At 29.6% G+C, this 144,179-nt stretch overlaps 13 protein-coding genes, 1 long non-coding RNA gene and 1 pseudogene across 18 annotated transcripts; 10 read left to right on the forward strand and 5 right to left on the reverse strand.

The window, feature by feature from the left end:
* Positions 1–1,569: 1,569 nt before the first annotated feature.
* Positions 1,570–2,552, forward strand: LOC124924544 (glucan endo-1,3-beta-glucosidase 7-like). The gene is made up of 4 exons (XM_047464568.1): positions 1,570–1,611; positions 1,694–1,791; positions 1,976–2,339; positions 2,419–2,552. Exons 1-4 carry the CDS (start codon positions 1,570–1,572, stop codon positions 2,491–2,493), a joined length of 579 nt encoding a protein of 192 aa, XP_047320524.1. The 3' UTR covers positions 2,494–2,552.
* Positions 2,553–23,890: 21,338 nt separating this feature from the next.
* LOC124922017 (pentatricopeptide repeat-containing protein At1g07590, mitochondrial) lies at positions 23,891–26,055 on the forward strand. The gene is made up of 2 exons (XM_047462736.1): positions 23,891–24,307; positions 24,439–26,055. Exons 1-2 carry the CDS (start codon positions 23,963–23,965, stop codon positions 25,687–25,689), a joined length of 1,596 nt encoding a protein of 531 aa, XP_047318692.1. The 5' UTR covers positions 23,891–23,962; the 3' UTR covers positions 25,690–26,055.
* Positions 25,687–26,832, reverse strand: LOC124922018 (outer envelope pore protein 16, chloroplastic). Its single transcript, XM_047462737.1, has 6 exons — positions 26,669–26,832; positions 26,539–26,590; positions 26,433–26,464; positions 26,305–26,338; positions 26,158–26,225; positions 25,687–25,945 (listed from the first exon to the last, which is right to left on the reverse strand). The coding sequence occupies exons 1-6, from the start codon at positions 26,771–26,773 to the stop codon at positions 25,805–25,807; spliced, it is 432 nt and encodes a 143-aa protein (XP_047318693.1). The 5' UTR covers positions 26,774–26,832; the 3' UTR covers positions 25,687–25,804.
* A 3,207-nt stretch (positions 26,833–30,039) lies between these two features.
* On the forward strand, positions 30,040–39,348 carry LOC124922022 (paired amphipathic helix protein Sin3-like 4). 2 transcript variants are annotated; one of them, XM_047462740.1, is made up of 24 exons: positions 30,040–30,331; positions 30,531–30,689; positions 31,039–31,188; positions 31,282–31,459; positions 31,535–31,633; positions 31,712–31,885; positions 31,975–32,278; positions 32,509–32,645; positions 33,272–33,347; positions 33,435–33,470; positions 33,633–33,889; positions 33,974–34,128; positions 34,723–34,850; positions 34,938–35,192; positions 35,724–36,344; positions 36,434–36,528; positions 37,024–37,629; positions 37,725–37,828; positions 37,935–38,073; positions 38,159–38,311; positions 38,422–38,588; positions 38,693–38,783; positions 38,875–39,033; positions 39,117–39,348. In XM_047462740.1, exons 2-23 carry the CDS (start codon positions 30,622–30,624, stop codon positions 39,007–39,009), a joined length of 4,128 nt encoding a protein of 1,375 aa, XP_047318696.1. In that variant the 5' UTR covers positions 30,040–30,331; positions 30,531–30,621; the 3' UTR covers positions 39,010–39,033; positions 39,117–39,348. The 2 variants fall into 2 exon arrangements, with proteins under 2 accessions (XP_047318696.1, XP_047318697.1); XM_047462741.1 differs by having other exon boundaries at positions 30,551–30,689.
* A 4,911-nt stretch (positions 39,349–44,259) lies between these two features.
* Positions 44,260–46,471, forward strand: LOC124924552 (pyruvate dehydrogenase E1 component subunit alpha, mitochondrial-like). Its single transcript, XM_047464573.1, has 7 exons — positions 44,260–44,944; positions 45,241–45,320; positions 45,426–45,503; positions 45,842–45,937; positions 46,015–46,086; positions 46,191–46,244; positions 46,324–46,471. Exons 1-7 carry the CDS (start codon positions 44,260–44,262, stop codon positions 46,393–46,395), a joined length of 1,137 nt encoding a protein of 378 aa, XP_047320529.1. The 3' UTR covers positions 46,396–46,471.
* A 603-nt stretch (positions 46,472–47,074) lies between these two features.
* On the reverse strand, positions 47,075–48,044 carry LOC124922023 (germin-like protein subfamily 1 member 1). Its single transcript, XM_047462742.1, has one exon. The coding sequence runs from the start codon at positions 47,979–47,981 to the stop codon at positions 47,301–47,303; it is 681 nt and encodes a 226-aa protein (XP_047318698.1). The 5' UTR covers positions 47,982–48,044; the 3' UTR covers positions 47,075–47,300.
* Positions 48,045–49,003: 959 nt separating this feature from the next.
* Positions 49,004–52,714, forward strand: LOC124922024 (protein WVD2-like 7). Of its 4 annotated transcripts, none has more exons than XM_047462745.1 (10): positions 49,004–49,166; positions 49,625–49,707; positions 49,875–50,663; positions 50,733–51,113; positions 51,196–51,242; positions 51,352–51,432; positions 51,552–51,621; positions 51,726–51,800; positions 51,856–52,002; positions 52,418–52,714. In XM_047462745.1, the coding sequence occupies exons 2-10, from the start codon at positions 49,687–49,689 to the stop codon at positions 52,463–52,465; spliced, it is 1,659 nt and encodes a 552-aa protein (XP_047318701.1). In that variant the 5' UTR covers positions 49,004–49,166; positions 49,625–49,686; the 3' UTR covers positions 52,466–52,714. The 4 variants fall into 4 exon arrangements, with proteins under 4 accessions (XP_047318701.1, XP_047318702.1, XP_047318700.1 ...); XM_047462746.1 differs by lacking the exon at positions 49,004–49,166 and adding an exon at positions 49,173–49,518; XM_047462744.1 differs by lacking the exon at positions 49,004–49,166 and having other exon boundaries at positions 49,173–49,707.
* An 872-nt stretch (positions 52,715–53,586) lies between these two features.
* On the reverse strand, positions 53,587–56,593 carry LOC124922025 (formin-like protein 4). The gene is made up of 2 exons (XM_047462748.1): positions 55,279–56,593; positions 53,587–55,206 (listed from the first exon to the last, which is right to left on the reverse strand). Exons 1-2 carry the CDS (start codon positions 56,430–56,432, stop codon positions 53,841–53,843), a joined length of 2,520 nt encoding a protein of 839 aa, XP_047318704.1. The 5' UTR covers positions 56,433–56,593; the 3' UTR covers positions 53,587–53,840.
* Positions 56,594–66,058: 9,465 nt separating this feature from the next.
* LOC124922133 lies at positions 66,059–68,912 on the forward strand (annotated as a pseudogene).
* A 6,515-nt stretch (positions 68,913–75,427) lies between these two features.
* LOC124921204 (two-component response regulator ARR3-like) lies at positions 75,428–76,194 on the reverse strand. The gene is made up of 3 exons (XM_047461832.1): positions 76,008–76,194; positions 75,868–75,938; positions 75,428–75,802 (listed from the first exon to the last, which is right to left on the reverse strand). The coding sequence occupies exons 1-3, from the start codon at positions 76,068–76,070 to the stop codon at positions 75,526–75,528; spliced, it is 411 nt and encodes a 136-aa protein (XP_047317788.1). The 5' UTR covers positions 76,071–76,194; the 3' UTR covers positions 75,428–75,525.
* Positions 76,195–92,710: 16,516 nt separating this feature from the next.
* LOC124920606 (metalloendoproteinase 2-MMP-like) lies at positions 92,711–93,933 on the forward strand. Its single transcript, XM_047461127.1, has one exon. The coding sequence runs from the start codon at positions 92,745–92,747 to the stop codon at positions 93,819–93,821; it is 1,077 nt and encodes a 358-aa protein (XP_047317083.1). The 5' UTR covers positions 92,711–92,744; the 3' UTR covers positions 93,822–93,933.
* Positions 93,934–105,268: 11,335 nt separating this feature from the next.
* Positions 105,269–106,063, forward strand: LOC124922356. The gene is made up of 2 exons (XR_007097800.1): positions 105,269–105,588; positions 105,773–106,063. It is a non-coding gene; the product is annotated as an uncharacterized LOC124922356 (long non-coding RNA).
* Positions 106,064–114,756: 8,693 nt separating this feature from the next.
* On the forward strand, positions 114,757–117,816 carry LOC124922352 (phospholipase DDHD2-like). The gene is made up of 6 exons (XM_047463087.1): positions 114,757–114,887; positions 115,081–115,132; positions 115,225–116,442; positions 116,881–116,961; positions 117,089–117,151; positions 117,437–117,816. Exons 3-6 carry the CDS (start codon positions 116,362–116,364, stop codon positions 117,473–117,475), a joined length of 264 nt encoding a protein of 87 aa, XP_047319043.1. The 5' UTR covers positions 114,757–114,887; positions 115,081–115,132; positions 115,225–116,361; the 3' UTR covers positions 117,476–117,816.
* Positions 117,817–121,501: 3,685 nt separating this feature from the next.
* Positions 121,502–122,197, forward strand: LOC124922140 (zinc finger protein 5). Its single transcript, XM_047462866.1, has one exon. The coding sequence runs from the start codon at positions 121,566–121,568 to the stop codon at positions 122,118–122,120; it is 555 nt and encodes a 184-aa protein (XP_047318822.1). The 5' UTR covers positions 121,502–121,565; the 3' UTR covers positions 122,121–122,197.
* A 12,389-nt stretch (positions 122,198–134,586) lies between these two features.
* Positions 134,587–135,648, reverse strand: LOC124924560 (F-box only protein 6-like). Its single transcript, XM_047464582.1, has one exon. It carries the CDS (start codon positions 135,646–135,648, stop codon positions 134,587–134,589), a length of 1,062 nt encoding a protein of 353 aa, XP_047320538.1.
* Positions 135,649–144,179: the final 8,531 nt, after the last annotated feature.

A 144,179-nucleotide genomic window follows, 5' to 3' on the forward strand; every position in this document is an offset into this window, starting at 1 on the left:
AATATCAGTAATACAAAATAAACTTCCTTATGAAACAACTTCAAATTAATTCCCTTTCTTAAAGATGACATGTAATCAATTTTTTATTTTTATTTTAAACCGTGATATTTGATCTCATAAGTCTTAAGAACTATTCTTATCGCTTAAACTATTAATGACGTAATTAGTTCAGTGATAAAGCACACAAATTTTGTTCGTAAAATTACGAGTTTAAGTCTTTATATAAAAACGGGACAAAACTACGACTTAGACATAAGATAGAAATTTGTACTTAATGATTTTTAATGTAGTAATGAATAATGATGAACAAGCTATAAACGAACAAGCCATAAAAAGATAAATGTAAACCCTCTTGGTAGAGTGAAGACAAAAACTTTTATTTTGTTTTTTGTCTCGCAAATATTTCACTATATGAAATCTTCCATAAAATGTTTGGACTTACATAAAATTTATTAAAACTATGTTAAGATATTACATTTAGATCAATTAAATTAGATTTTTTTTTTCAACAATCAAAATTTCTTCAATAGAAAGAGGCTAGCCAGACAAGCCATTTCAGATTCAAATCTTCCTCCTAAAGAAATCAATAATACCTCCTTTTTCGTGCCTCCAAAATAGTAAAAAACTATTATATATATATATATATATAAATTAAATTTAACAATAAGAATTGAACTAGCGATTAAAATGTTTGTGGTCTTATAACTTATAAGACTAAAATGACAATAGACAATAATAGACAATGATATATATATAAGGATTAAAAAAAATGAATTGACATGAATTGTTAATAATGTATCTTTTAAAAAGAATGTAACTAAATTGACAATATTGATAACAAATATGCGTAAAAATGTGATAGAGTAAGAATGTGTTGAGATGAATTGTTAATAATGTATATTTCAAAGAGAAGGTATCTAAATTGACAATATTGATAACAAATATGCGTAAAAATGTGAGAGAGTAAGAATGTGAGAGAATGTATTGTTGCTTAAAAATCATTAAACAAAGAAGTATTATGATTCAATTATATTTATTTATAAAATAACATTTATTTAATTATATATATATTTATTATGTTTAAATATTTTTCAAACATTTATCATATAATATATAATAATAAAACAATTTTAAATTAGATACAACAAATTTTAAAAATATTGTAATTATATTTTTTTAGTATTATTTTTCATTATATATAAAATAAAATTATATATATATATTAACTTATTAATATTATATAACTTAATTTAAAAAATTAAAAAATTAAAATTATAATAAAAACTCATATAATATTTTGTATTAATTTAATAAAATATTATTTAAATTTTGAAATTTGACTTGATGAGATCTAAGAAAGATATTTGAGAAAGATTTATAAAAAAATCAAGACAATTAAAAGAAAATTTTAACAGAAAATTCCTAAAATTGAAAAGTAAATCTTAAAAGAAACCCAAGAGCCAAGACAATTAAAACCTAAATCTTAAGGAAATCTAAAACCTATCTATCTATAAAATGAACTCTCACTTTCTTATATAGCCGTCTTCATTGTGCTCGCTTGGCAACCAAATGCCCACTTCGTCGACCGACGATCCAAGTTGCACCGCCACTGTGAAAATCGTCAAGGATCTAGTTTAGTCGTCTTTCATGTCTATTCCTATTCTCTATCATCATTGTGTTTGGGTTGAAGCAGGTCATTCGTATGGTCAAACCAGTTAATGACAATCATCGGAGGATCTTCGCGATCATATTAACAGAACTACTCTTCGGATTGGGTATCTGGTCTCGGAGGTCGGTTCGGTTGATGAATATGGTTCAGATTAAACTCGGGACTCTTGGATTTGGTAGTCTTCACATCTATGGATCGCTTTCCCTCTAATTTTGGTTAGTTCTGCTCTTCTCTTTTACGTTTGTATTGTTTTATATGCTTTTACTCATTAGTCTGTGTCTGATTGTTTCAGTTTCTTTGTTTAAGTTTGGCAAATGATGTTCCTTGCATACCGTGTTCATCTGGAACCCTGGAGAAGGCGGGTTTTGGGAAAACAGAGGTGATTGTTTCAGAAACAGGGTGGGCTTCTAAAGGTGGTGCGAATGAAGTTGGGGAGAATGCTAGGACTTATAATAAAAATCTACGAAAGAGATTGTTGAAGAAGAAGGGTACTACTTATAGGCCGAAGAGAACTGTGAAGGGATATGTTTTCTCATTGTTTAATGAGAATCTGAAACCGGGTCCTACTTCTGAGAGGAATTTCGGATTGTTTAAGGCTGATGGAAGTATTGCTTATGATATTGGGTTTAGGGGTCTTGTACCCTCTTCGGGTTCATCATTTAAGATTAAGGTTAGTATTTATTGTTCTTTACTCATTAACTTTTCTTTTTTCTATTATATACTTATCAATGTTTTCTTCTCCAATGTAGAATTTCAGGTTTGACGGTTGGACAAACATGGCGGCATGGGCTATGGCCACTCTGTTTCTCATTCATTTCAGTTAGAATCAATAATACATTGTAATTTTTATTTGTTCATTTTAAATAAAGCTCTCAAACTCATTCATGAACAGAGAATCCTCTAATTTGTCTTTTTTTCATACACAAAATGTTAAAATATGTCATTCTAGTTCAAAATTTGACAATATGTAGAGGCTCTCACCCCGAGAGATTCAAGAGTTTGTTACTGAGTTGGAACGAGAAAGGTTCGCTGTCAAACTACAAGAAGTAGAGGATTGGCTGTATGAAGATGGGGAGGATGAGACTAAAGGACTACAAGAAGTAGAGGATTAGCTGTATGAAGATGGGGAGGATGAGACTAAAGGAGTATACGTTGATGAACTCAAGAAGGTACTATTTTCAATACACTCTATCTTCTGAATTTGGAGGAATTTATGTTGGCCTAACTTCAAAAACCAAATTTGTAGTAAGGTGATCCTATTGAAGAGCGCCACAAGGAACATACAGAGAGGGGTTCAGTGATAGACCAGCTTGTGTATTGCATCAATAGCTACAGAGAGGCTGCAATGTCAACTGATCCCAAGTTCGATCATATTGAATTATCGGAGAAGGAAAAGGTATGATACACAATTGGTTTTCTTATATAAAATGTATTAAGAGTTTTTTTCACATATATCTTTGTTTTACCTATATTAGCAACACCTTGTTTGGAAGAAGACCTCTAAAACACCATTGTGTTATTTTAGTCTAATTTATTTAAAATCTCTAATCAGAAATCCCGGATTTGTTTTCAAACAAGAGGTGAGATTAAGTTCTTAAATTTCCCAAAACAAGCCTAACTTAAAAGTCTTTTTTCTCCTACAGTGATCAGCTAAATTAAAGTGGTCATATGCAGATTTCTTACTATTATAAGTGTGTGGAAGCTGAAGTGTGTGGAAGCTGAAGGTTGGTTTAGAGAGAAAAAATCCTTGCATGATTCCTTCATTATATATCATCATATTTAAATTTATATTAACATATTTCAATTTTAGAGCATATTTCAATTTTAGAGCACGGTAAGTTTGTTTTTAAATAAATGAATTATTTTTTTTTATGATTTTAAAAATCATTAGAATTCGAATTTAAATAATCCATGTTTATTTGAAAATAAATAAACATATATCATATACTAAGTTTAACTTGGTAAATATTAAAAATATTATTAAATTTATTAAAATATTATTTTTTATATAAATATAATTTTTTATTAAATATATTTTTATTAAATTTAAATTTGTATTCAACTCATACAAAAAGACATTTTTTCTATTTAATTTGCATTTAACTTACTTTTATTAAATTTTAAATTTACATTTAACATATTTTGTATTAAATTTTATTTCGTTTTATACTTATATATTTCTTAATTAATATTCTTATTATATTTATAAATAATTTTAAATTTTGAATTAAACTTATTTTTATCATTAATTCATAAAAAAAACTTTTATATCTTGCAATAAATATATTTTTCATTAAATTTAAATTTGTATTAAACTTATGAAAATTACATTTTTGTAATTTAATCTAATATAATATAATTTTGAATTAAACTTATTTTTTATTAAATTTAATTTTACATTAAACATATTTAAAAAATATTTTGCATTCAATTTTATTTATATTTTTTACTTATATATTTCTTTTATTAAAAATAATATTTATTTTTAAATTAATCTTATAATCGTTTTAAATAATTTAAAATTTTGACTTAAATTTAAATTTATTATTAATTCATAAATAAATTTTATATTTTATATTAAATATATTTAATTAAATTTATATATGTATTAAACATATTAAAATTGCATTTTTTTCTATAAATAATATAATTTATATTTATATTTATATTAAGCTTTTTATAATTATATTTTTTTTCTTTTTAATATAATATAATTTAAATTTAATATTTGTATTAAACTTATTAAAAATAAATTTTACATTTTATTTAATTTAGTTATTTACTTATTTATTTCTTATATTAAGAATATTACTTGTTTTTTAAATATTCTTTTAATGTCTATTAATAATTTAAATTTAAAATTAATTTTTTTTAAATATTTTATAATGTTTACAAATAATTTTTAATTTTCAATTAAAGTTATTTTAAATCATTAATTCATAAAAACACTTTTATATTTTTATAAAATTAATTTTTCTTTTATTAAATTTATTAAAATTGCATTTTTTTCTATTTAATCAAATATAATTTTAATTTATTTTAAATTAAATTTAAATTTAAATTTAAATTTAAATTTTGTATTAAACTTATTTTCATTAAATTTGAATTTGTATTAAAGTTTTTTAAAAAAACATATTTTGAATTATATTTTGTTTAGTTTTTTACTTATATATTTATTATATTATATAAGAATATTATTTATTTTTAAAATAGTCTTATAATATTTATAAATAATTTTTAATTTTTAATTAAACTTATATTTATTATTAATTCATAAACAAATTTTTATATTTTGCATTATTATTAATCATATTAAAATTGCAATTTTTTTCATTTAATCTAATGTAATTTAAATTTTGTATTAAACTTACTTTTATAAAATTTAAATTAATATTAAGATTATTAAAAATATATTTTGTATTAAATTTTATTTAGATTTTTACATATATATATTTCTTATATTAAGAATATTATTTATTCTTAAATATTTTTATTATGTTTATAAATAATTTTGAATTCAACTTATATTTATCATTAATTCAAAAACAAAATTTTCTATTTTGCATTAAAATATATAAATATTGTATTATTTCTATTATTCTAATATAATTTAAATTTTGTATGAAACTTATTTTCATTAAATTTAAATTTGTATTAAATATATCCAAAAACTTATTTTTGTATTAAAGTTTTTAGGTTTTTATTTATATATTTTTTATATTAAGAATATAAATTATTTTTTAAAATATTATTTTAATATTTATAAATAATTTTAAATTAAACTTATATTTATCATCAATTCATAAACTAACTTGTATATTTTTTTTTTGTATATTTTGTATATTCTTATTAAATTTAAATTTTGCATTAGTAATATTAAATATAAATCAATATTTGAGAAAAGGTCAGAATTCGAACACACTGTCATTTTGTGTTTGATTATGCGAAAAATTCAAGACAACTAATAGAAGATTTTTCGGAAATCTCCAAGAACATTGTGTAAGTAGAGGTATGAGGAATTTTTGCATTACAATAATAATGTACGTCTCAAAATGCACATACCACGTATCGGGTGAAACTATTTAAATAAATTCAAGAAACGATAATCTAGTTGGATCAATACTAAGGTGAAGTGTGTGGCTCGGAATGTCTGGTTACAAACTACTAATGAAGATCAAGGTAAAATTTGTTGTCTAAAATTTTGAGTAAAAATTTGACATAAAGAGGAAAGAAAATATAATTTTTTTTAATTTACAGGGTTCTTTCAAAGAGATTGCAACTGTGATAATGTCATAAAAAAATGTATTGGATCGATTGACAGGTAAAAGTTATTGATTAATTATTTTTTCTATGAACTAATCAACCGTTACTTCTGATGGTAACTTCTACTACCAAGCCAATAATGATACTCTAAATTTCTTATTTGAGTTGGAGTTTGGTCATTATCTTCTACCTACTACTACCCATGTCTCATCTTATCTTTTTTGTCTATAATCTTTTGTCAATAAACATTTTTGAAGTATTTTTTGACATTTATGTATTTGATTAAGGATAAAAATTTCTTAGAGGGTTTTACTGATTAGAATACACTAGCAACTGGCACCAAACATTCAAGTTTTGGCTATATATCAAATGTTAATGGACATTTGAAAACACAACTGATTGGTAAACTCTTTATATGAAGGCTTTTGTATTTTCAAGTTATTTTATATAAGATAAAGTAGACCTAATTAAAAAATTGGTTTTCAAGTTTCTGATTTTGTTCGAATTTGATAATTTGTTTTGATACATTTCTCACAATATTGTTATACACTTTTCAATATTAGTGAGTGAGCTATTTCTTTCTTGTTGTGTTTCAGGACTGCCCTACTTCAATGGGTTTTTAATAAATCTTTTACATCAATTTGCTATTAGCAGTGAGTTCCTTTTCATCATTTGCCTCTTTTAGTTTTAGGCTTGGCACAAGGTGACAAACAACACAATATATGTGATCATAGCAACATGAATCATGGGCTAGACATTTTTTTATCAATAAAAGCAAAGAATTCATTAATACACAGGTTGCGCTCCATATTCTCTATGAAATCTAAATTTTAAAACTATTAATACATTTCCTTTTAGTTTCTACTTTTAGCATAGGAGCATAATGTGTCATGGTTCATCCACACTATAGTTCTATCTAGGTTTTATATTTTACAATTTTATGCATTTTCATTATTTGCAAATTCATATATAGTTTGTCAGGTAATATTGATGGAGATGTCAAAGCTAGATACCCTCACCTTGAGAGATTTCGTGAATTGGAGGATATTGGAATAACTTTGAAATTATTTAGAGAGTTGGTCCTAAGGTAAATAATGGTTGACCTAACAAATTTGTACAACACAAAATAGATCATGATAATTCAAATTATTTGGTTGTCTTTGGAGAGGCAATCTGGTGCTAGTGGTTGGACTTCTGGATTTGAGCGGATAGAGCAATTTACTAAAATTGAATGATGTAAGCTTAACTTGGTTATGTGATGTTCTCTCTATATTTATAGAGTTTTAATTATTTTAATTTTATAATTCTTTTGAAACTTGTTTCAAAAGCACTAGAAAATCTAAATGCGAAAAACGCGTAAAATATCTAGTGGAATGAACTAAATTAATCTCTATTATTGCATTGACATAATTTTTTTTATACTCACATTCTATTGAATGGTTGTAACTTGTTGTATTTATTTAGTTACTCTTTTTAATATACAAATATTGACACCATTATGTTTTATATGTTAAACATGATTAATCTTAGATCATGAAGGTGAATCAAATGAGAGACGTAAATATATCGGATATTGCTATCATGGAGTAGAGGCGTTTATTGGTCCATACATGTATAATAATTATATTTATCTTTTTATTGTGTTTATTATACATAATTGTTTGATTAACACTATACAATATATTTTAATTGCAGGATTCCTTCATTATAATTCAAGTAAGTTATTTTCATCTTACTTAAATTTATATTATCATATTTTTATTTTAGAGCATGATAGGTTTGTTTTTAAATGAATGAGTCAATTTTTTTATGCATTATATATTTTAAAAATTATTAGAATTCGAATTAAAATAATCTATATTTATTTGGAAATAAATAAACATATATCATATATTAAGTTTAACTTTGTAAATGTTAAAAATATTATTAGATGTATTAAAATATTATTTTTTTGTATAAATATAATTTCTTATTAAATTTAAATTTAAATTTTTCATTAAATATATTTTCATAAAATTTAAATTTGTATTCACATCATACAAAAGATGTTTTCTGTTTAATTTGCATTTAACTTACTTTTATTAAATTTAAATTTACATTTAACATATTTTGTATTAAATTTTATTTCGTTTTATACTTATATATTTCTTAAGAATATTTTTTATTTTTTAAATATTCTTATTATATTTATAAATAATTTTAAATTTTGAATTAAACTTATTTTTATCATTAATTCATAAACAAACTTTCATATTTTGCATTTAAAATATTTTTCATTAAATTTAAATTTATATTAAACTTATAAAAATGGCATCTTTTCAATTTAATATAATATAATTTAATTTTGAATTAAACTTATTTTTTATTAAATTTAATTTTACATTTAACCTATTTAAAACATTTTTGCATTCAATTTTATTTAGTTTTTTACTTAAATATTTTTTATATTAAAAATAATATTTATTTTTAAATTAATATTATAATCGTTATAAATAATTTAAAATTTTGACTTAAATTTAAATTTATTATTAATTCATAAATAAATTTTCTATTTTACATTAAATATATTAATTAAATTTAAATTTGTATTAAACATATTTAAATTTCATTTTTATATAAATATAATATAATTTATATTTATATTTATATTAAGCTTTTTATAATTATATATTTTTTTAAATTTAATATTTATATTAAACTTATTAAAAATAAATTTTACATTTTATTTTATTTAGATTTTTACTTATATATTTCTTATATTAAGAATATTACTTATTTTTTAAATATTCAAATAATGTTTATAAATAATTTTTAATTTTAAATTAAAGTTTTTTTTTATATATTTTATAATGTTTATAAATAATTTTAGTTTTCAATTAAATTTATATTAAATCACTAATTCATAAAAAAAACTTTTATATTTTTATAAAATTAATTTTTTTTATTAAATTTTTATTTATTTAATCAAATATAATTTTAATTTAAATTAAATTTAAATTTTGTATTAAACTGATTTTCATTAAATTTGAATTTATATTAAATTTTAAAAAAATATATATTTTGAATTATTTTTTGTTTAATTTTTTTACTTAAATATTTATTATATTATATAAGAATATTATTTATTTTTAAAATATTCTTATAATATTTATAAATAATTTTTAATTAAACTTATATTTATTATTAATTCATAAACAAATTTTTATATTTTGCATTAGTATTAATCATATTAAAATTGCATTTTTTTATTTAATCTAATATAATTTAAATTTTGTATTAAACTTACGTTTATAAAATTTAAATTTAGATTAAGCTTATTTAAAATATATTTTATACTAAATTTTATTTATATTTTTAAATATATATTTCTTATATTAAGAATATTATTTCTTCTTAAATATTATTATTATATTTATAAATAATTTTAAATTCAACTTATATCATTAATTCATAAATAAAATTTTCTATTTTGCATTAGATATATAAATATTGTATTATTTTTATTTATTCTAATATAATTTAAATTTTGCATGAAACATATTTTCATTAAATTTAAATTTGTATTAAATCTATTAAAACGTAATTTTATATTAAAGTTTTTTTTAGTTTTTTTACTTATATAATTTTTATATTAAGAATATAATTTATCTTTTTAAATATTATTATAATGTTTATAAATAATTTTAAGTTAAACTTATATTTATCATTAATTAATAAACTAACTTGTATATTTTGTATAATATTTATTAAATTTAAATTTTTCAGAAATCTCCAAAATCATTGTGTAAGTATGAGGAATTTTTGCATTACAATAATAGTGAAAGTCCGAGAATGCACATACCATGTACCGGGTGAAATTATTTAAATTAATTCAAGAAACAATAATCTAGTTGGATCAATACTAAGGTGAAGTGTGTTGTCCGGAATGTTTGGTTACGAACTACTAATGAAGATCAAGGTAAAGTTTGTTGTCTAAAATTTTGAGTAAAAATTTTAACATAAAAAAATATATATATAATTTTTTTAATTTTACAGAGTTCTTCCAAAGAGATTACAGTTGTAATAATATCATCAAAGAATATATTGGATCGATTGACAGGTAAAAATTATTGATTGATTGTTTTTTCTATGAACTAAACAACCGTTATTTCTGATGGTAACTTCTACCAAGCGAATAATGATTCTCTAAATTTATTATTTGAATTAACTAATACTACCCATGTCTCATCTTATCTTTCTGTCTATAATCTTTTGTCAATAACCTTTTCTGAAGTCATTTCTTGATATTTATGCATTTGATTATTAGGGATCAGAATTTCTTAGAGGGTTTTAGCTCTACTGATTAGAATAGACTAGAAACCGACACTAAACATTCAAGTTATTGGCTAAATATCGAATGTTAATGTACCTTTGAAAACACAATTGAATGGTAAACTCTCCATATAAAGGCTTCTGCATTCGCTCAACTTATTTTCTATAAGGTAAAGTAGACCTAATTAAAATTTTAAATTTGTTTTCAAGTTTTTGATTTTATTCGAATTTGATAAATTGTTTTGATACATTTCTCACGATATTGTTTTACACTTTTGAATACTAATGTGATGAAAAAGTGAGTTGTTTGTTTCTTGTTGTGTTTCAGGACTGCCCTTATATAAAAGATTTTTTGTAAATCTTCTACATCAATTTGTTAATAGCAGTCAAGCTAGTGTTCCATTTCTTCCTTTGCCTCTTCTAGTTTTAGGCGTGTCAGAAGGTGATAAACAACACATTATACATGATTGTAGCGACATGAATCATGGGCTAGAGACTTAATGTGTCATGGTACTTCCAAACTATGGTTCTACCTAGGTTTTATATTTTACAATTTCTATGCATTTTCATTATTTTCAAATTCATATGTAGTATGTTACTTGTTAAGTAAAATTGATGGAGATGTCAAAGTTAGATACCCTCACCTTGAGAGATTCCGTGAATTGTAGGGATATTGGAATAACTCTCAAAATATTCAGAGAGATGGTCCTAAGGCAGCTAATGGTTGGGTTGACAAATTTGTTCAACACAAAATAGATCATGGTAATCCAAATTCTTTGTCTGTCATTGGACAGGCAATCTGGTGCTAGTGGTTTGACTTTTGGATTAGAACGAGTTGACCAATTTACTGAAAATGAATGATGTAATCTTAACTTGGTTATGTGATGCTCTATATATTTATAGACTTTTAATTATTTTAATTTTTTCATTCTTTTGGAACTTGTTTCAAAAGCATAAGAAAATCTAAATGTAAAAATCGTGTAAAACATCTAGTGGAATGAAATTAAATGATCTCTCTATTATTACATTGAAATGATGTTTTTTTATACTCACACTCTATTGAATGGTTGTAACTTGATGTATTTATTTAATTTCTTTTTTAAATATACAACATTGACACCTTTATATTTTGTACGTTAAACAGGATTAATCTTAGATCATGAATGTGAATCAAATGAGAAACGTAAATATATCGGATATTGATGCCATGGAGCGGAGCCTCTTGTTGGTCCATACATGTATAATAATTTTATTTATCGTTTTAATGTGTTTACTATATATATGTTTGTTTGAATAACACTATACAATAATTTTTAGTTGCAGGATATTATGAGAATCCTTATTCATTATATATTAACGTTTTTTGTTTAAGTAAGTTTTTTTTTATCCTATTTAAATTTATATTATCCTATTTTTATTTTAGATGCATGTTATGTTTTCATGCATTATAGGTTTAGTTTTAAATGCATGATATAATTTTATTTTATTTTAGGCATTATAGATTTTAAAAATTATATGAATTAAAATTTAAATAATTCAATTTTTAGTTTGGTAATAAATAAACTTATATCTTATTTTTGTTTTAATGTAAATGTTAAAAATATTATTAGAATTTGTATTAGATTTATTAAAATCTTATTTTACATTTTTTCTAATTTAATTTTTAAATACATCATATTTAAATTAAAACTATTACTTTATTTAATTTTATTTTTAACATAATAATTATTATTTTTTTATATAAATTTGATTTCTCATTAAATTTAAATTTTATATTAAACATATTTTTATTAAATTTAAATTTTCATTTAACTTATAAAAAACAAGTGTTTTCTATTTAATATAATATTATATAAATTTTGCATTTAACTTATTTTTATTAAATATAAATTTGCATTTAACAAATTTGGATTCAATTTTATTTCACTTTATACTTATGTCTTTTTTAAAAATATATTTTTTTAAATTTTCTTATAATTTATTATTTTTATAAATAATTTTAAATTTTGAATTAAACTTATTTTTATCATTAATTAATAAAAATAAAAAATTTAAATTAAACATATTTTGTATTAAACTTATAAAAATTTTATTCTTTTCAATTTAATCTAATATAATTTAAATTTATAATAAACCTATTTAAAAATTATTTTACATTTAATTTTTATTTAGATTTATTAATATATTTCTTATATTAAAAATAATAATTATTTTTGTAAATAATCTTATAATGTTTATAAATAATTTAAAATTTTGACTTAAATTAAAACTTATTATTAATTCATTAATAAATTTTATATTTTACAATAAATTTATTTAATTAAATTTAAATTTCCATTAAAATTATTAAAATTGCATTTTTTTATAAATATAATGTAATTTAAAATTATTTTTTATATTTTTATAATCTAATATAATTTAAATTTAATTTTTTTTATTAAACTTATTAATTTTTTTATTATATTTTATTTAGTTTTTTAATTTATTAAACTTGTTTTAAATATTCTTATAATGCTTATAAATAATTTTCAATTTTCAATTTTCATTTAAACTTATATTATATTATTAATTCATAAACACTTTTATATTTTTATAAAATTAAATTTTTTATTAAATTGATTAAAATTAATTTTTTTTATTTAATCAAATATAAATAAATTTTCATATAATATATTTTTTTTAAATATTCTTATAATAATTAGAAATCATTTTAAAATTTTAATTAAACTCATATTATCATTAATTCATAAACATATTTTGCACTAAACGTATTTTTATTAAATTTAAATTTCATTAAACTTATTAAAATTAAATTTTTTATTTAATCTAATATAATTTAAATTTTGTATAAAATTTACTTTAATTCAATTTAAATTTGAATCAAGCTTATTAAAATCATATTTTTCGTATTAAATTTTATTTAAATTTTTACTTATATATTTCTTTCATTAAGAATATTATTTATTTTTGAAATATTCTTATTATGTTTATAAATAATTTTAAATTAAACTTATATTTATCATTAAATCATAAACAAACTTTTATAATTTGCATTAAACTTATAAAAATTATATTATTTCTAATTAATATTATAAAATTTAAATTTAGTAATAAATCTATTTTTATTAAATTTAAATTTATATTAAATCTATTAAACAAAAAGTTTGCATTAATATTTATTTAGTTTTTTTACTTATCTATTTGTTATATTATGAATATTATTTATTTTTTTAAATATTCTTATTATGTTTATAAATAATTTTAACTTAATTTATATTTATCACAAATTCATAAACAAACTTTTATATATGGTATATTTCTGTTAAATTTAAATTTTGCATTATTATTAAATAACAAAAAAAAATGAGAAAAGAGACCATAATTCGAACATGTTGTCGTTTTGTGCTTGATAATGCTAAAGATTCAAGACAACTAAAATGAGATCTTTAGTAAATCTCTTAGAACATTGTGTAAGTAGAGGTATGAGGATTTTTGTATTACAATAATAGCGAAGGTCCGAGAATGCACATACCACGTACCAAGTAAAACAATTTAAATAAATTCAAGAAACGATAATTTACTTGAATCAATACCAAAATGAAGTGGGTTGCCCGGAACTAACTACTCATTAAGATCAATGTAAGATTTGTTGTTTAAAATTTTGAGTAAAAATTTGAACAGAAAGAGAAAATGAAAATATAATTTTTAAATTTCCAGGGTTCTTCCAAATTTAGAGAGATTCAAGTTGTGGTAATGGAATCAAAGAATATATTGGATCGAATTGACAGGTAAAAAATATTGATTGATTGTTTTTTCTATGAACTAATCAACCGTTACAACTGATAGTAATTCTACCAAGCCAATAATGATCCTCTAAATTCCTTATTTAGATCGGAGCTTGATCATCATCTTCTACCTACTACTACCCATGTCTCATCTTATCTTTTTGTCTATGATCTTTTGTCAATAAACTTTTCTGAAATTATTTCTTAACGTCTATGCATTTGATTATCAGGAATTAGAATTCTTTGGAGTGTATTATCTCTACTAATCAAAATAGACTGCAAACCAACACCAAACATTCCATTTATTGGCTATATATAGAATGTTAATGGAACTTTGAAAATACAATTTGATGGTAAACTCGCCATATGAAGGCTTATGCATTCACTCAACTTATTTTCTATAAGGTAAAGTAGACCTAATTAAAATTTGAAATTTGTTTTCAAGTTTCTGATTTTGTTTGAATTTGATAAATTGTTTTGATACATTTCTCACGATATTGTTTTTAGTCTTTTGAATATTAGTATGATAAAAAAAGTGAGTTGTTTATTTCTTGTTGTGTGACTTGCCATCATTCAAAGGGTTTTTAGTACATCTTCAACATCAATTTGATAATATCAGTCAAGATTTTGTTCCATTTTCTGCCTCTTCTAGTTTTAGGCTTGTCACCAAAATATACATGATCGTAGAAACATGAATCATGGGCTAGACACTACTTTGCTTATAAAAGCAAAGAAGTCAATAATGCACAGACTGTGCTCCATATTCTTTATGAAATCTAAATTTTGAAACTATTGATACATTTCCTTTTAGTTTCCACTTTTAGCATAATGTATGATCATTCCAAACTATTTTATGTTTAGGTTTTTTATTTTATAATTTCTATGAATTTTCAATATTTGCAAATTCATATGTACTATGTTACTTGTCAGGTAAAATTGATGGAGATGTCAAAGCTAGATGACCTCACCTTGAGAGATTCCTTAAATTATAGGGATATTGGAATAACTCTCAAATTATTTAGAGAGTTGGTCCTAAGGCAACTAATGGTTGGGTTCACAAATTTGTTCAACACAAAATGGATCATGGTGATCCAAATTCTTTAGCTGTCTTTGGAGAGGCAATCTGGTGCTAGTGGTTGGACTTTTGAGTGGGTAGAACAATTTACTAATATTGAATGATGTAAGCTTAACATGGTTCTGTGATGCTCTCTCTATATTTACAAAGTTTTAATTATTTTAATTTATCATTCTTTTAGAACTTGTTTAAAAAGCATAAAATGTAAAAAAAAAAAACGTTTAAAACATCTAGTGGAATGAACTAAAATAATCTCTCTATTACCATGGAGCAGAGCCGATTGTTGGTCCTACATGTATAATAATTTTATTTATCTTTTTAATGTGTTTACTATATATATGTTTGTTTGAATAACACTATACATTATATTTTATATTATTAAAATCCTCCTTCATTATATATTAACGTTTATTATGTCAAGTAAGTTTTCTTTTCACCCTACTTAAATTTGTATTATCATATTTCTATTTTAGATGCATGATATGTTTTTATGCATTATATATTTAGTTTAAGATGCATGAAATAATTTTTATTTTTATTATGCATTATAGATTTTAAGACTTATAAGAATTCAAATTTAAATAATCCAATTTTTAGTTTAGAAATAAATAAACATATATCTTATTATTAGTTTTAGTTTAACTTTGTAAAATGTTAAAAATATTATAAGAATTTGTATTATATTTAATACAATCTTATTTTACATTTTTTCTAATTTAATTTTTAAATACGTCAAATTTAAACCAAAATTATTACTTTATTTAATTTTATTTTTAACATAATAATAATTATTTTTTATATAAATTTGATTTCTCATTAAATCTAAATTTTTTGCATTAAACATATTTTTATTAATTTAAACTTACATTTAACCTATAAAAAAATACATGTTTTCTATTTAATCTAATACTATATAAATTTTACATTTAACTTATTTTCATTAAATTTGAATTTGCATCAAACTTATATATTTCTTAGGAATTATTACTTATATATTTCTTAAGAATACTTTTTTAATATTCTTATTATTTATTTTTTATAAATAATTTTAAATTTTGAATTAAACTTAATTTATCATTAATTCATAAACAAATTTTTATATTTTGCATTAAATTTATAAAAATTATTTTTTCAATTTAATTTAATCTAATCTAATTTAAATTTTATATTAAATTTATTTTCATTAAATTTAAATTTTCATTAAAACTATTTAAAACATATTTTATATTTAATATTTATTTAGATTTACTTATATATATATATATTATATTAAAAATAATAATCTTATAATGTTAATGATAGGATCGGCTTTATCGATAGAGACGGGGTCTGGCTAAGGATGAAAGCTTATGAAAAACAGTTTGAAAGAAATCTTGTTAGGGATTTAATTCGCTTTCTATTCTACGCAAACTTGTGTAAACACTTGAAACAGATTCAAGGCGGAATTGTTTACTTGAGTTTGAAGCACAGGATGAAATATGAAAAGATGACAGAAATGAAGAACACAGCAGTTTGTTTATGGATATTCGGAGAAACTCTCCTACGTCACCCCTTCTTCCAACTACCGGAAGGATTCACTATATGATGAGAAACAAATACAGTTTACACACACACTTAGCTCACTATTGAACAGAACACTTTTTGTTCAATTACAAGAAGATGAAGAATATCACTCAGCTAATGGTGTTTTGATTCTAGCTCTCTCTCTCTCGATTCACACACAGTACAATCAGAAAGAAGTTTCACAGAATAAGTTCAATAAGCAAGATGATTGAGTAGTCTCTCTCTGCAAAATCAGATTGCTTGTTCGTAAGATTGCTTGAGAAACCGATGCTTCGTTAGGCAGATTGTCCGTTGTCCTTAGGATTGATTAAATACTGAGCAGGGACTAACGGTCGAATCTTCAAGAATGATACGTGGCGCTCTTCAATTGGAAAGCCTCCATTGTACACAGCAGGTTCTGAGCACAAGGATCGTGGTCGTACCGAACTGGTAGTGCGCCGAATATTCCATCAAGGATGTACCTGCAATTAACTTTCAATTAATTATTAGACAACCCACGTCTAACTTTCAATTAATTAGACAACCCGTCTAATTATTACATAACCATTAGACAGGCACGTCTAGCTCCACTGAGTTAGACTGCCACGTCTAATTTCCGGTTCTACTTCAGACTAATCTGAAGGAGTTAGACTCACGTCTAACTTTCACTAATTAGACAACCCGTCTAATTATCATAACCATTAGACCGACACGTCTAACTCCACTGAGTTAGACTACCACGTCTAATTCCGGTTCTACCTTAGACTAATCTGAAGGAGTTAGACCCACGTCTAACTTTCAATTAATTAGACAACCCGTCTAATTATTATATAACCATTAGACCGGCACGTCTAACTCCATTGAGTTAGACTGCCCCGTCTAATTCCAGTTCTACTTCAGACTAATCTGAAGGAGTTAGACCCACGTCTAACTTTTACTAATTAGACAACCCGTCTAATTATCATAACCATTAGACCGGCACGTCTAACTCCACTGAGTTAGACTGCCACGTCTAATTTCGCGTATTCATTAGACTACCCGTCTAATTCCGTGTATTCATTACACTATCCGTCTAATTCTTTACGTTTATTAGACTTACACGTCTAACTCCGATGAGTTAGACTATACGTCTAATTCCATTAGACTCACGTCTAATTCTGTGTATTCATTAGACTATCCGTCTAATTCTTTACACATCTATTAGACTTACACGTCTAACTCCGATGAGTTAGACTGTACGTCTAATTCCGTGTATTCATTAGACTATCCGTCTAATTCTTTACACATCTATTAGACTTACACGTCTAACTCCGATGAGTTAGACTGTACGTCTAATTCTATTAGACTTGCGTCTAATTTACACGTCTATTAGACTGCACTTCTAACTCAGATGAGTTAGACTATGAGTCTAATTCTATGCGAATGAAAGTCAAGATCGGTCTAATGGCCTCATTAGATCCAAGTCTAGAGACATGTTGTCTCAATACACCTGTATTGAAACTTATAAATTATTTCATCATCAAAATATCAGGGGATAAATTATTTCAACACTTAGTCAAAATAATTTAACCCAACAGTTAATAAATAATTTAAATTTTTTACTAAATTTAAATTTATTATTAATTCATAAATAAAATTTAAATTTTATATTGAATATATTTAATTAAATTTAAATTTGCATTAAACTTATAAAAATTTCATATTTTCTATAAATATAATATAATTTTAATTAGTATTAATTTTTTATAATTATATTTTTAATAATCAAATATAATTTAAACTTTAATATAAATATTTTTTTTAAGTATTCTTATAATATTTATAAATAATTTTAAAATTTTAATTAAACTCATATTATCATTATTTCATAAACATATTTACATATTTTTACAATAAATGTATTTTCATTAAATTTAAATTTACATTAAAATTATTAATATTGCATTTTTTATATTTAATCTAATATAATTAAAATTTTGTATTAAACTTAATTTCGTTAAATTTAATTTTGGATCAAGCTTATTATAAACATATTTTGTATTAAATTTTATATTTTTAATTTTATTTTTATTATGTTAAGAATATTATTTATTTTTTTAAATAGTCTTACTATTTTTATAAATAATTTTGAATTAAACTTATATTTATCATTAAATCATAAACAAACTTTTATATTTTTTTACATATAACTTATAAAAATTGTATTATTTCTATTTAATCTAATATAATTTAAATTTTTTAATAAACCTATTTTTATTAAATTTAAATTTGTATTAAATATATTAAACATATATTTTGCATTAATGTTTATTTAAATTTTTTTACTTATATATTTGTTATATTATTTATTTTTGTAAATATTCTTATTATAATTTTAAATAATTTTAAATTAATCTTATATTTATCACAAATTCATAAACAAACTTGTATATTTTTATTAAAATTAAATTTTATATTATTATTAAATGATAAACCAATATATGATAAAATAGACCATAATTTGAACACGCTACCGTTTTGTGCTTCATAATGCGAAAGATTCAAGACAGCTAGAAGGAGATCTTTATGAAATGTCTTAGAACATTTTGTAAGTAAAGGTAGGAGGTATTTTCGCATTACAATAATACCACGTACCAGGTGAAATAATTTAAATAAATTCAAGAAACAATAATCTAGTTGGATCAATACCAAAATGAAGTGTGTTGCCCGGAATGTCCGGTTACAAACTACTCATGAAGATCAATGTAAGGTATGTTGTCTAAAATTTTGAGTAAAACTTTTAATAGAAAGAGTAAAAGAAAATATAATTTTTTCAATTTGCAGGATTCTTCCAAATATAGAGAGATTCCAGTTATGATAATGTCATCAAAAAAGGTATTAGATCGAATTGACAGACAAATATTATTAATTGATTGTTTTTCTATGAACTAAGCAACCGTTAATTCTTATGGTAACTTCTACAAAGTCATTAATGATCCTCTAAATTCCTTATTTGGATCGGAGTTTGGTCATCATATTCTACCTACTTATACCCATGCCCCATCTCATTTTTTTGTCTATACTTTTTTGTCAATAAATTTTTTTTAAGTTATTTCTTGACATCTATGCATTTGATTATCAGGGATCAAAATTCCTTGGAGGGTTTTAGCTCTACTGATCAAAATAGACTGGCAATCGACACTAAACATTCCAGTTATTGGTTATATATCGAATGTTAATGGACCTTTGAAAACACAATTGGATGGTAAACTCCCCATATGAAGGCTTCTGTATTTGCTCAAGTTATTTTCTATAAGGTAAAATAGACCTAATTAAATCTTGAAATTTATTTTTCAGTTTTTGATTTTGTTTGAATTTGATAAATTGTTATGATACATTTCTCACGACATTGTTTCACAATTTTCAATATTAGTCTGATGAAAAGTGAGTTGTTTGTTTCTCGTTGTGTTTCATAAATGCCTTCATTCAAAGAATTTTAGTAAATTTTCTACATCAATTTGTTAATATTAGTTAAGTTGGTGTTCATTTTCATCCTTTGTCTCTTCCAGTTTTTGACAATAAACGTGATTGTAGCAACATGCATCATGGGTTAGACACTTCTTTACCGATAAAAGCAAATAATTTATTAATGCACAGTTGCACTCCATATTCTTTATGAAATCTAAATTTTAAAACTATTGATACATTTCCTTTTAGTTTCTACTTTTAGAATACAAGGTTAATGTGTCATGATCTTTCCAAACTATAGTTCTGTCTAGGTTTTATATTTTACAATTTCTATGTATTTTCATTATTTACAAATTCATATGTAGTATGTTACTTGTCAGGTAAAATTGATAGAGAAGTCAAAGCTAGAGTCCTCACCTTGAGAGATTCCGTGAATTGGAGGGATATTGGAATAATTCTCAAATTATTCAGAGAGTTGGTCTTAATGCAGCTAATGATTGGGCTGACAAATTTTTTCAACACATATTAAATCATGGTGATCCAAATTCTTTGGTTGTCTTTAGAGAGGCAATATGGTGCTAGTGATTGGACTTTTGAATTTGAGCGGGTAGAACAATTTACTAAGATGTAAGCTTAACTTGTTTTGTGATTCTCTCTACATATTTACAAAGTTTTAATGATTTTAATTTTATCATCTATTTAGAATCTTTTTCAAAAGCACGAGAAAAAATAAATGCGGAAAACTTATAAACATCTAGTGGAATGAATTAAAATGATCTCTCTATTATTCCATCGACATGATTTTTTTTTATACTCACACTCTATATAATGGTGTAACTTGATGTATTTATTTAGTTCATTTTTTTAATATACAACTATTGACACTTTTATGGTTTGTATGTTAAATATGATTAATCTCAGATTATGAAGGTGAATCAAATGAGAGACGTAAATATATAGGATATTGCTGCCATGGAACAGAACCGCTTGTTGGTCCATACATGTATAATAATTATTTTTATCTTTGTAATGATTTTTCTGTATATAATTGTTTGAATAACACTATACAATATATTTTTAATTACAAGATATTATTAGAATTATCCTTCACTGACTTCTGAATTTGAGCGGGTAGAACAATTTATTAAAATTGAATTATATAAGCTTTACTTGGTTTTGTGATTCTATCTACATATTTACAAAGTTTTAATGAATTTAATTTTATCATCCTTTTAGAACCTTTTTCAAAAGCACGAGAAAAAATAAATGCGGAAAACTTGTAAACATCTAGTGGAATGAATTAAAATGATCTCTCTATTATTCCATTGACATAATTTTTTTTATACTCACGCTCTTTTGAATGGTGTAACATGATGTATTTATTTAGTTCCTTTTTTTAATATACAATTATTGACATTTTTATGGTTTGTATGTTAAATATGATTAATCTCAGATCATGAAGGTGAATCAAATGAGAGACGTACATATATTGGATATTGCTGTCATTGAGCAGAACCGTTTGTTGGTCCATACATGTATAATAATTCTTTTTATCTTTTTAATAAATTTTTTATATATAATTGTTTGAATAACACTATACAATATATTTTTAATTGCAGGATATTATTATAATCAAGGGCGAATCCAGAAAATTTTTTTTCACTGGGCTGACTGAATATTATATGTATTACACTAATACGAGTAATAAATGAAAATTTTAATCAAATCATTTCACGAATACTTTATTAAAATAAAATAAATATACGAAATCTAATCAAAGATAAAAATACTCAATTTAAAAAAAAATTATAAATTTAAAACTATATATTTAAAGAAAAAATAGGTTTAAAAATGTGAAAAGTTAAATTAATTAATTTTTAAATAAATAAAAACTAACTATTTATATATATAAAGAAAAAAATAAGAAAGTTTAATTAGTATAGCTTAATTATGTGAGAATATAGAAAAACGAATAAAAATATAAAAATAATAACAAAAATATAAAATCATAACAAAAACAGATTATTAAGTTAATATACATTCTAGAAAAATATAATTAAAATTATATAATATTAATATATATATAATTCATTTTAGAAAAATAAATAATATATCAATTTATATAAAACTTTGAAATATTTTAAAATTAAAAAATATAAAAAACTATTTTACCTTTATATAAATTATTGTTTAATCTTTTATCTTAGTAATTTGTATTATTAATTATATTAAAAATAATAATATATAATTATCATATAAATGTAATTTTAAAAGAATTAATAAAACTATTATATAATTTAAATTATTTTATATATAATTCTTTATACTTAGGTTATATAAATAATAGTTTAAATTATTTTATATATAATTCTTTATACTTAGAGACCTCACCTCTAGGATAATAAAGGTCTCCAAAAGTAAGTGGGATATATATATATATAAAGTATATTAAAACTCTACCCTGGGCTAGACCGGAGCCCCGCTACGTGGCTCCGCCATTGATTATAATCCTCCTTCGTTAATATGTATATATATATACTTTTATACATATTTATATGATTATGTTTTTTATTAGATTTTAAACACTTTTTTAATATGGTGACATAATCCCTCTAATGATATTCATGAACTCATTTTCCATTTTCATCATTTCGAGTTGGTGTTCTGTTCGGTAATCTATTTAACTGAATTAGATTTTTATCTCAAATTTTTGTAATTCAAATAATACTTTTAGTCGTAGGTATATCGTTGGTTACTCATATTTTCAGATTCGGTTGATAATTATATCTCGAGTCTTTATTTGTCATTTTTTTTAATTAAAAAAAAATTAGTTTGACACCCACAGCCATGATCCCGCTTAAACTTAAAGCGTTTCCAGATATTTGTCATCTTCTTACCAACAAAAGAGACAAAATTATCGAATTTAGAGTTAATTTTGTATTTTTAATAAAAAGTTATTAGAACTAATATTTCATATAAAAGTCTTTGCACATGTATATTTCATAATTTGTATGAGTTTATTACTCTTTTTCGGTTATATATGTACATGATTAGTTTTAATTTATTATTATTATTTTTGGTGTTGTTTATCAACCTTTGGCTAATGATAATTTTAACCGTCGCTCATAATATTTGTTAACAAAAAATTTAGTACCGTTTCATTGATTCATTCGGTTTACTCTACTTCAACTAATCGTTTATAGCGGCAAAAATATATGAATATATCTGTCTCTTAGAGGTATTGGGTTCGAGCCCGTCGGACAACATGTCTGATTAAATTGATTGAATGTGTTTGCGGGCTAAGTCTTTAACCCACAAAAATTAGTCGTATTTTAAAAAATTCGCATAATTCAATTTTTAAAATAAATATTAATCATTTATGATCTCATATAACTTCGTTTTTTAAGAAAACTTAAAAAAAAATAACTGCGTCATCATTAGATCTTTTCGGTTGAGATTTCTTTTAAATTATATTATGAATTACTATTTTGATTTATTTATTAATAACTAATTTAATACCAATCCCCACCCTCCTTCCCTCATTTGAATTAAATAAGAATTAATTATAATAAATAAATAAATAAGTTTTAAACACAATATATTTTAATATTATGATTAAGAATTTGAGATTAAGAAAAGTGATAATCCCTTACAAAGCTCAGTTAAATCAAACCATAAATGAAAATAAATTATGTAAGAATATTTAATTATACATAATTATTTCAGACTGCTCATTTTAAATAAACCAAGCAAAATTAAAATCAAAATCGAAATCTCACAATATATATATATAAAATAAAATAATCAACCCACTACTATTCTCTCCCATTGTTCTCTGCTTCCATCATCATCGGCTTCTTCTTCACAAACATGCGAGCAAAATTAACAAACGCAGTGTTTTCATATCTGCGCCAAAGGAGACTCCTTTCTTCCATTCTCCCAATTACCAATCTTTCCTCTCCATCTTTGAACCCTAACTGGGTCTCTCTTTTCTGCACTTTACCCTCCAATGTTTCCACTTGTGAACCTCATTCCGCCGAAGAAAATGGTAAAGGAACCAGCTTAAGCTGGAGGATCGAAAGCCTACCGAGAGGCGAACCGGTCGGGTCCGCTTTCAGGAGTTGGATGGGTGATGGGTTTCCCGTCCGGAGCGCCGATATCTTTCACTCCGTCAATCGCCTGCGTAAGATGAAGGCCAACAAACGAGCCCTCGAGGTATGTATGTATGTATGTAATTGATATGATTGCTTTATGTTAACTGATGATTCTTCTTCTTTCTGAGTGGAGCAAAATGAATGCCCACAACCTGTTTGTATAAATGCCTAAGAGGATTTTAGTTTTAACAGGTTATGGAATGGGTGATAAGAGAAAGGCCTTACAAATTGAAAGAACTTGACTACTCTTTTCTACTTGAATTCACAATCAAAATTCATGGTCCATCTCAAGGTGACAAGATATTCAACAATGTCCCATCCGAATTCCAAAACGAGTTACTCTACAACAATCTCGTCATATCTTACTTAGAAAAAGGCCTTGTGAAACTCTCGCTCGCTTACATGAAAAAAATGAGAGAGCTCGGCCATACCATCTCACACATTGTCTTCAACCGTCTCATTATCCTCCATTCGTCTCTGAAACGAAGAAAACACATCCCAAGATTCCTCGCGCAAATGAAATCTAGCGGCGTCCATCCTCACGTCTCCACATTCAACATCCTAATGAAAATGGAAGCCAATGACCATAATCTCGAAGGGCTGGCAAGGGCATTCGACAAAATGAAACAAGCAAAAGTCGAGCCCAATGAAGTCTCGTTCTGCATATTGGCAACTGCATATTCCGTTGCAAGGCTGTATACTGTATCTGAAGCCTATGTTGAATCAATCGAGAGTTCAAAAACCGGAAATAATTGGTCCACTTACGATATCCTTCTCATGTTGTATGGATATTTGGGGAAATTGAAGGATTTGGAAAGAACTTGGGGTATCATACAAGAGTTTCCTAATATAAAGTCCAAGAGTTACATATTAGGAATTGAAGCATTTGGAAGAATCGGAGAATTAACCAAAGCAGAGGACCTTTGGCTGGAAATGAAGGCCAAGAAGGGACTAAAGTTGATCGATCAATACAATGCGATGATATCTGTGTATTGCAAACACGGGCTCGTTACTAAAGCAACTAAGTTATATAGAGAAATCGAGGAAACCGGGTGCAAACCTAACGCGATAACTTTTCGTCATCTTGCTCTGGGGTGTTTGAGAGGTGGATTGCTGAAGGAAACGGTGAAAACCCTAGAGATTGGGATGGGTTTTTTGGTAATTTCAAAGATCAGGAAATCAACGCCGTGGCTGCAGACTACTTTCTCTATAATGGAAATCTTTGCGGAGAATGGGGATGTGGAGAATGCTAACAAGTGCATCGAAGAACTGAAGTATGCAAATTATACTAGGTATAGTTTTGTTTACAATACATTGATTAAGGCTTATGTGAAGGGTAAGGTTTATAATTCACATCTTTTGAAGAGGATGATTCTTGGAGGAGCTAGGCCTGATTCTGAGACCTATGCCCTCTTGAAACTTGTAGACCAATTTCAAACATAGCCAAAAGTCTAGATTTCATTTTCAATAAATGCTGAATCTCACTTGCCAAAAGACTTTGTTATTGTTTATTGAACAAAGACTAGAAGTAGAAGAAGAATAAGCAGATAAGTAGTTTCTATTGGATGTGATTGATGAATTCTGAAGCAGTAGCGATTGCGCCTCCAGTGATGGCATCCTTAATAATATGGTCTCCGGATTTGTTGCTTGCCACCGATATGAGCGCCCCTGTCAATGCACCTCCGATCATTGCGTTCTTCTGAAAGATGAGCAAGGTACGACTTAACTTACTTATATGTAACAAAGAATTGCATTCAACTTTGTACTTTTATGATGTGAAATAATGTTCTGAAAAAATGATTTATATGCCCGATGAAGCAACAAAATCATACAATAATCTACACCATGATCCGAAAATTTCACAAACATTGTAACAAAATACTTAGTTTAGTTTTGGGAACATAAACTTACCCAGTCTTTTGTGCCACAGATCCTCTCAACAACATATTCCATGCCTACATATAATCCGCCAATGGATCCTAACAATCACCAAATCCAAATTGGATTTTCAGAAAGTGAAAACAGCAAGAAATGAAGTAATTTACATTGAGAACTTACCATAGTAAACACCTTCTTTACACATCTTCTTTAACTGCAATATAGTTGAAATTTATTAATTACCCTCCATTAAACACCTTTTTTTATATATATAATGAAGTCTTAAGTAACAATGAGAATCTCCTCACCGCATTCTTAGCTTTGTTTTGTGAAATGCTCCCTGCAAAATGGGTATCTCATAATTAGATTTAGGACAAAGATTTAGAGACATATTATATATGTTTGATGAATTACCTCCTTTGAGCATATCAAATGTTTCTTCCAATGCCACCTTTGTCACTGCAACCTGAAGAAAACCATGAAAGTCATTTTCATTGATTTTGTATGTGCGAGAAATAGATCGATAGAGAAGGGAAGAAATTACAGAGCCGATCTTGATGAAACCATCAAGGGTGCGATTGAGAAAGGGGTGGCCCATATCAACCAAGACATTAACCCTTGGCGAGTTAAATGATTCACTGAAAGGCATTTTGATTCTCTTCTTCTTCGAGCTGCAAAGACCAGAAGGAGATCAAAGAGAGAAAATAGGTGAAGATAATATAGATTTATAAACTAGAGTGGTTACTTAGAATAATTCTGCCTTTTTTTCCCCCATCAATTATGGGAGCTTCTTCTATTCATTAGGCCTCGGATCATGCAACCTCAAATCACACCTTTCTATTTCCTAGGAAACTTTTAAATAACTTTGACTTTGTTACAATTTTAAAATACTTCCCCTCTATTAAACAAACAAAGAATTCTCTTCGAGTTATTTTCATATTCGACTAATTGATATAATAATTCAGAGCAATATTTTGGATATAAATGTTAAAAGAAGATTTATAGGTAAAATAAATCTTAAAAGAACATAGTAAGAGGATCATTAAAAGAACATAATATTATAGGTAAAATAAAATTGAAGATATGTATTTAGACCGTTATTAGAAGTAGAGGTCATATATAAAATCATAAAATAAAAAATGATGTTCAGACTCTAATTAATTGAAATTAATCATATATTAAACATACAAAAGCATTATGAAAATCAGTGTTTTTTTTAAAAAAAAATTATAGAGGAAAATGTCAAATCTATCCTCAACTTTATACATAGGTTTCAAATAATATTTCCTATCACACAATTTCCTTTTTAAGAAATTGGGAAAAAAAATATTTTTCGTTCTCGAACGTGAATTAAAAAGATTTCGATCAATGTTCGGTGTTTAATTATACGTGAGAAATGACATCAATGCTATGATTTATGTGCCTATCAAATAAATGATGGTGTTTACTATAAACTTTTGACCATTTTATACAAAATGTTTTTTTACACTTCATTTATTTATCCAATCATACTAAATATGTCTAAGGATAAATCAAAATCTAATAATGCGACTAAAGATTTGTATTAATCTGTTATAAGATATGCATCTAAATTATTGTCATGATGCAAGATAATAATTAGGTAAGATCGAGATAGTTACCTGTTATTGAACGTGTGATCTCAAAATACTTGAAAAATGAGATAAAATTGAAATAATTACCTGTACGTGTGACTTCAAAAACACTTGAAAAATGAGTTAAATCGAAGTTAGGAAAAAATAAATAAATTCTAAAAAAAGACTAAGAATTGTTTTCTGTTGAAAAAAAATTATTTTTAAATTTTTTATCATTTATTTAGAAACTATAAAGTGTAAATGAAAAAACTAAAATAAAAATAGAAACAAAACATGGTGGGATGATGTTGACTAAGTCAACTGGTTAAAAGCAAGGAGCCAGTCACCACAAGGATTGAATTATTGGAACATTATTCGGACTTGGGCGCGTCTGACATCAGGATAAGCCTTATCTAACTTATCTCGTGTTAGCCCATTTAATATAAAATAAAATAAAAATATTTAGCTTAGTTATTTAAAATTATTTATTTCATTTCTGTGTTCAAATCTCGACCAAAAACATGCTTAAATTTAATCATTCCAATTTTTTTTAACGTTTTTCTACTTAAAAAGACTACCTAAGACTGTATCAGCCGCTTAATGAGAAAGAAAGAAAAATCCACCAAGATAACATAGTGGTAAAAGTTGGCTTAAAATACTAAAAATCACGAAATCCATTTTATTTAGACGCGTTTTGGTGTCATGACTTCCTTTATTTAAGGGGAACCAAAAAAACAGCAATATACCATCCAAATACATACATATTGAATCTCAAAGTATAGATAGATAGATACAAGAACACTTGAGATGGAGGAGGCTAAAGTGTTGATAAATGCATTTTACATTCCAAACAATGAATCAGAAGAAGCCATATATAAACATGTTTTGAAGCATATATTATTATAAGCTGAAATAATTATGACAAATTTCATATAGATGTGGCATTATTATTATTAAGATTACACAATGGAATGAAAGCTTACCCGTCAGTCAGAGTGGATCTTCTAAACAATCCTCCTCAAGTTTTTCCAATCAATCCTGTTCCTTCTCTCTTTAAGGGAGAGGGATTGGGTGTGAACCTCTAATAGATTCTTCTCGAAATGGTTGGAATGGTGGTCCCAAACTCACTCAAGTTCCTTCCGGATCTTTCTTCGGAGTTCCATTACAGCTCTTACTTTTTTTTTTCTTTTTTTTTATTTATTTTTCTTTCAACTCTGGATCGATGGGCTATCGTCAATTTGCATTTGGGCTGGACTTTATCTACATCCTGGGCTAGACTGGCCTTTGTCTTTAGGCCTAACTTCACCTACAAAAAAAATTTCAAATCTAATCCATTTTTATTTATTTATTTATTTATTTCTATCATAAGTTTATTTGAAAATTACACTTTTATATATATATATATATATATATATATTTTTTATACTTTTAAACTTGAGTTCTTCCTTGTGGTAAAGTAATTATAATCTATTTTCCACTTTGCGAATTTTAGGTTCTTATATAATGTATTTATCTCATTTTTTGTTTACAAAAAATCATGCAAAGTTTATGGTAAGATTCAGAAAATATCATTTCCCCAACGCTATGTATTAAATATTCACCGCAAAACCGACAATACAGGAAAATATGATACGTGTAGTGTTGTCTAACGTCGCCATGCAAAATAAACACTTTAACTGTTGCCTCATATTATTTTATTATATAAATTTTAGTCAACCAATTTGAGAAAATAAAATAATATACATATATATTTTACTTATTTGGATAAATTTATATTTACTATCTAAAAATATTACCTAAAAAATAAAATATAATTCACACAAAACCAAAGAGAACTTACACTAGACCTTCCATTAGGAAGTTGTATGATATTGAATTACTTATTAAAAAAAACTCATATACCATATAACTTATATTTAAAATAAATACTATAATATATATATATATATATATATATATTTTTGTATACTGCCAGTTTCTGAAAAAAATAAAAAATAAAATAAAATGTATAGTGCCAATCGTGCCCTAATTAGATACACGTAGGATTCAGTTAACCGCTTTATGACCAGTAGTTTAATCCGTCCGGATAACCGACGATCAGACTGAATGGCCGGCCCTAATTTTTATTTTTTATTTTTTTATTCTTATAAAAATTAAATTATTTATAAATAAAATATCTATTATATTATTATATATTCTTCTTCTTCTAAGATATGAGATATGGATTATTAATATTTAAACGTTTCATATTTATTTTATTTTGTTTATATATATATATTTCAAATAATAATTTATAACAGTAAAAACTTAGAACAGAAGATCAGAAAATACATCGTCTCCTTCTTCTTCCTCTTCTCTCTCTTCTTCCTCTGAGTACATAACTCTCTCTCTCTCATATTGTTCTTCATCTCTCTCTCTCTTCCTTGAGAGTTTTCTCTCTCTACAAGAACTGATTTGATTATCATATTTTCTCTATTAACATTCCATTAGCACATTTACAGCCTCTTCCGACCTTTAAAACACAGGTTTTGTTTCACGTTCATACAAATTACTGTCAATCGTCTACGACAACTTCTGCTTCTGGTTTACTCAAGAGATCTTCATCGTCTTTCTTTGTAATTCTCGAATCATTATTATTTCTGCAGTTATCTTAATGTGCCTTTCTTTACGTTCAAGCAAAATGTTGTATTTCTTCTTTTTTTCTGGTTTTATGAAAAAGAGCATCTATTGTATGATTTTAATTTGCTCTTCTCTAGATCTGATTTCTGTTTCCTTTCCTTGTTTTGATTGATTCAATGTTTTTTTTTTGACAAGGATTGTAAATTTCTGGATAGTGTCGAGAGCTTTTTATTAGTCTGGACCGAGGAATGATTTGTTGAAGATTTAAAGAGAGCTAATTACGAAGATGAAGAGGTCTAGAGATGATAATTACACGCCTGCGCTACGCCCCGCCATACCAGCCCTTGCCGAACCGTAAGTATTATTGATATTCAGTATGTTATTTTTATCTGTATTATCATAGATTTATGTAGAATTAGTTCTTTCCTTGTTCATTGATGAGGTTAAGGTTTAACGAAAAATAGTATTTTTTTTTCACATTTTGATTTTGTTTTTCCCCATGAGTTCTTGAATTATTGACTTGGATCCTGACTAGAAAGTTGTGTACTTTTACTTCAATGTTTAGTTCATTCAGAAAAATAATAGATTTTGATAAATAGTGTTGGCTAATGTTGCAATTTTCTGAACAGCAATACCATAGAAAATTGTATTTGGATCTTAAATTTCCTACTGATCAAATTGTAATATTATGATGAAAATGAAGCTCGGGGACAACTCAAATTATCATTGGGGCGCAGAAACTAACGACAACCGATGCATTGGGATATCTCAAGGCTGTCAAGGACATATTTCAAGACAATAAAGGGAAATATGATCAGTTTCTTGATGTCATGAAAGATTTCAAGGCTCAGAGGTTTGATTATTAATCTCTGTTTTCTAGCTTGAGAAGTAGTAAAAGTTGTAGATCTGGTTTACTGACACTCCATTTTGGCGTTTATGTTTGCAGAACTGACACGACTGGGGTTATAGCTAGGGTGAAAGAATTATTCAAAGGACATCGTGACCTAATTCTCGGATTCAATACATTCTTGCCAAAGGGACATGAAATCACCCTTCCACCTGAGGTTACTGTGAAAAAGCCTGTTGAATTCGAAGAAGCAATCAATTTTGTGAACAGGATTAAGGTATTTATTAGCTTTTTCTATAATTATCCAATTTGCTTTCAAATATTGACAAATGGTAGTGTTCATTGCTTGCAGACTAGGTTTCAAGGTGATGATCATGCGTATAAAACTTTTCTTGATGTATTAAACATGTATCGAAAGGATACCAAATCAATTACTGAGGTCTACCAGGAGGTAGGTTTTGTAATTACTATAATTTGTCGGAAACCATGCATTTTGGGTCAATTGTCTCTTACACTTCTCTATCTGCAGGTTGCAACTCTCTTGCGTGAGCATCACGACCTGCTCGTGGAGTTCACTCATTTTCTACCTGATCCTTCTGCTGCAGCCACTCTTCCCTTTGGTCCTTCAGGTAGAAATTCCATTTTCCATCGCGAGGATAGGAGCTCGCCATTGGCCACTATGAAGCATATGCACATTGACAGAGTAAGTTTTTTTCTTGGTTCCATTATTTTTTTCTCTCCATTTCTTCCTTTCTACATGGTGGTAACCAGCTTTATGTGAACTTGAGCCAGAAGCCTACTGCTCTACACATTGAGCGTGATCTTAGTGTTGATCGACCAGATATAGATTGTGATAAGTCGCTTCTTAGAGCTGATAAAGAGCAACGAAGGCGCAACGAAAGAGAAAAGGAGAGAAGGGATGAAAGAGACTTGAGGGATCACGAGCAAGATGAAACTTATTACACAAACAATAGGAAAACTAATAGGCGGAGAGATGATTCGATAAATGACCAGTTGCACCAGAATGGAGAAAGCATGGATAATTTTGGGACGCGCAATGGTTCATCATCTTTTGATGAGAAAAATGCATTGAAAAGTGAGTAACTGCATCATTATTAAACTTCTGGGACAAACTTAGATCCATGTCCTTTAGCCTTGGCAGATTGATGAGTTTTTAATCACTTGATTTGTAGGGGCATTATTGCATGATTGTGATTTTTTTTCTTATTTTATGTCAACTTCATTACTTTAGCCCTTTTTTTATCCAAATTTCTTACTTAAAAGTTACATTTCATTACTATTACTCATGATCTGGTTTCATTTCAGGCATATACAGCCAAGAGTTTGCCTTCTGTGGAAAAGTCAAAGAGAAATTATACTCTACTGATGGTTACCATGCCTTTTGCAAGTTTCTTGACATGCATAAAAGAGAATTGATCACGCGGTCTGAGTTGAAAAATTCGGTACAACCTTCTATTTCCCGTGCCTTTTGATTGATAACATATTGTCTACCATTGCTTTAGTAATCGCTATTTTCCAGTTGATTTGAGTTCCTTTTCATCAATTTATCTATATTTTCTCATTATTATTATTATTCATTTAGATTCTCCTGTGACCACTTTATTGCTCAATTCATCCATTTTCGTGTATACTTGTATGCATCCAAACTGGTGGAGCTTATTTTGGCGATCCACATCTTCTTTCACTTTACATTGCCATACTTTTTGTGTATGCTTGAAGCATATATATGCCTAGCAAATTTTTAACATACTTCATAATTATTAGCTAGTGATAGCATCAGGTGGAGATACAAAAATATAACAAATTTGAACATTAATAGCCATATATAACTGGCAATTGTGAAAAGTGAAGCATTTTTCTTTATTAATAAGATGAAAAGATTGTTTAATTCACATCTTGTGTAAGGCTTCACGACTTGCCAGATGAATCATTTTTAGTTTTATTCTTAAATCAAAATTTCATTCTGACTCGTAGAGTGGAGGTGAACTTTAATTCATCTCAGCTGCTTGCATGCCAATTGTCATTGCTCGACATGTTTGTAAACGAGAATTCTCTTTCATTCTGGCAGGTTAGCGATTTACTTGGTGAACATCCTGACCTTATAGAGAGGTTTAACGAGTTCTTATCTGGCTGCGAAAAGATTGGTACTGTGAACAAATGCATTTACCAGTTTTATTATATACTATTTTAGAATATTGCTAATGTGGAGTACTTACGATTGTTTACTGCAGATGGTTTTCTTGCTGTTGCTGGCGTTGTAAATAAAAGTATGAGTTACTTGTACATATTGGGCTCCTTAATCTGTTTTTCTAAATTCATCATAAGATACCCGATCTCATAGAGATATTTCTTGTAAACATTATTAGAGGTTTAAATATGTGACAGTTGTCAGTTTATTATATACTAATCTGGATGCTTGGTTGTTGCAGGATCTGAGTTTCCTAGATCAGTTAAAGCAGAAGAAAGGGATAGAAATCGGGATCACGACCTAGATGATAGAGACAGAGATAGAGATCGTGAAAATAGAGGAAGGGATAGATCAGAGAGGGTCTTTGGCAATAAAGATGTAACTGGCCATAAAATGTTATGTTCCAGCAAGGATAAGTATATAGGAAAGCCCATCCAAGAACTAGATCTCTCCAACTGTGAGCGTTGCACTCCAAGTTACCGTCTTCTGCCTAAGGATGTACGTCGTGCTTTGAGTTTGATCTCTCAAAGTAGATTTCTTTAGCACTCTATTCACATGAAGGTGTTGTCTTTTTTGTTGCAGTATCCAATTCCTCAGGCAAGTCACAGGACAAAACTTGGTTCTGAAGTACTGAATGATCATTGGGTCTCAGTTACTTCGGGAAGCGAGGATTACTCTTTCAAACACATGCGCAAAAATCAGTATGAAGAGAGCTTGTTTCGATGTGAAGATGATAGGTTTGGATTGTTTTATTCTCTTTAAATCATTTTAGTTTTGTAATACAATAAAAGTATAAGGATTTTAGAAGGGCCAGTACAAATATGACACATAGTTGAAATATTAGATAGGATTATTTATTTTAAGTTGATAATTGTAATTAGGTAAATAGAATATAAGATATGAAATTAATTTCAAATAAATTAGGATTATCTTAACTGTAACTATTTTCTAGGGTGAGAAGAAATAATAAAGGTTCATTCCTAGGGTAAGAAGGAGATGAAAAACATAGGCTATTTCATTGATAAATAATTCAGTTAAGATATTCATAATCATTTTGAATTTAAATTCATATCTATCTAATCTACTCATTAAAGTTGATCCTATTTAACTTGAAATAAATCATTATCCTATAATATTCAGGTCACTCGTGTCATATTTTGTTATTGAGAAAAAACACGTGTCATATTTGTATTGAGCCTTCTAAACCCTTATATTTACACTGTATCATATAACATTTCTTATTTTCTTTTCAACACTCAATTTCTTTATTTTGTTGTTGAATACTGAAGGATTTGATAACTCTTAATATCTTATAATTTATGTTGCATCAGGTTTGAACTGGATATGTTAATGGAGTATGCGAATGTGACAAGTAAGCGTGTTGAAGATCTTCTAGACAAAATGAATGACAACACAATTAGAACAGACGTTCCTTTCCGTGTGGAAGAGCATTTTACACGTAAGGAAGAAGGGCATGGTTCATGAATTTTGCATTGTACACTTCGGTAGCTTTCTCGTTTAATTTGTCTCTTTATGTATAATGCAGCTCTCAATCTAAGATGCATGGAACGCATATATGGTGACCATGGTCTTGACGTCTTGGACATATTAAAGAAGAATTCACATCTTGCTTTACCTGTTATATTAACACGTTTGAAGCAGAAACAGGAGGAGTGGGCTAGATGCCGGTCTGATTTTAATAATGTTTGGTCTGAAATATATGCTAAGAACTATCAAAGATCACTTGATCACCGAAGCTTTTACTTCAAACAGCAGGACACTAAGAACTTGACCACAAAAGGTAGCATTTAACTGAAACTTGTGCCTTTGTTTTTTCCTTTATCATTTTGAACAATCATTTGATCTGTTTCTTGATTTTTCCTTACTTGTTGATTGTGATTTTCTGAAAAGTGAGGTTCTTTCATAAATGCCCATTCAACGCGAAGGTTACATTGGCCGTGGTGAAACCCAAACGAGTACAATTTAAGTCATAGATAGGAATTGTCTAGAGTTTATCGACATGAAGTAAAATAGATAGGAATTGTCTAGAGTTAATCAAAATGAAGTAAAATAGACGTAAAATGAACCTCAAAAAAAGAAAACAACTCCCAAAATCATTGCTCCAGATCAAGGTTCCTGAATGATTCATGTCAACTTGAAGCTGAATTTCCTCGGCGATATTGGTCCTTAATCCTTTAGCATTTGTACCAATCACGTTGACACACTATGAAGTTTTCGCGTTGATTGTATTGTATGCATTATTCACTTTCATGTGGATTTATCTTTTTGAATCTTTTGGTTCCTAATCTCATCGTTGTTCATTCTTCTGTAGCCTTTCTGAATGAGATCAAAGAGATCAGCGATAGGAAGCGCAAGGAAGAAGATGTGATGCTTGCAACTGGAAATGGAAGAGCACCTCTATCTCACCTGGAGTTTGAATACTCTGATTTAGGCATACATGAAGATCTATATCAGCTTGTCAAGTATTCTTGTGGGGAAGTTTGCACAAATGATCAATTGGACAAGGTTATGAACATTTGGACAAATTTCTTAGAACCATCGTTTGGAGTTTCCCGCCCTGAGGCTAATGAAAATGTTTTAAAGTCTAAGAATCAGAAAAGCAGGAGTAGTTCTGTTATAAATATTGGAGGAAACCATAGTAGGCACGATGGTTTTGTTGCAATTACAGCTACTAAGTTAAACCATTCCAGAAATACTGATGGAAGTCCTCCCCTTGAACAATCAAGCTCATGCCAAGTGGGGTCAACAAAGGCTTATAATGGGGTTAAAGACGTGACTTCCTGTGATATAAATAATACACAGAGCAGTAATGCTCCAAAAGATACAGTGCCTGAGCCAATCAAGCAAGCACTTTCAAGTGAACATATGGGTGACTCAAGTTTGCTTCCGATTGCAAGAACAGAGGAAAGCTTTAGGGCAGAAAATGCATCAGGTTCATTTCAACAAGAACCTATTATTCTTATTGTTTTATTTTCTCATATTTAGGTGGCTTGGTTCTGAGTTAGCATTTCTATTTGCAAGGGGTTTGTGGTACTATGAGCGGATATACAAATCCTGCCTCTATGGAAAAAGGCATGAAGACAAAGGATTTTGACAAAATTCCACCTTTATCAGCAGTATGTTCAAATTACTCTCGTCAATACTCTTCTTTTATATCATATTCTTTCTATGCTTAAGCAATAATCCTTTTTGTGTTTTATGCATTCACCATTCCCAAACTTCATTTAGAGAAGGATAATTTTCCAATCATTGAAGGGAATAGGAAGATCCAAACATTGATCTTTGTAGAATTTTATAGGTGCCAAAAGTATCATTACTTGTAATCTACTGATGCTTTCACCTGTGAAATTCTATCAAAGTTTGTCTTGCCAAATTGGGCAACATTTGCCTATCTGGAAACACTTTATGGATCTGGATCCGGATCCAAACGAGAAATTGCCAATAAATTTCTGAATTTGTGTCTGAACTAAATTATGTTTCCAAATGTGATCCACATCCAGATGAGATATCTGATAGAAAAGAAAAACTGTTTCCAAATGGGGCCAGTAACTGTAATGAGTCAAGTTAGAGCATATAACACTGTTAAAATTCTAACTAATTTTATTCAATAGGTTACTGATTGCACAAGACCACCGTCTGCAAATAGCCCAACAGTGGGACATGCTAAAGCTCATAAGTCCCCAGAAAAATCATTTGGGAACATCAAACCAGAAAAAGAGGAAGGTGAATTGTCTCCAAACTGTGATTTTGAGGAAGATAATTTTACTGCTTATGGGGATGATATAGAAGAAGCAGCAGCACATGTACCAGAGGATGATGCAGGTAACAGGCAAGTAATAGAAGAAACATGCAGAAGCAGAGGTGGAGAAAATGTTGCTGATGTTGTTGACAATGGTGAGGGTAGTGCTCACAGGTCATCAGAAGGCATCGAGAATGCTTCGGAGAATGGTGTTGTTTCAGCTAGTGAATCTGCTGATGGTGAAGGTTGCTCCCTTGATGAGGATGATAATAAGGCTGAAAGCGAAGGTAAGGCTGAAAGGATAGGTGAAGAAACACACGTTGTTGAAGGAGATGGAGCATTGTTGCCCTTTTCTGAGCGTACTCTACAAAATGTGAAGCCTTTCACAAAACATGTTTCTCCAGCTTCCTCAAGCGATAGTGATTCTCACATCTTTTATGGAAATGATTCCTTCTATACGCTCTTCAGGCTTCATCAAGTAAGGTTTTTCTTGACATGAATTGTAGTTCTATGTTATGTTTTAGATTTCTTGTACAAAGATTATCCATAAAAAAAATATTCTGTATAATGTAGACGTTATACTCGCGAATACAATCTGCAAAACTTAATTCTTCATCTGTTGATAATAAATGGAGGGGGGGCTCAAATGAAACAAGTCCAACCGATCTATATGCCAGGTAGGTTAATAGCACTGTACAATACTAGTCTTTTTTCTTAATTTTTTTTGGGTTAAATCTTTTGAACAGATGAATAATTAAAAAAATAATAATTGACTTATTGTAGATTCATGAGTGCACTTTACCAGTTACTTGATGGGTCGTCTGATAATACAAAATTTGAAGATGTTTGCCGTTCCATCATTGGAACTCGGTCGTATATTCTTTTCACTTTAGACAAGTTGATATTCAAGCTTGTCAAACAGGTAATTCTCTTCACTGGAATTCATCTTGTTTGTTTCTCGTATATTATATGATCCTTGACATATCATAACTGTTAAATTTCTGCAGCTTCAATCTGTCGTAGCCGATGAGATGGACAATAAAGTTCTACAGCTTTTTTCATATGAAAGATCCAGAAATCCCTGGAAATTTGTTGACTCGGTTTATCGTGAAAATGCTCGTGTTCTCCTTCACGATGAGAATATTTATCGAATCGAATGTGTAGGCTTTTTCTTCTTGCTTTTTTTTTTTGTCTTTCATAGTTGCTGAAAATCATTGGAGGAATCTCAAGTGATTGACTTAGCTTCTGTATGTTACTGTTTTGGCTGCAGTCAAATACACCAAACCGTTTGTTAATAGAGCTTATGGACAATGCGCATGAGAAACCCGAATTGACAGGCATCTATATGGATACCAGTTTTGCATCTTATCTACAAAATGACTTTTTGTCCCTTGTTCCCGATAACTCGAAAGAGAAATCATGCATTTTCTTGAGAAGGTATCCTTGCAACTAATTAAGTCCTTCACGTTTCAAGCTGACTGATTTATTCCATTATATTTATTTACTTTTGTTTGTTTCAATGACGTCGTCACCTGTTTCAGAAATAAGCGCAAAAAAGAATCATGCAATGCTACCGAGGATGTCAAAATTGTTAATGGTTTGGAGTGCAAGATATCCTGCATTTCTTCAAAGGTATTTAACATGTTCATTTGCTTTAATATGCTACTAGGTATTAGTTAATCATCCTTGTGTGCTTATATGACGGGTGTGTACTTTGTTGAAGGTCTCTTACGTTTTAGACACCGAAGACTACTTGTTTCGACAGAGAATGAAAGAAAGAAAGTTGAATCCTCCTAGTTCATGCAATGAAGAGTTAAAGTCCCCCAACAGTTTTAGTACATTTCTTGCTGGTTCATAAAATATGCATAAAATAGATGATATGGTAAGTCCTGATCTAGATTTTAGGGTTTCTCTTGTCAATGAAATGGAGTTTTGTTGATTTTATAATGGGCTTTTGATATGCAGGTTGCCCCCATAGAGTTTGTTTGTTTTCACAAGTATAATAAATAAGCAAGTTATAGCCGAAGGCCCCGTTTGGATGGAACAAATTTGTTGTATACAGTTGCTCTCCCATTTCTTGGAGCTTTGATGATCTTCATCATGTAAATATAGGGAATTTGCCTAAAAAAAAGGACATTCTTTTACCCTTTTATCAAATATTTCTTATAACATCCTTGTTATTTTCTTTTTTGTTTCATCTTCAATATAGTAAGTAGTATAAGAAGAATGTTTTTTTATTTGTCGATGAACCGCCGACGAATTGAACGACAGCCATCGGCTATAAAGAATATTGATATTTGAAATAATAATCTCAATTGCAAATTGTTTGTTGGCAGTGGCAATATATCTTTTGAGATGATTCTCAAGAGCATTAGAATAAGATTTTGATAACCATTATGTCTTCAATTTATGATGTTATGTATGTAGAACTTAAAATTCATTTTTTTTTTTTAAATTCTATTATTGCAGTTTAGAATTTAGTGTTATTTTAGTTTCATTACTTTTCAGACATGATTCACATTTCAGATTATAGTATAACTTTTTGCTTCTTTCTATATAAATATTATTATTTTTGTTAATCATGATTTAAATTTGTTAGATTCTTTGAAAACAATTAAAGTGTTTTATTACATAGAAACATAAAAAGAAAATAAATTCAAGGATAATATAATTAATCAATCAATCAAACTAGACAGAGAAGATATCATTAATATCACCAACAAAAATATATCTCATAAGCTATTTTAGCATTATTCTAATATCACTTCTTCTAGCAATAAGGCTTTCATTAAAAAGGTCAATAATACTATTAAAAGTTTGGGTTACAAAATTTCTCTAAGTAGGTTCTAGCTATCACCACTCTTAAAAATAAAATAACTTATTTGTACCAACATTTTTTATTTCAATAAAAGGTGATGACTTTTGATAAACTCATTCAAAACTTTATCTAGAGAACTAAAATCTAACAAAGTAACAAAGTCAAGGAATCCACATTATTTGCAAGTTAAAGGAAAAGGTGAAATTGGTAACATATAATGTGAGGTATGGAATAAAAGTTTTTTTTGTTCAAACACTTTTGAACCATGACATACAAAAAAAACTTCATTTAGACAAAATCCTTTGGTACGATGACGACCCTATTATTCTTTATCTGAAATTTACAACTAGTTCAGAATACGTCGGAACAATCAGTTGGTTCGGATCTCCACTTAGTTTCACCTAAGCTGCATCCTGGTCATGGATAGATCGCCCACGTTCGAGTGCTTAAGACTTCATAAATTTGGAATGACAAATAAAATTCACTATTTGAATTCCTTTTCTATGCGACGAAAATCCTCAATTTTCTCATTCCATAAATTTAAATATGTTATTCAATGAATGATAATAGCATAAAAAGGATAAATTTTCAACTTTTTATAAGAACTAATCAGAAAGATGTGAATATCTTAGTGTTGTTCTCACAAAATGTTTCAAGGCACTTATTCATATTGACTACTTTTTTTATAAAAAGAAATTCATAATCAAATATTGTGTTAACATATTAAGTTCGTTCATGATGAAATATGCAATGTGCACACTATCTTAGATGAAAAAATAATGGCTTGATAAACTTTTTTTAATGATCATACATATATGGATAAAATTTATTCAACAAAATTTGGAAAGAAATTTGAAGACCATTTTTTTCTGGCTGTATACAAATATTCGTTTTTCAACTTGTATTAAGAAAAATTTTAAAACAATTGATTCCAAACTTAGAAACTATTACTATTTATGAGAATATTAAATTATGTGCAATTTTTCAAAGGATAATATTGCACAAACTTACTAACTTATCTAAAATAATATGAAATTAAATATGAACATTTGAAAAATATTATTTTTTTATTAGAAAATAATTCTCATTACAGTTAGTTTGGATTTATTGGTAGAAAATTAATTAGTAAATAATAATATAAAATAACATTTATAAAATCAAAATAAATAATTTATTATCTAGATATCAAATGGTATAAACAATTTTAAAAAAATAAAATTTTAATGAAAAATCTAACGATCATGTAGTTAGTTGAGGGTCGCTTCAAAAACAAACTCATTTGAGTTTTTGAACGACGATGATTGAAGTAGAGTAGGTCGAACAAACCAATAAAACGTTGTAGGAAAAATCTCTACCAAATATTTTAGACGGTAGTTAAATTATTCTTAGGTCAATGGTTGTTGATAAGCAATGTTGTAACCCCTAAAAAACCCTTTTAGTTCTGTGGCAAGTTCGAGGTTCGAGAATTTCAACATCGGTTTACGTGTCAGAAATCTTTTTAAAACAAAACATTATTTTATACCTCGGTTGGAATCTCGATTTCGATAGGTTATACGACATTCATGCCGTAAACCAAAGAGTAGGGAGTTTCGTTCGTCGAGGTTCGAGCGGTTGTACGATATTTGCATACGGCGTTTGACAACTTCTCGTGTTAGTCCTTGTACGTGCTGGTCATCTTCTTGAAGATCCTAATCAAGTTTTTGTTTGTTGCTTCGACCGCACCATTGGTTTGGGGTCTATAGGGCAATGATTTGTGATGCTCGATCTTGAACTCGTCGAGCAATTGCAACACTTTTCCTTGGAAGTGTCAATCATTGTCTGAAATTAGGGCGTGAGGAACTCCATATCTAGCGATGATGCTATTTCAGATGAATTTTGCCACTTGAGATGATTTCAAGATTTTGTAAGGTTGATTGATTGATTTTAACCTAAACAGAAAATTTAGAAATGATCATAGGATCGATTTCCAATCCTAAAATCCAACAACCAGACATTATCCAAACTTATGAAAATTGAAATATAAAAATTCCAATTTCAAATTGGAAGTATGAATTAAAAGATGATTGGAATCATATCAAAGATGGGAGAACACTCCTCAGACCTTAAGAAAAATTTTGAGATGCCTGGATCCAAGCTTTATAGCCTTACAAAGAAATTTCGAAAAATTCGAAGCTTTGAGCTTTAATGGACGATTTTTTTATTTCTTCCGATTTTAGGCTTTAGATGTTATCTCGTGGTTTCGGAAGTGTTGAAGGATGCTATTTATAGCCTTTTTGAGTCAGTTGAGGCTTCAAGTGGATCAAATCATCTAAAAATCATTAATGACGTTTTGGTTGTTCTTGGATCAACTTGTCAGAATAGGCATTGATTGTGCTTAGATGTGTAGGAGAAATGATCACCGTGGTATGGTGATCATTTCACCTTTCAAATAAGCCAATTTAGTTGACTATCGACTGAATTCCATCTTTGAGAAATCAAATATGGGACTTCATCCTTATCTCTCCAGTGATCGCGATGAAGAAGACGGTTGCGGACAAAACGATGTCGTTTTGGGCATTGTTGACGAACGCGATGCATTCCGTCAACGCTCTGTCGCGTTCCATTGGCGATCGGGGACTCCGTTAGTGTTTCAAATAACGAGCGTTAGCCAATCTAGTGAAGTGCGGACGCACATTTTTTAGTTACATTAGGCTACACGGGCGTGTCTAGGGCGTTGGATGACAATACAATGCTTATCCAGAGGATGTGGTTTTGGTTATAGGTTTCTCTCCGAGTTTCGACTACACCCGATTACTGATTTATTTTTAAATTCAAACATTAAGAGTTTGTTTGAAATTGATTTTTTTTTCAAATTTTTTGCTTTAATTTTGATCTTTTTAAATACACAAAATATTTAAATAAATATGAAAAATATTTTGCCAAATTATTTTATTTATTTATTTTTTTATATTTTAGGATTAAATAAATAATTTTTTGGGATGAAATGGATATTACATTTCATCCTAAATTATTTATTTTAATCTCCTAATTTTTCTAAAATTATTTTAAGATAAAATGAGTTCAAAATTTCCAAATAATTTTATTTATTTGATTTGGCCATTTTTCTTAAGTAATTAGGTATTAATCATCACAATAATTAATCTAATTAATTATTTAATTAGATTTTGGTTAATTATTTTGATTTATTTATAAATAAATTAAAATAATTATTTTAATTTTTATAAATTGGATAGGTAGATTTTTAGTGCTTACAAATATTGTTGAAAAATATTATTATCTATATATATGACCGAAATAGTAAGAAACTCGTATAAATTATGTAAGGATATCTGTTAATCTTATTGGAAAAAAAAATCAAAATACGATTAGTTTGTCTCCTCCTATTCATTTTCGGAAATGAGTAGATATCGAAAAAGAATTAAGGGTCCGTTTGAATGAGTGAAATTGAATTTGACATTGAAATTTTAATTTCAATTCCACACACTGAATTATAATTCAATTCTTAGTTTAGAAAAATTATTGAATTGTAATTTAATTATATAATAAAAATAATTTAAATATATATTATTAAGATCCATGTTTGACACAACCTATTAGGATATCTCAAGTATTAACCACTTTTTTTAGAGGTCGATTCTCAAGAAAAAAATACCGGTTCGAGTTTCGACATATTAATTTACTAAATTCATAAAATATGTCGGTTCCAGGTTAACTCCTAAATTAAAAATAAAAATATTGGTTCGACATTTAATTTTCCAAATTAAAAAAAAAATAGTTCAAAATTTTAACTTATTAAATTTATAAAAAAAAAATATATAAACATTTTAATTTTAACTATTCTTATCCGTTAAAATGTTAATTGTATTATAAATAATAAATTAAACATCTAATTTCTAATTTTATTTTCAATTTATTCGAATTCTTAAATGTATTACCAATTCTATGAATTTAAATTGGACCACAGTAAACAATACCCTAAATGTTCATAAAGTAACATAACAAACTTCCCAGATTTTTTTTTAAGGAGAGAAAATGAGAAAATTAAATTATATGATGGGTAAAGCAATTATCTTTGTTCCACCACGTGTCATCTTGATGTTGTTTATGATACTATGATTCATCCTTTTTTTCGGAAAAATATATAAAAAAATTATATTACTTTTTTCAAATAATAATTTTACTTCAAAACAAAAAAAAGCTGGCGGTGTTCTTTAACTTCTTTCACACCGAACACCGACGTACTCTTCTCAGTTCTCACTCATTCGTAGTAGAAAGAAGGAATCGATAAACATGGCTCTACTTTTCCGGCCGGCGAATAACCTCAAGCTTCTAACATCCTTTCTCCGGCCATTTTCATCGTCGACGACGACGACCGACGATTCAAGTACAATCACCGTCGAAACTAGTTTATCTTTCACAAGTCACAAATGCGAGCCTCCTCCACGTACAGTAGAAACCACGCCAAACGAACTTATGCATTTCTTCCGTATCATGTCAATGATGCGTCGTATGGAGATAGCTGCTGATTCTCTTTACAAAGCGAAGATGATTCGTGGATTCTGTCACCTCTACGACGGTCAGGAAGCGATAACCGTCGGCATGGAGGCGGCGATTACTAAAAAAGACGCTGTTATTACTGCTTATCGTGATCACTGCATCTTCATCTCCCGTGGTGGAACCCTTCTGGAGGCGTACGCTGAACTGATGGGAAGAGAAGGAGGTTGTTCGAAGGGGAAGGGTGGATCGATGCATATGTATAAGAAGGATAGTGGATTCTTTGGTGGACATGGGATTGTTGGTGCTCAGGTACCTTTGGGATGTGGTTTGGCTTTTGCTCAGAAGTATCTTAAGGAAGAGACTGTTACTTTTAATTTATATGGTGATGGTGCGGCGAATCAGGGTCAGTTGTTTGAAGCCCTAAATATGGCTGCTCTTTGGAATCTTCCTGTCATCTTGGTTTGTGAAAACAATCACTGTAAGTGAATGTTTAATGTTGTTAATTGGAACTGGTTTTTTTTAAGGAGAATTAGCAGCCATGTCCCCTGCTTAAACTCGCTCATTTAGATGGAATCGAACCCTTGACTTTTAGTCTCTTAAGTCAACTCTTACTACTGGGTTACCGTAATTTTTGGTGGGATGACTGACTTGCTTTTTACACTCTATTTCATGGCCTGAATTGATCCTATTCGTAATTGGGAGTTCTAATTCTTGTCTAGGGTTTAAATAGACAAAATCTATGCTCAGTTGGTTGATCTTGCAATTGTGTTGCAGATGGAATGGGGACAGCTGAGTGGAGAGCATCCAAAAATCCAGCTTATTATAAGAGAGGAGATTATGTTCCTGGCTTAAAGGTGATACTTAAATAGGAGCTTCTTGATTTCATTTTGAGAGTAGAGTATTAGTCAAATATAGTGTATACTATAGAGTTTTTGGTTTTTATAGTCCACATTGAACAGGTAGATGGCATGGATGTCCTAGCTGTTAAACAAGCTTGCAAATTCGCAAAGGAGCATGCTTTAAAGAATGGACCCATTGTGAGTAAATTCTTCATGCATAGAATTCTGTTTGTATTTTCAATTCGAGCAATCGATTAGTTCTTTTCATACCGTGGTATTGAAAATTCTTATATTCAAAGATCAAGTTGTTGGAAGAATGTTGGATTTATTGCAGAATTATTACTTATCATATATACATGATGTTAAACACTAAATATCTTCAGACTTTTTCCGATAAATTATACAAAAATGTGTTTTAGTGAAAACATTGAGATTACATTTACTTGTATTGATTGCTTCAGCCATGTCCCATATTCTTTTTACCATAATGAGAGGCTTGACTGTTTATTTTGTCTGTGGAAAATGTTGGCATTCAGATACTTGAAATGGACACTTACAGATATCATGGCCATTCAATGTCTGATCCTGGTAGCACATATCGAACACGCGATGAGATTAGTGGTATCAGACAGGTCCAGTTCTTTCCCTTAGGATTTTTTTTTAACATGAATAAGCTGTTTTATATTGGTCCTCTGGGTGATATATGCAGGATCGTGATCCAATTGAAAGAGTAAGAAAGCTGATATTATCTCTTAAGCTGGCATCTGAGAATGAGCTTAAGGTATTGGAAGTGTTAGAATTTATTCTTCTAACAAAATACTTAATCAGACACTATAACAAAATACTATATCACTTCATCATATGTTTGTTTTCCCCCTTTTGCAGGATATTGAAAAGGGTGTAAGGAAAGAGGTAGATGAAGCCATTTCAAAAGCCAAGGTAAGAATGGTGTACATTTTTTTATACTCTTCTAGTACATCACCTGTAGCATTTTTAATCCTTTTCACTACTTTTACAGGAAAGCCCAATGTTAGATCCTTCTGAACTTTTCACCAATGTGTATGTCAAAGGCCTGGATGCTGAGGTATAGTTTTATATATCTAATTCATTTTTATTATTTGAAATTCTCTTAACATATTTTCTTCTTCTTTGAGCTTTCCAAATAAAGACACATAATTAACAAGCACAAATAGATGTTATTAGGTGAACACTTTTTAGTTTGCAGTCTCAATCTAGTATATGTGATGTAAATCACATGGAAAACCGTAAAATAGTAAATTTTGTAGTCAAAAGTTTTGAAGTTTTGTCTTTCATTGTGCGATGAGATAGCTTGTTTTGATGTAGGTTTTTTTTCTTTAAATCAACTGATTTTTGTCTTTGAAAGGGCACAAAATATGACTGAATTTTTCATAAATTATCGATAGTTTAAAGACATAAAAGAATCACCATCATATATGATTAATTTAAAGACACTCAATCGATCTGTCTTCAAAACACCGGTGCAAGTCAGGGGATCAGAAAAAAACTGATTTTTCTTTTTTAGAAAATAAAAAAACTTGTTTAATGAAAAGTCGATTATTTGGGTTAAATGACTATATTTTGTATTGAATAGTTTAAAATGTTACAAAAAAAAATACTTTAGGATTTTAGTGAATGATGTAATTGATTAATAGATTGACTATGGGATAACCCTTCATCAAACAAGGCCAAACAAGGCGTTTATGTCTTTTGATCATGTTTGTGCCTATTTTGCAGTCATTTGGAGCTGATAGAAAAGAACTTAGAACTACACTTCCTTGATGCAAACTCTTTATAGCAATAAAACAGTTACATACATGTAACATGAGTGAATCCTTTTCATTCTCTTATTGTAACAACTTGTTTCCTTAAATCTCAAATGTCATGGTCATGTACACCAACATTTACATAAATGGGACATTTATTTAGTACTTATTTGTTTTCTTTTCATGCATTATTCTCAAACTTTTAGTTTATTCAACCTCCAAGATTCTTCCTTATTTTGGCAACTTCAGGCCGTGTAATCTGAAATGCTCTCTGAAGAACTTCATCCGGCATGCCTGGTGTTGAAGCAAATGTAGCCAAAGACACAATCTGTGCACCGGGATTTTGGCTGCTTAAGCCTGAGATCGCCAAAGCTGGCTTCATCTGGTCCATATTGTACAAGAAATGAATCAACCCCTTTGGGAAAACAAAGGACTCACCACTTCTTAGTTGTTGTGTATACATATGATTACTGGTAGTGACAAATCCCACTATAATCTGACCCTTAAGACAAATGGTCACTTCTGAGGCCCTTGGATGAGAGTGAGGTGGCACTAGCCCATTGGCTTCAATGTCCACGCGGGCCATGGATAGGCCTTGTGTGTTGATCCCCGGAAGGTTCTGGATATTTGTTAGGGTGACATTGAATCCAAACGGGTTGGCCCGTGTATTCCCGGGTTTGGACAACGCAGGTGTTGAGAAATGGGATGCTAATACGAGCTCGGGGTCTATACAAGGTAACCCGTTAAATGAATAGGGTTGTCGGGTTTTTGTGTTGGCGATGCAGTAATCTTGAAGTGGATCTGGGTCGGGTTTGACAAGACCCAAGCCCAATAGAAAGATTATTATGACATTGGTGGAAAATGACTGATGAAAGAATCTTTTGGTTGGCATTCTTTGGCTTGTTCTCAATAAGAGTAGGCCAAATTTGTCCTAGGAATATGAAATTCAGAACACAATTTAGGAGATGTTATATGTGCCCACTGCATCTGCTCTCACTGTCATGATGTTACCATTAAATTAATATCATAAAAGTATTCTGAGGAGAGATGGAATTGAGTAGCTTAAGAGCATTGAAGATTTAAGACACAAGGCAAGTTAAGACCCCAATTAGTAAAACAGAAGTGTATTCCAAGGAAATATAAATCCAATGAGCTCATCATTCATATGGGTTTTCACTTTTTTTTCTTTTCTGTTTCTTGGTTCAAGTTTGTTGATTTTTAGGTTAACTGAGTTATCAATTTTTAGGTTTCACATTTTCTTGCTGGTCATGGACCATGGTCCATGGCTGATAACAGAAAAGGAAAAAACACAAAAGTCATATGAGTGTTTGTTAGTTCTTACCTAAGAGCCTTGCTTGGATTGATTTCTATATAGACCCTACTTAACGGACACTTGTCCCAATTTTGATATGTGAACTTTATTCTCTATTCACCTCAACCATCCATTCATCTTCCTAACTCCATATCTAAGCTTATCTGATAAGAAAAGATAGAAAATGATGGTTTCAATTAGACTCAATCTTTTGTTTTCTTTCTTAAGTCTTTTTAATTTAATTTGAATTTAACAACAACAACAACAAATAACCCTATTTTAATCATTTAAATTTGTGCCTACAATTATTATCTTTATATTTGCATTATGGGCTACAGAATTTGTGGGGTTTGTCTTCTTGGAAATTCTTCATGTGTGTGCTTATTAAGTTGTTGAATTATACTATATGGAAGAAAAACATAAAATGTTATGGTTTCAAATAATTGGAAATTGAGTTCTAGATCTCACTTGAACATGTAAATATTATTATGTTTTATTTGAAAATTTCACATAAAAGGCAAAACAAAGTGTAAGAAAATAAAGAGTCTTTTTGCATTGATCCGTACACGTCCTCATTTGACTGACCTCCATTATTGTTTTTCATTCATGGTTCTATCACGTGCGATGATCCCTTCTTCTTCCTATTACACTGTTCATCTCTACTTTCTCTCTCAGTGGGCCTTCCCTCCCATCTTCTCTCATGGTTGTCAATAGATCAATATCCATGTTCGGTCCTCACCCTTAAAGATGATCACAAAATTTCAGGTAAATTTGATGATCAAACACGCAATTTCAAACCTGTTTTAGTGAACATATCTCGATCTACTTCAAATTGTTTTTACTTTTTAGTCAATCTGTCTCATTCTTTCTCCCATTAATCTTATTTAAATTGCTTTGACAAAGTAACCACAGCGTTGAACTCTTTCTCCCTCTCTCTTTCTTGGGAAAGAAAGAAGAATCAGTGCTTATTATGATTAGTGAAAAAAGAGAGTCTCCTTTTTGGGATCAAACCCAGAAGATTTTTACTTGATGCTAATGCTTTATGCTGATGATTGGGTGTTTCCGGAAAGCTTTAGAAACTGGACGATGGGTTTTCCTTTAATGACAGTAAAAGCAGGTTCTTTGGATATAACTAAAAGGATAATGAAAAGAAAGCAAACAACTTTTTAGGGTTTTATTGTCTTCATCCTGATCTTCATTGCCCTTATTTCTTGGTTTCTCAGAGAACCGCTACCCATTACTGGTGCAGGATTAGAGCTCCGTGACAAATCAAGATCGTGCATTTATGGCAGAATCAACTATGGAGGTATGTATTTATTAATACTTCAAAGTCTCTCATAGATTTGTTTAATCTCGTTTCTATACTTCTTCTTTTTACTTTTCTTCATTATTGGTTAACTATTTTCGTTCCTTCCTTTTTGGTTGTCATTCTGATTTTCGACTTTTTCCTTTTGGGTTTTACAATGAACACAGATCAAACATTCAGGTCCTACCCTTGACGTCTCGGTATCATTCGGCAGGTTTCAGAGTGATTCTCTTTCATGGGAGAAATGGTCATCTTTCTCACCAAACAAGTATTTGGAAGAAGTTGAGAAATGCTCCACACCTGGATCTGTAGCTCAGAAGAAAGCTTATTTTGAAGCCCATTACAAGATGATTGCTGCACGCAAGGCCTCCGAACAAATGGAGCTAGAGAAGTTAACAGAATCTGATTCTCAGGAAGTTGAACTGGATTTGAAAAGCTCGAATGAAGCAATCGTCGAGCCATTATCTACTGCTGATTTAGCGAGTGATTTGGCGAGTTGCAGTGATTTTGATCACTCCATTGGGAAAGATGTTGAAGTTGAAACATATCAGATTTCTTCGTCAGCTTCAAGTCAAGAAAATATTCATCAAAGTGAATCTTTGGACCACTTGGAAGTGTCCAATTTTTCGCTTCAAGAACCCTCTTCCCTAAATGGAACTATGGAGGAAAGCAAAGAAGAGAACCATCTCAATGAATCCAAAATCAAGGCAGATCAGAAAATGGAAATGGAGAAAACTCAGAAAACAGAAAAGGAGAAGAAGACCCAGGAAACGGAAATGGAGAAGACTCAGAAAACAGAAAAAGAGAAAAAAACTCAGGAAACGGAAATGGAGAAGACTCAGAAAACAGAAATGGAGAAAAAGACCCAGGAAACGGAAATGGAGAAGAAGAAACAGAAAACTGCTGTAAACATAAAGGATGATTCCAAACTGGATGCATCTAAGAAATCTCAAAAGGTGGAGTTTTTAAAATTTTCATCTTTTATTTAATTTCTTTCACTAAATCTGTAATCTTTTGATCGTTAGGTGAGGAATTCTGCAGAAATCAAGAAGAAACCAACTTCACCATTAATCAGATCTCCACAAGTTTTTACCCAAAAGATACCAAAGCAATTGTCAACATCTATGGTGGCTTCTTCTTCATCTCCTTATCAATCTTCGTTATCATTGCGGAAAAGTAAAACTCCAGCTACCGATAACAAAAGAATTCCTCCATCATCCTTGCACATGTCTATGAATTTAGGGCATTCAAATTCTAACCACCCGTCTTCATCCTCAACCAGAAAGTCTCTCATTATGGAGAAAATGGGGGATAAGGACATCGTTAAACGAGCATTCCGAACATTCCAAAATAGTGTCAATCAATTAAGGTCTCCTGCGGATGAGAAATCTACCCAAAGAAAGCAGGTTTATTTTCCAGACATGTTCACATACAAAGTATTATTTCTTTTGTTGACCGTTTTAAAGCATCAATCCAAATTTTTGATAGGTCTCGGCGTCTTCTTCTTCTGTTACTTTGAGAAAGGAGAATGACAGGTAATACGAGTAAAGATGGATGCTTTGCTTGAATTGAGTTCATTAGTTTCTGTTCTCCTTTTTTCTAATTTGGGCTCTGGATATATTGATACTATGAAACATTTCACAGTACAAGGAAGACACAACCGGTAAAGACTGACAAAACACTAAGGAGTCAACCTGGAAGCAAAGAGACCAAGTCGTCACCTATGTATGAATATCGAAATTTACCAAATTAACTAACTGCTCGTCTTTCTAATATATATATCTAGATGAGAACCGTCCATCTTGGGTGTGATCAATGAAATTCGTGGTTTTTACATGAAACAGGTTTGTAAAAGCACCGGCTGTGGACCAAAGGAAGGCAAAACCTGCCCCAGACAGAACTGAAATACTTAAGGTGGTGGTGGTGGTTTATTGGAAAGCTTTTTTTAGGTTTATTTTGGGTTCTAATTCGGCCTACTTTATTAAGATTATCAATATTTTACTTTTTATTCTTATCAGTCAGGTAAGAAATTGGAGTACAAAACAGCTAATACTAAGCGGGAAGGAAAAACAAATATCATCCCAAATCCAAAGGTAAAGTAACTTTTGCTCTGTATTTTGGTACATATTTGTCGTGTAATGAAAACAGATTAATCGTAACAAACAGGTGGTGGGAGAAGGAAAGAGGGGTGGGGTGAGTGAGCAAAAACCGAAGTTAAACTTGAACAAAGCAAATAATAGACCAAATTTGTATCAGGCGAAGAGTACATCGAAGAAGAATAGCCTGTTGGAAATGGTAAGCAGAGTTAGTTACTCATGTAGATTATTGTTGACTTCCTTCTTTACTGTTCATCTTTCCTAATAATAAGTCACATTTTAAAATTGTAGCGGTTGGATAATGATGATGAGGTCAAGAAGAAAAAATCTTAGTTTGTTGGCTATAGCACTATCTTGAAAGATTATTTTATGTAACAAAGTAGTAGTTGTTGTTAAAAGAAGAAGAATTGATCAACCTCTTCTGTTTTTTTAATCTCTTACCCATTCAATTCAGAGATTTGATCAATTCTCATTCTAATGTTTAGTCATAATTAACTTGTATTATGGTAAAAAATGATTTAGGTCTATTCAAACAAAGCTGTCTTGTTTTTTACATTGAAAATCATGAATAGGAATTTGCTTCTGAATTGTTTGTATGTGATACAAAAATGCAGGAAGGCGCAAAATTGGAGAAACATTATCAACCGGAACCGAGAGTATGAAAAAGATTATTTCTTTGATCAACAAGTCACTTTGTAACAAAAAAGCATTTGGTTTTGAAATAGATCATCAATATTTTGTATTGGCTAGCTAGTAAGGATTGTCTCATGTTGTCTATAAATTAATTGCAGAAAGAGAGATATTGAGTGAGATTTTTCATTGTGTAAATTAAGATGAAACAAAATGCACTCATTGAATGTGGTTTTCATATGCTGTAGCAAAAATTGAAAGAATGTTGTTCATTTTTTATTTATTTTTTGTATGTTCACTCTGTAAAATACATGAGCATGTTGTAAGATGTTGAAAGGATTTTTTCATCTTTTTAAATATACATATCATTTAAAAAAATTAAAATTACATTCATTAAGATAAGTTATGATTAGGGATGGTTCGGGTATTTTCGTCCTATTTTTATTTTGGAATTTTTTTACTCTCTCATTCTTGTCCTGTTCGGTTTTGGGAAACCGTTTATACAATATTTTTATAAAAGAAAATTATATAAACAAATTTTATAATATATACTATATTATATTAAAAATTAATATAATTATAAAAAAATAAATTAACAACTCTTATAAATAATAAATAAATAATTATATCAATGATTTTATATATTTAATTGTGTTTATAGTGTTTATGGCAGAATCGGAAAATTGGGGCGGAATGAAATAGAATAGAGAACATAATTACACAAATATCATCCCGCCCCATTCTCTGTAAACTACCCATCAAACCAAGAAAAAAAATGGACAATTTATTTTGTTTCAGGGTCGGTTAGACGATAGTATAGTTTGATATTTATGTCAATTAATCAAAATTATTGAATATATATTTATTATTAGTTTAACAAATTAAATATTTTTATTTTCAAATGGCTTGTTAAAATTGAGATAAACATTATCTTGTTAATCCACCATAGCTTAACAGTTAAATTCCTATTAAAAACTCTTTGAATTAAAAACTTGATTAAAAAAGAAAAACATTATTTTGTTATTAAATTTAATTAAATAATTATGTATATTTCCTAAGATATATATTAAAATATAAAATTTTAAGAGTTATAAATCAATATATTAATATTTAACACAAAAAAATTGGAAGTAGTGTGAAGAAAGAAAGAAAAGAATCAATTACAATAACCCTAGTTATAAAATACACATAATAATATATAATCAAATTGAACAAAAATAAACAAACCGATTCATTTCTCTGTTTAATGAAATCTCCTATCAATCGACATGATCTTGTGACAATGAAAATTGTTTTTTTTTGTTTTCTGTTTATGGAAAGAATCACATTTCCTTTGTTCCTGTTCTGTACCTTCATCTATATTCAATTATTATGTACAACGAATCCCATTTATCTACCGGTAGAATATCAAGGATGTTCGTCGTTGTCATCGTCTGATTCACTTGAGCCATCGTCGCTGCCATTAGACTTTTCCGACATAAAGTTTGGTGGCAATTTTGGAAATCTAACCGACCGTCTATCCACAACATCCACAACAGGAGACTTCGATGTCGACAAACCACCACCAGCACCATCGTTCGAACCAACACTTCTCCTCTTCTGCATATTCCTCGCGATTTCAATGCATGTTTGATCAACCATACCCAAGAAATCTTTGATTATCACAAATAAATGAAGTGGATTCGCTTCACTCTCCTTTGAATTACCCGTTTGGTAATAATCAGTTGTTTTCTTCACAAGTTCCATTACTTTCTCTTCTTCTTCCTTCAAAACTCTTAATTCTTCCCCTGCTAATTCAAGGAAACTCTTCATCTCTTTCGCGAATCCCACCCCTTCATCTCCTCCACTTTTCTTGATCTTATCGAGAATCTGTTGAATTTCGTTGAGTCTGGTGATTAGAGACGGGTATGTTTTGGATAATGTGTCGTAATCCATAGTTGCTGATTTTTTTACAGTTCCGAATTCAGAGCTTAGGCCTCCAACGACAGGAAGGCCTAACATTATGTATTCTTTCTCTTTGTCTTGATTCGATGTTGTTGAAATGTTTGAATTCTGACTGCTTTGGCTATTGGTTCGGCTTATGCTTCGAGATTTATTGATAAGACAACGTTTTCCTTCTGCACGAACTACTTCTTCAACGACGAAATAAAGAAGGGTTGTTTTCCCATCAATGCTTTTAACATCTGAAAGTTTTCTAAGAGCTGAAAGATTGAACGCTTGAGCGTTTCCTCTTGTTGTTCCTGCGTTCATCCGATTTCCTGCTTTGAGAATTGCTTCTAGAAGTTTCAGGAAAAGCCCACGAGTTCTTAGTTCTTTACAAGCTTTCTCTAGCGTTTGAAGTGATTCCTTCAAGAACAGAGTTTCAGGCACGTAATTTGACCGGAAGAGCATCGCGTTCAGACGGGGGAAAGCGGTCGGGATTGATTTGAGAAGATGGTATAGGAATGATTCTGCGTCTGCTAGTTTTTCTGGGTCACCGTTAAATTGAAGAATTGCTGTTTCTTCTTCGTGGGTAGGTGCGATTCTTGTAAGACGTTCTAGGGTTTCGACGTTTAGGCCGTGTCCGTCTATGATTGAATCGACGAGTTCTCGTTTTGATATGCCTAATGATCGGACGACAATGGCGATGTTTTGGGATTTTCTGGGATCGAGAATGAATATCTGTGAGGATTGGTTTGATTTTTCGATGGATGATGAAGATTCGCCGCGTTTGGGCGATTTGCGATTTGTTGCTACATACCCAAATAGTGCTTCCATTAGATCATCATCGACTCTGCATCAAAGAAATGATTTTTATATTCTGAAAACATGAGAGGAATTTAATTTGATGAATTGATGATCTTACTTGAATGATCCTTTTTGGAGTCCATGCCAAACCATTGAATGTTCTTCATTTGTTGGATTAACCTTATCCCAGTGTAAGGGTTTCATTTTCACCTGCCCATTTGAATCAATCGCTGTCCCTGAAGAAGAAGATGAAGCCTGCGCCGCCGCACTTCTCGGAGGTGGCGGCGGCGGTTTAGAACCAGGCAGAGGTGGCGGCGGCGGCTTAGAAACAGGAGGCTTTGAACGTGGCGGCGGCGGAGGAGGAACCGAGGTTTTGGGTATAGAAGGAGGCAGAGGCGCTGGCTGAGGAGCCTCTTTGGGTATAGCCGAGAACTGGGATTTTTCTTGAATAGCTAACGGAGGCTTCGGCGGCGGAGGCGGTGGAGCTGACAGGATTTGCGGCGGCGGCGGAGGTGGCGGCGGAGACGACTCTTTCACCACCATCGCCGACAAAGAAATCTCAGACGTAGAGCGAATTGGCGGCTGTGGCGGCGGCGGCGGCGGTGGCAATGCAACTTCCTCATCTGGGTCATCGGGCAAATGGGAAGAGGACGACATTCCACGAAGTAAAGGTCTTTCATGAATGGGAAGATAACCATTTTTCTTACTTTGACGTTTTTCTTCATCTTTAACAAAATTATTGACCATAAATGGTTTGTTAAAAGTAGTCTTAACTTGTTCACCCCCTTCTAATCTCTTCCAATAAAGAACATCCAATCCATCTTCATCAACAATTACACCTTTAACTCTACTATTGAATCTAGCAAAGTCTTCCCTCGGCTCTCGTCGAATATCCGGATAAGGATCAGAATAAGGATTAGGTTTAACAGTCTTGTCTTTCTTCTTATTTGTATATCTTACTAACAAAAAGAAAAACAGAGCCGATACAAAAACAGTCCCTGCAGCTGTTGCCACCACAGCTTTCGCAACTTTTCCTTTCGTTGATGAAGATGGAGGATTATTCGCCGGTTGTGGTGGGGGAGGTAGTAATGGAATGAATACTGGCGTTGGCGGCGGCGGCGGAGGAGGAGGGGATGGTGGCGGCGGCGATGGTGGGGGAGGAGTAAGTGGGAATGGGTAAAAAGTTTGGATATTTTGAGGTGAAGATGAAGATTGGGAAAGAAGGGTGAGGAAAAAGAAGAGTGGTAGCCAAGGATGAACTTTTGCAGCCATGGTTGATGATGATGATGATAGAAAGAATTGGAGAGAGAATTGATGATGAATTATTTGCAGGTTTTCAGACAAGATGAAGCTTTTGCAGAGAGAGAATTCATGGTGGTTTGGTTTTTTTGGTCTGGTCTGATCAAAGCGGTTTCTTGACAATTTCAAAGGAGAGTTGTTAATCGGCTTATTTTACTAGTGAACCATAGCTATTTCCCGGGTTTTTTTAATGATGAAATGACTAATTTACCCTTACATTTATTTGTTGGGACAGTTGGGCAAGGGTTCTTTAGGAATTCATGGGTTTGACTTTTTTAAAATATAAATATTTAATACCCAATTTTGCTGCCGTACCAAATTCATGGTATTATTTATTTATGGAGGGGTTTGTAAATTGTGTTGAATGGGCAATTGGGCATAATTGAAGAATATAAAATTTATGGGTTTGTAATTAGATAATTGAATTTATGTTTTAAATAAATAATAATGCATGTTTTGTTCAACAATAACTATACCAAGATTATAGTATTTTAATTTAGGGGTGAGCAGTAGACCACCAAAAAAAGCAAAAATTTAATCATGCATATTTATTTGGGTCTTGAGAGTTTATACCGAGTCAACTCACTTCAATCATAGGGGAACTAAATAAATATATATTGAAATGTATTATTATTATTATTATATAAACATCTTTGTCATGCAAACGAGCACATTTGATTAGAATACGCGTAACTTGGGAATAGAACCAAAAATTAAAAGTCAAAATGAAGACTAAATCAAAGTTTCTAGTCTTCTTCTTCCTTACATTTTAACCAAAGCTTCCATTTATAATGGGGAATACTCACATTGTGTGGTCCAATATGAATAATATTTTTGTATAATCAATTTAATTAATTAAAAAATATATGGATTTATTTTGGAGGAATAAAAACATTGTCTCATTAGAGTCTTAATTTAGCTTCAACTTTTTATATATGGAGTTGCTAGGTTAAAGAAATAAAACATTGAAGTTTAAGATATATATAAATATTATATTGTCACACTTATTCAATTATTATAATAGTGGATAAGTAGAAAAGCAGTTTGAAGACCAATTTATGAGATAAAATATTTTATCATTTTGAAATGAAGAAGGTGGACCTAAGAAAATAAATGTTGGGTTTTCTCATTTATCATATAAATACGTGTTTGGGAAGCTGACCTAATTCAATAAAGCTTGCCCTATAGTGAAATGAATAAAAGTGGTTGAATAAAGGGGACCTCATAAATATTTATTGACCATATTTTAGGGGTTGGTTAATGGTTAGCATAGTTAATCAAGATTAGACATATGTATAAACACAATCTTGTTTTCAAGATCTTTATATGAAACCGGAGATAAAAAAAGCGTTTAAACAATTACATCTTTTTATTATGGGGTAGTATTACCGTCATTATCTTTTGTCGTAACTTAAGACCAAAATTTGAAATTAAGATTTTTGATCTTTTAATTAATTTTGTTGAAAAATATGTTTAAAGTTGTTTGAAAATACAACTAACCTCGGTTAGTCTAATCAAGTATGGAGATAAAAGTTTAGATGATTATGTTAGTTGTTTATAATTTCTAACTTTTTTTTTTTTGACAAATAATTATTTCATATCTTAAAATGGTGGGGGAGGTTGTGTGAATGGTCAAATTTAGATGACTTCTTATATAGAGAGACTATATTAATTGGGTATTTATGTAGCCTAGCTATATAAGGGTTGGTAGATTTTGACATTCCTTTGATTTCTCACCACATATCATTTATTATGTTTATCAAACTAGCTAGTGATTAAGATTAAAAAATACAAAATCAAAAGTAAAAAAAGTGGATTTTGATATTTTCTTTGGGGGTGTTTATACTTTATATATACTTTGGTGGTAGTGTAGAAACATTAAACATGAGACAAGTTAGGCTAAGTCCCACTAAAATTTTCTTATGAAAGGTATTCTTGTAGGGTTTTTATTTTGTGGTATATATAATTAGTAAAATTATAAGATAATAGGAGGTATAACCTATGACATACATAGACAAAAAGAAGATAGAGACTATTTTAAAATCTTATTTTTATAATTAAAAATAGTTCATTTTTTTTAAGAATATAAAATATCCACCTCCACTATGTCCAATTATTAATTTTATTTAATCAGTATTATATGGAGACATTTAGTTTAGATATATTAAGGAGTTACACTTTGGAATAACAATGGGTAGATCCTATATTTGCCCAATATGAGTTATCATTTAAAAAATAAAATAAAAATAAGCAAATAATAAATAAAAATTTTAAAAATATATAAAATTAGAGTTATCATTCTTCTTTTCTTTTTCTTTTTTTTTAATTTAAAATTAAAGTGATAAAAGTGGTTTATCTTTTTCCAAAAGTTAAAACTTCGTTTCAAACGTCTTAATAGAAGTGAAAATTTATAATTGTATGGTGTCATTGTTTTTTACATTAGAAAACAATAAAAATAAAATAAAATGTAATTTGAAGCAAAAGGACAATATAACATTTATTCTCTATACCTTTATTTTTTTCATCTTCATATTTTATTTATATTAATTTTTGTTTGGGTAAATTGTCAGTCTGCACATGAGCTGTTTTTTTTTAAAGGGGACATGGGAAATTTGACGAAATGACCTTAAAGACCGGGTTATTTGACCTGGTGGTAATTTAATAATTTAATTGCGTTCGTGGTGATTTTATTTTTTTTGGACGATTTTGCCCTTGTCGCGAAACGCTAAGTGACTTAGCGTTTCGCGAAGTGAAAATGTGTGAAATGTCCAAATTACCCTTACTATTTAATATAACTTCCCTCATTTTTTTTCATTTCTTTTCTTCTCTTTCTCTCTCTTCCCGTTCTTCTCCTCCTTCTCTCTAAACTGGGCGGCGACGACGGCGGCGAAACGACAATGAGTTTCACGACGAGCACGAGCACTGTTCCACTTGGTACGTTTATCTTATGATATTTCAAGTTTATTGATGTTTGTTTTATGCATCTTCGAATCACTGTTGTTTAGGGTTTACTTCCCGTTTCGCTAAGGACTTATCGTTTCGCTAAGGACTTCCCGTTTCGCTAAGGACTTTCCGTTTCGCTAAGTACTTATCGTTTCGCTAAATATTTTAACTTGAGTTGTCTTAGCTCAGTTGGTAGAGTGCGTGACTTTTAACCATGTGGTTGTGGGTTCAATTCCCACATATGGTGTTTTTATAGTTTTTTTTTTACTTTTGCATAAATCAAATGCTCATTTGTAGAGAAATGGTTATGTTTTAATTTGATACATAAATGAAATGGTATAGAAAATGTTTGTTATGGTTATGTTTTAATTTGATGCATAAATGAAATGGTATAGAAAATGTTTGTTATGGTTATGTTTAATTTGATGAATAAATGAAATGGTATAGAAAATGTTTGTTTGTTTTTTTTACTTTTGCATAAATCAAATGTTCATTTGTAGAGAAATGGTTATGTTTTAGTTTAATACATAAATGAAATGGTATAGAAAGAAATGAAACAAAATCAGTTTAAACATTCATTAACAAATACCAAAAGCAGCTTAAACATTCATTAACAAATACCAAAGAAAGTAGTTCACTTTTTACATATTATTATTTTCTTAATTAGAATTAATTTATTTATTTACTGAAGTAATCTTCAGTCCTGCCCTTGAATCCAATTTGTCCAAAAGTCAATGCCAAGAACAATCTCAAGTGTCAAGTAACCAGCCTAACCTGTTTGTTTACTTGTTTATGTATATTAATATTAGAAAGAAACAGAAATATATTTTAATTGCTCAGTCCCAATGCTGGAAAGAGTCCGTTGATCGCCGGAATACTGGAAGGTGCTAACCATCCGATCAACCCAAACCCAATCACGTTCAGATCTTTCCGTAGCCAATCCCTCTTGAAACTACAATTAATCAAACAAACAAATTTCAATTATACTCTTATTTTCTTACATTACATACATACATGATACATACCATGTAAGCTTTCCACCTAAGGCTTTTGCAACCATCAAAGGATTCATGGCTCTAACTGGAGCCTTTAGGAATCATGAGCTCAGTCTCACCGGTGATGAAGACAGACAAGATCCGTTTCGCTAAGTGCTAAGCACTTAGCGAAATGCTAAGCACTTAGCGAAACGCTAAGCACTTAGCGAAACGCTAAGCACTTAGCGAAACGCTAAGCACTTAGCGAAACGGTAAGTCCTTAGCGAATCTTCCCTGAAACGGAACTCATATGATCCAAGATTATATGCAAAACCCATTAATGAACCACACTTAACGAAATGGTCAAATATGAACCAAATAACAAATATGAACCCACAAATATGAACAAATATGAACCAAATATGAACGAAATATGAAAAGGTTTTGAAATGAAGAAAATGTAAACATGAACATAACTGTTTATCAGATCTGAAATGAACATCTACCTCGACGACCTTCAAATCCTTAGAATCGGAGATCTGCATACCCTAAACCCTAGAATCGGAAACCTGCATGCAAAATAGATTTAGGGTTATAAATCTTGTAAATCTGTATAGATAAAAACATAAATGGATTATGTTAGAAGATCTTGTAAACCAGTATAGATCTGTATAGATAACCGCCGCCGTCCGTCGCCGTCCGTCGTCGCCGGCCGCCGTGAAGGAGAGAACGGGAGAAGAGAGAGAAAGAAAACTAAGAAAATGAAAATATTTGAGTATTTATACTAACCCTAATCCACTTCGCGAAACGCTAAGTGACTTAGCGTTTCGCGACAAGGGCAAAATCGTCCAAAAAAAATAAAATTACCACGAGCGCAATTAAATTATTAAATTACCACCAGGTCAAATAACTCAGTCTTTAAGGTCATTTCGTCAAATTTCCCGGGGACATTAATAATACATTCTTCTCAAATTCCTATATCTTGTCTTTCTGTTTGTAACAATATTATTTTCAATCAGATTTAATACATTTCTCTATTAAGAAAAGAAAAAAAATAAATGTATTGGATATACCTAGATTTTGGATTATTTAAAAATATTTTTTTAATATTATTTGAGATTAGTTAAGTTAAATTATTATTTTTTATTTATATTTATTAAAAATATATAAATAATTTTGATTTATTAATTGAATGGTTTGATAATTGAGATTTATAAATATATATTTTTTAAATCGGTTCAATATTTACCATTTTTATTCAATATCCAACCACCACAAAATTTGCACCCCTAGATGATCTTGTTCACCCCTCCCAAGATTTCTTTCAAAATCCACCTAACATTTTGATACATTCATTGAAAGATGTCAAATTTCAATGTTAGATAGAAAATTAGTAAAAATGAGCATGATATTTTTAGTATATTAATTTTTTTTTTTTTTTTAAATATAAAAAATATCAACTTTTTTATATACTAAAACAAAATAATAAAGTATATTTTGATATCGATATTCTCGATACTATAAATATATATTTTCAAAATTTCTGTATTATATTATATATCAAAATAATATTTACAAATTAAAAATATATATAATACTTATAAATAATTTTCATTTTAATTTTCATTTTAATTTTCATTTTAATAATAGATTAAATAACCATTATATATATATTTTTTTTATTAAAATCAAACTGTCAATCATCTTATTAAATTTATTTCATTTTATAAACAGAGTTTTGAGACTCAACTTTAAATATATTTATTTTTCTTTTTAAATTTAATAAATTTATTTTTTTTAAACAGAATTGATGTTATAAAATAAAAATATAATTAAACTTCCGTATTAAAATCGCGGTATACTATCAATATTGGTATGAGTTATGTTACTTGTATAATATTGAGATTTCGATATACTGAAATAAAGGTACGATAAATATACGATTTTCTTATACTGAAATTTTCGATACGATACGATATAATTAAAAAATAATTAAAAAATTTACAGTATACGACCTATCCTTGACGACGATGATAATAGAGACCAAAACAACTGTATTTAAGAATAATAAATTCTAAACTATCAATTAATTCAAAATTTTACTGGGTAAACCCGAAAAGGTTTTAATCATTGTGGATAGAAATCAAACCTTACCCCTTTAATTTATAAGGTAAAACTCATTAAAATTTTAAAACATTTAACATTTAAAATTATAACTAAATTAATTAACATTTTTCATCTAGATAAACTTGTAAATTAGTTAAATTATTATGATTTTAAATTTATAATTATTTAATTTTATAATTTTAAAGAAATAAATTAAAATTATATTTTACAAATTATTATTATTAATTTGTTTATTATTGTTTTTTTATTAATTATATATAATAATACTATATAACTAATATTATTTATAAATAAACTTATACTATAACCATTGAACATTCTAAATTTATAGCCCATTTCTGTGTTTATTTACGAGATTTATATTTGCAATTTAATTAAGGTTGTCCGGTTAATAATAAGCATAAATTGGATGATATTTTCAATATTGATCCTTAACAAATGTATGAATTTTGATTTCTGGCCCAAAATATTTTATAGTCAAAGGGGCCCAAGACAATCCAAAAACTTGGAATTGGTATTTAAATTCGGTAAAACAATTGGGCCTAAAAAAGTTAAGAGAAATGAAATAGGCCCAACTTATATTAAACAGAGAATACCCAATTATATCTCCAATCCCATTTGTTTGAATGTGGGTTTGTAAGTGTGCTTATATGAAATTAAAAATACTTAGAAAATTAAAATTTTATTAATAATTCATGTGAATGATAAGTTTATGTTTCAAATGAATGTGGTGGATCTATATATTTATTAGTTAGAATCTCACCTATAGTCTTTTATGATTTGTTTCAATAAAATGAAAATTTTTGGGCACTCAAACAATGGAGACCAAGAGGATTGAGGTGCCTAATCGAATTCTTATTTTTTAGTTAAAATAATTATATTTAATATACTATTAAATAAATATAATAAGTTTGCATTAAATAAGATAGTTTAGTTGTTTAAATGATATATTACCTATAGTATCTAGAGATCAAATTTATATATATAATAATGCTTAATTTTTAAAGTGTCCGGATTACCGGGTCGAGAACTATGGTTAATTTGGATATATGTGAGAGTAAATGGATATTTGAGTCGGATTGTGCGTTGACCTGCCCATAAAAATTTTACCGTAATATTTTTTTCACGGTTTTTTATATTATTATTCGTGCAAATGCATGAGATACATGCTAGTTTTATTAGGAATATTATTGTTTTTTTCCTGATTTTGGGTGCCCAGTGTGTTGAAGGGGGCTTAGGCAAACTGTCTAACTGACCTTATCTGACCTATATGGAGACAGCATATTTTGGATTTGTGGATGACAAACTTCAAACCCTCATCACGAGTCTGGCCTGTTTGAGATTGAAATTGAAAAAGAGCAACGGAAACTAGCCATTATTATGCAGATTTTGTAATACATGTGTTTTTGTAATAAGTTTTACATTATTAATATTTAGATTATGTACTGATATGTAACGAAGGAGGACCCTTTTGAATGTCATGTCTTCAGCAAGTTTTGTTTGTTTAAATCATATAAATAAAATGCGTTTAGAACAAGGACTTAACAAAAGAGAACTTGAACTATCTGAAAACATGCACAAATACTATCTTGACGATTACTAGGACAAAACCAATGAATTTTCTTTCCTGTCGCTAATGAACCAAGACAAAAGTTATTTTCATAAATATTTATCAAAACGTCAAAACAAATAGCGAGGATTTGTCGTGTCCAACTTCCGTCACTATTAACCTCAGTGAAGGTTATTTGAGCATTAGCGACGGATGATTGAATCATCGCTAATTCTGTTGCTATGGCCTATTTATTCTAGTGTGTCTAGAGAAGTGTGAATAGAAACTGCTCCCCATCTATTCTGATAAAAAGACAGTCAGGTCTCTGTTGTTCTTAATTTCATAAAGTGATATTTCATTTTCCTTTGAATGATGTATTTTGTCACAATTATTTGCATAGATTCTTTGTAAGATATATAGCATGTTTATTAATGATTGGCAAAATATGGCTATTAAATGCCTTCTTTGACTCAAGACCCAAGTATTTGTAATGATATTTTCTCAATAAATACAAATATTAGGATAATTATCTATTTTTATCTATTGTTTATAACTACGGTGTGATCGTATATAAAACTAACTGAGAATTTGCTTTGTTTTACATTTTTTTTTTAAACATTTCATATAAATTTAATGCATTCACTTATATTTCACTAATATTTTGTAAGTGGAGGATTTAAGATGTGATCCAAGTCACACATAATCCTACCATAAAGGTTATGAAATGTTTCTTGGTGTTCTTTTTCGTTGTTATCTTCTATTTAGATTGAATGAAAAATCGAGTTAAAATTTTTATTTTCTTATGCATTGTTGTGATTGGAAGTGATTCTTATTTCATCCAAGATATTGTTTGGTGCCTTGCGCATGTGTTTGCTCTATTAAGAACCAAAATATGAGCTCTTTCGTTCCATACTTTGAGCGAATAGAGATAATAGATTAGGCTAATCAAATTGGGTTCCTAAATAGGGGATCAATCAGAGCTTTTGTGTCGAATTTGGGTAGAGAACCAGAATTTTAGTCTTTTTGGGATAAAGATGGAGTTCTTCCTGTTTTGGGATAAATATGTAGTTGAAGGTATGTACATGTTGTCTATGGAGTATCACTGTCACTATTAGTGACAAATTTGGCTTTTTTTGGCGACATATCAATACCGACACTAAAAGTCTTCTGCCAGCGCTTGTAAACGCCTCAAAATATTCATGTTCCTTATTATTGCTTGCATAGCGACACATAATGCTTCTCTTGCTTTGTTGTTATGTATTATTTTTTTTGGTTTAATTTATACACCATATTTGAAAGAATAAATTTAATTTTTAATCTTATTTATTGGTGCAAAAAAAAACATAAACAATACCGGATTGATTAAAAATATATAATAAAAGTTAATGTACTTACTGAAATAATTAAAAATATATAATATGATTAAAAATATATTTAAATAACGAAGATTATATTTTTTTGGATAAAAGACTTAAAATGTATTAATATATAATGATAAAATAAAAAATAATAATTTAAAATAAAATTTATTTTAATTAAATAATTGAGTGAAACTATACTTTTTAAATTTGGATCATTGAAATAACCTAAACCGAGTTGCCTTAATCAGCCATTTGCCATACCAATATTTCAACATGAATTGACATAACTTAGATTGTTCTATCAACTTGTGTAGTTGATTAAGAAAGTTATTTTGAAAATGATGCAACGCGTTAACTTCTATTATGTATTTTTTTAAATTAGATACATAAATGTTTCCTAGTTAATACATTTTCTTAAACTGAATTTAAGGCCAATATAATTGCTATATAGAACTGTTCCAATATCAGGATGTATTTCTTCAATTATCTAGATAACGCGTTATGTATAGGCTCATGAGTCAAAAAGATGGGACCCAACAAACATTAATACTGCAACAATCTTCAACTTTTTTGGGTTAATCAATATCTGAAGTAGAGTAGGCAACATATTAATTTGCTATAAAACAACTTACATTGGACTGAAAAGAAGAATCAAACATATGGCTACTAATAATAAAATCTTTATGGAACTGCTTCTTATTTTCTCACTGTGTTTGCAATTCTTGGTGAGCGGAGATGGTTGCATAGAGATGGAGAGAAACACTCTTCTCTCATTCAAAGAAGATTTGGTTGATCCTTCTGGAATGTTATCTTCATGGGACGTGGGTGTCGACTGCTGCAAGTGGAAAGGTGTTCAATGCCATGTCAAGACAGGCCGAGTCATTAGTCTCAACCTCCGCAATCCAAGTTTTCCTTTTAATGGAATTAGAGGTAAACTCAATTCCTCACTTGTGAATTTGAAAGATTTGAGATACTTGGATCTCAGTATGAACAATTTTGAAGGATTACCAATCCCAAGCTTTATTGGGTCATTTGAGAGATTGAGATATCTAAACCTCTCTGATTCTTCGTTTAGTGGAGTTGTTCCTCCACATCTTGGGAATCTCTCAAAATTGATTTATCTTGACCTTAGCACATCCTATACAAAAGATCTAGTGGAGAATGACTTGAGTTGGATTTCTGGCCTTTCAATTTTAAAACATCTTGATTTGAGTGGTATTAACCTTAGCTTGTCTTCAGATTATTGGTTTCAGACATTAAGCAATACAAGTAGGTTGGAGATATTGGACTTAAGTTACTGTCAGTTGGGCGGGTTTCTTCCTAATTCATTGGGAAGTTTGAGTAATTTGAAATATTTGGATTTGGAAGGAAACTCATTTGTTGGAGATATTCCAAAATCTGTTGGAAACTTGACATCTTTAGTACAATTTTCTATTTCCAATAATCAAATCAATGGATCAATTCCTGAAAGTATTGGAAAACTCTCGTCCTTGCCCCATTTAGATCTCTCCTATAATCCATGGAACTCTGTCATAACTGAGCGACATTTCCATAATCTTTCAAGTTTGACAAAGCTAGATATCTTTGCAAATCCAGGTACTAAAACTAATTTGGTATTTGACATCACTCCTGATTGGGTTCCTCCTTTTAAACTCGAGCACTTGCAAATTATGTCATGTCAAGTGGGACCTGGATTTCCATCTTGGCTAAGGAACCAACACAAGCTCAAACACCTTCAACTCAGTGATGCAATGCTTTCGGGTGCCATACCAGACTGGTTTCTAAATCTACGTTTTTACAGGTTGGATTTGAGTTTCAACAATTTGAGTGGGAAAGTACCAAATACATTTCTTTTTGAAGATCAAGCAATATTTGATTTGTCGTCCAACCTCTTTGAAGGTGATCTTCCTCAGTTTTCTTCTTCAAACATAAGCAGGTTAGATTTGAGTGACAATATGTTCAATGGGACTATACCCAATAACATCCCCGAATTAATCCCCAAGTTGTTTTATTACGATGCTTCCAATAATTTTTTGCATGGCAGTATACCAAGCTCAATGGGCAATCTGAGCTTGTTATCTTTCTTATCGTTTAGTAATAACAACCTTGCTGGGGAAATACCGAGCTCAATGGGAAGTCTCAGCTCATTAGGTGATCTATTGATGAGTAATAACAACCTTGTTGGGAAAATACCTAGCTCGATGGGCAATCTGAGCTTATTACATGATCTATGGTTGAGTTATAACAACCTTGTTGGGGAAATACCTATGTGGATAGGCAATTTGAGATCATTAGAGTATCTAAGCTTGAGTAATAATAATCTTGTTGGGGAAATACCGAGTTCGATAGGAAACCTAAGCTTATTAGAGGATTTATCGATGAGAAATAACAACCTTTATGGGGAAATACCTAGCTCCATAGGTTCTCTGAGATCATTGTTGACTCTATCGCTGAGTAATAACACCATAGGTGGAGAGATTCCTCCTTCTTTGCAGAACTGCACTCATGTTTTAAACTTGGATCTTGCATACAACATGTTCTCTGGAGAGATTCCATCATGGATAGATTGCATGCCGGATATGCTAGTTCTAAACCTTAGATCAAATCGATTCATTGGTCATATAACTTTGCACTATTTCAGGACTCCACTTCCTGGACCTTGCACAGAACCTACTTTCGGGCACCATTCCTTTGTGCTTGGGTGACTTGACAGCCTTTGATGCTAATTTCAATAATGATTACAAGTATGTGTTAAGTAGGAATCTAAGGTTGGGTGTGAAGGTTACTACTAAAGGAACAGAGTTTGTATACACCAACACTCTTTATCTTGTGTACCTAATAGACCTATCGTCAAATAATCTAACTGGGGGCATTCCAAAATCATTCACCAATCTTACAAGACTTTGGTCTCTAAATTTGTCAATGAATCACTTGACGGGAAGTATACCAGATGACATTGGAAGCTTAAATATGCTCGAGACTCTCGATCTCTCAATTAACTGGCTTTCTGGTATGCTTCCACCGACTCTAGCCCACATGACCTCCTTAAACCGCCTTAACTTGTCCTACAACGACTTCAAGGGTAGAATACCATCCGGCAATCAGTTGCAGACATTGCTTGATCCCTCCATATACATGCACAATCCCCGACTTTGTGGGACTCCATTGACAATCAAATGCCCTGAGGATGTTAATAACAGGGCACCATCAGAGCCTCCCATTACTATTGTTGATGATGAGGATGACAAAGATGAGCTGAGATGGTTCTTGGTTAGCATGGCTTTAGGATTCGCTGTTGGGTTTTGGGGTTTTCTCGGCCCTCTAGTGATGAAGCACTCATGGAGAAGAGCTTATTTTGGATTTGTGGAAGACAAACTTGAAGACCTCATCACGAGTGTCACTCGTTTGAGGATTAAATTGATCAAGTCCAACGAAAACTAGCCATTATTTTTATGCAGATTTTGTATGTGCAGTCAGTAGTGTTTTTATAATAAGTTTGGTGTTGTAATGCATTATGCTTGCTTTTTAATCTTTTTTTATAAGGAATTTCAGGTATCCTTTAAAGAGAAAAATAAAGTAATTACCTCACAAAAATGTATGTCTTTTGTATTAAGAAATGTACCATCTGCAATTATATACTTATGCATCAGATATTTGACCGGAAATATCTATATATTATAACAGAAGATTGCTATTACAGAGCAATCAATTTGCTGATATTTCCGAAATCTGTTTGTCACGATGATTGGAGTATTGGCTGAGATGGCAATTTGGAAGATTTGTTCAAATTATTACTTTTACCTAAGGGTTGATAGAACATGTTATTGCCAAAATAACAAGCATTAAGAGGGACTGACTTTAGAAAAGAACATTGAATCATCGATAAGGAAAATGTTATGGACTATGCGACAATAATAAAGAGAGATGGGAAATGAGAATCTCCTTTTCTAAGCCTCGCGAGGAAAATAGACAACAATCGTGTTGTCACCATCATTAAGATAATCATTGAAGAAGTCCCAATTAAACACCAAGAATATTAATGCCAAGCATAAGCTATTATGATAGTATTCAAAAGAAGTGAAGATTTTTTGTCAAAAAGAAGGGAATAACGGCCTATCAACCTAAAATATGAAACATTTCCTTCAATCTAGAACTCAAATAATATTTACCCTTTATAATTAATTAACGATGGATTGTCCTCCACCTGGTTTAAGTGGCCAAATTCTTTAAAAAAACATTTAGGTTGTTTAGATTCAAGCAAGCAAGAAAATAGTTGGATGATTTGAAGGTCTTATGGAGTGTCACTATCAGATTCGTCTTTCTTTAACTGCCATCTCACTACCGACACTAAAAGTCTTTTACCGGCGCTTGTAGGCGCCGCTAATATCTCATCACATATCCTTGAGTCACTAGTTCAAAATAGCGACTCTTAAAATTAGCGTCGGTTCGTTGTGTTCAAGTTCATTATGGACGCTTGTATAGCGACACATGATGCGCCGCAAAATGTTCCATATATTACCACGAATCTAGCTCCTAAAAGATCATTGACGCGGATTATGTTCTCCTTAAGCTGTGAACATTCCAACTACCTTATATTACTTTTTCTTAAAGCTTATTGTGCTAATTTGTCTTTTCTTGTTTTACTTTTAAGATTTTTTTGTTATAAGAAATAAACTTTCTTATAGAAATAGCAAACAAAGTTTCGATTTTTTTATTCTCACTGCCTGAGAAAAAAATGAATACTAGAATCATTCATGAGACATAAAACTTTGTACTATTTCTAGTTCTAAAGCTTTGATCAATTTGGTTCATTGATCATATCTAATTTTATACTTTTTCTAGTCTCCTTTTATTTTTATCTTTGCTCGAAACACCATTTGTTTTTAAAATGGTCAAAGTATATTAAAAACAATAAAATTGTTTAAGCATAGCGACAAAACATGACATTAAAAAAACATTAAAGAAATACACCGTTACTCAACAGGGAGCTCGTAGATTTTCAAGAAAAATGAATAACTCCCAACTGTTTACATCGATTTTTCAAAACGAATATCAGAAAACGTCATAATAAGAACATTATAAATGATACGGATCAGACGACTACGATCATTTAAGTTTCAGTGATTTCTCTCAAACTAAATAGTCCACTAGAAAACAATTTAGATGGTAACCCAAAATATGTAATCCTCTCATATCAGCCGTTTCAATCCAAATTTTACAACAACTATCCAAAAATTCGGGCATAACCTACTGAATTTTTGTCATACTCCACAAAAAGTCCAGATACTAGTCACTCTTTACAATTAAAAAATAAGTGAGTAACCGATTTCACCTCCTTATTATACATACGACAACGACTTACTATAATGCAATTTTTACATACTATCACAATAATCCCATAAGACTCCTATATAGAATCAATAGCCTCCCAAACTCACAACCACCAATTATATAAATCCCTTACAATCTATTTATCCATTTTTCTCGAATTTTAGTCTCATTAAAAAATATATGTCAGTGGTAACTTAATGACGTCTTCGTACCATTCATAAATGTTAAAAGCAATAATTTTTCCAATTGTTAATGAAATTTAATCGTAATAACTATTTCTCGACTTCGAGACACACTTCCCCTCTCGCATATAGCTCTGCGATAGATCATTTAGCAAGATCTCAAGTAAATTGGGCCACATTTTAGTCTTTAATTTAAAGATCTCCTTTAAGAGAGATTTGTTTTTATTCATCGTCATATTATGTGTTGAGAATTATATTAATATATTTTCATTGACATTAATATAATTTGGCTCAAAATACGAAATCAGTGGACACATCGTGAATAAAAACTAACCATTCATGATCCCTATAAGTTACCTCGTAAACTCACCGTTTTAACAGCATTACACTTTTGTTTTTGGCACAATATAACTATTATTTTGTTTTCTTGTACAAAGATGTTTATCATAAAAATAAGATTAACCAATTTGAAAATCCCTATTCTGAAAATTATTTGTTTATGTCGTTAGAAAATCTTATTTTATTTATTAGGATAGTCGTAACAGTAAAAAAAAATTACTTCGTCCTTCTTGCCTTTCGGGCAGACTCTTTGCCGTCTAGAGGCATTTGTTTATTTTTGTATATTTTTATTTTTCATATGATTTGTAAGATCTTCTTTCATGAAAACATTCTTGTTTGACTCTTATTTTCTTCTCTTTCTCCTTTTCTTTTTAGTTTTATTAAGCTTTTGTACTGATTTTTGGTTAAACAATTTAGATTTTGGAAATAGTTATATCTTCTAATGTGATCTATCCACTCACGGAGATAACGGTTCTTCTTACACATTGTTCGCTTTCATTTTGTGGTTTGGACCGAATCCCTTCTATAAGTATAAGCCGAAGTAAAGGATGTCATGTTTCTATGTTTCTATTATTCGAGGGATCGTGTCGGATGGATGGATGTTGTTTCAAAATCTCTGTAGATCTATTCGTTCTTATTTTTTTTCTTTTTCACTTATTTTGCTATTCTAATTTGTTTGACACAACAATGTCTTTAACATTTGACATAACCTTTTCTTTTTTTAAGAGATTAAAAGGTCACGAATTCGATTCCAAAACACTTTGAGTTTAAGAGTTTAAACGAGGACCATGTCTATGGGATGTCATGCTAGTTCTGTTTTAATTTAAAAAAAAAAACTTTTCATTATATTATCAGTGTGGTGTAACAATTGTTTCCGAGCTTGATGCCAGCTCAAAATTCTTGCTTGACATTTTTTGTTATGTTATTTTAGTCATTTTAAATTTAAGAAATGATTGGGGGAGAGAATTTGTGAGAGAAAAATTGAGAGGGAATGACGTGACGCAATCTGCATTCGCTGAAAAAATAACAATTTTTTTCTCTTTTCTCTCTCCACCACTCTTTATCATTTTTCTTGTCATTAATGTGGTGACACATTATTCTCTCTCACTCGTTTCTTCTTTCAAATTCCTTTTCCCTATCCCTCCTCTTTAAACTTCAAATTGAAGTGTTTGTCAAGTTTATTAAGTTAAATGGTTGTGTAATAATTTCAACTAAAATAGTTTTAAAATCAGTTTTAATTACTTTTAATTATGAATGGAAATTAATGATTGTCCAAACAATTTATAATCAATCTGTCATTGTCCTTTTTTTCTTTTTTCTTTTTAAAATTAGAAATTAGTACCACCATAATATAAGCTTGAGATTTACATTTTCATAGATATAATCTTTGAGATTTTGGTTCATTTAGTGAGTACAGATTTCTATATTGAGCTAACAAATAGGGTTATTGACTAATTAATTTGTTGTTATTATTAGAATAATCTTTTTTATATTTAATTAATATAATGTCTTTACCTTTTCAGAAAAGAAAAAGACAGTTGATATTGTTGCTACCAAAGCAAAAGACGAACCCCATTAACCGAAATTGGACGTGTCATCCGAATAAGGATATAAGTAAGTGAGGACATCGATTCTATAAATGAGATTTTATTTTATGTTATGTTAGACAATAAATAAAACTATATACAAATAATAATAAAATAAAAAATAAATAAAATGTAATGCAAATAGTGATGTGTGAAGTAGTGGGGGACAAATGAAGCGTGAATATGATGGGAAAGAGTCCTAGAGAGGAGGGAAAGCATCACAAATCATGAGTGATTTCATGAGAAAATCTCTTGGATCTCCTCTCATTTTTATTAAAATAAATTTTATTTTTTTTAATTAAAGATATTTTAATTAATACATTTAATAATGTAATTATTAAAAAAAATGATTTTTGATCAATTTTAAAAAAATCTCAACCAAATAAACTTATTTTTTCATTATTATTTTTTGAAGTTCACTAAAATAATAAAATGTTTAGTTAGTAATATAGAATTTATTCACATGGCTAAATCAATACATTCATGTAAGGGCAGCTATGCAGTCCCATAGGGTTCCTTCCATTCTAGTGCCCTTAAAAAAAATACATTACCTAAGTTTGAACCTAAAATCTTATAGAAATTATTAACATTTAACCCATTAAACTAAATTATTTATATTAAATAGATTTTCAATATAATAAATTAAATAACTTTTTTTTCTCCTAGGTTACCAAACTTTGTGGCCGGCAAAATCGTATTAAATTGTCCTAAAAATAATTTTTTATTTTAAAAAAATTAATTAAAAGAGAACTAGCATGACACTCCACAGTCATGACACTCGCTTAAACTCAAAATAAATCTGAGACATTTTAGTCTATTAAGCTGAACCTTGGTGGGTTTTAGTTGTTTTTAATTTATTAATTAAAATCGTTGATTTTGTTGGATTTGAATTTTAATCGTTCTACGTATGATTCGTTATCGTAATTTATTCGAATAGAATAATGGAAATCAAAATAACAATAATATAAAAAACAATAGACATCAATGATGGTTATTGAATTTTGAAGATGATTATGATGTTTTTTTTTTTTCTATTGTCATGCTCCACCACCCAAATCCCAACCTACCAAATCTTCACGGCCCTTTCTTTCTCTCCGCACGTTTGACCTTTATTCAATTACACCTTTATTTTTATTTCACAATGAACTCATTATCATCTCTTTCTTTAATGTCGGTTCATTTGAGAAATCTTCATTAATTAAAGCCGTGGACGTAAGAGATTCCTTTCTTTTTCTTTGATAAAAAGAAGGTGTGTGTTTTTTACTTGAGATCGATCATATCTACTTCATTTTGAATTATAAGATTTATTGATGATCATGTTATTTTTATCAATAGAAATTAACTTGTAATTGATAAAAGACTTATCAATTACAACTTATATATCCACATAATTATTTAATTAACTATAATTATGACCTAGCTCCAAATTAAATACAATTTTATTCATGTAACCCTTTGTGAAGTCATTGCAAAATAAAATAGAAATTAAAAAGAACAATTTATTATGTATTTTATAGAAACCTTTAATTTAAATAGATAAACAAATATATTAATATTTTCTTTTGACTAATGTACTACTTGAATTTCCTTTATTTTCTCACCTCTCTCTCTCCTTTATTTAATCACTAATAACTTTATGATTGAAATTTGAGCTTTTGCTAATTTATCCAATGATCAAATCTAATTAAAAAAATTGATAAGTTTGAAAAGGGAAAATAATTAATTTATTTATGTGGACATTCTCAAGTTAAAATGAATGTTGTAATTAAGAGAGAATGCAAAGATGACAATTATTTCAAATTGAATGGCATAAATTTGTAATTTAGTTTGTTTATGGAATATACAAAATGTTACTTATATTCTCAAACTTATTCTTAGTGTCACACATTCATAATTTGTTCGAATATTTTGATAACTTATTTACAAACCCTTTTGATGGTCTTTTAAGTTTTGGGTAGACTTATTTAAGTTGAAGTATTGTGTTATATTTTATTTTTTTCGAATTTTTATATTAAAAATTAAAATAAATATACGATCACAATCTTTACTTTAACTTAAGACTTGAGACGTATAAATCGAAGTGACTTTTGATATCTTAGAAATCATTCTTACCCACTTAAGGTAATGTGAATCCAAATTTATTTATCATTCCAAAAGGAAGAAATTCTTTATTTTATAGTCAGTCAATAATTAATGATAGTTAATCCAAACTATAGAAGCTGGTTAAGAGAAGAAAGTAATGGATCATTGGATTATAGTTCATCTTTTTTTTCATTTAATTATACTTTACTTTTTGTTTTTACTTTGATCTCATTTTCTTCTTTTTAATAAAATGAACTTTATTAAAACAAAAATTTAATTTTAACTCTTAAATTAAGAAATAATTTAGTTTATTGAAAGAGTCTTCCTTAATGGAATGAAATCATTTTAAAAAATAAATAAATAAAATCCTAAATTGAGAATTTATTATTTTTCTAATGCTCTTTTTAGAATGTGAATAAATGCATTTACAGCACTCAAGATCCTTTCAACTCAAAACAGATATTTTAATTCACAATTATTAATAATAAAAAGTAGACAATGTTTTTGATAATTTTTTTATATTGTCGTGCATTTATATTAAAAAAAGAAATAAAAAAAAGGCTACAGTTATTAAATTGGAATATAATAAATATTAGTCATTTTCAATAGCATCGTATGAGAATCTAACAAAGACAGCAACGATAATGGCCCACAAGACTACAGAGATAACGACGCCGACACCGGAAGCCGACGAATTCTCCGACGACGACCGTGACTCCGTGATTAACGGAACCTCCATTGACGACGTCGTTTTCCTCTTGTCCCCCTTACTAATAAACTCTTCTCCAAACATATAATCTTTCAACCTCTTCACGTCCGAGAGTTTCACCGGTTTTACAATAAATTCCTCCGCCCCTTCTTCCAAACACCTATATTTCCTTAAAATAATCAAAAAATTGAAACAAACAAACACAACAAATGGGTACGTACGTACCTGTCGATTCGACCTATTATATTCTCCGACGACATTATCACAACTGGGATTTCTCTAAAAGTTGAAGATCCCTGTTTTATTAGTTCAAAGTTAGATTAGATTTGGTTTCTCTCAGAGTTTAAACAAAAAGGGGGGCAAACCTTGATTTTCTTGAGCAGTTCGTAGCCGGTCATTCCGGGCATGCAATAGTCGGTGATAATCATGTCTACCTTCAAGCTCTGGAAAGAAAAACAAACATCTTAATTTGGAGATTGATGAAGAAAGATTCAATCTTTATGAGTTAATCTTCAACTTACTTCAAACCCAACAGAGGTGTTATTCTTCTCTTCATCTAATCCTAAAAACTGTAATGCCCTTCTTCCACTGTCCACCGCCGTCACTTCATTTCACAAACATGAAACAAACAAACAACCCATGTATAAAAACCATGTCTTTAATTACTATTTACATATATATATATATATATATATACATACCTTTACATGAAGATATCTTGAGCAAACGTTCAATGATCTTTCTATCGACGAGACAATCATCAACAGCTAGAACATGGACTTCGCCGGAATCCATTAATGGATCTGATGCAGTTGGCCAGTTTGATATGGTCGCCATTACAGGATTGAAAAAGGAAATCTGGAATGTTGAGAGAAATTGATTGCGGGTAATAGAAGAAAGAGAAAGAGAAAAGCAGAGGTCTCATTCATTTGGTGGGCGGTGGATTTTATAGGAAGAAGAAGAAATATGAAAGGATAAGAAACTTCTCTTTTATTATCTCTGTGTATATCGTATATATGGAATAAATTTAAAAATGAAAAGAGAAAAAAAAATGAAAAAAATGGGGTCCATTTGAAAATCTTGCAATATCTTTGGGAGAAATCTTCGCAATCTCTTACTTCTTTTTTCAAACTATTCGATCAGATTCTGAATTCCACTTTCGTTGTCTCAATTGTGATGTCCCAACCTTAATTTTTGTCTCAATTTAAATAATAATAATACTCATTTCCTTTTATTTAATCATACTTTACTAATTTATTATAATTCACCTCCCCTATAATATATATATAACAAATCATTGATCCTCAAACCACAAAACGGGTCGGGGTATTTGTTGATTAAGTTCATAACCCGAGTACTAATGTTCGTGAGCAAAAGAAAAAGATTCGTAACAAAACGGTGGTCTCGCTAGATGAGAAGTTGTTAATTTGTTAAGTTAAAGCTTCTTACACAAGTATCAATAGTTGTGAGCAAAGAACATGATTTATATTTGAAAGTTTTACTATTAAGTTTAAATTAGATAAAACATCAAATATTTAATGATGAGAATTAAAATTTATTTTGAAATAGTGAGGCATCTTGCATCACCCAACATATAGAGGCACATAAAGTGAAATAGTTTATCTATGTTCTCGAAGAAATATAGACAAGGCTTAAGTCCAATTAAAAAAAACATTATTTCATACTAAATCTTTATATATCTCAATCTTTTAAAGATGGTAATACATTTATATTGATTGTTTAGTAATTTTTAATATAATTTTTTTCATAGATTCTATAAATAAAGTTAAATTTTTAATTCTAATTTATGAGTGTGTTCATATTAAAAAATATATAATTAATTTGTCCAAAAAATAAATTATTAGGTATTTAGGTGTACACATCTGCATAGAGATAGAGTGAGTCGAGTGACCACCACATATTATGAGGCAATTGTAATGTAGCATATAGTAAAAAATAAAAATAAAATAAGTTAGGTTTTAAAAATAAAAACTATATTTCATTCATTTCTCATCAATCCCTTTACTTAATTTATTATCTATTAACAAAGTAAGTTGTATGGATTAAATTAATATATTTTTATTAATTAAAGTAACGGCGTAAAAGACATTGAAAGGAAGTCAACAAGAAAAAAGTACCGCCGTCAAATATAGGAGAGAGAATATTGACCAACGCGGTTCCCAAACCCGGCTGCGGCACAGAAGATGAGAGGGGGGCGGCGTTGGCTATTGCCGGTGCGCGCATTTATTCAGGATGTTAATGAACCGACCAACCGGTTGCATTTTAGCATTTAATTAAAGAAAAGGTTCATTTTAATTACAAACTTTGTTTCTTTAGTCAAAATTACATTTAAAGGTCAGTTTGATTCAATCTATACACATTTTTTATTTTTATATTTGTAATAATTATTAATATATATATTATACATATTTAAAAATATATTTTTTTTATAAATTATCAATAATATATAATTCATTATTTAATTATATATATATATATATATAAATTTAATGTTTTTTATTTAAAATAATTTAAATTTGTTATTAACTTAATTTTAAATATTAATAAATTACTTATATTATATTAAAAGGTAATTTATTTTAAAATAAATTATTTGAATATATTAGTTTTTATAAGTTTTTATTAATATATAATTTTAAGTTTTTATTAATATATAACTTTTATTAATATATAATTTGATTATATTATTTAAAAAAATTAATATTATATTATATTAACAAATATAAATAAAGTATATATATATATATATATATTAGATTTTTGTTTTTAGATAAATTATATTTTTTGGATAAAAGAAAAAATATAGTTAAATTTAGATTTTATTATTATAATAATTTTATATAAATAAGAAAAAAAAAATAGGAGAAATAAATAATAAAGTCTAAGCTTAAGTTCATTATTATTTCATTTACGTTAATTTATCACAATTAATTAATTTTTTGATTTGTAATTTCTGTCAATATTATTTTTCATATTCATATTATTGGTTGACAAAAAAAATATATGAAGAGGGGAATAGTTAGAAATTTTATTATTTATTTAGGTAATCAGCTTTTTTATTCCTTTATTCATTTTCTCTTCCATACTTTATTCCCAAATCATATATATAAATATATATATATTTAATATATTAACACTTATTCATTTTATTTGATATATATATTTTTATTATAAAAGACATTCTTATTGTTTATTTTTTATCATTATATTTATATTTATTATTATATATAATATATAACTATTTAAATATATATAATAATATTTATTTTTAATTCTAAAATTTTGTTCTATTTTTTTTATAATTGTTTTAGTGTAAGATTTGTATTTTTTAATATTTATATATATTATTATATCTAATATATAACTATTTAAAATATATAGTTATATATTGATTTTAATATTATTATATTGTTTTAAATTAATATTTATATATTGTAATATTTATGTGTAGTTAATTATTTATATAAATATAAGAATGTTTACGGTGTTTGTATTTAAATTTATTTAGTTAAATATTAAAATATATATTGAATAAGTAATAATTTTATAAAATTTGAATTAAAGAAAATAAGTTTTATAATAATTATATTATTATCTTATAATTATTTTAGTTAATTATTTTTATATATTTATTGATAAAGATTAGTATATATATATTAATTTAATATTATTAAATAATTTTTTTAAATTATTATTATATACATTATTTCTAAAACTAATATATATTTGTAGATGATTATTTATATAAATATATAATTAAATAAATAATATTTTTTATATTTAATTTAAAAACAATATTTACTTAATATTAAAATATATAATTAAATAAATAATAACTTATAATATTTTAATTAGAAAAATTAATTATATAACATTTTTAATATTATTGTATAATATTTTTTAATTAGAATTTGTATATTTTTTTTTTGGAAAACGACATTCATCCAAAATTTCCTAAAATAAAAAGCCAGTAAATAAATATAAAAGAAAAACAGCCTGTAGATAAAAAATACAGCTCTTTCTATTAAAAGTCATTTAATTATAAAATTTAAAAAAGAGAAGAAAAAAATGAATTTTCATAAAAAAAACTTAGAAAAATTTAGTTCGAAACACTTTAAAAATAAATGAAACACACAAATAATTAAGAGTGTTTATCTAAAAAAAATTTGTATGTTATATATACAGATAAAGATTGGTAGATGAGTATTTTTTATTGTAATTACTTTTTTATATATATATATATTCATATTAATTATTATATTATAACTATTTATAATATATATATATATATATATTATATAGTAATTTTTAATATTATTGTATATTTTGTAAATATATATATATAATTTTAAATTAATATATTTGTGTATATACATATTATAATTATTGCTTAAAAATACTTATTTAAAGTTATAGTTTTATAAAATATAAACGGAGCAAAAGGAACTAATAATAACTGAAGTTTTATTTAAGAAAGCAAAAATTCTGAATTGGATTTCCATATAAAATAATATTTTGTTTTTCTTATATATATAAAATAAATATTCCCTCATATTTTCATCATAAGTTCTTTTGGTTTAAAAAGATTAATCTAGAAAATAATTTTATATTTAAATTTTCTTTTATCTTGTTATTTTTATTTTATTTTTTTAACCTAAGAAGTTAATATTATGAATCATGACCTCGAATTAAATTCACGATTTTAAATTAAATAAAACAATTGTCTTTTAAAATTTATTCTTTTGGCTTGAATTACTTTGTTGTGTTATAATTTTTAAAATTATTATTACATATAAAAAATGATATATATTTATTTATGTCATAATATTTTTTTTTATAATAAATTTAAGGTGAATCTGAATTTGCTAGGTTACATTTTAAAATTATATTTTCATTTAAAATAGGTTAATTATACAAATATTATTCTTTTTATAAAACTGAGTTTCTGTATCAATACACTATTACGATGTTTAATAAATAATTTATGTGAATTTTTAGATACCCAAATTTTATAATTTTAAATATATTCAATAGTCTTAAAAAAACAAAACTATATCTATTTATTTAATTAAAATTTGTATTTGTGTATTTATTTTACTTAATAATAATAATAATAGCTCAATGGGTCAAGCACTGCAGGACACCCATCCACAAAAAGTTATTTCCCTGGTTACTACATCAGACAACAGAAGAAAAAAATGGCACAAATTTCCCTGGAAAAGCACAAATTGTCATTTGTTGAACGTTTTCGATCTTTACAAACAAAATAATAATTCAAAAGTACTTAGAAGGGACCAAGTTGAGTTAATTTATTTTATGAACTTCGGAAAGTTTGTGAGAAATCAATGAATTCGGTTGGTTAGGTGTTCAACTCGACGATAGTTTCTCAAACTAACCTGGTTTGGCGTTTAACTTCCCAAACTAACCTATTTTGTTCATTCATTCTCAAACTAACATAACCTAGTTTGGCGTTCAACTTTCCAAACTAACCTACTTTGTTCATTCATTCTCAAACTAACCTAGTTTGAGAATGAATGAACAAAATTAACATAACCTGGTTTGGCGTTCAACTTTCCAAACTAACCTACTTTGTTCATTCATTCTCAAACTAACCTAGTTTGAGAATGAATGAACAAAATAGGTTAGTTTAGGAAGTTGAACGTTGACCAGGTTAGTTTGAAAACCATCATTCAACTCAATGTCGGACTACTTTTAAACAAGTCAACACCATCCATCATTTGGAGGAAGATATGTAGCTAGAGTGAAGGAGTAGCAAAGAAGAAAAAATCACCATCTTTAAGATTTTAGAGATTTTTTTTAGGATATTGAGGTTTAGGAATTAGAGATCTATGACTAATGACAATAACATAGTCACATACTTTAAGAACAAATTGATACCAAAATTAAACACATGCTTAGACTTGGATTTACATTTAAATTCATGTTAAAATAAATAAAGAAGTGTAAAATAGAGATCGTTAACATAGGGCATATTTCTTTCTCACATATCAAACATCCAAACAATAACATAATTTATAAAATGCGTTTAAAAAATAAAATAATTTTATTTCCTAATTTAAAGGTAAATTAGGTGACAACTTAAAAAAAGTCAAAGTTAGTTTAAATAGATATATTTTAAATGGACTCTATTTGTATTTATTATTTTTGAATATTTTTGGTTGCTCGTTTCATTCGAGACTAAAGAAAGTCAATATTTTGGTGGAATAGAAACCCATTTAGAAAAATTCAATATTTGGTGTGATAGGATTAGTATACTAAACTCTACATTGATTAGTTAAATGTGTAAATTCCCCCCTCCCCAAAAAAAATGTTTATTAGATGAAAAAGAAACTCACACAAAAATTAATTTAGAGCTCAATTTAATTTTTTAAAAAATAATCTTCAATAATCATAAGTCACATAATTTATTAATTTAAGTATTAAAATAGCTTTTATATATATATATATATATATATATATATATATATATATATTTTATCATTATATATTATTGTTTTTATAAAAGAAAATCACTTTTATAAAATTTATACCAAACAAGGTTTCAATATTCACCCTAGATGATTTAAATAACTCTATGTTTTCTTAAAAAATAAATTAAAGTTTTTTCTCTAAAAATTATTTCTATCAGTTTAACCATCAAATTAATCATCAATTAAAATATCAAAATGTTTTATTTTATTTTTATTAAATTTTTATTTTATAGACAAACTATTTTGAATGATTTATAGTAAACATATATCAAATGACTTAATTTGTTTTTATCAAATAAGTTTATTTTTGGACCAAATTCTATAAAAATCAATAAGACTGTTTGATCCTGAATTTTTAGATTTTTATAAATTTTTTTTGTATAAAAAAAAAAATACTATTTGAGAATTTTTTTGTAGAATTAATTGTCAAAATAAATTTTAGATTTAAAATTTTAATAAAATAAAATAATGTATTATAATATTTTAATTGATAAATTAAATTATATTTGTTTTTATTTTTGAGAATTTTTATTAAAAACTTATTTATCATATATTTTTTTAATTAATTTTTTTTATAAAATTAATTTTTTAATACAAATAAATATTATAATAATTCACCAATTAAAACTTAAATAAATAATGTTTTAATTAGATACTCTTTACCAAAATAATTAATAAAAATTATAAATAATCCAACATAAAAATGACTTAATATATATATATATATATATATATATATATATATATATATATATATATATATATATATATATATATATATATATATATATTAGGGCTCGTTTGATACAGTAGTTAATGAAGGTTTTTAAAATTTTATTCTAAAATTCAACCATTCTTTTAAAAATCATTTCAACCATCTAATAACTTTTTTTATATATATTTAAATATTAAAATTACCATTTATTTAATTATATAAAATTAATTTATCTTTAAAAATAAAAAATATTTTTTACTTTCAACTCTTAAAAACTACAATTTAATAAAACATAGAAATAATTTAAGAAAAACTTTAATAACATCTACATCAAATAAGCCCTTAAAGCTTGTTCGGTTTGGGGTTATTTTAAAAACCTAGAAGGAGAAAAAAATAATGATTAGTGATGATTTTGAGGAAGTGATGATTATTTTTGGTAAAAAAACTTAAAGGGTATTGATATATATAAATAAAATAAAAAATAATAATTTAAAATAGAGGATATTTTAGAGCATCTCTAGCGCATGACCTGTGCCAGCGTGAAAAAGGGCAGGTCATTGGTTTTTTTCATTTTTTGCATTGTAGATAAAAGCAAAAAGAGGGCAGTGCCCTTTATGCCTTATGCGGTTTATGCCGGTCATGCCCTCTTCTGACTTTTTCATAATTATATAATATAATATATTATATAATATAGGAATATTAGTTATATATTTAATTATAATAAGTAACATTATAATAACGTTAAATAAATATATATTCTAAAGTTTTACTATAAGATAGGAATATTAATTATATATTAAATTATAATAATATTAATTATATATTTAATTATAAAAATATTATAATATATTTTAAATTATAAAAATATATATTTTAAGGGTGAAATTTTCAAATTCTTCTATAATATATATAATACAGAAATATTACTTATATATTTAATTAATAAATATATATTTTAAATAAATTAATATATTTTTTATTAATTATATTAACACTTGAGTTTAAAATCTAAAATTTTCCTATAATATAGGAATATTAGTTATAATATTTCTATATTATAAATTAGTTATTTATTTAAAATAGTATAAATAAAATTTATTATTTAGATAAGAGGGCGGTCGAAAGCATTGAAGTGTTTTGGCCAAGTACAATGTGTGCCCGCTTTCTGCTGATGTGGAATATTGATTTCACGAGGGCAGATGTCTTGTGCGCTGCTGCTGCTCTTAATATTTTGGTAAATGATTTGAGTGATGTGATGGATAAAAAAAGATAAAGTGATATTTGATTTTGTATGAATTTTTTTAAAAATCTATACCAAACAAGCCTTAGTGATGATAGAAAATGGGAATGGGCCATAAGGTTGGACTTCTCTCACAAATTTCCAACAAAATGCTGTTTTGTGGAGAAAAGGTAAAATCAAATCGATGAGAATCAGATTTTTTTTTTTCTCACATCAATCAAATCGTATTAAAATATGGAAGAGATTAATTTACGTATTTGGATCCTTGTATTATGTTTTCACTTATCTATCTTCATTATTTTTATTATATATTAATACCTTATAATTTTTTATTAAATAATTCAAACTTTTCATACATTCATTTAAACTAAAATAAAGTTATTTGAATTAAAAGTACAATTAAAATTGATAATTATTTAATAAACATTATAAATCATAACAAATATTTCTTTATTGACTTTTATGAACTGTCAAAATGTTCATACTAAAGATCCATTTTAGCCTGGTTTTATTTTAAACTATGGGTCATTTTAGTATGTACTAAGATCATAATTTTATTTACAATTATCAAAGTTTGCATTTTGTATGAAAACTTTGAAGTTAAAAAAAGTGTATATCTCAAACTTTTGTATTATGATAAAAAGAATATTAATGATTTCTTGAAAAAAGAATTAGGAAAAAAATGCAAAATTATCACATAATAGAGCTAGGTTACAAGTGATGAATTACACAAAAAAAAGACCCACAATTTGGAACATGAAAACAATAAGCTCTACCACACTAAAACCTATGGATCAAACCCACCTTGTACTTTTACCAAGTTTCAAACTTTAAATCTTACAAGATTTAGGGATGGCCCGTAATTAATAATTAATAGTTGACTGAATATATAGTATAATAATATCCAAAATCCACACTCAAAAGCTCCTAAAGATTTATTTATTTTTAAAGTCAAAATAGAATCCGTACACATGGTTTCTAGTGGAACCCACTAATAAATCCCAAAAGATTTCCTCATCAATAATTTCATAGCCAAAGTGGGTTAGACTTATATTGTAGATGCCATAGCTAATTACAACACTTATTTGAAAATAACTGATGTTCAAATAAATGGTGTTTGAGATTGTCAAACAAATTTTAATTTAATTATATTATATTATTTTAAATTTTAGGAATTTACCCATTGGTTTGTTTTTGTTCTTATTTATGTCGGTTTTAATATATATTAAAATAATTTAGACAAATAACAAGGAAAAATACAAAATAGAGAATTATAAGGAATTTGAAAAATATTGATAAGGAAATTGTAAGAAATGTAATCATTTAATTTTCAGATTTTAAATAATACATAATTTTCTACTATTTGTCAATATTTTTCGTACTCTTAATCATTTCTCTAAAAAAAATTATATAAACAAGAAATGAATGTAAATTTAATTATAAATTATTATAATGTCTGAGGAACGAGGTTTTTTTATTTTAACTGAGTTTTTCTTTAAAAAAAACTTTGTTGGATAAAAAGTAGAAAAAATTAGTTTTTAAATTTTGAAAACCAAATTATCCTTGACCTGTTTTATTTAATATATATTAATATTAAATTTAATTAAAGGATAATTTTAGTATTTAAATGGATAAAATTAATTGATTAGATTGTTGATGTGATATTTGAATTTTATGATAAAAATTGGATTTTATCCCAATAACTAAACATGAAATGAACTCTAAGGGTATCTTGATAGATTAAGAATTAAAGCTTATTAGTTGATTTAAATAAAATAATGTTAGGCCTTGTTTCGTATTTGGGTTTTCAAAATAATCCAATCAAATCAATTGTCACTTCACTCCCCCTCTCATCCTTCAAATCAATCAAGTCATTAACCAAAATATTAAAATACCCTCTATTTTAAATTATAATTATTTATTTTATTTATATATATCAATACTCTTTAAGTCTTTTTACCAAAAAACATCATCACTTCCTCAAAATTATCACCAATCATTACCAATAATCATTTTTCTCTATTTCCAAGTTATTTAAATAACCTGGACAGAACAAGCCTTAATACCATAAATTTGAATACAAATATAGAAAAAAAATACAACATAAAAATAGTTTAAAATGGTAGCATATATATATAATAGCATGATTGATGGGATTTGAAAGAAAGAAAACAACCTTCCTATACAAGCAATTGGTGAAACATCAAATCTCTTTACTAAAGCAAATGAATAATCATCATGATCATCTCATGCTAACCTTTATCAAAGGATTTGGCATCTTACTTTTTTCCAAAAATAGTTGAGATCGATTGGCATCTCTTTTTCAATTATTTTCCCATCTTTCATTCATTGTCAAACATCTTGGAAAAGCCAACCATATATACCAAACATTGTAATCAATTATCAACATTTTTCCATACTAAAAGTGCAAGAAAGAAAGATGGGGAATCAATTAGAAAGATTTATTCTTATGCTAATGTACCTATTATAGGAATTCCCCAATTGTTATGATTTGATTCAGACTATGAACATTTAACTCTTTTTTTTTATTTTCTTTCTTTTGTAAATTTCAAATTAAATTACTACATGTTAATACTATTTTTATTTATTTCAATTGAGTTTGTATTGAATCTTGTTTCGATAGTATAGTTCTTTAAACATAGAAGTGATAAAGAGTCCGTAGACACTTTGAATTGAAGCGGGACATGATTGTCAGTATCATCCTAGTTCTTCTTAATTAAAAAAGAAATACATTTATGAAACAACAATTACATGAGAAACAATTTATTTACCTTGATCTCATAACCATAATTTTGATGATCAACTTTAAACACATGTAGATCCAAGGAACAAAATGGATAAATGCAGCGCCAACATCAATCGAATGTCTCAATGCCAAACAAACATAAGTGTAAATTAAACTGTGAGAAATCTCTCTTATATATGAAAAGGATCGGATGGCGCCAAAATTTCTTGCCTTTTTCAATTCACTGGACCCAAGCGATCAGGCCCAAATTGCAACTTCCAAAACCCACTAAGCTGAAGTGGTTCATAATTATAAAAACAATGTTATATAAAAAAATAGAAAATGCCCTTACAGCTTTAAATTTATCATTTTTTCTATACGATTTTAATTGGGAAAGAAATGATTGACCAAAAAAAATAAAATAAATACAAGTTTTAAATTGATCTCTTTTGAATAAATAAAATAATTAAAATGTTGTTTGAGTTGTTAGAGATTAAAAGAAGTTAATTAATTGTTGAGTTTGTTTTGAAATTATTGTCTTTAATTTATTGCTATATGATCAATTTAAATCAATTAAGAGATGAAGAACTTATTAGACTAATAGATAGTTTATATATATATATATATATATATATATATATATATATATATATATATATATAATGTGTATTTTGTGCCTCTATAAATTAATTTGATTTATTCTCTCATTTGATGTTTACTCTCACCACTCTTTAAGCTTTTTCTTACTTTTTTCCATTTATCTACAATCAAGTTAGAATTCTTGATTTTGTTCATGGTATCAGAGTCTATTTCTAGTAAAGAAAGAAGATTCAACCGATCATATGACTCAAGATTTCTTACATGTGATTTTGATTCCGTTATGCAATTATTGTTGTCATCCGAATCAAATTGTAGATCCTAGTCCTAACATTCTCCCAACACCAGTTCAAACCATAATACCTACACCTACATCAACTCTAATCATATCACATATCAGAATCCAGTTTCAATTTCAATGGCTAACCAAATGTATGACTTAAGATGATGAAGAGATGAAGAGTTAAAGTTGTTACAGTTTTAATGGGCCTTGATGAGATATATGAGTACGTCAACGATCAAATTCTTATACAAGATCCTTGGCATGATGTGTAAAGTAATTCACCATGCTTCAAAATGTTGAAGAGAGTTTAGAGGAAAAAAAAAATACCATTTCAAAAATCTTAATGGTTCTCAAAGAAGGAACTGAAAGATTCACAGAAATTTGAAGGTAAACATAGTTAGGCACACACTATGGTAAAAAAAAGTCAAATGAAGGAAGATGTTTCAAGATTATAAGTTATCATGACCAGTGGAAACAAGAATAAAAAATGCTAGAAAGATTAAAATTTATATTTTTATTAGAAGATTCATGTATATTAAAAATGAAAAAAAAAATTGTTTAAGCACAAGCACAAAGCAAAGCATGACATTAAAAAAAATACTGAATAAGTTATCAAGTTCAAAATGATATTGCACAAGTTTGGAGGGATTATTTTTTTTTTCATGGAAACTCATTTATTCGAACGTAGATGCGAATTCCTACTTGTGAAAAAAAATGGTTGATTTGTCAAAGATGAAGCATTACTTATGAGTAAGTCACTAGTTTACATACTTTAAAAATGACTTAATTTTCATGTAATTATGGTTGTTGTTTGCTTGTTTATTCCGTTATTCATTATTGTCGTTTATATCACTTAAAATTAAGACAAATGTTTGTTTTGCCTTAATTCATGAACTCGTGTAGGTTTTTTTTCCTTTGGGATTTTTAATGAAATGAAGTTAAGTCATTTCTCCCCCAAAAAATCAAGCTCTTAAATCCTTGAAAAGAACGGTTAACTTCCTTAACAGACTCTATTGGCTTTCTTGAACAAATTTCAGAAAGCGTCATAATAATAGCATTATGAATGATACACATCGGACGACTACGGTCATTGAAAATTCGACAATCTATCTCCAACCAGGTAGTCCAGAAAAAATAATTGGGATGATAACCCAAATATGTAAGCCTACCATATCAGCCGCATCAATCCAAGCTTCCTCGCAACTATCCAAATACTCGGGCATCACTCAATGAATCACAGTAATACTCCACAAAAGACTTCAAATACTAGTTACCCCTCTACAATGCAAAAATAAGTAAGTTGTCGATTCAATCCCTTTGTAACACATACGATTAGCCATAATACAACATTTTTTCATGCACACATCATCCGTAAGAAGTTCACTGTGAATAACACTTCATCAAAAAACGAGATTTTGGATGAAATCTTTGACTCTCCCAAAGTTTTTCTCAACAAAAATTATATGAAATTATTTTAGCAAATAACTTGTAGCAATTTGTAGAATAAAAATGATGTTGATGCTCATGCAACTGTAAATTGTGACAACTCTAGGAGATGAAAATGGAGGAGTACAAAATGTACAAATAATCCCTCAAGAGAATATGAGGGAAGTAAAAAACAAAAGAAGTGCATCAACTTCTTCTATAGGTAGGTATTCATGATTTTTTACACTTAATTAATTTGACTATAACCTTAGAATGAATTATTATATTATAAATGACTTTAGATACTGCAACATCTTGTCATATTTGTAACAACAATTTTTTTTTATAACATTAATCCATTAGAAATACCTAAGATTATGTATTTTGTTGATAAAATAAGTAGGAACATAATTAAAATAGGAAATGTAGAAATTTCTAATGATGTTAAACTTAAAAATGTTGTATGAATCTTTATTAAATATTATTTTTGCACTTTCTAAATTGATTAAGAAAAACAAAATAAAAATAAAAATTTCTTAGAGTTTGAATGTCATTTACAGGACATTAAAAATAGGTTCAAGGTGCACTTGAGAAAAAAATGGTATTATGTATTTTATTGAAGACAACTCAATTCTAAATTGTAATAATGATTATGTCATTTGGCATTCATCTAATTAATTTTGTTGTTAATTCTGGTTTAGTTCATGATTAGGACATCTTGAAGATGATGTTTTAAGATTTGTATTTCCAAAATTTTCAAATAAAAGAATTCATTGTTCAACTGTCCTCTTGCTAGCTAGGATGGAGATGATGTTCTAAAACTTATATTTTCAAAATTTTCAAATAAAATAATTCATTGTTTAACTTGTCTTTTTTGTTAAGATTTTAAAGATTACATTTTATTCGTAATAAATCTAAAACAAAAAGATTTTTGAATTAATTCATGTTGATTTATGGGACCTATATTGAAAAGATATTGAAAAGAGTTCATTTTAAATTCACTATACATGCTTGTTGATGACTATTCCTATGTAGCGTTTGGTACGTGGTACAAATTATTATGGGTGAGCATTGGGTGGTTTAATCCGAAATCCAATCCAATATGGATCCTAAATACTAATTCGGATTGGATATTTCGGATTGGACTGAGATCGGATCGGATTGAGTTCGGATTGAATTAAATCGGATTGAATTAGGATTATCCAAATTATCCAAACTATCTAAATAAAAATATATTTTTTAATTAATTTTCTTTAAATTAAATTTATCTCAATATAATATATATTTTACTTATCATCACTTAACAACGATATTTATTTTTTTTTTATTTTTTTATTATTTTTTTTATTATTATTTTTTTCAGATTCAAATTTAATAATAATAAAAAATTCGAATTTTAAAAAAAAATTAAAAAAAAAATTAAAAAAAATTATTGACTAATTTCAAGCTGATATATATAAATATTTTTTAGTTTGGATTATCCAAACCATTTTTAATCCAATCCGTATCTGATCCGTATTAATTATTAAAATGGTTTGGATTATGGATTGGATAAATTAGTTTGGATTTAATACGGATCGGACAAAATAGATTGGTTTTACCCATTTGCTCACCCCTACAAATTATATAAAGTATAAGTTGTATAGAGGTATAAATTATAACGAGGTATAAATAATATAGGGTAGTATAAATTTTATAAGTTATTGATGTTTGATATGAATTATAAAATATGGTATAAGTTGCATATGGTTTATAATTTGTGTTTAGTATATAGTATAAGAATATATAATATAAGTTGTATAAATATTAATTTAAAATTTTAATTTTAATTATTATTTTATATTTAGTTATATTATAAATAATATTGTTTATTATTATAAATTATTGTACTATTATTTAAAAATTAATGTAAATTTAATTAACATATTAAAAATTAATTATAATATAAACAATAAATTATGTTTATTTAATTTAAATATTATTAATATAATATTAGTAAATATATAAATTAATAATTAATAAAATTATTATTACAAAAATAAATAAATATTTTTTAATTAAAATATTGAACTATTTAAAAATATATATATTAAAAATAATTAAATATAATAATAATATTAAAACTAAATAAAATATATTTAATATATTATATAATAATAAATTATATATAATATTAATAAAGATTATAATAAAAAATTAAAATTAAGTGATATAAGAAAAATGTTTATATAAGGGGGATTAGTTATAATTTTATATTAAGGTATAATTTATATCAATAGTAAAATTCTAACAAAATATTATATTAAAACAATATTGGTATAATTTATAATTTATATTTTACCAATATTGTTATATCCTCTTGTACCCTACCAAACCCATTCTTAATGTATATGAATTTTCCTCCTATCAAGTAAAAGTTGTGTTTGATATTTCAAAATAATTTATCTTTTGCTAAAAATTAATTTAGTTCGAATATTAAAACAATTAGTTCAGATAATGATATTAAATTTGTTAATGAAAAATGTTTTAAATTGTTTAATTTTTGAGAATTATTAATTAAACAACTTGTTTTTACTCCCACAACAAAATAGAATCATGGAAAGAAAGCACACTCACATTAATATAATCTTTGATGATTGATTCTACCGTTTAAGTTGCAAAATCTTTGATGATTGATTCTAATTTAGAATCTAAAATCTGGTCTTATTTTATTAACCGCAATACAAATTATAAATTGAATTTCTACAAATATTTTAAATGGAAAAACTCCAAATATTGTGTGATAAAAATTCATCATGTTAAAATTGATGTGTTTGATTTTATTTATTTTTATTTGGTTTAGATCTCTTGATTATCTCATTATGGATAAAAAATATAACTATTTTAAAGTTATTATTGAAATTTTTTTCCCAACCAATGGTATTAGAGTATTAAAATGTTGAGGGACAAAAGAATTAAAATGTTAAAATGTTGCCTTATTAGAGTTGTTAGAGATTAAAAGAAGTTAAAGTTTTGAATTTATTGTCTTTAATTTATTGTTATATGATAAATTTAAATAAATTAAAAGATGAGAATAACTTAGACTTAAGTATATAGTTTCTATTTATCTAATGTGTACTCTCTAATTATTGATTTTTCATCATTTCTCCTTTCCGAATCTTTCAAAAATGGAAAAATCGTCTAGTATTGTTAACCTCTTACCTTTGAGTGTTTTATTGGAAATTCAAACTTTTATTTCCTAAAATAATTCATAAAAATAACTTGTGTAACCTTTTAAAAAAGTAATCTATAAGAAAAGAATATTAAAACCTCAATAATGAATTTTTTTTACTCCTTCTTCTTCATTACTACTACTAGCTACTGTTAGCTTGTTACCAGTCTTCTTCATTATTAAGGAAGTTTACTCCATAAAAATTTCTCAATCACTCAAGCAGGCCCCATCATCATTGAACCAATCGTCCTCTTTCTCTGATCGTTTACCCAGTCAATTTTGAGTATTCAATTGCCTTATAATCACTCCCATGATGTCTTTTTTTTTTGGAAGAAACAGACAGTTTTCATATATCGAAAGACCCACAAAGACTATGAAGACCCATCTCTTTGCAGCTCTAGTTCTCATATCCATCTTCTCATCCCAAGCTTTGCAATTGCCCAATTTCTTCCCCAATTCCACCGCCGCCGGACCTTGGGCCTGTTTCCTGCCACTTCTTGGCTGCCATTCCGGTCAGAAAGTCGAAGGCCTTGGCAAACTCAAAAAATACTTTCAACATTTTGGTTACATCAATTCCTCATTCGCCGACAACATCACCGACGAGTTCGATGAAATCCTTCATTCCGCCATCAAAACTTATCAACTCAATTTCAATCTCGATTCCACCGGCAAACTCGACATACCCACTTTGAAACATCTAATCACACCCCGATGCGGTATCGCCGATATTATCAATGACACAAGTACAATGAATTCCGGCAAAAAATCTCTAAACATTCATTCCGTTTCACATTATTCACTCTTCCCCGGATCTCCCCGGTGGCCGATTAATCGCCGGAATCTTACGTATGCATTCCACCCCAATAAACAAATCCCGGAAACCACTAAAATGGTATTCGCTAGAGCATTCCAGAGATGGGCAACAATCATACCGATGACATTCAACGAACAACAACCCTCGACGACGTCGTTTCTCACTGCCGACATTCGTATCACTTTCGCTAGCGGCGAACACGGCGACGGTGAGCCTTTTGATGGGGTTTTGGGTACGTTGGCTCATGCTTTCTCGCCGCCTAGTGGGTTGTTTCATATCGACGCCGACGAGGATTGGGTCGTCGACGGCGATTTCAGTTCTTCGTCGTCGTTATCTGCGGTGGATCTTGAATCTGTGGCGATTCATGAGATTGGACATTTGTTGGGTCTTGGTCATTCTTCTGTTGAGGATTCTATTATGTATCCGAGTATATCGTCGGGGACCAGGAAGGTAATGCTCGCCGGCGACGATATTGAAGGGATTCAGTATCTTTATGGGTCAAACCCGAGTTATAACGGGTCAATACAAACAACGACGGGACAAAGAGAGACTAGTAACGGTGGGGTCCATGATAGCTTGACACAAGTCCAATTCTTATTGGTTGTTGTCATGGCATTATTGATAATTTTCACATGATATTTTATTTTAGTATTTATTTGTTGCTGGTAAATCTTATAATTTATAAATAATTTCCATTTACTGTAGACAAAGATTGATAACGTTATAATTGCGTGATTATGTATTCATAGATGAAGTTTTCATTTATTTATTTGAAAAACAGAAAAAGTTTTCAGTACTTCATTAAATATTATAGCATTTTGTATTGATTTATACATATTAAAAAAAAATTAGGATGAACTTAAAAAAATAATAAGAAAATTATGAATAAAATAAAAGTGGATAAATTAAGTTTTATCTTTTTTAAAAAATAAAAAATAGTGTATTAAATTAAAGATGTAAGAAATTAGGGGATAATATCACTTTTATACCGTAAAATGAAATATATATATATATTTTTTATTTCGGGGTGTGCTTCAGCCCATTCGACTCCCTACATAGATATGTCTCGATGTGTAGAAAAAATTAGATACAATTTTTTTTCTTCACAAATTAAAAATAAAAACACCTAAAAAACATTACACCATAAAGAGACTGAAAATAAAAACATAAACAAAATTCATCATTCTCAAAAAAATAATAATAATAATAATAATAATAATAAATAACATAATCCATGAGGTCTAATTTTTTTTTAACACAATTCAATATGAGTTTGAAAAAACTTACTTTTGTTCATTTTTTTTTAGTAGGTGTGCTTTTGAGATGCCATTTTTCTTTAAATTTACATGATAATCTTGACATTTTAAATTTTCTCTCCTAATTCTTAAAATCTACTCCCCATGGTGGTCATTTTTATGAATATAAACATCTAGATTCTAGACTAAATTTTAGGATAGCTTATAAATTTTATTCGGTACAAATTATTTAAATAATTTAAATTTAATATATTCTTTCATTAATCAAAATATTTAATTAATTAATTAAAGTATTAAAATATATTCTAATTTTTAAAATATATATATATTGATAGAAGATAGGGACAACGAAATTATAACGAAAACAAGACATGAATTCGACGTGGCCTATCACATGTGTAGGAGAGAAAATTTTATTTTTTTGCTAAATTTAATTCTCTCTCATTGTCCTCAAATCATTTCTCTCTCAACTCTCTCCGCCGAAAATCATCTCAAAACCCAAAACTTTAGATTTTATTCATTTCATTAATACAAAACACAATTTTTTTCGCCGAAACGGTATGTTTTGAGCTTCAGTTATACAAAACATTAATTTTTATTCTATACAAACCAAGTTCTTCAGTTCGTTTTTTAACGAACCATAAACCATTTTTATGTCTAGAAACCCAGCAAAGACAACGTCGCAAAAAGTAACCCAGAAGATGAAGCAATGAACAAATTGTCCATTGAACCCGAAATCTATATATATATAATGATACTTAATTTTTAAAGTGTCCGGATTGCCGGGGTCGAGAGCTGTGGTTAATTTGGGATACTTGGGTCGAATTGTGGGTTGACCCGCCTTTAAATTTAAAACTGGTTAAAAAATAAAATTAAAAAATGCTAGAGGTATGTTTCGAACTTGCAACCTAACAAAACAAGTACAACTCTTTAACCAACTAGGCTACAAAGACTTTATATTTTAAATTGAACACCAAATTTGATAAACGCGGGACGTTTTAATATTAATATAAGTTCAACTTTTTAAATAACTAATCTATATATATATAATAATGCTTAATTTTTAAAGTGTCCGGATTGCCGGGTCGAGAGCTGTGGTTAATTTGGATACTTGGGTCGGATTGTGGGTTGACCCGCCTTTAAATTTAAAACGGTTGTAAAAATAAATTAAAAATGCTAGAGGTATGTTCGAACTTGCAACCTACAAAACAAGTACAACTCTTTAACCAACTAGACTACAAAGATTTATATTTAAATTCAACACCAAATTTGATAAACGCGGGACGTTTTAATATTAATATAAGTTCAACTTTTTAACTAACTAATCTATATATATATAATGATGCTTAATTTTTAAAGTGTCCGGATTACCGGGTCGAGAGCTGTGGTTAATTTTGGATACTTGGGTCGGATTGTGGGTTGGACCCGCCTTTAAATTTAAAACGGTTAAAAATAAAATTAAAAATGCTAGAGGTATGTTTCGAACTTGCAACCTAACAAAAACAAGTACAACTATTTAACCAACTAGGCTACAAAGACTTTATATTTTAAATTCAACACCAAATTTGATAAACGCGGGACGTTTAATATTAATATAAGTTCAACTTTTTAACTAACTAATCTATATATATAATGATGTTGAGTAAATGGATATTGGGTCGGATTGTAGGTTGACCTACCCATAAACTTAAAACGGTTAAAAATAAAATTAAAAATATTATTCGTAATTTTTTTTCACGGTTTTTTATATTATTAATCGTGCAAATGTACGGGCTAAATGCTAGTGTATTATTACTTCTGTTGTTTTGCATTTTACGTGAAGAAGTCTACATAGCCAAAATGTCCAAACAGGCTCGAGACATTTTTATATAATTCATTTTCAGAAGGAAAAAAAATCAAGTTGTAGTTCAAATAAAACCTTTATAATGCCTGCATTTAAAAATATATTTTGTAATGATCTTTTCGGACTAATTTTCACAGCAAAATTTTTAATGTTTGAATAACATTTTCCTCAGAATAAAAGTTCACGAATTCTATAAATCACATGCCCAATCAATGAATTCAACATTTGCAAAGGCCCTAGAAAGATACAACATATTAAGTCCATACAAAGTAATATACGGAAATGCAAAGAGGAGATTGGAATTAAACGATGAAGCCGAAATAATTTGGCCAAAAGTTTTCAATCGTTTGTAGTAGAAGCTAGAGGGTATGATAACATGTCTTTTGATGAAAGAACTTGTAAAAATTACATTACAAAAGCTCAAAGGTTGATGTTAAAGAGTGGCAATGCTGAAGCACTTAGTAATTATTTATTAAGAATGCAAATCAAGAACTCTATTTTTTTATACTTGATTGATTTGAACAAGGAATCCCAAATTAGAAATGTGTTTTGGGCATATAAAAAATGCATGTCTTCCTTTGAGTAATTTTTTGATGTTATCACTTTTGATACAACTTATTTGACTAATCATTATGTCATGCCCTTTGCTCCATTTTTCGGAGTCAATCATCATGGTCAATTCATTTTACTTGGATGTGGCATATTGTCAAGTGAATATTCAAAGAGTCTTTCACTTGGTTGTTCACATCTTGGTTGACATGTATGCTAGATCGAGCTCTGAATACCATAATTACAGACCAATGTCGATTCATGATAATTGCATGTCATCAACGTAGAGGAGCAGAATAATGTATGATTTATCAAACCTCTTGATATAACAATAATGATCAACTTCATACCTCAAAAAATTATTACTTTTTATGAAGTTATCGAACTTCTTGTACCATTTCCTTTGAGCCTGTTTCAAACCATACAAACTCTTATGAATCTTACACATAAGCTCATATTTTCCTTTGATTTCAAATACTTCTGGATGTCGCATGTAAATTTCATATCTAAATCACCATGAAGAAAACCAGTTTGACATTCATTTGTTGAAGATGAAGGTCTTCTTTCACAATCAAACTCAAAATAGTTCTGATTGTCATCAATTTGACCACTAAAGAGAAAATCTCATTGAGTCAATACCTTATTTCTGTTGAAATCCTTTCACAACCAACCTTGCCTTGTACCTCATAGTTTTATCATGTTTTTCTTTAATCATGAAGATCCATTTGTTGTGAAGTGATTCTTTCCCTTTGGTAGCTTAATGAGCTCATAAGTCTGATTCGACTTAAAGAGTCTATATCATCTTTTATTGCAGACTTGCCTACTTAATCGATTCATTAGATTGTATTGCTTCCTTGTAACATTCAGGTTCGCCTCTACCTGTCAACAAGATATGGTTTAGAGATGGGGGACCACCTCTCAACTAGTTTTCGATTCTTCGACGATATTTTCAACTGTATAACCGGTGTTTGCCTGTGTTTGCCTTTAGGGCCACGTTCTCAATGATCTCATCTTCACAACACACTGTTCTTCTTGGACAGTCAGTATATATTCAGCTAAAAAATTCTCTCAACTCGACTGTACTAGTCTCTTCCAACTTTGAATCATCATCGATGTCTTTCCAACCCAATCTTTGAAGAGACTTGCTCATTAAAGATAACATTTCTGCTACGAATGATCTTCCGATTTTGATTATCCTAAAAATGATAACCAAACTCGATATCACTAGTAACCAATGAAAAACATTATTAGACTTTGAATCAAGTTTGCTCTTATCACATCATTAATATAAACCTATGATAAACTACCAAACACTTTCAAATAAGAATGTTAACATTTTATTGCTCTAAGACTTCTTTAGAATTCTGAATTAAAGAGGAACAGAGGGTCCCCTGTTTATCAAATAAGAAGCATGTTGATAGCTTCTGCCCTAAGGTTTTAGGCAGTCTTGCAGCAATTTATGCTTCTAGCATGCTCTGTTCAATGTTCAATTCATTCGTTCAACTCACTCCATTCTCTTGAAGCGTTCAGGGAATAATCTTCACCATATTGATCACATTCACATCACAATACTCTTTGAAATATGAATTGATATATTCACCTCTGTTGTCGGATCTCAAGCACTAACCTTTTGATTTATTACATTTTCATCCAAAGCCTTCACTTCTTAAAAATAACAAATCCTTTAGACTTGTGCTTCATAAAGTAAACTCATACTTTTCTTGTCAAATCATCTATAAAAGTCACATAGTAGTATGAGTCGTCAATAGAAGAAATAAATGATGTCCCCACACATCAGTGTGTACTAACTCTATCCTTTCTTTCTTGCGCCCATTCCCAATTTTTATTGAAACTCACTCGTTTCTATTTTCCAAGAATGTAGTTTTCACATAACTTCAGTTCAACAGACTTCAGTTTTGGAATCTTCCATTCTTTAAAAGAATTTCATCCTTTTTTGGCTCATATGGCCTAACCTGCAATGCCACAACTCACTATTTTTCAAGTCATCAACTACATCAGTAACTGTTTCTCTACAATTGAAGTCATGTATAACGTTTTAGTTTTGTGACCTCGAGCAACAACTATTCTCCTTTAGTCACCTTCTATACATCATTTCTACAACTAAAATTGTGACCTTCTTCATCAAGTTGTGTAACATAAATCAGATGCGCATTAACCTGGAATGTGTCTCAGCTTATTAATTTTCTAAACAAAACCATTTGCCATCTTCAATTTGATGTCCCCCATGCCAATAATATATTGGCTCACTATCTGTGAGATAACTTTCCCACAGTTTCTAGCCACATAATTCTCCATTAATTCTTTTGGGGCAGTGGTGTGAAAAGATGCTCCCGAGTCAAAACTCATGACGTCTACCGGGCTATCAACAGACAGAAGCAACGCATCAGTGATAGTTTCTGTAACTGCGTTGGTTGCATCATTTTTATTATCGTCGTTTCTCTTCGGTGCTTTGTAGTTCCTCTTCAGTGACTATGCTTAACACAATTCCATCAATCAAATGTTCGCCCAGACTTGGGACTGACTCCTCATGCTCTTCGACATAGATCTGCTCTTACCACGGTTGAAATTTCTATCACTACATTCTGCCCCTGTTTTCAACATTCAGAGCATAACTTTTGAATGTTTCACCAGAATCAATTTTATGAACCTCTTCAGCAAAAAATACGATCTCTAACTTCAATAAATTTCAATTTAGAATTTCCAACAGAGTTGTTAATTATTGCCCTCATAGGTTCTCAGCTATTGGTAGAGATGCTAACAAAATCAGGACACTAACTTCATCCCCCAAATCAATCTCAATAAATAGAAGTTGATTCACAATTGTATTGAATTCATTCAAATGAGTAGTGACAAAAGTAACATCAATCATTCTTAAGTAAAAGAGTCTCTTCATTAAATGTACCTTGTTGTTAGTAGATGATTTTCATACATATCAGAAAGAGCTTTCATCAGACCCATGGTGGTCTTCTCCTTTGCTACATTGTGAGCAACCGTCTTGGCTAACGTTAATTGGATAAATCCCAAACCTGTCTATCAAGGAGTTTCCATTCATTTTCATCATATTATCTGGTTTCTCACTCAAAAGAACATTAAACTTCTTTCCATAGAGATAATTTTCAATCTGCATCATTCAGAAGACATAATATGTCCCATCGAATCTTCCAATCCCATGTCCTATATTGTTCTCGCTTATCATCGTTTCCAATGCTCTGATCTAGCTAGTAGAATCTAATACTAGTTGTTAGAATTTTGATCCCTCAAATCTGACCTGTTTGAAATGATCTTTAAAAACGGCAAGAAAAGAAAACAAGAAGACACAGATTTATAATGGTTTCACTCAAATGAGCTACGTTCACTCCAGCTGCTACCAAATTCACTATTGAAAAAAAGGAATGAATATAGAATTTTTGCCTCAAACTTTATCTCTCTAGAATTTTACCTTAACAATGTAAACCCTTAATAATAACATATTTATAAGGTAAACATTTAGTAATAAAACCTAAATAACTCTTGGTCAGACCCCAAATCCAAATCCAACCCAATAAAACTCTAATTAACAATTGTAAAGTTTATTATAAGTGTAAGCTTCATAACTCAACACCTTTGAGGCCAAGCCTCAAATGCTAGAACCTGATATATACGAAGTGACCTAGAGATAATAATTAAACATAGTTGTGAATTATCTTGTAGAGAATACAATTGTTTTTGTATTTACTTTTTTCATAACAACTAAAGTACCATGCTCACTAGCAATGGTCATCTCTTGTCTTCCAAACTTAGGGAAATTGGACGAAAATGACCCTAAAAATTGGGTTATTTGCTCCGTGGTCACCCAATAATAAAGTTGATCTGGTGACCACTTTATTTTTTTTAGACGAATTACCTTTTCGCGTAACGCGAAGGGACTTCGCGAAACGCGAAGTGAACAGTGTGAATATATTATACTAAAATTTTTTCATTTTTCTTCATTTCGTTCTCTCTCTTCTCTCTCTCCTCTCTCTCTCTCTTCTACGCCTCTCCGTCCTCTCCTCTCTCTTCTCTCTCTGTTCTTGTTCGTCGGCGGCGGCGTGCGAAACTTCGACAGTGGCGGCGAAGCGACGGCGAGGGCGCCTACGGAAAACAACACTCAATGAAAGAGTAAGTAAACTTAAACCTAACCTGAATCGATTTTCATCATACACATCCATGTTTCAAACCCAAACTCTAACCCTAAATCGTTTAATCTATTCATATTGGTTAATATTTGTTTATATTTGGTTGATATTGGTTGATATTTGTGGTATTTGTTGATATTTGTTGATATTTGTTGATATTTGGTTCATTATTCTTCATATTGGTTGATATTTTGGTTCATTATTGTTCATGATGATATTTGCAGCTCATTAGAGTTCCGTTTCAGGGAAGATTCGCGTCTCCCGTCTCGCTAAGCCACTTAGCGATTCTTAGCACTTAGCGTTACGCAAAGCACTTAAACGTTTCGTTAAGCACTTAGCGTAACGCTAGGCGCGCATATGAAAAGGTTTGACTGGTTATCAAGAAGAATCTCAGAGCAGGATATTTCTTATGGGCAATGATTGCATATGGATTAGGTATTTGTCACTATCTCTATCATCATACTCACAAATTCACAATCTTGTTGGAAATTACCAAACATAAAATTAAAAGTGATTTTTCTTCCTTTGGTTATGATCCAGATAGGTAGTTTTGGTTAATTCATTGGTTATACTCATTCAGCTTATTTGTACTTTCATAATCAAGATCTTATGGAAAATTACCAATTATTTCTCTTATCAAGATCTAAATTATAGTTTTTCCTTTTTTACTTCATTTGATACCTCATAATTCATGGGTTGTTGTTGTCTATGCAGGCACTTTTGTTCACATTGGAAGAAAACGAGGAGATCTCATAATCATGTGGACTAGAGGAAGAACCGGAGAGGCCTTGCCCACACCATCAAGCTTGAAACCTCTCAATAAAGATCATTCCTAAACCACGGATGAGAATACTACTACTAGGCTGATGTAACTCTTAGAACATGTTCTCATTATATATACTTATATAGGTCGTTATATAAACCTCTGTAATTTTGTGTCCAACGGTGTCCAAATATGCTTTTTTTTAAAAGATTTTTTCAATACATATAAACAATGCTAAACACAAAGATTACATCGACTATATCTAGAGTTGTTATTTGTTAATCTGAAAAAAATACTGACTTCCCAATCCAGATGCTACACCAAGACAAGATGCTAGTAAAATAGCAACAAGAAGAAATTGAAAGTTTGTTTAGTAATAATAACATATATTTAAAAGTTTGGTTTAAAAACATCATTAGGAACACTATGAATAAAGTTTGGTTTAAAACATCATTATGATTGTAATGAAAGTATGCAAAAGAAAAAACTTTTAACTTGAAACATTGCATATGAGCAAAGTAATTGTATCACAATTCACAACCAATTACTACAATTTATATTAACAAGTGCAATAGTTAGTTCCACCCTTTAATTACTAGCAATATTGATGTCCCTTCACCATCTTAATGATAAAACCTGCCACATTCCTTCTGCCATTGCTGTCCAATAATGACCAAAATGCATTTGTGTCTTAGCAATGTGTACTAGGAGCAGCAGCAGCAGCAGCCGATGTTGTAGGTGAAACAACTTCCCATTCTACTCCACGAAGTGCGTTCGATTCCACCTCATTATTTGCCATTTATCGAGGCTTGAAGAGCACTCTAGATATAAGACCCCATAGAAAACAAAGAGAGTGACATATAAGATCTCAAAATGGTTTAGTACATATATACAATCTGAACAAAGATACAATTCAATCATGCAAGAAAGCACAAGATTTCCCTATAAAACAACCACTTGAAGCTTTCCATCTCTCTAAAGAGGAAAGTAAGACATCAATCTAACGCATAAGAAAAAAAACTGGTAAGGTATTAGTTGAAGAAACAATTAAAGGAACCACATTTTATTTCATAATCTGGACCTTCCTCAGGTTTCAACTGACACATTAATTGAATAAACAAATTTCAATCCAGACTCTGCTTTTGGCCATAAAAGTCAGCATAAGATTTAGCTAAAACTGCAGATCGGGGGTAAATAGATGTGATTGATGATTAAGAAAGAAACGAGAAGGTCTTAGCGAAACGCTAAAGGCTTAGGCGAAACCGCCTAAGGCTTAGCGAAACGCTAAGTCTCATCGTGGTGCAGATGCAGATTCAAAAACAAAAACAGTGATTCGAAAATGCAGATATGAAGATGATAAACGAACAACAAAAACATGAAGATATGAAACTTGAAGAGAATAAACGTACCAAGTGGGATGCTCGTGCTCGTCGTGGTGCTCGTCGTGGTGCTCATCGTCGCCGCAGAAGCCGCCTCCTATAGAGAGAAGGAGGAGAAGAGGGGAGAAGAGAGAGAAGAAGAAGAAAAGAAATGAAAAAAAGATGGCCGGATTTTATTATATATTAAGGGTATTCTGGACTTTTCACAGCGTCTCACTTCGCGAAACGCGAAATCCCTTCGCGTTACGCGAAAAGGGTAAATTCGTCAAAAAAAAAATAAGTGGTCATCAGATCAATTTCAATTATCTGGTGACCACGGAGGCAATTTCCCTTATTTGTAGGGTCATTTCGTCCAATTTCCCCCAAACTTACCTTTTCTAGATTGCTTCTTTAGTTTTAGACATTCTTTTCTGAAGTGTTTTACTCTTAACACCGGAAACAATTCACATTTTCTTTATCTTCAACATAGACTTAAAACTCTAAAAACAAAAAAAATTAAAAATAAAATTACCAAAATCAATGCAACTTCAAAACAAATAGTTAAGTATTATATCTATCCATAAGCCTTCATGGTAATAATAGGAGCATTCATATACTCATTCTACAAGTTCAACATGAGCTTATAAGAAGCTCTAGAATCGATCTGATATAGCTTGAATATATTTAAAAATAAATTTGACATTTTTAATTAAGATTTGATCAGGTTTAGTTACGAATTCAAAAGTTTATAGGTATGTAGTTTTTAATCTTTAAATTAGGAGAGTATCTCAGTGAAACTGATTATAACAACATACATTAAAACAATGCAATAAAATTTCAAAAGAATTGTCAGTATTGTTTTAGAGATGAAGAAACAATTGAACATTTGATGATGGCAGTGCACATGTCGCTTGCTATATAATTAGTCTTTTGAAAGATTATACAGTGAAAAAAAATATCATTGAAAAATAGATAGCTCGCTATCGGGTGTGATCTTGTGAAAGAAGCTGGGTGCAATTTTGGCTTTCCTGCACTTGAATGTAATATAGGAATTGGAAACACATATTCTTCTTTACTTTTTGTTATTAATTACGTAGACAAATTAACATGACAATTAATATTGAACTTTTGACATCAATATCAATCATAAGGTTAAGCTCTACATTAAATAGAAATGTTCTACAATAAAGTTAACACCTCTCAACTCTTAAATATATACTTTGTTTTTTTTAAAAAAAAAAAATCCATAGTTTTTATTTTATTTAAAATGATCAATTTATATTAAAGTAATGATAAAAAAGGTTTAATTATAATACAAAATATGACACGAAAATAAATAAAAATATTAAAAAAAAGTCAAAAAATATAATAGGAACACATACAAACACGTTGTCGAATAAGTTATCGAGGCTCGTAGGTCTCGAGAAAAACTAATAACTCTCATACCCACTTTTCAAAGAACGTACTAAGAATAACATTATAAAGGATACGAATGAGACGACTATTATCATTAAAAATTTAAACGATTATTTTTCAAATTAGATAGTTTACCAGAAAATAATGAGGATGATAACTCAATATGTAGATTTATTTTAATCAGTCGTCTCAATTCAAACTTTTCAAACAACTATCTAATGATTTAAACATCACCCACTGAATTTCAATTATACTCCAAAAAGTACTAATTACCCTCTCAAGTACAAACATCATTGCAAATATATCATTATTTAAAACGTAATTTTACAATATAAAAAATACATGAGTACTCAAATATTGTGATGCCTGAAATTCCAAGTAATTTGATGGTTGAATCGTTCAAATAAAAAAGATGATTATGTGATGAGTAACGTAATTAAGGAAGAACTATAGTTTATTGAAAACTAAAAAGTCTAGATATCCTTTAATTACGGGCTGCCTCTGATCTCACACACACATACACAAAGAGACAGGCAGACAGATAGACAAGATGTTATTTTCTTAAGGTCATGGGGTTCATGATAGAGAGAAGCAAAAAGACAAGAAAAAAATAAATTCAATTAGATAATAATAGGTAGGTGTAGGAGTTCTCATATATAATATGAATTAATTTCCTATTCCAAAGCAAATATATACTGTGCAATATATATATTGACCCTCCTCACTCACTCATCATCATCATTATCAATTTATCATCATTCATCCCACTTTCTTATTGCATAAACTCTTTCTAATTTCCTTCTTCACATGTCCATTGCCTCAACTACCACCACCACTAGAAAGAAAAAGAAAAAGAGAATCATATATATTTACCCACAATATCATGACTTCTCTAAAGAAGAAGAAGAAGAGGAGAAGGAAACCCTAGCCTACTTATGTTGATCTCATGAATGGATCTGGTCCATCCTTCCTTCTTTCTATCTCAGCTGGGAATTGAAGCTCAACGGTCCGATTGTTTACTAGATCCATCTAAATCTATACATGTAAGTCGACCCCATCTCTTGTAATCTACCCGCCTTTATCTTCATCTTGATCTTGGTCTTGATCTTGATTAGGGTAAAACACTACACACTAGCACATATTATATATAATGTTAGATCGGATTCAGAATCTAAATCAAAATCAAGTCTATAGTGGATCGATCTGAGAATGTGATCTTCAAGACAGGTACCATGGAGTGGTTAATTAATTTGTAATATATAATTGGTGATCATCAAGAAGCAGGAAGATATATCAAATATGTCTAAATATGTGTATCCGCATACATAGGGCAGAAACCTGACATTCTTTCCATATTTATGTATGCTATTAAATAATGTTGTTTGGAGACCATGAATCACTTATTGAAAGTTTTTATATACATATATATATATTTATATGTTAATTTGATTGTCAATAAAATTTGTCATGTATTCATCATGCATGTATGTTCTTCTAAATATAATATATTGTTTTGTATCTATTAATTTATAGTAAACAAAATTACTAAATTTGTTCCTTTTAAATTGATCTCAGCTAAAGTATTTTAAAGTATATTAGTGTAACAAAGTCCAATGATATCCAAATGCATTAACCTCACTTGGTAATTTAACTTTTTAAGCATGCGTACTTAATTATGTTATATTAATATCATCTTTATTTGTATATAAATTACTGTAATATTCTAAAATTTATGAAAAATTATACTTACAAATCCATAGATCTAGATCTGGTATCTTATTAGAATTAAATAGATGGTAAGTTGGGTCACTGAGTTTATGCATTTTTCAAGGATTGAGTTTAGTGAAAAAAACTGCATTATTTTAACAATTTAAAAATAATTAAAGTTCTGCAATTTTATTTGCTTGATAATTTTCATTGTTCAGTTTATATCATTGTTTATAGAAATTTAACATTTATATAATTAACCAGGGCTTTGGAGCCCATGCAACTAGTAAAAGAGATTTGATTGAAGAAGAATGGGGTTGAGGAAACATTGTAACATTAAATCAAAGATGTAATAACTGATATACCATTTTTACAACCAAGTCATTTTCATGTTTTTATATACTTAGAAACAACTCCTTTCAAATCGTAAATATACATTTAATATTATTTATTTTGTGTTTATATCATTATAAAACATCATCATATCTTAAAAATTAGATAATAAATAAATATATATATATATTATATATATATATAAACTTTTCAAAAAGAATAGTTTTTTTTCTTTATTTGTACGAGTTAGAGTTGGGAAAAGAGACGTGCTTGTATGGGCCGAGTTGTGCTTGCATAGGGCCGACACAGTTCTGATCAAATGGGCATTTGACCCGGCATGACTCATTTACAAAATCTGACACAAACATTTTGATCATTTATTAATTAATGTAGTTCTTTAATATGGGCAGATTTCCTTTGGTATTCGTGATTAAGTTCTTTTATTTTGTTTGGATTTAAATAAAAAAATAAATAAAAAAACTAATAAAAATATATTTGATTTTCCAAAATCTTATTAGGAATAGTTTTTCAAGCAGGTTCACTAGTGAAGACAAGCAAGTAAATGGAGTTTTTTTTTCTTAATTTACATAATAAGAAGGTCTCTCAATCTTTGAGTCCCTGTTATATATAAATTATATATTGTATTATTTTCAAATTAAAACAAATAAAATATAAGAACATACAATGTTTTAGAGAGCCCATGCATCAAAAAGGAATATACGTTACCTACTAAGTATGTATAGTGTAAGAGATGGATGTTAGTTTTCTAAACAATTATAATTAGAATACATTATATCATAATATTGATACTATTGAGGCACGTAAATAGACTTTAAAAAAATAACAATTTAATGAATAAAAATAAGGAACAACTAAATCACTACCCCTAACCTACTAGACTAATAACTATAACCCACTAAGCTAATACTAATTAAAGTAAAAAATTAAAGATACACTAACATAATGACTTATTCAATTATATTACACTAATCAACATATAATAAAATTAAATGAAATTGGGATAACACGATATAACCTATTACAATGAGCAATGCGTCCAAGATGACATGATACGACCATCTTGCACACAAGCATGCCTACATAGACACACTATTTTAAGCACAATAGTAATTGACCGCCATGACACAAATAATGTGTCGTATTTTTCACAAATCATTAAGCATAATATGACACGAAACAATAAATGTATAATTTATGTCCACGCATAGGTACAAGTATGGTACATAATAATTTCAATGACTATTTATCATTGATAATTGATCTTTTAAGTATCATATTTATTTAAAAAAAATAAAGGTAAATAATTAAATAAATAAATAAATTTATTTTTGTTATAAGACATTAATTAAGAGATAATAGGTTTTTATATAAGTTAATAAGATTATGTAAGAAACTAAAATTGGATACAAAAAATATTAGAGGTGGTGTGTTGGATGAGGTGGAATTGGAATTGGAATTGGCATTGGAATTCTAATTCCAATTCCATGAGAATTGGCATTGAATTACAATTCAATTCCTATGTTTGGAAAAATGATAGAATTGTAATTCAATTCCAATTCCTATGTTTGGAAAAATGATAGAATTGTAATTCAATTTTAATTCCAATGTTTGTAAAATAAAATATCGGTTCAAAATGTTAACTTTTAAAATATGTTTTCACGTTTTGGCACGTTTAATACGTTTTTGACATTTTTTCACATTTTACACGTTTTTTACGTTTTTCACACATTTTAACACGTTTTTCATGATTTTCACACGTTCTAACACGTTTTTCACGTTTTCCAAACGTTTTTCACATGTTTTAACACGTTTTCACACTTTTTCACGTTTTTCACACGTTTTAACACGTTTTTTCACATTTTCACATTTGCACACGTTTTAACACGTTTTTCACACGTTTTAACACGTTTTTCACATTTTCACCACGTTTTTCACACCGTTTAACACGTTTTCACGTTTTCACGTTTTTCCACGATTTTCAAACGTTTTTCAACGTTTTCTCACACTGTTTTTCACAGGTTTTTCACGTTTTCACGTTTTTCACACGTTTTAACACGTTTTTCAACACGTTTGTAACAAGTTTTTCAATCGTTTTAACACATTTTTTCACATTTTCACACGTTTCTTAACACGTTTTTCACACGGTTTCTTTAAACACGGTTTTTACCCATTTTCACACGTTTTTCACGTTTTTTACACGTTTTTAACACATTTTAACGTTTTTCAAACGTTTTGCACATGTTTTTCACAGTTTTTCCACCCCGTCTTCTCACCGGTTTTTCCCCCACCCCAAACCCCCGTTTTCCTGGTAACACGTTTTTCACATTTTTCCACACAAGTTTTAACACGTTTTTTTTAACGGTTTTCACGTTTTTTACACGTCTGCACCACTGTTTTCACATTTTTCACACATCTTCAACAACGTCTTTTTCACATTTTCACACATTTTCACGTTTTCACACATATTTCACATTTTCACACGTTTTTCACACGTTTTTCACGTTTTCACATTTTCACACGTTTTAACACGTTTTTCACGTTTTACACGTTTTTCACGTTTTAACACGTTTTAACACGTTTTTCACGTTTTCACGTTTTTTACACGTTTTAACACGTTTTTTACGTTTACACACGTTTTTTACAAGTTTTTCACATTTTCACACATCTTTCATGTTTTTTTACACGTTTTTAACACGTTTTCACGTTTTTCACACGTTTTTACACGTTTTTAACACGTTTTCACGTTTTTTCACACGTTTTCTACATTTTTGCCACATTTAACATGTTTTTGACATTTTTAATATGTTTAACATGTTTTTCACACGTTTTGATAGGTTTAAAACGTGTTAAACCTATCAAAAACGTAAAAACGTATCAAAAATGTGTTAAATATGTCAAATAAGTGAAAAACTTGTTAAACGTGCCAAAACGTGAAAAACGTGTTAAACGTGTCAAAACGTGTTAAATGTGTTAAAAATGTGTCAAACGTGTCAAAAACGTAAAAAACATGTGAAACGTGTCAACAATGTGTTAAACGTGTTAAAAACGTTTTAAACGTGTTAAAAACATGGAAACGTGTTAAACATTCCAAACATGTGAAAAACTTGTTAAACATGTCAAAACTTGAAAAACGTGTTAAACGTGTCAAAAATGTGTAAACGTGTTAAAAACGTAAAAAAAGTGGTTAATTGTGGTAAAGACGTAAAAGACATGTTAAACGTGTCAAAAACGTAAAAAATGTGTTAAATGTGTCAAAAACATGAAAAACGTTTAAACGTGTCAAAAACTGTTAAGTATAATGAAAAACTTGTTAAACGGGTCAAAACTGTTTAAACGTGCCAAAACTGTGTTAAACGTTCAAAAATGTGGTAAACGTGTCAAAAACGTCAAAAAAATGTGTTAAAGTGTGTTAAAAACGTGAAAACGTGTTAAACCTGTCAAAAAACCTGTTAAATATGTGAAAAACTTGTTAAACGTGCCAAAACGTGAAAAAACGTGTACAACATGTCAAAAATGTGATACACGTGTTAAAAACGTAAAATAACGTGTTAAATGTGTCAAAAACGGGAAAACGCGTTAACATGTCAAACACGTAAAAAAACGTGTTAAATGTGTACAAAAACGTGAAAACGTGTTAACGCGTCCAAAACGTGTTAATATGTGAAAAACTTGTTAAACGTGCCAAAACGTAGCAAAATGTGCCCAAATATAAAAAGCGTGTCAAAAACGTGTTAAAAACTTAAAAAATCATGTTAAACGTGTCAAAACGTGTTAAACGTGTTTAAAAAACGTGAAATCATGTTAAACCGTAGTTTAACGTGTCAAAAGACGTGAAAAATGCGTAATAGATGGTGTCAAAAACGTGTTAAACATGTCAAGGACGTGAAAAACGTGTTAATGTGTCAAAACGTGTTAAACGTGACAAAAACGGTTAAACGTGCAAAAACGTGTTAACCCAGGTTAAAAACATGAAAATCATGTTAAACGTGTCAAAAACGTGTTAGACGGTGTCAAGGACGTGAAAACGTGGTTAAATGTGTCAAAAACGTGTTAAACGTGCCGAACCGTGTTAAACGTGCCAAAAACGTGTTAAACGTGCCGAAATATGAAAATATGTTAAACATGTAAAAAATGTGGTGAAACGTGTTTAATGTGTGAAAACGTGTTAAAATTGTCAAACATAAAAAAACGTGTTAATTTGGATTACAATTCCGACTAAAAAGATAGGAATTGAGAACTATCAAATTACACTATATTGAATTCCATTGGAATTCTAATTCCAATTCCAATTCTTAATATTAAAATGTCTAACAAACATAAGAATTGGAATTGGACCCTCCAATTCCAATTCCAATGCCAATTCCAGGGTTATCAAACACACCCTTAGTGATTTTATTAAAATTTTAAATAATAAGACTTTATATTGAGGATAAGATTTTCCCTCTTTATATATGGTCTCTTCATATATAATTGATTTACCATAAAGGATATGGGTGATAATTTAGTTTCAACTCAATCATCTACATAAACCCGTATTTTCAATAAACGAATAATATTTTATTTTCTTTATCATTTATTTGTAACACAATATATGTTTTTTTTAATGTTTTTAATTATTTTTAATTTTGTTTTATCTTTTAAGATTTGTTATAAAAAAAAAATAAGTTTAATTATTAATAAGGTTTAAGTTAAAATGTGATGCATTGGAACATTACATGAATAGATTCGTTACAAAAGATAATGACTATATCAATTCTCTTTAAACAAAAAAAAATCTGAAAATGTGAACTGAGTGATAAAGTGTAGGATTAACTGATTATAAGTTTACATTATGTTTTTTTAAATATTTTGATACAATTAAATCAGCATTTTTATATTATTTTTTTAAAGAGTAATTGACATTTTTTAATGATTTTTTATATTATTTTTTAAAATATATATTATATTATTTTATTATTTTATACTATTAAATAAATATGAAAGACATTTTTTAACCCATCTAAAAATTAACAACAAGTAAAATTAATTTTAAAAATATAATAGGGTTAGTTAAATATATATGTATTTTAAAATATTTTTTATTATTTTATTTCCCAACTTTTATTCATTTATTATTATTTATTTATTTCTATTTTTTGTTTTATATCATTATAAAAAATTATATAAATATATATAAACTTTTCAAAAAGAATAGTTTTTTTTTTCTTTTATTTGTACAAGTTAGAGTTGGGCAAAAGAGACGTGCTTGTATGGGCCGAGTTGTGCTTGCATAGGCCGACACAGTTCTGATCAAATGGGCATTTGACCCGGCATGACTCATTTACAAAATCTGACAAAGACATTTTGATCATTTATTAATTAATGTAGTTCTTTAATATGGGCAGATTTCCTTTGGTATTCATGATTAAGCTCTTTTATTTTGTTTGGATTGAAATAAAAAGAATAAATAAATAAAAAACTAATAAAAATATATTTGATTTATACTTTTCCAAAATCTCTAGGAATAGTTTTTCAAGCAGTTCACTCGTGAAGACAAGCAAGTTATTGGAGTTTTTTTTCTTAATTTACATAATAAGAAGGTCTCTCACTCTTTGAGTCCCTGTTATATATAAATTATATTAATTATTATTTTCAAATTAAAACAAATAAAATATAAGAACATACAATGTTTGAGAGAGCCCATACATCAAAAGGAATATACATTACCTACTATTATGTATAGTGTAAGGGACAGATGTTAGTTTTCTAACAAATTATAATTAAGAATACATGATCATAATATTGATAACTATTGAGGCACTTAAATAGACTTTAAAAATAACAATTTATGAATAAAATTAAGGAAACAACTAAATCACTAACCCACTAACCTACTAGACTAATAACTATAACCCACTAAGCTAATAACTAATTAAAGTAAAAATTAAAGATACACTAACATAATGACTTATTCAGTTATATTAACTAATTAACAGTATAATAAAAATCAAATTAAAATAGGATAACACGATATAACCATGTTATACCTGAGCAATACGTTAAGATAACATGATATAACAATCTTGCACACGAGCATTACCTACATAGACACACTTTTATGAGCACAACGTGTAATTGACTATCACGACACAAATAATGTGTCGTGCTTTTCACAAATCATTAAACATATATTGACACGAAACGAAAAATGTATGATTATGTCACGTATAGGTACACGTACGGTATATAATGATTCAATGACTATTTATTGTTGAAATTGATTTTTTAAGTACAATATTTATTTTAAAAAATAAAGGTAAATAATTAAATAAATAAATTTATATTTCTTATTAAAACGTTAAGAGATGATAGGTTTTATATAAGTCAATAAGATTAATTTAAAGAAATAAAATTGATATACAAAAATATGAGTGATTAATTTTTTATTTTAAATAATAAGGCTTTATAACGAGGATAAGATTTTTCTCTCTTTATATATGGTCTCTTCATATATAATTGATTTATCATATGAGAGATATGGTGATAATTTATCAACTAAAAAGTATCAACTCAATAATCTACATAAACCTGTGTTTCCAATAAATGAATATTATTTTATTTCTTCATCATTTATTGTAACACAATATATGATTTTTTTTAATGTTTTCAATTTTTTTTTTAAATTTTGTTTTATCTTTAAGATTTGTTATAAAAAAAAATGTAACTATTCATAAGGTTTGAAGTTAAAATTTGATACATTGATTGGAACATTACATGAATGGATTTGTTACAAAATATAAAGACTATATCAATTATCTTAAACGTTTGAAAATGTGAGTTGAAAATTCAAATTCAGTGTAGTGATTAACTGATTATAAGTTTGTTTACAGTATTTTTTTTTTAAATCTTTTGATACAATTAAATATTAAAGAGGTAATTGACATTTTTGTAATGATTTTTTATATTATTTTTTAAAATATATATTATATTATTTATTATTTATACTATTAAATAAATATGATAGACATTTTTTAACCCATCTAAAAATTACAACAGGTAAGATTAATTTGAAAAATAATAAATGGTTAGTTAAATATATATTATTTTAAAAATTTTTTATTATTTTATTTTCCAACGTTTATTTATTTATTATTTCTATTTTTTTTTGTTTAATAATATTTTTTTTTTTAAATAATGAAATTGTTTTTTAAAATAATAATATTAATTATTAAAATAAAATGTATATCACCTATTTTTGATATTAAGTATTAGGAAACTATTAAGTATTTATATAATAATTCTTAAGTAAAATATAAACTAAGTTTTACAAAATAAGAAAATTAAAACTAATAATTACTATATTATTAAATTGATATTTTAAAATTATTTATTATTCTTTTAAATATATAAAAATAAATTCATAAAATATAATACATACTAGTATATATATATATATTTAAATATCAAATAAAAATAATTAATTATTTTATATTTAACATATTATAATAACTAATAAATATATATTATTTTAATTATAATGATAATTTTTAGTTGTACAGTTTTATACAAAATATTACGTTATTATTAAAACATTTAATTATATTATTTTTAAAAATATATTATTATTAAATAAAAAAGTTAAATAATAAAAATAAATTAAAAAATAAAAGATTAATAGCAAAATATTTAAGTTAAAGATAAACAAATATCAATTAAATATTTTCTAAACTATTGAATTGAATGTGGGTTGTAAAACGGGTCAAAACTTTATCCGGGTTAGTAGTATTGGGTAGTCAAAAATGTACAGTTTTTCTCTTTCCCTCATAAGCCCTAATCCTTCTTCCATATCCATACAGTCTGTAATAATCCGGTCTCATTGTTTCGTTTCCAAGTCCTCTTGTCTATCCTGCATTGATCGTTTAGGTTTTGGGTGCTGTTGAAGAAAGGAACAATCCCTATATAACCATCTATTGTCAAGAGATTTCCAGGTCCCATTGTACCATCACTTTGGGACGTGGCGGCCAGTACTTAGCTACTTTTTATCCTTAACAATTATTCTACCACTACTTTCTGAATCTTTGTATGGACTATTGAGTTGGGTTTGTTTCTTTCAGATGAAATTTTGTTATTTGGTGTAAATATCTGGTCATTTACTTCGAAACCCTGATTTGCAGGTTGTTAAGAGGTCAGAATTGACTCTAGATGTTGATATTCCAAGTCTTCACCATGCAGCTGGAATTAAAAGATCAGTTAGAGATAGATTGGGCAGTGGAGAGGATGCAGGTCAACTATCTGGCAAAAGGTGCTGGTTCTGTCTTTTTTTAGATGTTCGGGTTGCTGATTTTAACCTAGTACCATGTCACCATCAATAAGCATAATTTTTTGGATGATTGACAATAGTCTTACTATGCTTCTAATTTGCTGGTTATACCTATGCAGTTCTATTTTAGTGGAAACTCTACCTAATGATTTAGTTTTGTGACTTTGCTTGGCAGACAAAGGGCAGATAATGATAGATCAGTCAGATTTCTTCTAATGGTTTGTATGGTAAACGAATTTAATCAAAACTCTTGCTCGTAGTTTTTCGATGTATTATGAATGAATTAGTTTATGATTTTTGTTTCTTAATAAATATTAAGATATTCACCTTGGGAAAAAATGACCTTCGGTTCAAACTCATGGAAAGAAGAATGAGCTGAGACGATTTCAAACCGATGTTCAGCATGATGGTATGGACCTTCGCGAGAAGTTGTCAAGGCCAAACAGTGCTTCATTGATTAGTCCAAGTTATCATGAAAGAACACCTAACGGAAGAGATGCTAGGTATGAAGATGACATCCCCCGGGATTCACTAACTAGTTTCCATGAAAAAACGCCTGATAGAAGAGACACTAGGTATAAAGTGCCTGGACACACACCAAGATTCTTTTCGTAGTCCAAGTTTTCGCGATAGCATGCCTGAGAGAAGAGACACTAGGTATACAGTGTCAGACAAAGCCCGAACTTCCTTAGATAGTCCAAGTTTCCGTGAAGGCATGTCTGAGAGAGAGACACTAGGTATAAAGTGCCCGATGCTACTCGAACTTCATTGGCTAGTCCAGGTTTCCGCGAAAGCATCTCTGAGAGAAGAGACACTAGGTATAAAGTGCCCGATGCTACTCGGTCTTCAATGGCTAGTTCAAGTTTTCGTGAAAGGATGCCTGAGAGAAGAGGACACTAGGTATACAGGGCCAGACACAACTCGAACTTCATTGGATAGTCCCAAGTTTCCGCGAAAGCATGTCTGAAAGAAGAGACACTAGGTATAAAGTGCTCGACAGTCCAGGTTTTCGTGAAAGGATGCCCGAGGAAAAGAGAGACTAGGTATACAGTGCAAATACAACCCGAACTTCATTGGATAGTCCAAGTTTCCGTGAAAGCATGCCTGAGAGAAGAGACACTAGGTATACTATACGAAACACAGCTAGGACTTCATTGGCTAGTCCAAGATTCCGTGAAAGCATGCCCGAAAGAAGAGACACTAGGTATACAGTGCCTGATACGAGAAACGATAATGTATTTGGGAAATTTCTTCTAAGAGAAGTTCAGATTCCTTGCATCGGGTGGAGACATTGAGAAACAACTATTCGCCTTTGAGGGAAAGGTCACCATCTAGAGATCTACGAGGAACAAGGAATCAGTCACCTCCAAGGATTCATGAAGATTTGGAAAAAAGGGCACCAGCCAGGACATATGAAGGTTCACGAACAGCATATGCAAGCAAAGATATTCATGTTATGACAAATGGAAAACCTGCAAGTACACAGCTACCTCCTCCTCCAGTGCAAATGGGCGTAGTACCCAAAATCTCATACTTGGTACTATTGTCTTCCGTCTACTTTTCATTCAAAGTTTTTGATACTTAATTGCTGCAACTGCATATAAAATAATGAGTGGTATGTATGATAGGTGGTGTAGTTTAATAGATTTGATCATGAGCGTTGTTAATTACCTTTCAATACTCAAAGCACAAGCAAGAACTCATACATGTTTTCCCTAGTGGTAGAAAGTCAATTAGTTTCCAGGGTGTCTTCATAATGTAGACTGAAATGTTTTTTCTCAGAGTAATGTGGTCTGGAGAAGTTATGGTTATTCAGTTGTTATTTTCAGAATGTGCTAGACTTTAGCAGCTGTTACTCTGATATTAGACCATTGCAACTAACTAGTCAGTCAAACTTGGTGTGAACTTAATGATGTCCATATTTCTCCAACACCTGATGCATTTTTTATTTTATTTTGGTTATGTTGTCATGTAGGGAAATGAACATACCTCTGTGGAGAGTTTGCTGAATTCACTCGGTTTGGAGAAATATGCCGTCTTTTTTAAGGCAGAGGAGGTGGGTACAATCTTGGATAATTTGTAACCTTGTTTTAAGCTTGGGAGCTGATATCAACTTGTGGACATAAGAGATTTTTGTGATTTTGTTGCTAATCAAGTTACACCGTTTTAAATTTTACTTACAGATAGATATAGCTACTCTGAAGCAGATGGGAGATAGGGACCTTAAAGATCTTGGAATACCAGTGGTACTTAATCATGAAAATCTTGCCACCTCTCATTTTACTTTGAAATAAGCTCATTATTGTAGGACACTGAATTAGAAATAGAGGTGCTGTGTGTTACTTGTTTAATTTATTGCAGACTAAAAGACAGGGTTTTGGCTATAGACTAGATAGAAATAGAGGTGGTTAATATAATGATTTTCATTTCATGGGTCTGCTTATTCCTTGATAGAATACAAATAATTATGTTTTCTATTAAGCAAGTGCAATCTTTTATGATCCACTGCACTGAACATACTTGAATTGCAGGGACCGCGGACACAAATTTTGCTCGCAGTGCTGCCCTGAACCAAGAGATAGTTGTGATGGAGCATCTCAATTTTGTTATTGTAGATGATGGGGGATATATTTTTTTGTCACAGACAGAGCTAGTTCCTTCTCATTTCAGACTTTAGAAAGAAAAAAGTACTTGTTGGGTATAGTTATATACTATTTTGGCTTAATGTTAAATTCTATTTAACCCCTTTTACATCCTGCACCCAAGCTGCTTCATTTCTTTGAAATAACTTTTGCATAATTTTCTTATAGGTTTAATACCAAAGTATTTGGTGTTCTAAACTAGAAGGAAATACATTTTGTGTATATGTTTGTATACTACTCTTGGAAAATATGTTTATTTTGATTGCAAATTCGAAAGAACACTGTTAATGTTAATGTTGAAAAGGCTTTCTACAATTTGACCGAAATACATACTGGTAGCAAATTAAAGTGAAATACATGAGAAAAATCTGTTTTACTAAATACAAATATAAGAAGAATTCAACCACCATATTGACTGCAAATAACTTTCTTCCCAAGTATATTTTAAAGAGTTTTTTTTTTTTTTAAAAAAAAATGTTCATTGTATTATAGAGAAATAGGAATCAATTAATTATAATGAAACTAATCATAATATATGAAAGAAAAGTATTAAAATCCATTCTATTTCTATTTTCTCTCATGAAAAGTAAACATAGTAGAAAAATAAAGATCAAAATATGTTACAAAACTAAGAGATTAACAAGTTCGAAGATGATTAAGAAGGATGGTAAATTCTCTAACCGACTGAATTTGATAACAAATTTAAAAAAAAACTCATACTACAGGTAATTAAAGGATCTCTGAATCTCTCTGATTATATTTTTTCTCTGTGACATCCAAATTGAACTACTAAAACCCTATTTGTTGTTTTGCCTTTTAACTCTTTCCAACATAATCTAAGCACTTAGGAAGGAGATGGTCAATTGGTAACAACCCAGGTCTGGTTTCGGCTCATAATATCTACACTGTATTATTTATTTCAGGGTTCAAGAAATCTCAAAGTAACCCTATATGTTAGAATGTGTTGATTTATAAGTTTATAACAGTATATTAAATGCAAAATAAAGATTGATATGATATATATTTGAGAGAACTGATTATGTAAAAATGAAATTATATGTTGCTGTTTCAAAAATTCATTTGTTTGTTAGATATGAACAGATGAAATATTGATAGAAATGGAGAATCTTGACTACAGCTGATCTGTGTTCGTGTCTTTCTTTTACCAAACATAAAAGGATATGCATGATAAATTGCTGCCTCATGGTGGAAAATATGAGTTTTTCAATAAGTCTGCATTTACACTTACAGATCTTGACATATAACTGCTAAATAATTCAATTTAGAAATACATAAGAAAAGTTATTAGGTTGTGGATCGACAAGAAGTTTGGTTGCCTGAAATTAAATGATGAATTAAGTACATTTATTGTTGAGACAAAGACAACTAAGTATTATTGAGAACCTTTTGACAATGCAACTATGATGTGAATGGAAATGTGGAATGAAGTTTGGCTTGGCTAATGGTAGTGGTAGGGTCTACCATTTATTATTATATTTTATCTTCAAAAGCTCAGGGGGGTACATAGAATGATCAAAGAAGGAAGTAGGAACCTATCAATCAACCAACTAACCAACCCACCATAATTCCAATCAAACATTTTCCTCCATTTTATTCCACATGTTAAGAATGCTATTAGTTAGTCCCTTGATGATAGACATCACTCTTTTGAATTATTCAGATTAACATCCCATCAACCTACTAATTCTTCAATCAAATTATCATTTTATTTTTGTATAATATATTTAATGTAAAAAAAAATGATTTAATCTATATGGTTAACTATCTTCTTTATAGACTTAGTGTTTTTTAGAAATTTACGTGACTGAGTTCAACATATTAATTTATTATAGTAGCTCAAATGAAAAGAGTCTTGTTCTTAATATAAAAGAAATCAACCGTAGAAGTGGGGTGCCAAAAACAAAAGAGGATTGATTTCCACTAAATTTAAGTAAAATATCTCTCATATTCCTCGTAATAAACTCTAATTTCATTTTTTTAAAAGAAATATATATTAAATGTAAAATACTCAGTACTCTAGTTATTTGATCTAATTTAACCTAAATAGTCCATATATCAACCAAGCTTTGAGTGTGTATTTAAGAACTTTTGGAAAGAAATTAACAAATTGTGCCATCATGCTGCTAATTTGTTTCCTTAAGTTAGTTAAGGGTAAAATCAAAATATTTCAAAATTTTGAGGGGCAAATTCATCAAGATTGAATGAAAATTCTAGGGGGAAAGAAATTCCAATAATCACAAAGTTTGATGAGAATTAGAAACAATTGGTGGAATATATTCACCAATGGAATAAGAACACCATCCAATATTTCTCTTACATATTATTATTATATATCCTAAATTAAAGCTTATCAAATGTGGGTCCAATTAGTACAAGTGTCTCTTTGTTTAATTTTGATTAGTGTTTGGCTAATCACTTGTCAACATGTGCTATTTTTCTTAATTATTATCATAAAATATTGGTTTTGTCAGCTCTTAGAAGATATGCCCAGATCTTCTTGTAGACCTTACCAGGTATATATGCTGACATCACTCCTCATATGTTATATTCTTTCTTTATATTTCAACCACTTTTTCAATATTTTTCTATTGTCATCCTTTTAAAATAGTCAATATGACATTAGTATATTGCTTTTTTTATGTTTAATGTCATGTTTGGTGGAAGGTAACACCAATAAGGTTTGTTTTTCTTCTGAAATAATCAAATTCTGGTTTCAACAATTTGCAAATTTAATATTTGGCTTTTAAACCCTGTTTTCAGTAGAAAATTATATATTGGGAGACCAAATACATTCTAGGAGCAATGTCATGAGAGATATAAAATATACAATAAAATCTATGGATTATTTTTTTAAATTAAAAAAATGTGGCCACAAGGGGTTAAGCACATCACCCGCAAACACATTTAGTTAGACGCAAAACTTGTCGTCTGATAGACTTTAACTTTGAGAGGCTGAGGATATTCACTTCTTATTGACGCTAGGCTAAAACAGGGTATATATAAATATTTTTTCTTGGAGGGGATTAGGAAAGTTAATGAATTTAGTAGAATTCTTAGTTTATAGAGGTTTTATTTTTCATGAACCGAATTCAATGATTCTAGCTTTCATTTATCTAGTTTCACTTGGTTATGTATTTTTTTTAGTGGGAATCAAACTTGAAATATTTGATTTTTGGTTAATAAATCTGAGAAAGGAATTTGTTTGCATTTGTTAATAAATTATTGAGATAAGACTTGAAGGAGAACAATTACATGAACCCACCCACCAACTAGTTGGTCAAGAAAGGTGATCTTTTTTTTAATAAGCAAAAAAAATTGAAGTACAGTGCTAAATTTGTTGCCAAAGAAATATCCAAGTGATTAAATTCCTTATCTTCTTTTGACTTCTTCCCCATTCCATCATGCATTCATTCATATAATAATAAGATAATGTCATTCGCAATTTCGTGTGTTATTCCGTGCACTACTTCTTGTACTACTACAGTCTCCTCATTATTACTTTAATGCTTCTTTTTCCTTTAATTTATTGGTTTTTTTGCATGAAAGATGATGGCTTTAGATTAATCTGACTTTTCTTTCCTTTCAAATTTGTCTTCATTTCCCTCTCATTTCTTAGTCATCATACTCAACAACCCAATTCAACAAAAACAAAAACAGGTTGGCTATCTATATTGAATACTTTATCTAATATCTTAATTAATTGAGTTTATCATATTTTTAATTTTTTTTCAAATGAATCCGATTCAATTCCAACTAAAAGCGCCAAAATTAAGATATGTAGTGTGGTTTTAAAAAATAATTCAAAATTCTACTTCTAGATGCTGGCACTATTGTGATATAAATCCAACTTGCCAATATTTTCAAATAATCAATTTATTTATTTTCCTATAAAAAGGATGGACATGCCTCCCCTAACCATCATCAAATACATTAATTAATCTTCACAACAAGAATTAATTCTCTCCTTTTTCTCTATCATTAGATTGATAATATACTTATGGAAAAAGATGGCATTTCTCCAAAATCTTCACAACAAGAGAAGAGACTTAGATTATTTGGGTTTGAATTGGGCTTGTGTGATCAGACCATGATCAAGGTTTCTTCAGAGGCAGATGAAAGCATAAACTCATCCATTACTGCTTCTACTTCAGATCAGGAGATCAGGCTTTCTCCACCTAAAGAGAAGAAATTGATGACAGGAGAGAAAAAGAGGTTTGAATGTCAATTCTGTTTCAAGGAATTCTCAAACTCTCAAGCCTTGGGAGGTCATCAAAATGCTCATAAAAAGGAAAGGATGAAGAAGAGGAAGTTGCAGCTTCAGGAAAGAAGGGCTAGCATCAATTGTTACCTCCAACCGTTTCGTAGCAGCCTTGGTTCTAGTTTATGGTACTATGATCCTTCTTGTTCTTCTACTGAGTTTGCTGTTCTTGAGAAATCACAGATAAGTTTCTCAAGAAATTGCCCTGTCGTGATCAAACAATCTCCCTCGCCCATTGCTCCCAAGGAGAGCCACAAGGCTTTAGATCTTCATCTGGGTTTAAACTTGGGTTGAGTTTTTTGGTTTATAGGTTTTAGATTTGTTGTAGTAATTCATTATTTTTTTAGTAATATATGAAATTTGAGGCTCAATAAAATAAATTGATCTTTCAGTCATAGTTGATGAATGGTTTATGGACCAAAAGTCATTCTCTTCAGCTAAAATAGTTTAAGACACTTAAATTTGAAGTCACAGTTACAATTTTAAAATAATTCATAATTTGAAAAGAAGTGATGAAATCCAACTTCATCATTCCTCAACCAAATTTAACAAAATTATCACCAAAAGGTGATCATTTTTACTTACAACTCTAAGAGCCTTCAACTATCCTGAATGGATAGAATTCGACGGAGGAAATGATAAGTCATTAATAACGTTTGTCCCAAGCCACTTACTTGACTAAGGTAAGGTGCACTATAAAAGGTGTTAGATATCTTGTCTTGAATAACAGAATATATATACATATAATGTTACATATAAATTAAATATGATAGGATCGGTGCTAACACTATAAACTAGGGTCTGACTATTGATAACAACTTATGATAAACGATTCGATAATAACCCTGTGAGAGATTAATATCTGTTTCTATTCTTCACAAATCCTTCGAACTTTTGAAACGAATTCAAGTGCAGAAGTGTTCGTCGAATTTGAAGTTTTGAACAACTAAATGTAAATGGAAAAAAGTAAAAAACCTAGGGAGTTTTATGGATGTTCGGAGATGAAACTCATACGTCACCCCTTCTTCCACAACCGGAAGGATATCCACTAAATCTTTTGAATCGAATACAACTTACTGAGTTAGCTAACCCTCTGTTGAACAGAACAACCTCTGTTCAATTTACAATATTCTCAACGGTATTCTCAAAGCTAAATAGTAATTAATTTTCTCTCTTGAGCTTAAATGATGATATAAATCAGTAAGAGCAAGAGTAAGTGAATAAGCAAGTAGCTTTGTGTGTTTAATTGATCCAGTGATTCTGTAAAGTTAAGTTCGGTGATTCGTCCGTTGTCCTTGAACATCTATTTATAGTAGAAGGACACCAACAGTCGAATCTTTTTCGTGGACACGTGGCAAGTGTCCGTTGAAAGGCCACCCATAGTACTAGAATACAACAGACTTTGAACAAATGGATTGTGGCCGTACAGAACTGGTAGTGCACCGAATATCCTCTAATATTGTCTTGTACCGGACAAATAGTTGGAAGGATATTTGCGTACGTGGCGTTCGTTCATTTAATACAATTAACTGACTTGTCAGACTGCACATAAGTGAGTGGAGCAGAAGTAGCAGACAACTAATTGATCGTGGTTAGACGTATGCTTTCTTCAGACGACTGCTAAAACAAGGCAGTAGACGTGCTCCGTTAGACCTCGTCTAAAGGAGTTAGACGTCCTCATTTAACTACACGTCCCTTTAGACCAAGTCTAAAGGGGTTATATGACCTCGTCTAACTACGCATCCCTTTAGACCAAGACTAAAGGAGTTAGACGACCTCGTCTAACTACACATCCTTTTAGACCAAGTCTAAAGGAGTTAGACGTCCTCGTCTAACTACGCCTCCCTTTAGACCAAGTCTAAAGGAGTTAGACGACCTCGTCTAACTACGCATCCCTTTAGACCAAGTCTAAAAGAGTTAGACGTCCTCGTCTAACTACACATCACTTTAGACCAAGTCTAAAGAAGTTAGACTACCTCGTCTAACTACGTTTCCCTTTAAACCAAGTCTAAAGGAGTTAGACGTCATCGTCTAACTACATGTCCTTTTAAACAAAGTCTAAAGGAGTTAGATGACCTCGTCTAACTACGATTCCCCTTAGACTAGGTCTAAAGGAGTTAGACTACCTCGTCTAACTACGTTTCCCTTTAGACCAAGTCTAAAGGAGTTAAACGTCATCGTCTAACTACGTTTCCCTTTAGACCAAGTCTAAAGGAGTTAGACTACCTCGTCTTAGCATAGTCTTATATATATGCACCTGCACAAAAATAAATAGACAACTTAGTTTTAATCACATATCATCAAAATAAGGTCGGCATAGAATAAACTTATTCTTTAGTTTATTTTAGTCAAAATAATTTGACCAACAATTTCTCCCTTTTTGATGATGTTAAAACTTAGTTAAAAGATTAAGACAAATAGACTCAATAGATAAACAACAGAACATAAATAAACAACAAGACAACAAAAGATCATATATTTATATTTTTAAGGGATCTAGGAAGGTTAAACAACTTAAACAAAAATTTCCCAAAAGCTACAAAAAGATTGGGATTTTCCTATCCCTTTCTACCCTTAATTCCCCATGGGCCTAAGGCCACTTCCTTTTCTCCTTTTTAACATCATCGGGAGCGATAAATTCCTAATATGCTCTTTCAGCCAAATAGCATGCCCGATTTCTTCTTTTCAACCTTAGTCTTTCTACCCTAAGAACGTAGTCAAGAACTCTTTGGTTGTTCAGGACTCTAGAGGGTTTGAAGTGGACACCATGTCCAACATCTGAGAGAAGACAACAAATGAGCAAGCTGAGAGGAGAAACATACCCATATTGTTTCTTTGGAGAAGAGATCATCTTCGCCAAGTTGTTGAAAATAATATTCGACCAGTTGATGGCTACACCCCTGGTAATCGCCACCATCATTTCAAAGACTTTATTGCAGTAGGTGTATGAGGAATCCTTGGCAAGAAGGGACTTGGAGATGATATCGTTGAGCAGGGCGAAGTCAACTTTTAAGCAGGAGCTCTTCCCGTGAGATTTAATAGTAAAGAGATGCCCTTCGAAGGATTGGTCTGAGAATACGAGTTTCATTTCAGACAGAATTTCATCGGAAGAGGAAGGGAACCCAGATATCCCTTCCGATGGAAGCTTGAAGAAAAGAGCGAATGTTTCCTCGCATATACAGAAACTTTTACCGTGGATTGCTGCACGAATGTATTTGTTGTTGAAGAAATTTGCAGACTCGAAGAATTCACAAACCACCTGTTCGTGAAAGATGCAATGAACGCCCATAAACTTCTTCAGCCTAGAAGTTTCAAGAGATTTAAACATAGTGACCATTTCTGAAATCACTAGAGAGGAGACCGATGTAAAATCTATTTGGAGAGATTTTTCAGCGAGAGAATCCATTTCGATGAATTGTTTGAGAACTAAGAATTCAGAATGCTAAGAGACACAAGATGATTTCTTAGAGAGAGAATGCGAAGATTTTATAGAGAGAGACTAACTTATGACTACTAAAGTCATTGAATAACTAAACCGTCAAAGTTGAACAAACTTGTTCCCAAGAGACTCATCATTTAAAATGTGCAACATTTAAATCTAATCATAAAAGTTTATCATTAGTGCAAATGCGTAAAGTAAAGGGACGTCATAAATTTTAGTCATATTTTTAACATTGAAAGACACACGTCTTCAAGTTATTAGATAAATGACCGTTCATTTTTTGGTGGGAAGAGTACATAGACAGATAATGTAACAGTGAATAACTGTCCCACTCGTCTGAAGATGAAGCGTCTAACTCTCTGTCCAGATTCCAACGTCTAAGTTGGATAGGCGTCTATTAGACGCAGATGTCTAATTATGCTTTTTTTACAGACGTCTAGACATTTATTAGACGTAGACGTCTAATTACGCTTGAACAACACATGTTAGTCGTGTGTCTGGTTAGACGTGAATGTCTAACTACGCTTATATTTCAGTCGTCTAACCTGCATAGGTTTTAAACCAAAACAATTATCCAACTCAGAAATACAGAATAATTAAGAAAATACACGTCTAAGTACTCGTTTTTCTTTAGAAGACTGATCTATTAGACCGATTGAGACCTCCGTCTACACAAATCTGTCTAGTTACTTTTAAATAATAAATTCCCCCTCAATTTGTGTATGATTAGTTCAAATAAATTAGTCAAGATCAACAAGTCCTAAAATATTTCTAAAGTGAGAAAATTAGTCTCGGTTAGTGGCTTCGTGAAGACGTCTCTTACTTGTTGATCTGTTGGGACATATTCAAGACGAATATGCTTCTGACTGACATGCTCTCGGATGAAATAATGTCTGATTTCGATATGCTTTGTCCGAGAGTGCAACACTAGATTGTAGGTGATTATAATTGCACTTGTATTGTCGCAAAAAATTGGAGATTCTTCTGCCTCAATTCTATAATCCCTCAGCTGTTGTTGAACCCACAAGAGTTGAGAGAAGCAACTTTTTGCTGCAAGATATTCTGTTTCAGTTGTAGACGTGGCAACTAACGTCTGCTTCTTGATGAACCATAAGATCAGACGATCATCAAGGAACTAGCAAGTTCCACTAGTGCTTTTCCTATCAATCTTGCACCCATCATAATCTGGATCTGAGAAACTCGTTCGATTGAAATTAGAATAAGTCGGATACCACCGTCCCACATTTTGAGTTTCCTTTAAATATTTCAAATTCGCTTAACATCAGCATATTGAGATTGTTTAGGATTAGCATGGAATCTTCCACAGACGTCGACAATAAATTGGATGTTTGGTTGGCTGGTAGTAAGATAGAGCAAAGAGCCAATGAGTCCTCTATTGGCAATGATGTCAACACTTTGTCCATCTTCATTTTTGTTTAGCTTGATGGAAGAACTCATTGGAGTGGCTGTAGCCGAGTAGCTCTCCATTCCAATGTTTTTTAACAGCTCCTTGGTGTATTTAGATTGGTTGATGAAAGTTCCTTTTTCAAGTTGACGAACTTGAAGGCCGAGGAAGAAGGTTAATTCTCCCATCATGCTCATCTCGAATTTATCCTGCATTAACTTGGCAAATTTCTCACATAATTTGGGGTTAGTTGACCCAAATATGATATCATCAACATAAACTTAAACAAGTAGAATATGAGAATCTTTAACAAATCTAAACAAAGTTTTGTCAACTGTGTCAATTACAAAGTCATGATAAAACAAATATTTAGTTAAAGTATCATACCAAGCTCTTGGAGCTTGTTTCAAACCATATAAAGCTTTGTCAAGTTTAAAGACATGATTTGGTAAAGAGTGATCTAGAAAACCAGGAGGTTATTCAACATATACATCTTCATTTAAAGTACCATTTAAAAATGCACTTTTCACATCCATTTGAAAACTTTAAAATTTTTAAACGATACATAAGCTAGGAAGATTCTGACTGCCTCAAATCTAGCTACAAGTGCAAATGACTCATCAAATTCAATTCCTTCCTCCTGTCTGTATCCTTGGACAACCAATCGGGCTTTGTTTCTCACAACTAAGTCATCTTCACTAAGCTTGTTTCGAAAGACCCATCTAGTTCCAATGACTGATTGATCAGTCGTCCTTAGAGTTAGATGCCACACTTTATTTCTCTCAAATTGGTTTAACTCCTCTTGCATGGCATTGATCCAATCTGGATCAAACACAACTTCACCAATTTTCTTAGGCTCAATTTGAGAAATAAAAGCGGAGTTAGCCATTTCATTCAATAATTGACGTCTTATCCTACGAGGAGAGTTAGGATTGCCAATTATCAATTTTGGTGGATGATTTCTGTTCCATCTGAAGTTTGATCTTAAAGGATTAGACGTCTAATTAGATGACCCTGCGACGTCCGAACTGTCAAAAACCTGTTGAACGGAAGTTCGAACGTCTGGTTGATTCTCAACCAGATCAGCCACTTGATCAGGCGAATAATTCTTTTTGACTGGAGCTTTATCTTCACTATCAGATTCGAGACTTGGCGCTTCTAATCTGTTAGCAAGGTTGATGGGATGATAAAATTGTTTTTAACAGATTCATCACAAACAACATGGAAGGATTCCTCAACAATTTGTGTTCGATTATTGTACACTCTGAAAGCCTTACTAATTGAGGAGTAACCTAACATGATTCCAGCATCTGCTTTAGCATCAAAGGCGGTCAAATAAATTTTCCCATGTTATGAATGAAACACTTATAACCGAATACTCGAAAGTAAGAAACTGTAGGAATTCTTCCATAGAACAATTCATAAGGTGTTTTGTCAAAGAGTTTATTAATTATTGACCGATTTTGTGTATAACATACTGTGTTTATGGCTTCTGCCTAAAACTTCTAAGGAACACCTGAGTCGGCAAGCATAAATCTTGCTTCTTCCTTCAGTATCCTGACTCTTCTCTCAACAATACCATTTTGTTGTGGAGTTTTGGCACTAGACAAATCGTGTCTAATACTAGACTCCTTGAGATATGAAGTTAGGCGTCTGTTGGTGAATTCGGTTCCCCGATCACTTCTAATCTTAATAATGCTTAAAGATTTTTGGTTTAAAAGTTTTCTAAGGATCTTTATCAAATTTTTAGTCGTCTGATCCTTAGATTGCAAAACATAACCCATGTGAATCTTGAAAAATCTTCAATAATGACTAGAGTTAATTGCATTCCTTCCAAGCTTTTTACAGGAATTGGACCGAAAAGATCCATATGTAAAAGTTCCAAGCACCGGTTGGACTGAGATTTCCCTTTACTTTTGAACGATGATTTGCTCTATTTGCCTAACTGACAAGCAGGACAGACCTTGTCCTTTAAAAACTTCAAATTAGGTAAGCCGAAAACCAAATTATGCAAACAAATGTTGTTAATGGTTTTAAAATTAAGATGATTTAATCTTTTATGCTATAGCCAGTTCTAATCATTTTTGGCAATCATGCATATGGGATTAGATATCTTATTTTTCCAGTTTATTTTGTAAGAATTTCCTACCCTATTTCCGGTCAACATAGTGTTACCCTACTGATCCTTAACCAAGCATGCAACACCAATGGAACGTAGACCGATCGATTAGTGGCCTAACTTCGTCTTCTTCCTTATGACAATGATAAAAATGACCGACTTCTTTGAAATGAGTCAATCCTTATCTCATCCATTTCTCGACCAGTCGAGAAAGTTCGAAAAGAAAACCGAAAATAGCACAAGAGATCCAAGCGACAAAAGAGAAATGAATGTGTGATCCCCGTTTTGAAAATGATCACAATAGTTGTGTGATCATTTCCCTACAACCCTATAGTGTCTTACTCTTGTCGATGAGGTAGAATTCAACTAAGCAAGTTGCGAAGTCATTAATTATTTGGTCCAAAATTCGACCAACTTGGGCCATCAACCGACCTAAACCGACTATAAAAAACCAACCAAGACAAGCAACAAAAACTCAACCTTCAACCATCAATCAACCTCAACAAAAATCTTTTTAAAATTTCTTCAAGCTTTTTCAGTTTTTAAAAATTGTATAAGGCCTCTAAACTCGGTTTTGATTAATCTAAAAGTTTAAACAAGTGTTTAGTAGTGTTCTTCAACTCACTAAATGCTATCATTTATGTTGTATTCATGTTACAAATCAAAATTATATTTTATACATCTGAGTTCTTGTTCTTCAATACTACACGATTCTTTAATTTTTTGAATTAGAATTGATCCTATGATTGTTTATGAGGTTTCTATTAAAGTAATTCGAATCAATCAACTTAAATTGAAAACGCACCATTTTGAGTTAAAATTTCAAGGATTCGAGTTTATGTTCTTGATCTCTAGTGCTTCTAAATCGTTTGTAAATGATGTTAATAGCATTTTAAGACTGATTCCCATCGATTTAGGTGCGTTTGTTTAAAATCTAAATTTTAAAAGAAACTTTAAAATTTGAGTTCTTGGAAATGATTAAAATGTGTAGCTAGTTAAATTTTTTTTAGAACGCTTGATTCTGCTTCTCTTTCGGAGTCTGACTAATCCCCATGGGTTAAGAACACAATCCGCAAACATTGTCACATGATCGGTTCGAACACAATATTTCAGGGATGTTGGATATCCACTTCTTTTTGCTGCTACACTAGAAGAAAGGATTTAATGGTTGGTTTCGATCATAATAAACCTAATAAAACTATTGGTAAGTTTTGATTTCAAATAAGAACCTTGAAATCCCAATATCAATTTATCGGATTGAAAAATATCATATGTTCGAGCTTCGTTTTGATGTCTTTCCTGATTGAATGACGACTCCATAATATAGTATGACTAACTTGTTCTAAACGAGGAAACTAAGCACTTCATGCCCTCCGATTCACGATTGGAGCTTCTTAGCCAAAAATCAAAACCTTGGAGGTTAAAGAAGGGTCGAACTCAGCCAAAACCCGGCCTCAACGTCCGAGTCATCCACGGCCTGGTCCACCCGTGCACGTCTCACTCCGTGTTGACCAACGACCAAACCACTTGAGTCCCCAGCCCATGCCGTGTCCAAAGTTGCCCCAAAGCGCCCCGAACCACGCTCTTTTGACCCACGGTCCACCCAATGGTCGTTCTAGTCCGTCCTATGGCAGATTTATTTTCATTTTTTTTTGTATTTTAAATGTTTTTCAATATTTAAAGGTTTTAAGCTATTTTTAAAAATTTGAAAAAACAAAAAAACACCTTTAAAATATTAAAAAATGTATTTTATTATAGACTCTGATAAAGTATTAAATAAAGTATTAAATAAATAAGAGAAATTATTTATTTATCTCATATTAATTAGGCTAAATATAATAACCAACTCCTATATTTTCTCAATTTAGTTATTTCTCTATTACTATTATAAATAGATAAACTATTGTAAAAATTATTAATTCAATCTTTCTCTTCAAGAACTCAATCAAATAGTTCTTGTTTATTTTATCAATTCAAGTAATCTAACTTGGTATCAGAGCGTATAAGGGAAAACTCCCGAAAACGATTTCAATGGAAGAACAATATCACTCCTCAGTTCTACCAATAATATCTGGAAGCGTAAAGCTTGATAATATAATTATATCTATTGGAAATCACAAGTTACTCCAATCATGATAGGTTATGATTTTATGGATATAGTAGAAAAAAATGTTGAAACTCCTCCCAAATTTCTTCAAGAAACAGATGGTCAAAATAATACAATTCAAATCAAGAATCCAAAGTTTAAACAATGGCGTATCCAAGATCAAAGGGTACTTGCATGGCTCTTTTCAACATTGACCGACGAGATTCGTCAACAAGTCTCAAAATCATCTTCGGCACAAGAACTTTGGAAAACCTTAGAGAAAATATATGTTTCTCAATCAAAGAGCCAACTATTTGAGTTACGGAGTCAACTCCTAAACGCACACAAAGGTAGTGATTCTCTTCTTAACTTTATTCAACACATCAAAAACCTATCAGATGCACTTATCGCTGCCGGACAATATGTTTCGGATCAAGATCTGCAACTAACTCTACTCAACGGGCTTGGAGACGAGTTCGAGCCGATGATATGTGCTCTAACTTCCGGACAAGATCTATTGTTTAATGAGATGACATACATTCTTCTAAATTATGAACAACGACTCATATTCAAGAAAAGAAAATTCCATTATGAAAATATTTCACGCTCAAACGTTTCGGCGAATGTTGCTTATATTTATAGGCATGGAGGCGGAAAGAACCAAAGATAGAACCGAGACAATAATCGTCCGCAATGTAATTTTTTTCATAAAATTGGTCATCGCTCCGAAAGTTGTTTTTATAATCCATCTTGTCAAATATGTAATGTACAAGGACATAGTGCTCTCGAGTACCCTCGTTTTAATCCTTCTACAAATTCTACAACAATGTTAGTTACATCGTCTACTATTGTAGATCCCACTTGATGTCCAGATTCAGGTGCTACCGACCATATTACTTCCGATCTTAATAATTTACATGTACATGCTCCTTATACAGGTACTCAAACTATCAAATTCGGAAACGACCGAGATACGAAGATAGTGCTTCTTAAGGGATTACTCAAGGACGAACTTTATTGCGTTGAACCTACTGAAAGTTCGTTTTCAACATGTTCTAATAAACAAGCATTTATTGGTATTAGATCTCCGACTCAAATTTGGCATTCACGACTTGGACATCCTTCTAGCGCTACTACATCTTTAGTTATATCACACTTTAAATTACCAGTTTCAGGTAGTAATACTATTTCTTTTTGTGGATCATGTCAATATGGGAAAGCACATAAACTACATTTTTTAGCTTCAAAATCTACATCTATGGCTCCTTTAGACCTAATTCATTCAGATGTTTGGGGACCTGCTCCTGAATTTTCATCTAATGGTTGTCGTTATTTCGTACATTTTGTGGATGATTTTAGCAAGTTCACGTGGATATATCCGCTAAAGAAAAAGTCGGATGTCTTGAATACGTTTATCAACTTTCTTCGACTTGTTGAAAATTTATTTAGTCGTAAAATCAAAATATTGCAAACTGATTGGGGAGGAGAATATAGAAATTTCAAATCATTAACAGATAATCATGGTATTTTACATCGTTTATCTTGCCCACATACTAGTGAGAAAAATGACATTGCTGAACGAAAAATTCGTCATATTACGGAAATTGGTCTCACTTTATTGGCTCATGCATCTATGTCACTACATTATTGGAGTGAATATTTTGAAACAACTACATATCTTATCAATCGTCTTCCTACTCCGACATTACATCAACTGCATTTACAACTGCTGATCTTTGTTGGATTCAATTTCTACTTAGTGAACTTCGAGTTTCACTTTCTTCTTCCCCGGTTCTATGGTGTGATAATATTGGTGCCACATTCTTATCAGCAAACCCGGTATTTCATGCTCGCACAAAACATATTGAAATCGATTTTCACTTTGTTCGGGAAAAAGTTGCTCGTAAACAACTACTCATTCATTATATTCCTACTGAAGATCAAGTGGCTGATATCTTCACCAAAGGTCTTTCTTCTCATCGATTTGCTCTTTTACGTAGCAAGATCACGGTTTGTGCCTCACCTTTTCGCTTGAAGGGGGATGATAAAGTATTAAATAAATAAGAGAAATTATTTATTTATCTCCTATTAATTAGGCTAAATATAATAACCAATTCCTATATTTTCTCAATTTAGTTATTTCTCTATTACTATTATAAATAGATAAACTATTGTAAAAATTATCAATTCAATCAATAATATTATTTCAATCTTTCTCTTCAAGAACTCAATCAAATAGTTCTTGTTTATTTTATCAATTCAAGAAATCTAACTGACTCTTTTAGATTTATTTCTTAAATCTAACTCTTTAATTGACATTTTTAGGTATCATTCCCACATTTTAAACATCAGTCGTATGTATCGATATTTAATTAATATTTTTAAAATTAAAATGTTAAACTTAGACGCATGTTTTTAAAAATAATTTGATAAATAAAACATAATAATCTAATTTTTTAATTAGTCAAAGTAAAAACTAATTTTTAATGGGCACAAAAGACATAGACCATAAAGTCTTTTTGAGTGACACTAAATATCGAACTAAAAAAGAATATATGAAATTATGTTTGTACAGTAAAATATTTTATTAATTTTTAAATTAAGTGACGACTTGAGAGGTCAGCCATTTAATATTAATTTCTTAAAAATTATTTGAAAAAAAATACCATTTATCAAATTTATCATTCTCTCGTTCCTCACCTCCTTATAAACTTCGAGATAAGAGTAAATGATGAGATTTGATCAAAGATTAACTTAAAAATAATTTTAAAAATAAAATTTTGTCCACAATCTCTTACACGCATGCTATGTCAACGAGCTTTTACAATTTCTATTATTATGAAAGTAGTAAATAAAATTAAATAATTAATTATTATAACAACTTTTTAGTTAATTGTAATTTTGTATCACATAATATTAATAACACTAGAAAAATGATATTTTCTTTATCACATATTAATTTTAAATATTTTTTTACTTTTAAATAATTGAAAATATTATATTTGTTAGGATTCTATTGTTAATACTCTTATTTTATTTAGTAATGTAAACTTATTTATTTAAATATAAATTTTATAGCATTTCTTTTTAATAGTATAATTTAATATATATTTTATTTATATAAAAATTAAAAATAATAAAAATTAAATTTATGTTTCCATTTATTAAAAGTGAATTAAGAAAAAGGAGGTGAGAAAAAAAGCATAAATACATAAATAGAAAATTTTAATGTATAAATACATGTAAACTTATTTATTATATATAAATACATTAATTAGTACAAAATTATTTTTTTTATATCTAAATATAATTATTTTTTGTTTTTATTATATAATAATTTTCATTTATATTAAAACAAAAAATAAATTAATTTACCAACATATTTAAAATTTGTTTATAATTTATATAAAATTTGATTTTTCTTTTTATTAAAACCACTTTGTTTATATTTTATTTAAAAAAATTAATTTACTTCATATATATATTTTATAGATAAATATAAAATAATTTTTTAATACTTGTAATGAAAATCCATGCTTATATATATACCAGCATTCTATTCTAGGCAATTTAGTATTGTTTAGAATAAGAAACAATAAAATCCATTCATCAATAAAATAAAAGTTCTTAATAGTATTAAGTTTAGCAAGAGAAGAAGAAAAGAAAAAAAATCCAAATATCAATAAAATAAAAGTTATTAATACTAATTTAAACTGTTGCTGTAATGCAAGGATAAAATGTGATTCCATGTTCTAACCTCTGACCCGTCCTTATAGACCCCGAAACTTGCAACCATTCTTTCTTCAAAACATCATAAGTAACAAACTTGTTCCTTTTTTCAGATACAAATGACAACATGATCATGTCTTTGTTACCTATACAAATCATGTGGATAGTGTTCTTCCGGTTCAATCCCAAGCACCACTCACTTGGCATCCTGTCGAACTCTTTCCATAGTAACGTCATTTTTTGTAACTCCCAAATGCGAACAGAAACACATGATTCTATTTCACTTTCCATCGAACCAACGAGCATGATCCGACCCCCACATTCCACGAGAAATCGGTTAGCAATCAAAACACGAGGATTCGGGACTAAAAAATGATTCCAAACTCCCGACAGCATATTGTAGGAGATTATACCTTCTGGATTCGAACACGTGAAGTAAAGACAATCGTCTATAGAGATAGCCTGCGGGAGAAAGCTCAAATACAACGGCAACATTCTAATCGCCGGCATGACTCCTGATTCATACCATGTATTCTTGATAGAGTCAAAAATTATGTATTGGCCCAGCTCCCCATTGATGCAAAAGATCTTGTAGCCCTCGACTACAGATTTTCCATACATCCACATTCCAACGACTGCTATAGGCCAATTAATTTTTGCCCTAGCAGGAAGCTCCTTGAGTGTCTGAGTAAGCGGGTTACCCACGAAGAAACGTGTTTGAAGAAGATTGACAAAACAAACAATACCGCCAACAGAAGCAACAGGGACGATATCCATCTTCTCTTGGAAATAATGATTTTTTAAATGGTACCATTTATTTGAAGAGGGATCGTACATGGCTGCGTTTTTGTGGGTGACAGCGTATACCCATGGTTGGGTGATGGGAATTTTATCATATCGGTCTCGAAAGGTATGGGAAGTCAATATGGAATTCCACTTTCTATTAACCGAAAGAAAACGAAAGAAGGTAGCCACTGGGAGTCTCGCCCCAACCACTTCAAAGAGCTCTTCCGGGAATTTTCCCCATATCTTAGGTGACATTTCTATAGACGAACACAAGGTAAACTTATTTCTACTATGAGAAGTTTCATCGGATTCCATCATTTTCAGGTTAATACTCTTCGACGTGAAGCTTAATACCTACAATATTTTAAAAGATAAAAGGAGTCAAATTTTGATAATGTAAAAAAATATATGATTCTACCTAAAAAAATAATATATGATTTTAATTTTATGAGATTTATAATTCTAATTTCTTTATTTAAACAAATATGAGAACTGAAATTGAAACACTTAATTCTAGTTCTAATTTTACCCTAAACAAACATATCTAACATTACACTACTATTGGAGCGCAACTAGGAAAAGAATATGATAAACAAATAACCTAAATTATGTTTTCAAACAAGAACACGATTCGATATATGATTAAGACTAGATATTATGATAAAAGAATTACACTCTGGATGCTTCCATTTTGCATCAACCAAAATAATGGGTTTGGAATCACTTAATTAAGGGATCTTTCCTTTCATCATGACAATGCAGATCTTTTCAAATTAATACCAAATAGATAATGTTCCAATATATCCATGTCTTTAGTCATTGAATAACACCAATATAACAATCATCAACCATCGTCATTAAAATTTGTTTAATAAAATGTATGTTGTTTTTTTAATTAGTTGGTTAGACTAAGTTGGTGCTACTTTTAACTTGTTCTAAACAGTGGGTTAGTAATTGAAAGTTTATTTAATAGTGGATTAGTGTTTAGTAGTTTATTTAGTAGTGAGTTAGCGTTTAATAGTTTTCTTATTAGTTAGTGTTTACTATTTTGTAGGACAATAGTTATTTGTTGTACTATTTAAAACCTACATTTTTTTATTAATATTATTATGAGTTTGAAAAGGCTTTTGATTAATATTTACAATTGGTATCAGAGCCAGATTCAATTATAATCAACCGGGAGTTTGAGAAGTAAGACGCATTCGATTCACAAAGATGGACGAGAAAAACGATAGTAACCTCGCAAGGTTACCCACCTTCACTGATTAGCACTATGACCACTGGAATGAATTGATGGAAAATTTTATTAGGTCAAAAGGGATGTGGCATCTAATCTAAAAAAATGTTGAAGAACAAGCAAAGGCAGTCCGTCTTAGCAAAACTCAAATTAAAGAACTAAAGAACACGGATTGCAAAGTGAAATACTTCCTCTACCTAGCAATCAACAAAGTTACTTTTGAATAAATCTTAAACCGCAGTTTAACTAAGATTGTTTGAGAGTCTCTTAAAAGTAAATTTGGGGGCAACGAGAGGTTCAAGAGATCTTTGCTCAATACTCTAAGACGCGAATTTGAAATCCTGAAGATGAAAAGCGTGAAACGATCAAAGTAGTATTTTGTGAGGATTACAGTTGTAGCAAACCAAAAACAATGTCGGAAACCATTATCGTAGAAAAAATCTTAAGAACCTTGACTGAAAAGTTTACTTACGTTGTGGTTGTAATAAAAGAGGCTAGGGATGTCAGAACCATGTCAGTCAATGAACTACAAAGCTCATTGGCTGTACACAGGAATAAATTCAAGTCCATCTAAAAGGAAGAAGATCAAGCCTTGAGAATGTCTATTAATGGAAGAGGTAGAGGCAGAGACAGAGGGATGAATAGAGGAAGAGGAAGGGGCATTTGACAAGTCATGTATTGAATGTTTCAAATGCAAAAAGTTGGGACATTTTCAAATTGATTGTCCTAGTGGGACAAACCAATTATTCTGCAGAGGATGAAGAATAAGAAGTCCTATTTATGGTTAATGTTGAATAAGAGGTTAAAACAACAACACCTTCAAAAGTACAAGCAAAGTTCAAGAGTAATTAATGGTTTTAAACTCAGACTGCACAAATCACATGTATGGAGGACTACATTGGTTCACACATTTGGATACCAAGTTAAATCATTTGTTAAAATGGGAAAAATAACATGAAAATTGTTGTATTTGGAAAAGGAAGCATTCAAATTAAAGTAGATGGCGTTAAACAAATTGAAGATGTTTACTATGCTCTATAACTGAAATGTAACCTCTTAAGTATGGGTGAGCTATAACAAAAATGTATAGGGCTTCTTGTGCTAGACGATGAATGCAAAATCTATCATCCGAGAAGGGGATTAATAATGACCACAAATATGAGCTCAAATAGAATCTTTAAGATCAATACTAAGAAGATGACAATCAAAGAGAAACCAAAAGAATAGAAAAAACAACCTCTACAACTACATGTCTTCAAGTTGTTCAAGTTGTTTCTGATGAGGAATATCTGTTATGACACTGTATAATGGGACATCTTAATTATTAGAGTTTATAAAAGATGTATTCTTAAAAAAATGGTAGAAGGACTACTCTTAATCACTAATCTTGAAGACATTTGCATACACTACCTGATTGGAAAGCAACAAAAGAAGAAACAGTTAAAGAAAAGAAAATGGAGAGCCACAAGGAAACTGCAATTAATTCACTCAGACCTTTGTGGTCCTATCACTGCAGTTTCTAATCAAGAGAAATGTACTTACTAACTTTTATTGATGATTATAGTAGAAAAATATGGGCATATTTTAATATGTGAAAAATCTGATGTGTTAGAGAAATTTAAGAACTTCAAGCTAATGGTTGAAAATGAGAGTGTATTACCACTAACTTGCATTCATACCGATAAAGATGGGAAATTTGCCACCAAGGAGTTTAACCAGTTTCGTGAGGAGAGAGGAATGAAGAGGTAATTGACTGCAACATTCACCTCTCAGCGAAATGGAGTTACAGAAAGAAAAAACAGGACTATCTTTAACTCTATAAGGACCATGTTGGCTAGTAGAGAAATGTCTAAAGAGTTTTGGGCTGAAGCAACTGACATGTGTATATACCTAATGAACAGAAGTAACACTTCTGCTGTACAGAAACTAACTACGGAAGAAGTATGAAGCAACATAAAATCATCTGTAAGTCATTTGCAAGTTTTTTTGTGCATAACTCACATACTAGGTACTATACAAAAAAGACATAAACTTGATGGCAAGAGTCATATTTGCATATTTCTTGGCATTAGCAGAGAATCTAAGGCTTATAAACTCTATGATCCAATATTAAGAAAGGTTATTGTGAGCAAATATGTGATATTCGAAGAAAGAAAATGGTGGAATTGGAATAAAGAAATGCCTGAAGTTTATAATGGAGGAGTTTAGAAAAGTGGTGTGATTAAAAAAGAAAGTGAATTAGAAGAAAAATATGTGATAGAAAATGAAGAGGAGCTGAGTTTTCCAGCTCATCTTATGAAGAAATAACAACAAACCAACCTACTATTTTTAACTCCTCTCAAGGAACAATAGTAATCAGAGCTACTAAACTTATTGTCCATTCGGGAAGAATTAGAAGGGCCCCTAAATGACACAAAGACTTATCAGAGGAAGAGGGATAGAGTGATGTGACTTTACTTGTTACCCTTGATCTAGTCAAGTATGAAGAAGTTGCTCTCAATGGCAAGTGGTAAAAAAATAATGAACCAAAAATATTGAAATAATACATGAAAGTTAGTGAAGTTTCCAATTGGAGCAAAAAAGATAGGAGTGAAGTGGGTTTTTAAAACTAAACTCTATGAGCATGAAAAAGTTGATAAACATAAGAACACATTGAAGAAGTTGATAAACATAAAAACTAAACTTTTATTAATGATTATAGTAGAAAAATATGAGCATATTTTAATATGTGAAAAATCTGATGTGTTAGAGAAATTTAAGAACTTCAAGCTAATGGTTGAAAATTTGAGTGTATTACCACTAACTTGCATTCGTACCGATAAAGATGGGAAATTTACCTCCAAGGAGTTTAATCAATTTCGTGAGGAGAGAGGAATGAAGAGGCAATTGACTGCAACATTCACTCCTCAGCGAAATGGAGTTGCAGAAAGAAAAAACAGGACTATCATTAACTCTATAAGGACCATGTTGGCTAGTAGAGAAATGTTTAAAGAGTTTTGGGCTGAAGCTAGATAAACAAGAAGTTGATAAACATAAGAACAAACTAGTTGTTAAATGGTACGCTAAAAAACAGGGCATTGACTATAACGAAATATTTGCTCATTTAGCTCGCTAGGATACTATTTGTATGATCATTGCAATAACGGCTCAATAAAGGTGGAATCTCTATCAAATTTACGTGAACAGTGCATTTCTTCATGCGAAACTACTTGAGGAAGTATTTATTGACCAGCCCAAGGGATTTGAGAAAAAGGGGGAGGAGGATAAAGTTGATAAACTAGGAAAAAGATTTGTATGGATTAAAACAAGCTCCAAGGACTTGGTTCATCAGAATTGAAGCTTACTTCATAGAACAAGGCTTTGAAAAATGCTCATCCAAACCAACTTTGTTTGTTAAAGTAATGCAAACATAAAAATATTAATTGTTAGTTTGTATGTGACCACTTTTTAGAACTCACCAAGGAAAACCAGTGGTAAGAGTCGGCTTAAGAGACCAAAAGGTCACGGATTCTATTCCATCTGGAAGCGTTTTAAGTTTAAGCGGGCAGGGAGGCATAGTTGTGGGGGTGTTTTAAACTCAAAACTTTTTCAGATAAAATCGAACCCGTGACATTTTGTTATCTTAAGTCGACTCTTACCATTGGGCTATCTTGGTGGAGTTAAAAAAATGTGGTCACAAGTGAGTTAAGCATATATATCCCGCAAATAACTAGGCGCAGAACTTATCGTTTGACAGACTCGAATATATGACCTCTCAAGGAGGCAGGGGATATCCATCTATTATTGTCGCTAGACTAGAAGAAGAGATTTTTATTAATATTATTATGAGTTTGAAAACTGAAAAGGCTTTTGATTACTATTTTACTCTCATAAGCCAGTGCAGGTCTTTTCAAATACATACTTGGAGAATTGGAAACTCATAAGATTTACTCTACTCAATATCCAACCAGAATTAGATTTCCGAGTTTGATTGAATAACCCAAACATGTTGGCTTTCTAAATCCTATCATATCTTACCGGATGCAAGATGGATTTATCATAAAGTATCCATCAAAGAGATATAAATGACGAGCAACGATAATCAGTGAAAAGGGACATCATGAAACCTAGCTAGTATGAAATGTTGGAGATGAGATTAAAATTTGTGGATTGAACAAGCATAGGTAAAAGTATGGAGATTATAAGATTAAAACCAACTATTTGGACAGCCAAAGCAAACAGATATGAACAAGCATAGGAAAAAGTATCATATTAGATTACATTACAATCCTCAACAGCCAAAGCAAACAGATACGAACAAGTATATATAGATATGAGATTAAAATCCACGATTTGGACAGCCAAATTTAACAGATATGAACAAGCATAGGAAAGATTACCTACCTATCACACAGTGGCGATGGAATCGGCGAAGAATGGAGAAGAAGATAATAAGAGGAATCGAATGAAATGACGATCAAGGGACGATCAGGAGGAGACCTGGTGAGATTAAAATTTGAGAATTTACTAAACGTAAACCACGATTTGGACAACGAAAGCAAACATATATGAAAAATGACATAACGTACAGTGGCGGCGGCGGATGAAGCAGCTAGCTGGCTATGAGGTTGAAGATGAAGAAATTCAGAGGAAGATTTTCCTGACCTTCGTTTGATAAACAGTCTAAGCAATCAGCATGGCTAGCGATATATATACGCTGCGCTCCGCCATTTCTCTCTCTACTGTCTTTCTTATAAATTTAAATTTAAATTCAAATTAAAAATTATAAAAGAATATATAAAAATGGGATTGTCTTTTCTTTTACCAAATTGCGCTCACACTTATTAACTCATTTTAGAGTAAGCTTTTGTCACTTAATCACTATTTTTAATAAAAGTTTCCAATCCTAAATAATACCCAAAGTGTTCATTTACATTTTCATATTCTTCCATTTTTTCCTCGTAAAACTTTTTTTCTAAGACAACAAATATCACAATCTTTTCAAATAAAATAATTTATGTAGGTATTTATATAAGTATGACATATATTTATATAATTGTTATTAACCATAACAATCAAAATTACCGTATTTAATAGAAGGTACCTATATTGTTGTGCGGATGCAAGAACAATGATAATAATAGTAAAAGACAGAATGAAAACGACACCCAATTTAACGTGGTATCCAGCAAAATTGCTGACTAATCCACGGGCAGAGCCACTGAAAAATATTTCACTATAATCGTTAACACGGATTACAAATACTCAGAATAGTTCAAAAGAGAACTAACAAATATTGGGTGCAATAAACCAAAGAGAGGAGAGTTTCTTTTATACACTAAGAAACTTCTCCAACTCCCATCATCTTCCGATGTGGGACAATCATACAAAAAGAATATTCTAGGCAAAGAAACCCAACAAATCTCCACCTTGACTTGAATATTTTCCCAGATAGCCAGATGCACCAGATGTACTTTAAATACCAGATGTGCCAGATGCATTACACTGAATGCCCAGATAAACAAAACAGATGCATTACACTGAATGCCCAGATAAACAAAACAGATGCATTACACTGAATGCCCAGATGTGACCTGCTCTGCCTCAGGCCTTGCCCCTTCAAGGGCAATCAACAACTTCTAACATTGAGCAAGTTCAAATAGTGTTGAAACTTGCTCTGCGGAACCGACTTTGTAAACATATCAGCTAGATTGTCTGCAGTCCCCACTTTGTTTACCTTGATCCTCTTCTCACTTCTCAGAAAATGGTACCTCACATCAATGTGTTTTGTTCTTTCATGGTGAACTTGATCCTTGGTTAAGCATATTGCACTCAAACTGTCGCAGTACACTAAAGCCTGATCGTGTTGTAGACCCAAGTCACTAACCAATCCTTTCAACCAGATTCCCACCTTAGCAGCTTCTATCAAGGCCATATATTCTGACTTTGTAGTAGACAAGGTTACTGTCGGCTGCAGAGTAGCCTTCCAACTCACAACAGAACCACCAAGCATGAATACATAACCGATCATCGATCTTCTACTGTCTACATCTCCAGCATAGTCAGAATCTGAGTAACCAGATACTAGACACTGACTATCACCACCATAACTGAGACCAATATCAGATGTACCCCTGAGGTAGCGGAAAATCCTCTTCACTGCTTGCCAGTGTTCCTTACCAGGGTCTCCCATGAACCTACTGACAACACTAACAGCATGTGCAAGATCCGGTCTAGTGCAGACCATAACATACATCAAGCTTCCCACTGCACTAGCATAAGGAACATGTGACATGTATTCCTTTTCCTGAGATGATTTAGGTGCAAATGCTACAGACAAATGTGCATTTGAAGCACTAGGAGTATCAATGGGCTTAGTAGTAGCCATTCCAAACCTTGATAGAACTTTCTGAATATACCCCTTCTGTGACAAGAATAACTTCTTATGACTTCTATCTCTGTAGATCTCCATTCCCAGAATTTTCTTAGCAACACCTAAATCCTTCATTTCGAATTCTATACTGAGTAGTCCCTTCAACTTTTGAATGTCAGACTTCTTCTCAACAGCTAGCAACATATCATCTACATACAATACCAAATAGATGAAGGAAGCATCTTTGAGCTTGTTGTAGTAGACACAATTGTCATACGGACTCCTTGAATAGCCAATCTTAAACATGTAGCTATCGAACCGCTTATACCACTGCATCGGGGACTGTTTCAGTCCATATAAAGACTTCTTCAACTTGCAAATATATTCTTCTTTTCCAGGTTCCTGAAAACCATCTGGCTGAGTCATGTATATCTCTTCTTCCAACTCTCCATGTAAGAAAGTTGTCTTCACGTCTAGCTGTTCGAGTTCCAGGTCCTGATGTGCAACTATAGCAAGTAGCACCCTGATGGAAGTATGTCTGACTACTGGTGAGAATATCTCATTATAGTCCACTCCATCTTTCTGACTGAACCCTCTAGCAACTAACTTGGCTTTATACTTGACCCCCTCAGCTGGTGACAACCCTTCCTTCTTCTTGAACAACCATTTACAAGTGACAACCTTTCTCCCTGGCGGTATTCTAGCTAATTCCCAAGTCTGATTCTTTTGAAGTGACGCCATCTCATCTCCCATGGTAGCAAGTCATTGGACAGACTCAGTACCCGTAACAGCTTCCTTGTAGGTGGATGGCTCATGAGGATCCACTTCCTCTACAACCGCTGAAAGTGGTTGAGAAAAACTCTCCTCTGCTTCACAACTAGCCTCAGTCATTTCTTGCTCCTCCTGTTTCTCGACACCACAATCTACCGGAATGGTGAACTTCACCGTTGGGTTAAGAATGAAATTTTCATCAAAGACAACATTCCTACTCAGAATAACCCTCCTTTCAGAAGGGGACCAGATCCTATATCCTTCTAAAAACAATGAATCTTTACCACTAATGAAAGACTCCCTAAAGTTTTCATATGATATTCGTAAACAAACTAACAAAATCAAGGCAGCATCCTCATCATATATCTTAATATCAATATTACGCAGATCTAATAATATTGCATTTAATTGATCTAGATGGTCTCT

Source organism: Impatiens glandulifera, chromosome 1 (genome assembly GCF_907164915.1).
Source record: "Impatiens glandulifera chromosome 1, dImpGla2.1, whole genome shotgun sequence".
NCBI lineage: Eukaryota > Viridiplantae > Streptophyta > Magnoliopsida > Ericales > Balsaminaceae > Impatiens > Impatiens glandulifera.

Coding starts and splice junctions, on each gene's coding strand:
- LOC124924544 (XM_047464568.1), top strand. CDS start 1,570: ATGCCCACTTCGTCGACCGACGATCCAAGTTGCACCGCCACT. Junction 1,612..1,693: donor ATCCAAGTTGCACCGCCACT/GTGAAAATCGTC, acceptor GGGTTGAAGCAG/GTCATTCGTATGGTCAAACC. Junction 2,340..2,418: donor GTTCATCATTTAAGATTAAG/GTTAGTATTTAT, acceptor TCTCCAATGTAG/AATTTCAGGTTTGACGGTTG.
- LOC124922023 (XM_047462742.1), bottom strand. CDS start 47,981: ATGCCAACCAAAAGATTCTTTCATCAGTCATTTTCCACCAATGTCATA.
- LOC124922022 (XM_047462740.1), top strand. CDS start 30,622: ATGAAGAGGTCTAGAGATGATAATTACACGCCTGCGCTACGCCCCGCC. Junction 30,690..31,038: donor ATACCAGCCCTTGCCGAACC/GTAAGTATTATT, acceptor ATGAAAATGAAG/CTCGGGGACAACTCAAATTA. Junction 37,630..37,724: donor CGCTCTTCAGGCTTCATCAA/GTAAGGTTTTTC, acceptor TGTATAATGTAG/ACGTTATACTCGCGAATACA.
- LOC124921204 (XM_047461832.1), bottom strand. CDS start 76,070: ATGATTATCACCGACTATTGCATGCCCGGAATGACCGGCTACGAACTG. Junction 75,939..76,007: donor AACTGCTCAAGAAAATCAAG/GTTTGCCCCCCT, acceptor CTAATAAAACAG/GGATCTTCAACTTTTAGAGA. Junction 75,803..75,867: donor ATAATAGGTCGAATCGACAG/GTACGTACGTAC, acceptor AAGGAAATATAG/GTGTTTGGAAGAAGGGGCGG.
- LOC124922025 (XM_047462748.1), bottom strand. CDS start 56,432: ATGGCTGCAAAAGTTCATCCTTGGCTACCACTCTTCTTTTTCCTCACC. Junction 55,207..55,278: donor CTCCAAAAAGGATCATTCAA/GTAAGATCATCA, acceptor TCTTTGATGCAG/AGTCGATGATGATCTAATGG.
- LOC124922024 (XM_047462745.1), top strand. CDS start 49,687: ATGGCAGAATCAACTATGGAG. Junction 49,708..49,874: donor TGGCAGAATCAACTATGGAG/GTATGTATTTAT, acceptor CAATGAACACAG/ATCAAACATTCAGGTCCTAC. Junction 51,243..51,351: donor TTGAGAAAGGAGAATGACAG/GTAATACGAGTA, acceptor AACATTTCACAG/TACAAGGAAGACACAACCGG.
- LOC124922018 (XM_047462737.1), bottom strand. CDS start 26,773: ATGCCTTTCAGTGAATCATTTAACTCGCCAAGGGTTAATGTCTTGGTT. Junction 26,339..26,432: donor AAAACAAAGCTAAGAATGCG/GTGAGGAGATTC, acceptor ACTATATTGCAG/TTAAAGAAGATGTGTAAAGA. Junction 25,946..26,157: donor TCTGTGGCACAAAAGACTGG/GTAAGTTTATGT, acceptor CTCATCTTTCAG/AAGAACGCAATGATCGGAGG.
- LOC124922140 (XM_047462866.1), top strand. CDS start 121,566: ATGGAAAAAGATGGCATTTCTCCAAAATCTTCACAACAAGAGAAGAGA.
- LOC124924552 (XM_047464573.1), top strand. CDS start 44,260: ATGGCTCTACTTTTCCGGCCGGCGAATAACCTCAAGCTTCTAACATCC. Junction 45,504..45,841: donor CTTTAAAGAATGGACCCATT/GTGAGTAAATTC, acceptor GTTGGCATTCAG/ATACTTGAAATGGACACTTA. Junction 45,938..46,014: donor AGATTAGTGGTATCAGACAG/GTCCAGTTCTTT, acceptor TGATATATGCAG/GATCGTGATCCAATTGAAAG.
- LOC124920606 (XM_047461127.1), top strand. CDS start 92,745: ATGAAGACCCATCTCTTTGCAGCTCTAGTTCTCATATCCATCTTCTCA.
- LOC124922352 (XM_047463087.1), top strand. CDS start 116,362: ATGACAAATGGAAAACCTGCAAGTACACAGCTACCTCCTCCTCCAGTG. Junction 116,443..116,880: donor TACCCAAAATCTCATACTTG/GTACTATTGTCT, acceptor GTTGTCATGTAG/GGAAATGAACATACCTCTGT. Junction 116,962..117,088: donor TCTTTTTTAAGGCAGAGGAG/GTGGGTACAATC, acceptor TTTTACTTACAG/ATAGATATAGCTACTCTGAA.
- LOC124924560 (XM_047464582.1), bottom strand. CDS start 135,648: ATGTCACCTAAGATATGGGGAAAATTCCCGGAAGAGCTCTTTGAAGTG.
- LOC124922017 (XM_047462736.1), top strand. CDS start 23,963: ATGCGAGCAAAATTAACAAACGCAGTGTTTTCATATCTGCGCCAAAGG. Junction 24,308..24,438: donor CCAACAAACGAGCCCTCGAG/GTATGTATGTAT, acceptor TAGTTTTAACAG/GTTATGGAATGGGTGATAAG.